Raw genomic sequence first — 144179 nt, forward strand, 5'->3', positions numbered from 1 at the left:
TGGGCTGCGGCAGCGCCGGCAGGGCTCAAAAGAGGGTTTCAGCAGTCGAAGCAGGTGAGTTCTTCTCGGGTCTCTCGACTCCAGGATACAACTGCTGGCCCTTTCCAGGGCTGCCCCAGATACAGGTCTAAAGTCCTTTGATGTCCGGACCCTCGCACCTGGGGGTCAGAGGGCCGGGATGTGAGTGTCCAGACACCCAGCAGGAGGGTGGAGCCAGTGCCCAGGGAGGCCGGTGGGCCATCGAAACCAGGCGTCCGGGGACGGCTGGAGGGCCATCGAAACTCCCCTCCTCCTTGATCCGTCAAGTGGCCGTTTTACCACCTGGTCGGATCTTGGTGCCTCAATGTCGGGGCTTTGTTGGGGCCGCGGACGAGGTCAGGCCGAGGCCACGGGGCCTGGACGGGGAAGACCCAAGATGGAGTCGGGGCCGGAGAGGGTGGTCCAGGATAGGGATCAGACCAGCAGCGTGAGACGAGTAGGGGTTGCCGTGTTCTGGTGGGTGAGAGCTGGGGTTGCCAGGAGTGGCGGCTCTAGTGAAGGTTGGAGGGGGTATCTTCAGCCCGAGGAACAGGGGTTGATGTCGTCCCGGGCCTGCCATGAGGGAGGAGTGGAACCACGCCACGAGGCCGGTTCCAACATTACCAAAATAAAGAGGCAGGTGCTGGAAACTGGAAAGCAAGAACAGGTTTATAACTCAAGAGGAGGCCACGTCAGGTCTGACACAAGGAATGTCTTCTGGAGGTGTTCTAACAACTTCTCCGCTGCTCCCCTTTTCATACAATTTACAGTAACTTTATTGGTTGTCAAACATCCTAGGAATTCCCGCGCCTAGCAGGTTCTCACAGAGTCCCAAAAGTTTGTCTTCCCCCATCCGGATCTTAGTTTGGGGTTGATACCTCACACCTGGACATTCCATCAGGATCTGTAAATGTGTGGGATCAGTCAGATCTAAGGTTTATGAAAGTGATAAGATCAAGCATTTCTGTTCAGGCAACAAGTCCTGCTGTATGGGGGCAATAAACTATGTCCGCAAGGCGTGGTTTACAGCCTGGTACCAGATCGAGTGGCCAGGTGCAGTTGAGGGTTATCAGAAGGGCCTGCTCGAGTGTGGAGGATGAATGGTCAAACGTGTTTAGGGTGGGAAGTGGCTCCGGGGTCTTGTCACGAGGACAAGGTTTTATGACCTTAGTGCATTTGGTCATGCTGAATCAGGGCAACGGGGATGGTTGCGAGGCCAGGGTGAATCGTAGGTGACTTGATAAGCGCGAGATTGTCGCAGCACCTAAAATGGATGCTGTTTACGTGCGGACAGTAGCTCTTGTTAGGCAAGATGGCACCGGTGATGTTCACGTTTGTAAACTACGATTTAACAAAAGTTGTCATGTTTATGCGGTTGTCAGAAACTAATCCCTTCTTGTGAGTTTGAGAAAGTTTCTAGTGACCTCTGAGCTAGCTGGCACTTACTATTAAGTTTAGTATATTTGATAGAGACCTAGTCGACCTCAGTCCTACGTCTAATCTATAGGATATATTATTCAAATGCGCAGAGCCTATTGGGAACATAGCAAATACACTACATGGTGCCCAACGTTTGGTAAGGTACTAATTGAACGCTAGGCACTAAAGTAACTCAGTCGTGCTTTTCTCAGAGACCCCCTTTTTTCATAAAATATTCCAATAGACGTCTGGACTGGCTGAGTAGGACGAAAATCCTATGTATTGGTTTTTGGTTTGTTCAACGTTGAAGGATACAGTGTTCCAAAATATTGTGCACGTTTCTGTTGTTTCCTTGAAACTTGCTCTGCAACTTTCATTAAACAATGGTGATTAACGACGACAACACCGCAACCGGTGAAGCGGCAACAGATGCAGCCATACAAGCTTTAAACTTTACAGGTTTCCAAGAGACCGACGCAGATGCTATAAGCATTCCAGAAACCTTAAAGAAAGCCATCACTACGAAACTTATAGGAAATGGCCTATCATCTAGAGGTGGTAGGGTAATTTTTGTGATAGAGGCACCTGAATATCATCAGTTAGAGGTATTCTATTCATGGATAGTCTTTTCTGAAGCAAATCTAGTAACAAAAGTGTTTCACTTCTACAAAGAAGATGAAGCTCCAGAGGAATACATTCCTTTCGAGGATGTTGAAATTCCACTAACATACCAAGAGCATTCGCTCTGGTTTAAAGGCGCCCTAAAACATACACATCACAAGGCTCGGTCCACTAGGTAGACCAGGAGCAACATGGCTAGCTTTTGCCAACGTCAAAAAAAAGGTTGGTGGAGGGTCTAAGGGGAAAATTATTTAAAGACGAAAGGACAGACTAACCCCTTATTCACAATATAACAATACAAAAGGACTGTCAATGGTCTGTACAACTAATGGGGGCTAAGAAAAATGGGACGGACTCTGTGTCTACCTCTAAAGTGTGTACAACAAAAAGGAAATGAATCCCATCAGCCCACCCATATGGCAGAGCTTCATCAACTGGGATAGAACCAAAGATGGTCCGGTTAAGGAGCCACACACCTGTTGGAATTATGTGCTTCTCCAAACCCAAGGAACCACCAGTGATGAATCATACCAAAAGTCAAATCAGTTTGAAATGGTGTGGGATGTTAAATTGCTGTGAGAAAAAATGTGTGCAAAAAGAATCAAAAAGTGAGATGTAAAATTGGCTACCATGATTTAAGGAAAGTTTTATTAGGGACAATCATGGTGTCAAAATTAAAATGAGTGTGGGACAGTTTGAAATAATAACTGTCTATTAAGGATGGTGTTTGGTCAACATGTTTCAGCCATTGTAGGAAAGTTAAGCCTACCCGGCTTTCGTCAGGACCTCTTAAACACTACTGCAATTAAACTTGACCTAAGCTTAGTGAAAAAAACTAAAGTTAACACAAATTAATGGTACAAAACATCCTACCGTACGTTGGATTTTCCAGACGGGGATGTCTGTTTCATAAAGTATTTAGGATTCTTTCCTAAAAAGGAAGATACACAACAAGGTACAACAAATAGGTAGAACACAGACATACATTTTCATTGTTTTTGCGCCATATGTTTTTTTATGCCAATAGGTCATTCTCCAAAAAGATAGAAATATGTTTTTTTATTTATTTTTACTCACCCAAAAATGCTTGGGAGAAAGCCTCACCTCTTCCTGGCCACTGCTCAGGGTTGGAGGCCCGCTCTAATTCATGAAATAAAATAGTGGGTGTCTGGTTAGATCACATCCATACTAATGATTCACTGGCACAAAGTGCTAAAAACCTAGGCATTGTTTCTGAGTACATGACAGACAGCAACTGCAAGGGCTGCCGTGGAAAATGAGACACAGTTATTAACAGATCTCTGATTCTAACAGTATATCAATGTAAGAGCAGTGATAAAAAAAGCTATTCAAGGCTGGCTGATATCGAACCTAGTTCATTTAGTAACAATAATTCATAAGGAGCTCATCAAACTCCGCTTTGTAATAATAATCCAACAGCCTGTATGCTGATATCCAGAGCGCTCTTCTAAGAAATGAAAATAGAGAAAAGCTTTGCTGTGTAAAGCTGGAAAATGAGCGCTCTCCTAAGTATGAAGTAGAAAACCGCTTCGCTTTAGAGAGCTGCATGAAATTGGCTGGTGTCGCTTCCTCACCTGTCCGTCGGTACCCCTGGACTGATCCTGAGCCGAGGGGAAGGTACCGACTGGATCAGGGAGGAAGTTAATATATGTTACATGGGGCATTGGGGATGCTCCATAGCTGTAGGACCAGAGTGGAAACTGCATTATCAGCCAATGGAATCGTTTTTACTTGACTGGAACAGGGAGGAAGTTAATATGTGTTACATGGGCCAATGAGGATGCTCCATAGCTGTAGGACCAGAGTGGAAACTGCAGTATCAGCCAATGGAATCGTTTTTACTAAAACAGGAAATGGAAACTGCATTATCAGCCAATGGAATCGTTTTTACTTGACTGGAATAGGGAGGAAGTTAATATGTGTTACATGGGCCAATGAGGATACTCCATATCTGTAGGACCAAAGTGGAAACTGCAGTATCAGCCAATGAAATCATTTTTACTAGAAAAGGAAGTGGCTACTTCTCAAAGGAAGGACACCACAGCACTTGGGCCAGCCCACACACAGGGTAGCTGTAGGACCGTATTGGAAACTGCAGTATTAGCCAATTATAAAATATTTAGGAGTAGTTTCATAGGAAGACCTGCACACACTGAAAGGGATCACCCATGGTGGTGGGTACAAACCCAAGTCCTTTATTAAGAACTTGTTCCCTAAGGTCACTGAGGGTGCTAGAGCTAATATTCACTATGAGACTCTCCCCTCTGTGCTGGGTCCTGCTTGTTGTTGTTGTTGTTGTTGCTGAAGGTGGCCCTTCCTGCTTCGGGTGTTGGGAAAAGATGGTTTGTCTTCCCAATGAACCTGGGGCTGGCCTCTCCTTCTGCTTCTGCTCCGTCCACGGCCCTGTCCTGAAACAAACTGGACATTAAACCATTGCGGTGGAGGCTGAAAATTGGGCAGTGGTCGCAGGAATTGTGGCTGATGATATCCCCAAGCATCCGGAACCCACCAGGGACCTTGCTGATAAAAATTACCTCCTTGTCTCTCCCCCCTAAGATTGGGCCTATTGAAACCACCTCTTCCCTGCCCCGTTGATGTACTACTACGTGGTGAGTCTGAGTCACTGAAGTTTGAGGAAGATGTGGAATAGTTTGACCCATACCGTCTGCCCTTCTTGTTATAATCTGGAGGGTTATAGGTGTCGCTTGTGTATGGGTAAATTTTCTCTACCAAAAATTTGACCAGATCTTTCCGAAATTTTTCAATTTTGGAAAAAAGTATAGACTCTTTGTACTCATTGTTCGCTTTGGTAGTTTCATCAGAATTTTTCTTAAAGACAGTACTGGTTAAAGTGGTCTTGATCTTCCTCTCTAGGGTTTGTCTTTCTATCAAGATGGCATCTGCCACTCTTTTGGCTGTGGTGATAATCAAGATCAACCAGTCGCGGGTACATCACCATGCGATGAGCGACCAGTCTTTCAAAAACGTCTTATCTGTAAGAAAAAGCCGGGGAGCATTGGTGACTATGAGTCCTGTAGGAGCACACTTCTCATGGAGATATTCAGCCATAATCTGCCCGTGGATGCCTGTACGTGAATGAGTTTTCTTTAAACTCAGAACAGTACCCCACTCGTCCTGCTGACCTGGTCCTCCCACCGATAGGGCATCCAAAATACTAGGATTCTCTGAAAGAATGGAATTGAGTGTCTCCTCGTCAAACGACAAGCCGGTGAAGTCCGCCATCATACAACCTCAGAATATATTGCCTAGGTGAGCAAATGCAACTCTAAAGTGAGAGCAGCTCAGAATATATATATTCAAGAAAAAAGACCCGCAGCTGTGGCTGCTCTAAAACATCAAAAACATGGTTGGTGGAGGGTCTAACGGGAAAATTATTTAAAGACTAAAGGACAGACTAACCCCTTATTCACAATATAACAATACAAAAAGGACTGTCAATGGTCTGTACAACTAATGGGGGCAAAGAAAAATGTGACGGACTCTGTGTCTACCTGTAAAGTGTGTACAACAAAAAGGAAATGAATCCCATCAGCCCACCCATATGGCAGAGCTTCATCATCTGGGATAGAACCAAAGATGGTCCGGGTAAGGAGCCACACACCTGTTGGAATTATGTGCTTCTCTAAACCCAAGGAACCACCAGTGATGAATCGTACCAAAAGTCAAATCAGTTTGAAATGGTGTGGGATGTTAAATTGCAGTGAGAAAAAATGTGTGCAAAAAGAACCAAAAAGTGAGATGTAAAATTGGCTACCATGATTTAAGGAAAGTTTTATTAGGGAAAATCATGGTGTCAAAATTAAAATGAGTGTGAGACAGTTTGAAATAATAATTGTCTATTAAGGATGGTGTTTGGTCAACATGTTTCAGCCATTGTAGGAAAGTTAAGTCTACCCGGCTTTTGTCAGGACCTCTTAAACACTACTGCAATTAAGCTTGACCTAAGCTTAGTGAAAAAAGCAAAAGTTAACACAAATTAATGATACAAAACATCCTACCGTACATTGGATTTTCCAGACGGGGGATGTCTGTTTCATAAAGTATTTAGGATTCTTTACTAAAAAGGAAGATACACAACAAGGAAAACAAATAGGTAGAACACAGACACACATTTTTATTGTTTTGCGCCAAATGCTTTTTTATGCCAATAGGTCATTCTCCAAAACGATAGAAATATGTTTTTTTATTTATTTTTACTCATATTTAGTTTCCACTACGGTCCTACAGCTACCCTGTGTGTGGGCAGATCCAAGTGCGGTGGCGTACTTCCTTTGAGAAGTAGCCACTTCCTTTTCTAGTAAAAACGATTTCATTGGCTGATACTGCAGTTTCCACTCTGGTCCTACAGCTATGGAGCATCCTCTTTGGCCCATGTAACACATATTAACTTCCTCCCTTTTCCAGTCAAGTAAAAACAATTCCATTGGCTGATAATACAGTTTCCACTCTGGTCCTACAGCTATGGAGCATCCCCATTGGCCCATGTAACATATGTTAACTTCCTCCCTGATCCAGTCGGTACCTCCCCCTCGGCTCAGGATCAGTACAGGGGTACCGACGGACAGGTGAGGGGACGGACAGGTGAAGCGACACCAGCCAAGTTCATGCAGCTCTCTAAAGCGAAGCGGTTTTCTACTTCATACTTAGGAGAGCGCTCATTTTCCAGCTTTACACAGCGAAGCGCTTCTCTATTTTCATTTCTTAGAAGAGCGCTCTGGATATCAGCATACAGGCTGTTGGATTATTATTACAAAGCGGAGTTTGATGAGCTCCTTATGTATTATTGTTACTAAATGAACTAGGTTCGCTATCAGCCAGCCTTGAAGAGCTTTTTTTCACTGCTCTTGCATTGATATACTTTTAGAATCAGAGATCTGTTACTAACTGTGTCTCATTCCCACGGCAGCCCTTGCAGTTGCTGTCTGTCATGTACTCAGAAACAATGCCTAGGTTTTTAGCACTTTGTGCCAGTGAATCATTAGTATGGATGTGATCTAACCAGACACCCACTATTTTATTTCACAAATTAGAGCGGGCCTCCAACCCTGAGCAGTGGCCAGGAAGAGGTGAGGCTTTCTCCCAAGCATTTTTGGGTGAGTAAAAATAAATAAAAAAACATATTTCTATCGTTTTGGAGAATGACCTATTGGCATAAAAAAACATATGGCGCAAAAACAATAAAAATGTGTGTCTGTGTTCTACCTATTTGTTCTCCCTTGTTGTGTATCTTCCTTTTTAGGAAAGAATCCTAAATACTTTATGAAACAGACATCCCACGTCTGGAAAATCCAATATACGGTAGGATGTTTTGTACCATTAATTTGTGTTAACTTTTGCTTTTTTCACTAAGCTTAGGTCAAGCTTAATTGCAGTAGTGTTTAAGAGGGCCTGACGAAAGCCGGGTAGGCTTAACTTTCCTACAATGGCTGAAACATGTTGATCAAACACCATCCTTAATAGACAGTTATTATTTCAAACTGTCTCACACTAATTTTAATTTTGACACCTTGATTTTCCCTAATAAACTTTCCTTAAATCATGGTAGCCAATTTTACATCTCACTTTTTGATTCTTTTTGCACACATTTTTTCTCACAGCAATTTAACATCCCACACCATTTCAAACTGATTTGACTTTTGGTACGATTCATCACAGGTGGTTCCTTGGGTTTGGAGAAGCACCTAATTCCAACAGGTGTGTGGCTCCTTAACCGGACCATCTTTGGTTCTATCCCACATGATGAAGCTCTGCCATATGGGTGGGCTGATTGGATTCATTTCCTTTTTGTTGTACACACTTTACTGGTAGACACAGAGTCCGTCACATTTTTCTTTTCCCCCATTAGTTGTACAGACCATTGACAGTCCTTTTTGTATTGTTAGCTTTAGCCAACTACAGACCTGACTCTGAAATTGAAGCAATGTCAGACGATGAATTACTAAATAACATACAGAATTTAGTAGAATTATATAGTTAAAGGTCTTTATTAAAAACACTCCTACTCCTCCCAAAAAGAAGTGGGAGAACACTAAACAAACTTCTAAAGAGAAGCGTTCTCAATACGGAGGTAGATCTCCTCAAAAGGAGCCCTCTGAAAGGAAGTATAACCTCAGGAATAGGGATAATTTGAGAAAACCTGATAGATATCAAGATACTGATACATGTTTCTCTCATACCTTTCAGACTTCCTCAGAGAAATCGGAAAGAAGAGGACGGTCAGAACAAAAAGAAGAACACATGAAGTCCGAAGATGATCAACATGTTCCAATAAATAAGAAAACTCAATTCACCAAAAAAAAGGTAGCAGGTCTAAAAATCAGACATGCCGAGGATCATGAGGACACAACTCAAGAACGGGGAATGGGCTCAAAGGATGTTGGACAGCACAGCAGAAGTCACCATAGCTCACAAGAACTTGAAGGATCATCTGTAGATAGTGGACTTGAATGAATACATCCAAGTTGAAACTGCAGATTCCAGGGTTAGTGCACCACATAAGTTATATGAAGTAACACTCCACATGGAGGGGGATATAACTAGAAAAATAAGAGCACTCTTTTGGGAGAAGCTCTCTCACGGTTATGACATACTGTTAACTGAACAAGACTGGCCACCTGAATTTGTCAAGGAGTGCCCACATAGCGAAAACATCATTATGCCAGCTTTCTCCAATCATATTCCAACTCATAAAAAAATATACCTATGCCAGGAAATGGGTTGTAGCCCAGGCTCCTGCATTATATAAAAATCATGTAGGATGGGATGAGGATTTTCCTCAACGTAAAATCCAGTTAAAAAATCAACCAACTGCACAAAGGCAGTACCCAGTTAGGCAAGAAGCTAAAACACATGTCAGGGCGATATTAGATCAACTTAAATACCAAGGGTTGATTGAAACATGCACCTTGGCAATGAACAATCCTTTGTTTCCTGTCTCCAAACCAGACAATACCTATCTTCTAGTTTTGGATTACAGACATTTAAACTCATGTTGCAAAACCTTTGCAGTACAAAATGTACACAGTGCAGCACTAATGAATAACATTGTGTGTAAAAAATACAAACCACTTTAGATATTTCTAACGGTTTCTTCTGTCAAAGCATTGCAAATGAAAGTAGGTATTTGACCGCTTTCTCAATCATGTGGTCCAAAGCGTCAATTCTGTCGTCTCTCCCATGGATTCAAGAATAGTCCAGGGTTATTTTCAGCAAGAGTAACAGAGTTATTACAAACCTATGATGATGAGGCATTATCATATGTAGATGACATCTATCTAACAGACGATGACTTGGATAGACACCTGAACAGAGGGAACACCATTATTTTTGGATTTGCCTCTGAAGGGTATAAATTAAATTTTAAGAAATGGAGAATTGCCCACTTCAAAGTCCTTTTTCTAGGATACGAGTTATCAAGTGAAGGCAAAAGCCTAGCAGCAAATTTCCAAGAGAAATGTGCGCTGCTCCAACCTCCAAAAACGCTGAAAGACGTACAGTTGATTCTAGGTTTCCTAAATTTTGGAAGAACTTATATTCTAAATTACGCAGAAAGGGTTAAACATCTCTATGAATTAATCAAACCAGATTTCAAACAATTAATTGGACTCAAAAACACACAGAAATTTTGCGTTCAGTCGAAACGGACATGTTGGCAACAAAACATTTGCAAACACGCATAAACGTACGTGACTTAGTGATCTGAATCATCCCAGGAAGATGTGGATTCACGTACTTAACCTTTAATGAAGGAGACAAAGTACCAATAGCTTACAAATCTCACTTATACACACAAGCTGAAATGAAATTCACTTCTACAGAAAAAATTCTGACAGTGGTTCAAACTGCAGTAGCAAAAGAGAGCCCTTGCAGAGGGTAAGCGCATAATGGTCGTGAGTCCTGTGCCGCCTTAGAGGCAGTGACGAAAGCGAGCATTCCGAATGCAAAAGCTTTACATCCGAGATGGCTACAACGGGTTAGTTCTCTTGCTGCAACAGACGTTGAATACTTTTTGTGACCCTTATTTGAAAACACGAGAACTTCTACAATATGAACAAGAATGTCCTCTGCCCACTGATATTCTGCCTCTAGAACTGTATTGAATGTATAATTTATACAGATGGATCAGCACAGCCTGCTACTGGGGGTAAACAAGGTTATAGTGCTGCATGGGCGATCGTTAAAGGTCGCTGGCGAGATGGCAAATCCCGACCAATAGTCACTAAAACTCAATCTCCAGGAGTTTGTACAGCTCAGTGAACTGAACTAGAAGCATTTACCATGGGGCTTGAAAATACTGATCACGAATTCCCCACACTCATAGTGTGCGATTCGTATTATTGCTTTCAATCTTAAAATGAATACTTGCAGAATTGGATTGAAAACAGTTACAAAGATGCAAAAGGTGGCACAATCAAGCATAAGTTGCTTTGGGAACAAGTAGTTCAGTTAACACAAGAACTACAAAATGCTCACGTGATGCATACACTGAGACATCAACGTGATGGTGTTCACGTTGCAGGGAATTCATTGGCTGATGAAGCTGCGAAGGCAGCTGTGCAAACGGCTTCCGTAGCTGCAATCACTCGTTCAAAAACGGAAATAGATGGTGAAATAATGCTAGCTGTCAATGCTCCAAGCAAAGACAGTGGTAAAAGATTACCAAAAGGCTTTCCACTCAAATACTCATACATAACTGATACAAATAATGTTTTGTTTGCTCGTATCCCTGGAGTGGGGATACAGTAATTCCAAACATGGAACATAGATTAGGACTAATCTTAGCGGCACATGAAGGGCTTGCCTCTGCACATTCAGGTGTTTCCGCTACAGTATCATTATTAAAACGGAGATACTGGTGGCCGCGCATGAGGAAACACACCAGAAACTAGGTTTTGGAATGTGAAATCTGCCAAAAGATGAAAGTCTCTACAGTGAAACGTCCTGCTGATTTCAGGCAAACCATTAGCTTGTGTTTACCTGGATCACTGTGGTCCCTTACAGAGGGATGGTATGAATGAATGAGGCCAGATTTATATAGCGCTACTTAGCCCAATGTGCGTCAATGCGCCTAACCAAATAAAGTGTAAGGTCAAAGAGCATGCTTACTGGTATGCCTTAGTGAAACACCACGTCTTTAGGGTTTTCTTAAAAAGGGCCATAGAGGGTTGGGTTTTAATCTCAGAGGGAAGGGCGTTCCACAATTTAGGGGCCACAGATGAAAAGGCCCTTCCGCCCCATATGACCTTGTTTGTCCAAGGGACGGATAGAAGGTTCTTACTAGCAGAAAGTAGGCTTCTACTAGGGGTATAGGGACTCAGGAGGGAGCTTATGGCTTCAGAGCAACTGCCGGATAGGGTACTGAAGACCAGGCATAGGATTTTGAAAGAAATCCTAGACTAGATCGGAAGCCAGTGGAGACTCTTCCTAGCAACTGGTAACTATAAATATATCATGGTCGCAGTGAATATGTGCTCAAGATTCATTTGGATGTGGCCTCAGCATTCGGCTGACGCTCAAACTGTTATAAAAGATTTGTGAGCCTTTTTCGGTACATATGGAGTCGGCACGCTACATTCTGACCAGGGTCCTGCGTTTAGCTCTCAAGCTTACAAAGAGGCCATGGCCAACATGGGCGTTGCATTGCAGTATTTCTAGTACATTCCATCCTGAGGGAAATTTGGTAGTGGAGAGAAAAAAACAGGACATAAAGCAATCTATAACAGCTAGTGTACTAGGCTCGGGTGACGGGTGGGTCAAACATCTAATAAGTGCCCAACTTAGTCTTAACAATATGCCAAGAAGTTCTCTAGGGGGGATCACTCCATATGAAATCCTTTTTGGAACTGGAATAATTGTGCAGGACCTGGATTGTCACACTCCAGTGGTGGAACATAAACCCTTTGATATCAAAGATCTTTGGCTGTTTTGCGGGACTTAAATGAAATAAGATCCAGACAAAGTAGCGTACTCCTGAAGCCAACAACTACTGAAGAGAAACCATCCGTCCCAGCAAGTCCTGTCTGGATTCAAAAGATTGGGGATCTAGTCAGAGGAAAGATCACGGACAAGAAGGAATTTGGCCCTTCTTACAGACAACCAGTACCTGTCCTAGCCATCCACGGATGAAGAACAGTTTTATTGCCGCCCTTACTGGTAAAAAAGAGAACAGGTTTGTGTTCATCGACCTGGTCAAACCACATCATGTGGCCGATCGTAAGTAGTAGGCCAAGTGCACTCTAAAGATGTAGCAGACGCCTGAATCTGGCTACTATCCAAGAGGTTCAAACAGAGAGACTCATCACCTTTGAAGAATCTGCAGTGCGAAAAGAAGGGCTATGCAACAAAGCCATGGAACTTGTACCTCTTGAGACCCAAATAAGAGTTCGTCAAGAAACGCCTGTCTACAATGAAATAGCAACTGACTATACAAATGTAACAAATGATCAAGCGGTTCCAGCGATTTCACCAAATCCAGATGCAATCCCTACAATTGGAAGAACTGCCTCTGGCTATTTCATTAACTTTGATAAGTTTTCCGAGGATCAGAGTGAACCTGAAATGGCGCCAGCTAAAAGAACTTTCAAAGAACAAGCAACAGAACTTTTTCATCAATTGGAAAAGACTTATCTAGTTTCACCATGGATTAAACTTTGGATTGGGTTGGGTGTACTTTTTCTTCTACTTTGGTTGACTCCTGTATTTACTGTGGGAATGCTGATAAATGGAAGATATGTTAAAAAGGACACAACAAGAACATCAACTTACTCCTCAAGCCACACAAATCATCTCACAGTGAACAAAGAGACTTGCATCAGTGAACATAATAGCCGTTCTTATACCAGGTGGTATAGCTTGGGACAGAACTGAATATGACATTCTTGGTCAGGAGGAGCTGTTTAAGATTCCACACCAATTCAAGATTTCCTTGAGTGACTTTGTTTCATCTAGTACCTTTTCTGATGATTGGGACTTCGAGACTGTTAATAATATGATGTCAGACTTAGAAATGTCTGCAAAGTTTACAAATCATGAATACTTAGAAGGTTCATCGGATTATAAACAAATGTATTATTTTAATCACTATGGTCATCGTTTCTTGCATAAATCTGCAAATCCTAGAAATGTATTAACTTATAACCAATGAGAACATTGTCCTACTACACCAAAGGGTAGTACAAAAACATTTTTGGGCAAATTTCCATACTTTTCAGGGTATAATGTTTCAAATCCAGAATCATTTTACTTTAAATTGTTAATAAGTCAGGAATGAAAAGTATGTTGACAAATACAAAGCAAATTTATTCTGTGGCCTTTTATGCTCAGCTGTCCACATTGGGTTTTGCGTTTTGGAAAGACACCATTGAGATAAAAAATGTCTGGGGCACAAAAGACTGGTAGGTGCAGGGATTAGAAGATTTATTTAGAGCCTGCATCATCCCAGAGCAAATAATGTTTTTGAATGACACTGTTCAGCAAACATCTTGTCTTGGGTTAGCCAAGATAAAAGATTTAAATAACCCGTCCATACCTACACCTACACCTGATAACAGTAACACTTCAGAGGGGGAGGTGGATGTACATACTATTTTGCTTCACAACAGAACAGATCCTGATTGAAAAAAATGGGTAATCTGGCCCACATACACAAACAACTGTCCAGATAGATTCCTTAATAAGACATAAGGGTTCACATTCACTAGACCAGATCCAAGATATGTTCAAAGACAGCATCCAGATGTAGTAACATCATACAGTGTAGGGAAGCTGTGCCTTGAATGGCTACACAAGTCCACACTAAAGGAAGTAAAACAACACTTATCTTTATTAAAGATGGTGCGGACCTGAGGGACTTCTTACAAGGAACTTAAAAACCATGTCATAAACGTTTTATATACGTCGGTATCTATGTGCTATATAATGAAGCATGGAAGATTAAGCAAGCAGAGACTGCAGAACGAATACGAGAAATTAATCGTATTAATTTAGAGAAATCTCTCTCTGCAGTTGACAATGGATTAACAACTGTCATCCAGAATATATTCTTTGGACAGCATAGTATTCTCTGCCATGGACATAATGGAACAGGACTTGGTCATGTTGCAAGATGGTCAGTCGCAATTACGTTCTATCATTCTATTAGGCTGGACGTTCCAAAACCTTGGTTCAGGCTATGTGTCTTGGCGTTTAATCAACACGTCATTGTTTTCTGAATTTAATCTCACAGATAAACAAATCAACTTGGCGCAGAGGGGAGCAGACTATACGGTGCTGGCCATTGAAAAACTGGAAAAATTGCCATTTACAGTCGCTGAAAAACCAGCCATTGAATGGATAATACATGGTACAATCACTCTGCCTGTTACAATTTTCCATTTTCAGTATTGCTTAAAGCGTATACCAGCAGGCCTATATGAAAGGCTGGGTAAAGAATACATCAAGACATCCTGGGAATTACCCTATACACAGAGATGTTGGAGTGGGGGAAAGAAGTGTTTCTTAGTGGCAATAATTGTGAAAACGCACTAAGAGGGTCTCCCCTATGTCAAGGTATAAACTTACACAGGGTCTGCAATGGTTCCTCTAACAACTTAATACACACATAAAGGGGTGGAGAGGGACGACCACATATAATGAAGAGTACAAGCAGAGACACAGTTGTATGTTTGAAAAAACTGCCCTCACTCACACCCAAATGTGTGTGACATGCTTCATCATCGGGTCTGCTGCAATGCCCTGGCGTAGCCACGCACAGAGCGGAGCATAAAAATACAAAGACAAAACAAAAAATAGGACGTGACAGTGTTCACAAGAAGATGTGTTAGTTCAAAACTGGGTTTAGGACAACAAAGTGCAGTGAAAATAGTGGAATTAAAACTGGCTCATGGATACCTAATGTGCCTTTATTAGTAGGTTCCATGGTCAGGATTAAAAAATTGAACCCAGATGGTGGTGTTAAAGTAGGGAATTAGGAACCTATAACACCCCTAAACTGCTGGAGTCAACATGTTTCGACCTAAGCGTGCCCTCAATTAGTAGGTCACAACGGTCTTCTTCAGGACGTCTGACTGTCCCAGTCTCATGAAAAGACCCCTACCTTAGTCAGTTGCTAGGGAGGTAATAGTAGATTTAGTCAATCACTTTTGACCCATGTGGAGGGAATTCCACCTACACAGGATGCATATACTGCGGAGAGATAAGCAATATCCATAGACGTAATTCCAGATAGATGTTTCACCTATATCACAGAATTAACAACGTATCCTGCCACCAGCAAGGTTCACCAGCTGCAGTGATTGATCCAATTTTTAGGCAACTTTCTAATGGAAGTTACATTATGTTGAATGATCACAGCTGCTGAGACATGTTGCCAGGTTTAGTCTATCTCTTAACTGTGTCAGCCAGGGTCACTTGCTGTATGCAAGTATTGTTTCCAAAAACCAAGACAGACCGGGAGTCGCCGTTATGGCCTTTACTGAACATCTCTTCTATACGAATTGATACTTTGAGCAGAATGAAAGCCATTCTTTTACAAAAAACGGTGCCATTGACCTCGGCCAAAGAAACCTATGATCTGCAAGTCGCAAGGACTTCTGCAGAGATACACACCCTATTAACTACAAAGAGCCCTGTACATTTCTCAGAAATGTTAGGTCGTATCTTAAACATGTCTGATACGAGTGGTATTGTACATGGATTTAAGGCGATTTTTTGGGACTGTTAGCACCTTTTGAAGCAGTCCTAGGAATTTTTCCAAACTTTGTGCACTCTGTGTTTGGCGGACTGCCTCTCGTTTTGGGACTCACAGCAGGGATACTATTTTTGCTCCTATTGCTCCGATATGGCAAGCCAAATCACAAGCAATACCCAGTTCACCATGGAGAACACTCTTCTGGCGATGAAGTGTCGCAAGCGCATAGTCCAAATTTTAGGGTACCCTCGTTTAAGAGAATTAAATACCACATGGTTATGTCATTCATACCAATCTGGCAAGATTGCTTCTTACCTCTTCTACAATGCCTGCTATGTGGAGAAGAATGCGTGTTATGTGTTGTTGTGTTATGTTATGTTAGTATGAATTTCTAGAGGCAACGTTCACCCCAGGGTTTCTTGGCGCTGTGTGCCGCTGGGGAACCCGTCCTGGCTTTCCCTGTGAGATGGTCCCTATTGGGCATCCCCAAGGTGAAGCCAGGCATCCCCGGCAGCGAGGGGGCCATTTTGGAGATTAAGCAAGCTATTGCCCAGAGTTGCAGCGTGGGACCCATGGTTAGAGAGGTATCGAGGCGAGATTTATCGAGCCCGCTGACATTGGTTCTGTACCCTGCCGCGTCGGGAATTGAACCCTGGTCCCGGGCCGACCTCTGCTTCTGGGTCTGCCGCCTCTAACCGGTGAGCCACACTTCTCCACCTGTCTCACACTCCCCTCAGTCATGCCAACGGATGTTGATGCTTTGCTGGACCTGGTAAAGGCCCATGCACAATGTTGTCCCCAGCGACTACCAATTCTGATGACGGCATTCATTGAGATCTCACAGACGCAAAATGCTGACGGTGAGGTACGAGAGGAAAGCGGCACATAGGTGCCATCCAATTCGGAACATTGCTAACGTGACCAATGCTGACAGTGATGCTTTGCATCTTTGTGCAATTAATCTTCTTAACAAGGTAATCCAACTTTCACCTACAATGGTAGACACATTCTTTTCAGATTTAGAAGATTTGATGTTTTTTTCAAACAATAACACTGACTTTTGAATTGGCACACAGTGTTCTGAGAGACTCTGAATTCGACCTTCATTTTTCAAAATAAGTTTCTAACTTTGGAACTCTATTTTTTCTATGATCATACTTTTGTTTTTGCAAATTTGTATTTTTTATTTTGTGGCTCAAAGTAATCAGCTCATAGGAGAACTATTCATAGAGAACTAGAATTCATTGAAAAACTTCTAAGAGACAATATTTTACCTTGTCCACATTTAACCAGTTCATATAATCTGCCATGGAATGGTCTCAACCTTTTTTCTTCTGTAATTAATAGAGCCATTTCATAACTGTATTTACATGATTCATTCAGATAGCATTTTCAAATGCCATCTATGTGCTTTGAATGAAACAATACTTTAAATGTGTACAGCACTAATGCTTTTCATGTACAACCAGTACCAATGCAACTTTATGTATTTTCGGTGGCTCTTGACACATCATGTTTGGATATGTTTTAATGTATTTAGAACTTAGAACTTAGTAATGTCGTACATAATAAAGTGACGTTGGTGTTGTGTGGCGTTTAGAGCTCCGAATGAATTTTCCCAATTCACGCCCTTATATAGGTATAATTGACATTGCCCTTATATAGGTATAGAAATCAATCCCTTATTTTGGCATAGCCCATGCAGACCAAATACAGACATGGCTATTTCCACCCGTACCAAACGTCACAACGATTTCTGGGAAAATCGGCTTTAGCAGTTAGGGGACGTCCCCTTGCTTGAATATTGATTTTAAGAACTCATGTGCTTTGCAAAGAACAACTATTCCCTAGGGGTTCTTTCCTGACCTTATTATGCCTGACTTTACGTCAATCTATGGCATTCCTAAAAACCTTCAAGGTATAAATATACCTTCACTTGCGATTGCAAACAACGGTGGGTCGGAGGAGTGCGACTATCCACTTGACCGACGCAGTTCGCTACAGCAAGTGCCGAAGGAAGCCGACCTTCCAGCTGACACACTGATCAAGAAACTGCCCTTCTCTCACAGAGAATCCAGTTCCAGTGTTTCCAAGCTGCCCTTAGGGGGTGTTGGGAAATCGAGTCCTGAGACAGAGAAACCAGACCTCCTTCATTCTAAACCAAGGTATGGAGCTGATTAGAACCTAGAGAAACCTTTGGTAGATTCTTGGCAAAAACAACTAAACCGATGCTGCACAATACTCACTTCTTCCCGCGTACTAGACTTAGGTTAGGTAAATTGGGGTAGACTTATTTAGAAACACCAGTTGAGTATTTTAGTCAATGTTATTTATGTATGTAGTTTTATATGGCTTAGAAACCAATGCAATGCTTTCACAGTATTAATTTATAATACTATTCTCGCTGTACGCATTATACTTTGAAGTCTACTTAACGATTGTAGCAGTTTACTTCTTTTGCTTGAGAAAGAAGACTGTTCAATAAACCTTTTTATTGAAAATGCCCGTCTATCTATTTCTCTGCAAACTCTGTTGAAACGAAGCATGCACGATTGACTCAGTGAAATACTTATCTATTGTTTCCGTGACTCTATAGATATATTTCTTATTCTTGGTAAACAAAGTTGTCATGTTTATGCGGTTGTCAGAAACTAATCCCTTCTTGTGAATTTGAGAAAGTTTCTAGTGACCTCTGAGTTAGCTGGCACTCACTATTAAGTTTAGTATATTCAATAGAGACCTAGTCGACCTCTGTCCTATGTCTAATCTATAGGATTTTCTATTCCAATGCGCAGAGCCTATTGGGAATATAGGAACTATACTACAGTTTCAGCACTGGAAAATTTCCGGTGGATAATCTAGTATGGCTAATTGACATTTATTTTCCTCTAAGTTGCCATTGCTAGAGTCAAGGGTAGGGATGTAACTTGGTCAGTAAGATTGGGGGTGCTGAAATTCAGATTTCCCAACACTGGCACTGGCATATAATGTTAAATTACATTATACAATAAGCAAGGCACCTGAGAGGGACTAAAGATGCATCGGAAAGGGAGAAGAATGTGGATTGACAGGGGTACTAAGTGAGAGAAAACACAATATTCTGTAAAATAACCAACATTCTTAAAGACTTTCAAAACAGAGCGAGGAAGTGTGTGTGCTTTTGTCAGTGTGTTTGTAAAAATTACTGTTGAAATCTGACAGAATCGTCACAATATTCACCAGAAAGGCCCAGTACCAAATTATTTACCAGAAAAAACTTTTATTTACGATGTTATGCCCATGGCTAAGGGGCCTTAACCTACCAAAGGGGATTGAATAGAAATTGTTTCTAGCGGCAGCTACTCTGTTAAGGCGGAGGAGCGTTGCCCCACTGCTCTCTTAGCAGAGCACACAGGAAAAATAAAATGATAATAAACCAATTTTAATATCATTTCATTTTTCATAGCTGTCACTGAGCCGAGTCTTGGGGTAGAGGCCATCCTGATGGAGAGTCAGTAACAGAGAGGAGTAGTGGAGGACACTAAGCGCACATGTCTGTTTGGTAGGCTGTCTTAGGGCAGGTGGAGAACATGCACAGGCTACCAGACCCTCTCTGAGTGCCATACCAGGCCAATCAGACCAATCCAGGCACTGCTTTGTGCAGGTAATAGTATTATTTATTTATTTATTTATAAAGCGCCAGGATCGAACCCCGAAGGGGTATCTCTGCGCTCTAGGCGGGTAGCTTGAGGGAAAACCTGTCAGCTAAGAATCGGAGGTGAAAAGAAAGATCTTAACCTGTTTCCTCAAGAGAAGAAGATGTTGTGAACATTGTCTTAGTTGCACAGGCAGCTTATTCCAGTGGCAGGGACCCAGATAGGATAGGGCCTTCCCCCTTGTCTAACTAGTTTAGTTCTAGGCCCTGTGAGGAGGTGCTGGAATTCTGAGCGGAGGGGCCGCCGTGAAGTGTAGGGGATGGTGCAATAAACTTTAAACTGTACACGCTTCCTTACCAGAAGCCAGTGAAGTTGGTAAAGCAGAGGCCGAGAGGCTGTCCTTGGAGGAGCATTCAGAATCAGACGGGCCGCCGTATTCTGGACAACCTGTAGTCTGTCAAGGGCAGCCTCATTGGCAGACAGCATAAGACTATTGCAGTAATCCAGGCGACTTAGTATAAGCGCCTGGGTTAGCGTTTTCCTACATGAATCAGGAAGCAGAGGAAGGATACGTCGCAATAGAGCCAACACATGGAAGCACGAGCCAGCTGTCTGTGCAGTATGCTCCTTCATAGTGAGGGTCTGTTCAAGGCGGACACCTACATCTTTAACACAGGTTTTTGGAGTGGGGGGAGTACCTAAGTCAGAGAGCCACCAATCAGGACTCCACAACAGTTTAGCTTCACCGAAGAGCATGATTTCCATCTTCCCCACTTTGCACTGAAGAAAGTTACTCCTCATCCACTGAGAGATATTTCTCATTCCTAAAGAGAAGGTGGCTTGCACTGATGAAGTAAACTTTGCAAATGTAAAAAGCAATTGGGCATCGTCTGCATAAGAGACAGGGATAAATCCACTGCTCCTCAGCAGATTGGCCAAGGGAGCCACAGATGTTAAACAAAGTTGGGCTCAAACAGGAGCCCTGTGGTACTCCCTTGGACAATTCTGTTACAGCAGAACGATAGGAGCCAAGGTTAACCGCCTGGGAACGAGAGGAAAGAAAACTTGTTAGCCACTGGAGGGCCAGATCTCTGATTCCGATCTACAACAAGATATCCGCAGGTCTAATGAGCCTAAACAAGCCCTCATTACAGGCAAAGAATTTACAACTGTAATCCACAAAAATACTTAACAAAGAAAAGCCTTAAAAAAGGACAGACTCCCATCAATCACCGAAGTGACATGCTTCATCATCTGGGATCTCCTCCTGGTTGCAAACTGAGTGCAGCCAAGGGCTACAACCCCCTCTCTGAGATGGGGAGCTCAGGGATGTTTTCAAACAAATCTAGAATTACTAGAATCTCCTAAGATCCAACAGATGTGAGGGTTTGTGATAAATGTAAGCGATGGGCGCAGAGCAAAAAGTGTACGAAGTGAAATTAAAATTAGCAAGAGAAAAAAGTGTTATTCATTATCTCCTGATATCCAAGTTAAAAACAGTGCAACTGCAGTTTTAACATAATAACTGTATGAGTCCAAAAACAGGGTCTACATGTTTCAACCATGTCAATTATATATAATCCAGGCCTTCCTCAGGACCTCAATCTAATATTGCTACTGTGTGGTGACAAAATGAAACTGACAACATTAATAACTCAAGGTTGGAAGAAATACAACCTTATGACCTGGTTTCTAGGTCCTCTGTGAATTGCATAGTGCTGATGGCACCTGCTGGAGAAAAAAAGTAGTGATGTTAAGAAAACAGAAAAAAGTCTATTGCTGATGCTTAATGTTAGTATAAAATGTGGTCCAAAAATTTACCAGCATTGTGAGTATCTAAATAGTATACAACTTGGTGACATATCCTCAATTATGCTTACCCATAATTCACGAGGAAACAACCTCACCTCACCTGGCATTGGCTCAGGAAATGAGGCCCGCTCTATTAAAATGAAGAAAAGGCAAGGAGTGAAGAAGAGAACATAGAGCCTTGCAGCATGCGAACTATGATGTCCACATTTCCTCCACATTTAACAATCAGTTTCAAAGTTTGTGCAATTCTCAGCAGAACACATGGGCATGACACTGGCAAGAAGATAGAAATAAAACAAACATGCAGTTTCTGAGATGCAATTCTATCTTGGCAAGCGTATCCTATCGCTACTCTTTAACAAGGGTTTAGAACAGCTAACAGAAAGGAAAGCTAAGAAACAAAACTAGCATGTATGTCAAAAACAAATCTATAAGGGTCATACTTCACATTGCACAGTTTAGGTTTTTTTGTTGAGTGTAGTATTTTTCATGATGACAATGATAATAGTGCTGTCATAACGACACCGGTATAAAGTAACTGTGTCATTCGTAATTGGTTTAGTGAGTATGTGAGAACCCGAACGTTCAAGCCAAGTAAATAATATCGCACTTAAACATATGTATTGCCAAGATTGTAATAGGTGACACAACAACAACGTTTGATACCAGAATATTTACCCTTCTAAATGGCAACTTAAAGTCCTACAGCGGATATTGGGAATACCAGCTGCTCAGACGAATCACCACATATCTCCCAAGTATAACAAGGACTTTGATGTGTAACAATCAAATTAATGTGAAAACATGTACTTTCTGATTACCGCACAGTACTCCTGTACAGCAAGTTTGGTGTTCAGAAGGTTTGTTTGCTTAGGCACTGTGGTGGTGAAAACAGTGCAAAATGTGCCTAGTTCAAGAAACAAACATAAGAAAACATAAAAACCGTAGGGAGAGAAACAGTAGCACTCCCATGGCTGCACACCATGAACCGCGTTCCAGGAAAGGAAGAAAACGCTCTAAAAAGACTACACTGAGCAGAGGCACTCACCTGTCCATCGGTACCTCGGGCCGCTTATGAGCCGAAATGGGAGGTAACCGATGGCTTGGGAACCTTAGCTTTTATGTTAAGAAAATGGTCTACAGGTGAAATCGGTTTGCAGCGTTGTAGCGCTGACTGATGATGACATCCAAAAGGACACATTATCCCATGGCACCATGGGAAGTATGTTTTTCCCAGCGCGATTAGCGCATGTCCTGGTTGAGCTTGGTTGCCGGAAGCTAAAATAAATGGTATAACCCTTGAAGGTATATAACATAAAATGTATAAACATTATATGTGTGTGACTTCATCTCAATAAATAACAAATGTCTTGCAATTTATGTTGTGATACCGACAACACAACTACACTAATCCCATTGCATCATGGGTAGTGTAGTTTGTACAGCGACACTAGCGCGTTCCCTAGATGTAATGATTTAAGGCAACTGAAGAAATTGGTATCTACCAAACAGTGGTTCGTACTTCAGCAAAATACAACTGATAATAATGCCCAAATCCTTAAATGATATCAGGATGTAACTCATGTGGAAATTCATGTTGACCATTTGATCGGTCAGTGGGATACGTATGAGCTATAAGATACCAGGGTGTCACTGGTATGTAACTTTGTTTTGGCTAATGGTTAGACAAAGGGAGACTCAATATAGCGTATACAATTGAATACAGTCTATCAAGGCTGTTATTTAAAGTTCTCGCGAGGGTGACATAGAAATCACTCCCAAGTCTCACATATAGTCACTAACAACCTCCCAGGTGGAGCTAGTGGGAAGTCACGAGCAGCGTGTTGAGTGAAAAAGAGAGAAGTCTCCAAGATCCGATCTAATAAATTCTCACATATACTCAGTCTTAGACAGAAACCTCAAGTGCTTCCAAGTGAAATTAAAGGGAGGTCCAAGGGATCTCCTCATTAACACCCATTTTGTCACTCTGAAGTTTAAACACCCACTTCTGTTCTTTTGTAAACAGAAATTTGGACACATCCGTAATGTGACTGGAGATGAAGGGTTGTTCCAAAACTGTCCATGTAAAATCATCTGCAGTGTGTTTGAGGTCAAGAAAATGTTTTGTTAGTCTTGTGGCCTGTTTCTTGCACCCGATAGTGCTCTTATGCTCTAAGATTATCAATTTGATCTTCCGAATGGTCATGCCCATATAGTGTTATCTGCAGGGGCATGTGATCAAATAGATTTGTTTTTCACTATTGCAGTTAGTGTGTTTCGTCTGCACCCATGGTCGATCAGTGCCAATAGCTGCTGTTTTTGAATGTTCAGTCTGTGGACATGCTGCACAGGACCCACAAGGAAAATGACCTTGAACTGCTGGAATATCCCATATGGACCAGTTTGTCTCGCAAGTTGGAGCTCCTCTTGAAAAAAAATAGAAGTAATGGAATCTCTTCTTTCCCGATGTTCAATATGCGCCCGTGTTTACATATGCACTTTTGAATCGCATTAGACAGTGTACTAAACATGTTCACAAATGTCAGTCTCGTCATGGGGGTTTAGGTGTTTGTGGATCAAGAAGTGCTTCCCGATTATTGTTAGTAGCACGGTTCAAGGAGTGTCGTACTAGTCTCCTAGGATATTTTCTCTCTTGAAGTTGTATAGAGAGGGACCTCGCATGATCCTCATAGCCTTCCTTCGCGGAACAATTCCTCCGCAAGCGGAGGAATTGACCATATGGCAGATTGTCACAAAGTGACTTAGGATGGTAGCTGTTGAAGCGAAGGAGAGAATTCCTTGGCACTGGCTTCCTGTACAGCTCACTCTCCAGACCTGTGGGTGTAGCAAAGATGGACAGATCCAGAACGGATAACCTGTTTTTGTCAAATTCTACAGTGAATCTGAGAAAATTATTCCTAGAATTTAGCCAAGTCTGAAACATCAAGATGAAATCAGAGTTTCCGCGCCATATGACAAAAATAAGGTCGATATAGCACTTCCACAAACAAATGGAATCGTAGAAGGGATTTGTTTCCGTTAATACCTGCTTTTGCTCAAAAACATGGACGTACAAGTTCGCCAAGCTTGGCGCAAAAACACTTCTTATGCTCGTCCCAGAGATTTGGAGGTAGATAGTGTCCTCATACCTGAAAAATTCTCTTTCATGGCTAACTTAGCACAGGCCATGATAAATTCTACTGGAGATATCGAGTCCAAGTCTCTATTCGCCAGAAGTATGCTAATGGTGTCCAGTATCTCATCTTGGGGGCTGGATGTATATAATGGCTCGACATCAAACAAGACTGAAAATCAGTATCCATGTTGAACTCCACTTGAGGTAACAGTCTGAGGATGTCCTTAGTGTCCTGCAAGTACGTGGGCATCTCTTTCACCATCGTTCTAAGGAAGTGGTCCACAAAAGTTGACAATGGTTCAAAATTGGAACCCAGGACTGATATAATCGGCTGTCTAGGTGGTGGTCTCTGCGATTTATGCAGTTTGGGCATTACATAAAAGTACGACATGTCAAGAAAGTAGCCTATTAAGCAGTAATCCAGCCTTCTTTAGTGGCTTCTTGTACCCTATTTGAGATTTCACATTTAATCTTCTTGGTAGGATCTGTTTTAAGAGGGCAGAAAGACCTTCTGTCTTCCAATTGGCGAAGGCATTTGGCGCGATATGTTGTGGTGTCCAGAATCACAATGGCACCACCTTTATCTGCCGGTTTGATGGTAATCTTGTCATCCATTGTCAGGGTACGTAGTGCCTGTTCTTTCTTGGGAAGATTATTGAAATGTTGGTTCTCACTGGCACACAGAGCAGTTAATTGTACGTAGTGCCTGTTCTTTCTTGGGAAGATTATTGAAATGTTGGTTCTCACTGGCACACAGAGCAGTTACTTTGTCCATTACAGCCTTCTCAAAGGATAAATGTGAGCTGGCATAGTGTGAATTGGTGGTTTGACGGTGGAGCATTTTTCTAAACCAGTATTGATGTCTTCAGTCATTGAGGATGTTTCTCCTTCTTTGTTTAAAGTGTAAATGTATCTTGTGACAGAACTTGTGAATTTAAAATGGGTCTTCACTGTAAGTATATACAAATCCTAGACCACTGTTGAATACAGATTTTTCATCAGGTGTCAGAGTGCGGCTACTTAGGTTGACTACTAAGTTGCTTCTGCACTGGTCTCTGGTTGTTGAGGGGCCTGCATTTTGTTCTTGGGAGATGGTGGGGGCTCCAGTGCACCTGGGCCTGTTGATTTCTCTGTCTTCCTCTGGAGCGCGTGCCTAGAGACCCTAAAAAATGTTGTTTCGTAAAAAACCAAGGGTGGGCTTGAAAAGGTCCTACTTGAGGCTGAAACGGAGTTGGGGCCCATCATTGTTGATACTGTGGAGCTGATGGACCATTTCTCCAATTCGACCTGTTCTTTCTCTCTCGACCTCTGTTTGATTGTCCCCTGGTGGTTGATGAGTCTGAGTCACTCGACCTCTCTTCTGAACCAGAGGACGAGTAGTTGGATCCGTAACATCGTCCTTTTCTATTGAATTCTGTCGGAATGTAATTATCCTTCGTGTATGGAAAAACTTTTTCATTTGAGAACCATGCCAAATCTTTTTTATATTTCTCTATTTTCTATATTCTATCTAAAGAATCTTTAAAATCCTTATTGGTTTTGTTTACTTCTTCTGCATTCTTTTTGAATATGGTGGCAGAAATGGTGCTCCTTGTCTGAGACTCTAAAACATGTATCTCAATAAGGATTTTATCTGCTACGCGCTTGGCCGTGCTTATGTTTAAAATAAGCCAATCGTGCGTGCATCGCCACACGATGAGTGACCAGTCCTTCAAGAGAACCTTAGCTTTAACAAATAACCTTGAGATGTTGGTGACAATCAAGACAGGTGGGGCACAATTACCATGGAGATATTCTGTCATAATGGCTCCATTGATCACAGTACTAGAATGTGATTTTTTCCAGCCTAATAGTGTAGCCCATTCATCTCTATTGTTGGTCACGGTATTACATATTGTGTCTATGATGCTGGGAGTGGTGAGTATAGCCTGAAGTGTTGCGCCATCAAAAGCTAAACCAGTGAGCTCATCCATGCTGAAAGTACTGCCAGTTTCGAGCACAGACCCTTGGGCTAATCTAAAGAGCTAAGAACAGGACGTTTACATCAATCTGAAACGTGCGATGTAGAAAAGACCCGAAGCCACATCTGCTCAAGAACAAAACTAACACATATTAATAGTGGGTCTAAGGCACAGCTTTCCAAACTGTGTGGCACGACACTTTACTGTGTCGCGCCCCGTACATAGGTGTGTCGCGCGTGGGATATTTCCGCGGAAGTACGTGGCGTCGGTGCACATTGAGGAGCGAGCGGGATATTCATTATAGGGCGATCGAGTGCCTCCGAGCAACTCAGTACCACCATCCTATGAGAGCGGCTCCTTCACCCCATCTAGAATAACCCTTTAATTGTACCTATTTCTAGGCATAATGGGCAATATGCATATGCAGTAAACGTCCCATTTTTCTTCCTATCTTCTTATTTCTGTTACAGCAAAGACTTCATCTGTTTAACCTTCCCAGTAGGCTGGGTTTCTTTTACATTATTTCACACTCTATGAAGCTTATTTTTCCATCCGGTCTAACGCTTGCTAAGTGCTGGCATCATTGCCATTTCCCCATTGTCTGAGTGAGAGAAGGAGATTAGACTGAGGTCCTAGAGCGCTCATAATGGAGTTTGAGCTTCCCTTTGTAAGTGCAGTTTTAATAACAAATGTTTAAATTCCACATTGCGCTCTGAGTGGGCTCAGTAATTGAAATTAATGCAGTCTATGTTCTTTCAGATGCTGTAATAATACCGTGCAGGGGCGCAACTAGGTCTTAATTTCGGGGGGGGGCTGACATGGCAGATGAAGGGGCGTGGCTAATGTAAATCAATGGGGCGGAGCTAAAATGGCAGATAATCAGGATCGGTTAATGCTCAGGTCAAGCTGAGAAAAAATGTGGTGAATTCTGCATTTGAAACTGGACAACAATTAAAGCACACATTTTTGTTAGTTTGATGCATTGCCCCCCAAAACCCATACTCGCCCTGAATCTTAAAATTACCCCTGGCACACCAAAACACATACCCACGCTGAACCCTAAAATTAGCCCCCTCACACCCTAAAACCCATACCCGCCCTGAAATCTATAATTACCCCTGGCACCCCAAAACCCATACCCACCCCACACGCTAAAATTACCCCCTGGCACCCCAAAAAACAATACCACCCTGAACCCTAAAATCACCCCCCTGGAGCCCCAAAACCCATACCCGCCCTGAACCTTAAATTACCCCTGGCACCCCAAAAACCATACCCATGCTGAACCATAAATTCCCCCCTTGTCCCCCAAACCCACCCTGAACCTTAAAATTACCCCAGGCACCCCAAAACCCATACCCATGCTGAACCATAAATTCCCATCTGGCACCCCATAACCTATACCCACCCTGAACCCAAAAATAGCCCCCTGACATCCCAAACCCACACCTGGCCTAAACCCTAAAATTACCCCTGGCACTTTAAAACACATACCCACGCTGAACCCTAAAATTAATCCCCTGGCACCTCAAAACCCACACCCACCCTGAACCTTAAAATTACCCCTGGCACCCCAAACCCCATACCCATGCTGAACCATAAATTCCCCCCGGCAACCCATAACCAACACCCTCCCTGAACCATAAATTCCCCCCTGGCACCCCAAAACCCATACCCACCCCACACCCTAAAATTACCCCCTGGCACCCCAAAAAACAATACCACCCTGAACCCTAAAATCACCCCCCTGGAGCCCCAAAATCCATACCCGCCCTGAACCTTAAATTACCCCTGGCACCCCAAAAACCATACCCATGCTGAACCATAAATTCCCCCCTTGTCCCCCAAACCCACCCTGAACCTTAAAAGTACCCCAGGCACCCCAAAACCCATACCCATGCTGAACCATAAATTCCCATCTGGCACCCCATAACCTATACCCACCCTGAACCCAAAAATAGCCCCCTGACATCCCAAACCCACACCTGGCCTAAACCCTAAAATTACCCCTGGCACTTTAAAACACATACCCACGCTGAACCCTAAAATTAATCCCCTGGCACCTCAAATCCCACACCCACCCTGAACCTTAAAATTACCCCTGGCACCCCAAACCCCATACCCATGCTGAACCATAAATGCCCCCCGGCAACCCATAACCAACACCCTCCCTGAACCATAAATTCCCCCCTGGCACCCCATAACCCATACCCACCCTGAACCCTAAAATTGCCCCCTGACACCCCAAAACCCACACTTGCCCTGAACCCTAAAATTACCCCTGGCACACCAAAACACATACCCACGCTGAACCCTAAAATTAACCCCCTCACACCCTAAAACCCATACCAGCCCTGAACCCTAAAATTACCCCTGGCACCCCAGAAACCATACTCATGCTGAACCATAAATTACCCTCTTGCCCCCAAAACCCATACCCACTCTGAACCTTAAAATTACCCCAGGCACCCCAAAACCCATACCCATGCTGAACCATACATTCCCCTCTGGCACCCCATAACCCATATCCACCCTGAACCCTAAAATAGCCCCCTGACATTCCAAAACCCATACCTGCCATAAACCCTAAAATTACCCCTGGCACTATAAAACACATACCCACGCTGAACCCTAAAATTAATCCCATGGCACCCCAAAACCCATACCCACTCTGAACCTTAAAATTACCCCAGGCACCCCAAAACCCATACCCATGCTGAACCATACATTCCCCTGTGGCACCCCATAACCCATATCCACCCTGAACCCTAAAATAGCCCCCTGACATTCCAAAACCCATACCTGCCCTAAACCCTAAAATTACCCCTGGCACTATAAAACACATACCCACGCTGAACCCTAAAATTCATTCCATGGCACCCCAAAACCCACACCCACCCTGAACCTTAACATTACCCCTGGCACCCCAAAACCCATACCCATGCTGAACCATAAATTCCCCCCGGCATCCCATAACCCATACCAACCCTGAACCATAATTTCCCCCTGAAACCATATAACCCATACCCACCCTAAAATTGCCCCCTGACACCCCAAAACCCACACCTGCCCTGAACCCTAAAATTACCCCTGGCACACCAAAACACATACCCACACTGAACCCTAAAATGTTCCCTGGCACCCCATAACCCATACCCACCCTGAACCCTAAAATAGCCCCCTGACATCCCAAAACCCACACCTGCCCTGAACCCTAAAATTACCCCTGGCACACCAAAACACATACCCACGCTGAACCCTAAAATGTCCCCTGGCACCCCAAAACCCATACTCACCTTGAACCCTAAAATTGCCCCCTGGAACCTCAAAACCCATACCCGCTCAGAACCCTAAAATTACCCCCTGGCACCCCAATCCGTAACCCACCCTGAACCATAAAAGTACTCACTGGCACCCTAAAACCCACACCCACCCTGAACTCTAAAATTACCCACTACCACCACAAAAAAAAATGAACACTACAAACTTACACTACATTTGCATATTTGGAGGGGACTGTCCTCTTTGACGTTTCTATGTATGTAAGTCAAGAACAACATTCAAAGTAACCTAGACATGCAGGCAGTAGGTAATGCTGTACTGAAAAATGCATTAAAGTTACTGGGACTTACATAAATAAAAAACTGCTGCCTGCTCCTCTGATACTATACTGTGGAGGCTGGCTGATCAGCAGCACTGTGTCCTGGCATCCAGTCCCTCGAAGGTCTCAGAGTATTTTTATTTATTTATTTATGCAATTTTATATAGCGCGGACTTTCGAAGGTGTCAGAGCGCTTCACAATAGGAACAGAAAAGATACAAACTGAGAACATTACACGAGCAACAGATTGCAGAGGCATACATTACGTTACATACGGTAAAGTGATAATTGTGAGCAACCAAGAATACATGAGGTAGTAAAAATTGTGAGAAACCAAAAATACATGAGGTAGACAAGGTAATTGTGACACTTGTGAGCAAACAAAATACATGAGGTAGTAAAAAGTGCACAGGAGGAAAAAGTGACAAGTGTGCAGGCTACAAGAGAAGTAGATAGGTGGGGGTCAAATGGCTCCTGGATTCTCCTTGCCTGGGCCTCCTCTGCTTCTTCCCTGGTGCCCTTGGATGCGAAAATAGAAAGATCCATGGCCCTGTTCACCATTTATCTGGTGAGCAGCGCCTTGGATGTGAATTCCATCCAAGTACACAGACAGCAGGGGCAAAGGGATGGCCAGTGCAGGTGATGCTTTTCCTTTGTAAATTAATTCCTGCTGGCGTCATAGCCCAGGGGTTGCTGTCTGCGCACTTGTATGAAATACACATCTATACAAGTGCACAGACAGCACCCCATGGGCTATGACGCCAGCAGAAATTCCTTTACAAAGGAAAAGCATCACCTTAACTGGCCAGCCCTTTCCCCCTGCTGTGCACTTCACACCCCATGCTCACAAGCGATCAAGTGCTTAGGTGAAATCCCTGCCTTCAGGCAAGGATTTCACCTCGCGGCGCCACCGTAGAGGAAAACAAGAGGTGGGGGCAGGAGGTCACTCACTGAAGCAGAGGCTGGCTGGCTCGGGCTGCTGGGCCTCTCAGAAAGCATTAAAAAAATCATTCTCCGATCGGATGCTATCTTGCACCATTTCAGTGCGTGTAATCTTAGCCCGGGCAGAGGAGGCGACGGGGGGGGCTGAAGCCCGGTGAGCCCAATGGGTGTTGCGCGCCTGATACCGTGCAATAATTCTAAAGTTCAAGAGAAATGCTTGGGGTGGCGTGCGGATAGATTTATCATAGAGGAAGCAGAATGCATATTTTTAGATATACGGGAAGGCGTAAACTGGGACCGGTGGCAATGCCGATTGCTCTTGGGGGTGTAAAGAAAAGTAGACTAGGGCATAGTGAGAATTTGTCTTAACTTTGTGGTTATAATTAATTAAAATAAACGGTGACACTTGTGGATTTTTTCAAAAATAATCGCAAATACTGGGAAGGTGGGGTTCGGGACATGCTCCTCTGCACGCACGCCTGATTCTACTGAGAGGTTAACTGACAGGTTTTCAAGGCGCGAATGTACACCAAGGCAAGACATTGGGGCACATGCATCATTGTAGGAATTTGCATTTCCTAAATTGCGAAAATTAAGGAATCGCAATTTAGGAATTGCAAAATCCTATGCATCAAGAAATCCAAAAAATTTTTTGGATTTCTTAATTTTCGGAATTTGCGATTCCTTAATTGCGAATCGCAATTAAGGAATGGCATTACATTGATTCCTATGGGCCTAAGGAATCAATGCAATTTTGCATTTCTATTTGTTGGAATTCGCAATTTGTTGATGCATTGCAAGGGTGCAGAGGGGGGGGTCCAAAGGACCCCCCCTGCACCCCTGAAATGTATTTTAAAGTGCATGTTTCACACACACATGTCCTAGGGACATGTGTGTCTGTAACATGACACTTTCCAAAATGCATTTTTGTGCTTTTTTAAAGAATTTTGCAAATTAACACGAGGGTCAACCTCGTGTTCATTTGCACTTCCTATTTCAAAATTCGCATTTTAAAAAAATTGATGCATTGCCTTTAAGGAATCGCCCAAATGCGATTCCTTAAATGCATTCGCATTTTTAGGAAATGCAAAAAAAAGCGAATTTTGAAAAATAGTTTCTTGCATCCCAAAAACGTATTTAGGAAGCGCAAATGGCCGAATTTACTGATTCGCACCGTTTGCACTTCCTAAATAGGTTGATGCATGTGCCCCAAAGAGTTGAAAGCCTGTATAATCATTTCACCCCGCCTCCACAGCTCACACAAAGAAGTGTGTGACGCCCACAATGAAGATCAGGTTCAAAACTGTGACTCACTAGTACCCAGATAAATGATTCCTACTACATCGACTTCCGTAGAATGAAAGGCTGAATTAGCACAGCGGATGTTCAAAGATTACTCGAGTAGGCTGCATGTGGCGCACAACACCCACTGGGCTCACCGGGCTTCAGCCCCCCTCGTTTGTGTCAGCCCGGGCTGAGACAGCTTCGTGGGCTGGCGACGCCTAATTGCAGCAGCACCCAAGTACTTCACAGGTCTTTAAAGACAGTGTACTTGTAAATGAGGCTTTTGTTGTGTTTTCATCCCTTTTTACAGCTGCTCTGGTTACGACTGGAAGAATTAGCCCCCCCCAAATCTTTTTCAGCCCCCCCCCGAAATTTGGCTCTAGTTTCCCGTCTGATCCACATGGCATAGAATCCTTCCTAGGAAACATCTTCAGACCCTCCTGTTAATGGCGGCAACAAGGGAGAGGATGTGTCCTAACGGCTAGAGCGGCCGAGAATCCTGTGACAGAGAGCAAGGAGAATTGTAGTGGTTTGTTTTGCTTAGCTTCTTTGGTCAGCGCGCTCTGCAGAGAAGTAGGTTTTCCTTCAATCTGAAATAGTCATCGCCCATCAGAAGTAGGAGCCACTCACCGAGGCGAGAAAAGCCCGCCTTTTACGAAGCAGGTATGTGCTTCTAATTTCCAGAAATCACGTACTTGGGCAACGTTTTGGTTGTTGGAACATGACATCCGTACCATCAACACCAGGAAAGAAATCAGATTCATGATCTGTGCATATTGTCCAGTGCCTTGTTGTAGCTGGGCGTCGGAGTATGCTATGCACTTTATCAATCAATGTTTGTAAAAAGTGCGAGATCTAAGCATAATTCATAAGATTAATTCCATCATCAGTGTCTTTAAAATTTTTTTTTTTTACTTCTTTCTGTGATTTTGGGCAAATCACCTAATCTCTCGGTGCCTAAAATGAATGTAATGCAACTGGTGCTCGTGTAAAGCGCTCTGACACCTTCGAATCGAGTTTGCGCTATATAAAAAAAAATAATTCGAATGTGGGGTTCTGTGTGAGTGGGATTGTGTGTGGGGTTGTGTGTATGTGGGGTTGTGCGTGTGTGTGGGGTTGTGTATGTGGGGGGTTGTGTGTGTGTGGGCTTGTGTGTTTGGGGGGGTGTGGGTGCATGTGGGGTTGTGTGTGTGTGTGGGGGGGGTTGTGTGTGTGGGGTTGTGTGTGTGTGGGTGTGTGTATAAGGGGTTGTGTGTGTGGGGGATTGTGTGTTGCACAGTTAGGGGCCTATTTACATGTCCCTTGTGCCGCCGGTGCATCAATTTAACCATGCGAACCACCCCCCTTAGGTGGTTCGTACGCTCTCGTGGGGCTCGCTCGCATTACCGTGTCCCTGAATTTTTTTCGCAAAAAGGTGTGTCACCAACATGAAAAGTTTGGACAGCTGTGGTCTAAGCAGAGCCCCCAGGATTTTGCGGCATAGATTTACAAATTTAGCGGCACAAAAATGGAAATTTAGCGGCACAAAAATGGGAATTTAGCGGCATTATTGCGGCACTTTATTTTACTCATAATCATTCCTTTTCAGCCTTAAATCAATGTAAACTGATTTAGCAAGGTATTCCACTGTGAAACTAGCATGTTTAAAGTGTCTGCGGCTTTACAGGAGCACAGCTCCAATCTGCACCTCGTGAGAGGGGGCCCTATTTCTACCTGGGGTGGTCTAGCACCTATGTATGAACCCCTGCTGGGGCACCGCTACCTACAGGACCCATCCATTTTAAAAAACAATAATTTCTATCACCCTTTTTTACATTGAAAATATATTGATAACATCAATGTGACCCATACAGGAAGTCCTGCTTTGCTGCTAGAGCGCTGTAATAGAAAGAAATGCAGTGAACTAAGTATGGCAATTGAAGTGAAACTTTGTGAGAGGACAAAGGCAAGGTAATTCATTAAAAAACGATCCTCTTTTCTGAAACCCAATGCTCTAAAAAGGGCTTTAAAATATCCCCAGCAGTTCTGAAGCGCTGCTGCTGGGTACATAGCAACCAAGGTTTCAGATTGGTTTGAGTGTTGTAAAAAATAAAAAATAAAAAATAAAAAGACAATTAATTGCTGTTCAAAATAAACCAGGATAACATCAAAGATGGTTCAGAATCTTTTATTTCGCAGACGAGCAGAACCAAGGAGGGGTAATGAAACCATTACTTGCCATTAAACCTAATTTCACAAGTCGGATATTCCAGTTGGACAGGAGATAATCACATTCCTCATGAATGTTTTCATACACATTGCTCTTCCGGAAAGTGCCTATTCGTGAGAAAACGATTTCCTTCCCTAACTTGACTAACCTTGCATCGGACCTGCGTTTGGGGCCATTAAATTATAATTACTTAGGTTTGCTGCCCTCCGGTGGTTGTTCACAGAAATTCCTTTACCCCCATCTGCTATATCTAATCCCGTGTTTTGGTCACATAATGTAGGCATGTGATTTGAAGTAATTAGAATAACGCAACTCGTTATGAGATCACTTGTTTTTCCAACTCGATACGTAATCATTATAACTCCAGGCACTGTGGGGCATATTATCAAGGGGGTTTATCTCCGCTTTTTTGGCTTTACAAGCCAAGAAAGCGGAGATAAAATTATCTCTCTATTACCTAGCTGTCGCTAACACCAGTTAGAGACAGCTAGTAGGAGATAGCGACCATCTTGGGCCCCACATTGCATGTCAGTGATATTTATCACTAATGATATGCAAAGTGGGCGTGCCAAGATGTTAGCGACTGAAAACAGTCGCTAACATCGCTATCTCCTATTACCAACTTTTGGAGATATTCACGCTAAGCGCAAATATCTCCAAAAGCTAACACCTGCCCTGAGCAGTTCTTAGCCATGTTATCCAATGGGAGGTGGATAACATGGCTAAGAGCATTAGCTCCGTAATGCATGAATATCGCTGACTTTTCAGCGATATTCATGCATTGCAGCGATTTTTATCGCATTTGCGATAAACCTTGGTAATACCAAGGTTTATTTGCGGTAAAAATCGCCGCAGCTCAGCGGTAAATTTTTGTCTCTAACCAAGCAATAGCGATAATTATCGCTATTGCTTGGTAATATGCCCCAAAGATCTTCTATCAAAAAGGTGTCTTGACATCGAATTTTCCAGACTACATTTAGAACAAACAGGTCGGGCAGTGCAATCTCGGTCTTCCCTGATGAAAGTCTATATCCAGTCAGGAAACACACTTCAATAGGAAGTCATCATGACCCGGAGCACATACCCCCCATACCAGGAGGAACCAGGTATTGGACGGCTGGATGGGGGCACATAGTGACGTGGCCGCCCACAGCCAATGAAAGAGCATTGTTTGCTTTGCAGACGCTTTTTTGTGAATATCGCAGCAATAATTGCAAATATCGCGGCCATCGCGGTAGTCGGACGATTTCGCGATTTTATCGCAAATCGGGAAATCGCGAAAAGATGGAGGGTCAGTCTAAGGGAACACTCTGAAAAGACTACACTGAGCAGAGGCATTCACCTGTCCATTGGTGGCTCGGGCCGCTTCTGAGCTGAAATGGGAGGTAACCGACAGCAGGAGACCCTCAGCTTCTATGTTAAGAACATGCTCTACAGGTGAAATCGGTTTGCAGCGTTGCAGCGCTGATTGATGACGTCATCCAAAAGGACACATTATCCCATGGCACCTTGGAAAGTGTGGTTTTCCAAGCGTGAATAGCGCATTTACTAGTTGAGCTCGGTTGCCAGAAGCTTAAATAGATGATATAATCCCTAAAGGTATATACATTTTAAACATCTGTTGGATCCTAGGAGATTCTAGTAATTCTAGATCTGTTTGAAACATCCCTGAGCTCCTCCCTTTCAGTGAGGGGGTTGTAGCCCTTGGCTGCACTAGGTTTGCAACCAGGAGGAGATCCCAGATGATGAAACATGTCACTTTGGTGAGTGATGGGAATCCGTCCTTTTTTAAGGATTTTCTTTGTTAAGTATTTTTGTGGATTACAGTTTTAAGGTCTTTGCTTAAGATGAGGGGCTGTTTAGGCTCTTATGATGAGGGCTTCATTAGGCTCATTAGACCCGTGGATATCTTGTTGTATTTATAATTATTTGTGGGGAATATATCCATGCTTGGTCTTTAAAGGTTCCCTTAGACCCCCTATCACTGTGTATTAGTTCAGATAATGGCATTGCCAGCATGAGAGCAGCATCCTGCCTAGCCTTGGGGTGTCTGGGAGCCTGTGCATTTGACTGCTGGATGACGACAGGAGCAGAGGATGAGAAGACCACTGAGGCAGCAGCAAGCAGGTAAAATGAGTTCCCTATTTTTACTCCCAGTGCTACCCTCCTGACTGCCCCCCAGTTTGTCTTCACAGTAGCCACCCCTGGGTGTTTCCAAAAAGCCCATAGGTCCTGGAGAGCCTGTTTCTGGCATTAGACTCTCTCCATCTCACAGCTATAGGTGTCATGATCAGTGGCCTGATTTATTACTCACATACACCGTTCACCATTGGAGACATTTCCTAGAGCAGAGGTAGAAGTCTGAGAGATCTTGCTGATGTTGACTTCATCTGTCAACCACCTCATAGCCTTAGAAGCATGCAGCAGAGGCACAAGGGAATTGTCTGTGTTAGACCTGGCATCCTTGGTGTGGGTTACCCCTGTATTTTTGCCTTTGCCTCATGTGTGTTGGACTCCAGCTTTGCAGGTCTAGATGCTTTGGGCACTTTGCCACTGCAGTTCAGTGCCAAAGGGCAAGTGCTCCTTCTGTAAATTGTTGCCTTGGATTAGTGGTTCAATAATTAACCTGTTTAATTTACTTCTAAGACCCTGGTAAAGTACACTATGTGTGACAAGGGCCTGTAAACCAAATGCTGCAAGTGAGCTTGCAACACTGATTGTGCCACCCACACAAGCAGACTTGCAAAATGGTTTCAGGCCTGCCATTGCAGTGTCTGTGTGCCGTCTAGTACTGCCACATCGAGCTGGCAAGTGCACCCACTTGCCAGGCACTACACATCTCTTTTTTTAAACTTGTGAGTCACCCCTAAGTTAGGCCCATGGTACCCCTGTGGGCAGAGTGCAGTGTATGTGAATGGTAGGACATGCCCTAATGTATGTGGCATGTCCTGATAGTGAAATATTGGTAAATTTTCTTTACACTATTGAAAGGCTATCTTTCCCATAGGATAGAATGGGAGTTTATTTAAAACATCTTATAAATACAACTTTTCATGGGGATAAAGTTTAGTATGCCTGAACTCAGAATCTATGCTGCATCTTTTAGTAAGGATGATTTTTACATTCTGGGTTTGAACATACCACTTTTAGAAAGTAGGTATTTTCTTGCTTAGCCATCCAGTGTGCCTCTGCTAGGTTTGTATATGAGTGTCTGGACTTGGAGTGACAGGGCCTGGGAATGTACATTCTGTTCAGACAGCCAATTTGGGGAGAGGTGTGTCCTGCATTTTCAGGGTGAGTCAGGGTTGGGCGGAATAGATCTGGACTGCATTCAGAGTATGGAGAGGAGATTCCTTTCACAACTGAATGGGTCTGCTCTGCCTTGGACAATGCTGTCTACACCTCCTGCCTGGCCGCTGCCCCAGAGAGGACATAACTGGTTTTGGCTGGGCAAAGTGCTTCTCTGCCACCAGAGAACAAAGGAATTTGTGCTATAAAAAGTTGGACTCCTGACGTTTAGATCAATTTTGAACTTCAAGAGGAATCTCTGTCAAGGAGAAGAGCTAGGAGAAGCTGGAGGAGAAGTACTGCCCCTTTGCTGTGCGGTGTCTGGGGTTGGCCTGCAGTAGCTGTTTCTGCCAAAGAGAGTAACTATGTGTGTATCCTGCTTGACAAAGTATCTCCAAGGGCTTCATGTAGAGCTTGCCCCCTGTTCAAAAAGTCTCAGGAATCACAAAGACTTCACCATTCTTCTGGGCACCATCTCTGGAACCGCTGGTTTCAGTCGCCCCAGAAGAAAAGAGCAGCTAACTCTGCCACTGAGTCCGTTGCTGGTTCCGTGTCTTGACGGCACCGCAGTAGGCGCCAGCGCACTTAGCACCGCAATGTTTGTTCTCACCGACACCGCTAGGTGACTGTCACCGAGCCGTTGCATGCACCGTGTCCTGTGAGCACTGCACTCCACACCGCCTTGCATCACTCTGCCTGGAGTTCTCAGACACTGTCGCTGCCCGACCCGAACATCAACCGGCTCCGTTGCCAGCATCGTGGCCTGCCAGCACTGCATCAAGCACTGCCTCACTTCGCATCATAAGCCTTGGTCTCACCAACGCTGTTGGTCTACCGCTACCGAGCCGCTGCCTGCACCACGCCGTGACGGCGCCGCATGCTGCAGTACTTCCACTTCACATCACTACCGCAACGGTTTGCCCTGACCGACTCGTACAAACTGGATCGGCCTCAACATGAAAGGTACTGTCTATGAGTCTGTTGACGCTTTAGCTGCCTCGTACTGACACGGTCAGCGGGAACTGTTAGACTCTGTCGCTTTCGTCATTGCGGTAGCCCCGGACAGAGCTACAGACTCAGAAGAACTGTCTTTTTCAGCTATTCATGCAAATTAATGGTTCTCTTGCAAAGTAACTATTTTCACTGTATTGTATGTTGGATTTTTGTCTTATTTGGTCTTGCTGGTTTAGATAAAGTTTTGCCTATTTTTTCTAAACTGGTGTGGTGGTTATTTGTGGTGTTTTCACTGTGTTACTATATGCACTGCCTTTGAGATAAGCGTGTTCCAAGCTACACAGAGGGGTGAGCAGGGGTTATTTTAGAAGTGTATCCCCCTTACCCTGACTAGAAAGAAGGGTCCCTATTTGGACAAAGGTGCAAACCATTGCCAACGAGAGATCCCCATTTCTAACAGTCTGGAAAAAACCTGGACAAATGATTTTCCAATTAGTGACAGGAAGCAGTGAGATGGCAAGGCATGCTGATGCTCACTGTATCAATTACCTTGTAATATAGACCCTTTGAATCCCTGGTGTCTGGAAGTGACCACATAAAAGTATGCAAAGATATGTAATTAAAATGTTGCTTTCAGGCGTTCCCTAAATATTTTATTCTATGACATTTGAAGTTCTTTGTTTGTGTTTTTCCAGGTTATGGTGAAGTCGCTGTTATTTTATGTAAAACATATTTTCTGAGATTTTGACACTTGCATGCATTTATTAATTACATTGTCCTTGCACTTTTACAGTTGCTTACGTCAACCACGTGCATCAGTTCTCTTTTAGCACTGGAACAAAGCAAACAGCGCCAGGATTTGTGTGCTTTACAAATGCACATAGTAACGGATAGAGCGCATTTTTTGTAGCACTTGAATTTTTATGCGCATTTATTTAGCACGAAGTATGTTTCTTTCATCTAAAATTTACGAAAACATGAATTTCACGCTAAAATGTAGCACACATACCAGATTTGCATGTAATTTCACATCATTTTTCCAAAATGTCAAGATTATGCAAAAGAAAATAAACTCATTTTGCCGACCCCTGAAATTATTTACAAGACCGAAGTCATATTGCACAATGTGCTAAACCTAATTCCCCACCAAAATTGGATGTCCTGTTCAGTTCATTGCATCCATTACGTTATTATTACAAAACGCTTTCATATTGGCATCAGAGAAAAAAGATATCTCAATGTCCAACACACGTTTTAATTAAAACCTGAAATGGAAACATGGCACTGGAGAGCTGATTTATCAAGCACCCAAGCACGACAACGGTCAATGTGTATCAATACTAATTCAAACATGCAATATCAAGATGCACAAAAGAAACCTGCAAAACATGTTGAAGTATAAGAATTAAAATAGATGAATTTTTGACAAAACTTTAAAAATGATTGCAAATAATGTTTGCTAGAAATTCTAGATATCTTTATATCCCTAAATATTTCATTTAGAACATCAAAGCAGCATGCACTCCTTATCTCGTCAAGGCATTGGATTTCTATGTACTTTGTTTTAATGTCTGTGCTTGATTTTATAGAATAGGGCTGGGTGTGAAGATAAAGGAGCTTTACTTCCGGCCCCGGTCCGTGCAGGTAAGAGCGGTGGGGCGGGGTGGGGGGGAATTTCTAGAGACGACAATGAGGGAAAATTAAGGGGCATATTACCAACAACTAGCGATAATTTTTTTTTTGTCTCTAACTTGTTTAGAGACAAAAATTATCGCCGCACATCGGCGATTTTTATCGCAGATAAACCTTGCTATTAGCAAGGTTTATCGCAAATGCGATAAAAAACGGCCACAATGCGTGAATATCGCTGAAAAGTCAGCGATATTCATGCATTATCGAGCAAATGCTCTTAGCCATGTTATCCACCTCCCATTGGATAACATGGCTAAGAACTGCTCAGGGCAGGTGTTAGCTTTTGGAGATATTCGCGCTTAGCGCGAATATCTCCAAAAGTTGGTAATAGGAGATGGCGATGTTAGGGACTGTTTTCAGTCTCTAACATCTTGGCATGCCCACTTTGCATGTCATTAGTGATAAATATCACTGACATGCAAAGCGGGCCCAAGATGGTTGCTATCTCCTATTAGCTGTCACTAACTGGTGTTAGCGACAGCTTGGTAATAGGGAGATAATTTTATCTCCGCTTTCTTGGCTTTTAAAGCCTAAAAAGCGGAGATAAACCCCCTTGATAATATGCCCCTAAGTTTTTAAAAAAATTTCCCTCATGGTCATCTGCTGAAATCCCTTCCCCACTTCTGGCCCCAAGGCTCTTACCTGCACAGGCCGCGACTGTTTATTCGTGACTTTCAGTTCTGACGCATTCACTTTTTTCCATTCAATACAGCCTGCTTATAAAGATATTTTTCAAGAAAATTATATATTTAAGTGTTCAGAATCCAATACTTTTTACTTTCTAAGAATATAAATAGTATTCTTAAAACATTTAATGAAAGAATATAACAAAACTACTGCTAGAGATGAGGAGACATCACCCAGGAACTCCAGGACGACCTGGCCTGGAGCACCAATGCCTGTCTGCTTTCCAAGACCAGTGTGCCCTGCGAGGAAGAGGAAGCGAGGTCCAGTGGGAAGCTCTGTCTAGTGGACTCCCTTAGCAAGGTGTGAGGAGACAGCAGCTGCACTGATTGGGTTGGTGCCCATGTGCTGGACGATGTTGTCGATCCCCGTATGATAGAGACAGGTCACTGTGAATTGAGCTGTGTGCATTGCCGCGCCAATCATGGCAAGGCCCGTGGGTAGCGAAGAGCCGCTACCCCATATGCCAGAATGGGCTACCACAAGAAGGTTACTGTGCTGTGATGGGCATAGCTTTTGTGAGGTGGTAATCCACAACCCCATATGCCAGAAGGAGGCACCAATGAGGACTTTGCTGTACAAAACGGGCCAGAGTCCATGTACAGAGACCCGTATACCAGAGGGTTCTCTGTATACCAGAGGGTTCTCCGGAAGCAACAAGATGTATGATCTATTCAAACCCCCCCACATCAGAGAAGCAAAGTCACAGTGGAAGTACCTGTGCACCATCATCAAGGCGAGGGACCTGCTTCAGAATCAAGGCCTCTCCTCACTTCCCCCACTGTGGAACAGATCAGACACTTACGCTGCAAGGGAGAGCTGCAGAGAACCTCTGGTCAATATGACCACATGTGAGGAACTCTGCACCTGCTGAGTGCAGCCCACATGGGCCAGGTGAATCAAACTCACCTGTTTCAGTTACTATTGGTCCAAGCACCAGTGGATGGGGTGCCCTTAGGAAATCCAGATGCTGCAAGTCTGCAGGTGGAGGTGAGATGATTGTGGGCCAGTTGGGCCTAGTTGAACTTGCTTTCTTGCTAGTGGTGCAGTGCTGGATCACTGTTGATTTTAAAATAGAATCAGAGTGGACTCTTTAGACTCAGACTACTAGTGGTAGTTGCCCTGGATGTTGACTATAGTAAATGTGGAATAACCACTATCACTATGGCGGTAAGGAGTAGGATCCCGGGGATGGCCTAAAGATACCTGTTGCAGGTAAAAGAAATCCAGGGGCCCGATTCACAGAACTAACTTACAACAAAATCCTAAACCTACTACCATTTTGGTATTCACAGAGGGCACTTACTCATTTTTGTATTCACAGAAGGTACTTACTCAAATTTGGTATTCACAGAAAGCAATTACTCATTTTGGTATTCACAGAATGCACTTACTCATTTTGGTATTCACAGAATACACTTACTCATACTAACTTTATGTCCGCACTCAGGCCGGAGATTCCCGCCCGGTGGTGGAATCTCCGCCACTGGCCGGAATCTCCACCACCGGGCTGGAATCTCCACCACCGGGCCGGTGAATACCAAAATGGTAGTAAGTTTAGGATTTTGTAGTAAGTTAGTTCTGTGAATCGGACCCCAGATGTAGCCAGGTAGTAAGGTATAACAAGGTGATTTATTGAATCTAATTACAGATTTTAAAGATGGTAAGTATAATAGATAGATAGCTGATAGCCCCACCAGCCTCCTTGCTGCTCAGCCTGCAAACATCAACTGACACTCAGGAAATCACAAGGCACTCATGCATTCCATGGCATCACCAAACATTCCAACACTCTTCCTGGCTGAGCAGTAGGGAAGATGTAACAAAGGGAAAGGAGAGGTGACAATTGAGTCACAACAATACCCCAGAGCTCTGAACTCAGGGGACTGTCTAATTGTTTGTGAATGCCATATTTTTCTTTTGTGTTGATGGCAATAGAAATAAATACTTCTCATTTTTCATAAAAGTGATTATGTGGCTTGAAAAAGATTTATTGCTGTGCGCTTTGCGAGTTGTGAGCCTGTGTTACCCATATCCACCTCCCCCTCGAGGGAGCCTTGGACTGATCGAACCATGCTGCTACTGAGAGTGAAGTGTTGAGAAGGTGCTTGGTCCAATTTCTCAGAATCTCAGAGACTTCAAGGGTAAAAGACATCAACAGCCACGGTTGGATCCAGTGAGCTCTGCTTGCCTCATGGGGTTCTGACATTTAAACATTGAAACAGCCATATTTATGAGTGAAAATCTACTTTTTTAAATTCAGAGTAATAAACTTTGCAAACGTATAGCGGTTTACACACTTGGGTACTACAGGATGCAAATACCCAATGAGTTAGTAAACACACACAAACATATTTGAAAGTATTCACAAACTCCACTTCAACTCCCACCCCCCTAATAAAGAATGGAAATGTACTCTTGTCAATTGCAAGAATAAATATCTTTTATTGGTGGGAATAGTAAGGGAACATCCACAAAACAAGCAGGGATTTGAGGAAAGTGTTTTCTCCAAGAGGGGAGATATTTTCCTATTGTGCAAAGGTGTATTTGTTTTTTCTCTGAAAAACAAGTAAAAACAAAAGCGCATAAACTTATATGTGCAAAAACATAATTCACCAAAGTTTTCCAGATATACACCTGGAAACCTGTGACTGGAGCACATTTCTAAGTGCAACACGAAACACGAAAAAAATTGTAGATTCCCCCCGAACTCCCCCCCCCCAAAAAAAAATCGACATCAGTTTGAGTTTGAAAATCTCAGAGTGCAGATGTACTCCTTTTCACTGAGTTAGGCCTAACACAAGGAGCAGGTGGAAAGTCGATTCATCTACGGGCAGTAGGACTAGTAGGAGTTAATGGGCAATTTCTTTTCTTTGTCCTCCTCTCTCGTGCTATGTTTGGCCTACACACATCAAACATGTAATAGACGTGCCACTGTGCCTCCAGTGTTGTTAATCAGAAGGAAATCTAAAAGAAACTTTGCCAGACTGATAGAGAGTCTGAAAATCCAACTACAGAGAAGAAAAGACATTTACTAGCATGATGTAATGCCCTAAGAGAGTAGGATCTGCTTACTATGGTTACCCCCACTTTTTGCAGGTGCTTCACTGATTTGTCAACTTTAGTCTGGCTGAGGTTCTGCTAACCAGGACACCAGCCTAGCTGCTTCCTCTCTAAATTGATTGCATGTACTTTAGGTACACCCCAGATTGGTTACTGGGTTAACCTTGTGAGTCCCAAGCACATGGTACCTTAGGTACCACGGCCGTAGGTACCCCAGAGGCCTAACAAGGGCTGAAGCATGTATTATGCCACCCCTGGGAAGCTTTCCAAAATGGCACCACATGACTGCTACTGCAGCCTGGGTGAGGTGGTGCTTGCTCCCCTTACTAAGATATAGGCTACCTATATCTACCTTTAATGACAGACACATATAAACCTATAAGTCACTACTATGGTAGGCCTTAACAATCCTTAAGGCAGAGTGCTTGGTTTTGTGTGAGAGGGTGCCCATGCATGAGCAGGACCCCTCTGCAGCTTTCAGAATCTATTCTCTGATGCTGTTCTGTGATACAGCCATACCATATACTCTTAAGTGCATTAAACCTTGCGGTTAATGCTAACTTTGGGATGGATGCATCAAACATGCCGTGTTGGGTGTAAAAGATGTTGGTCCCTTCTAGAGGGAGAAGACATGTACAGACTTACCTGACCAGAATTAGTTTAAAAGAGCCCCAGCATCACAAAATGGATGCTGCTGCCACAGACACGAGTCTGACCTCCTGCTGCTGGATGAAACTCCAGCAGGGGAGACCTGGACAATAGGTTTCCTATCACAGGGAGGTGCATCCACCTTCCCAGACAGGCTTTAGTGTATTGGGCAGGGCGGGTGCATTCAGTGAATGCTTTTCAGAGAGTGCTGGGGGCACACTTGGTGTCCCTGTGCATACTCCAGTTCAAACTGGTTGCAGGGGCACCCAGCCCCTGCTCTGGAACGAAAATGAACAAAGGGGAAGGGGTGTAAGCACCCCCTCCCTATGTCCTCCCATAGGTGGGTCCTTAGAGTAAGTCCAACCCCTAAACTTAGTATAAGTATAGGAACGCATTTCTTAGGACTTTTGATTACCCTGGGCAAAACTCTGCAACATATATCTTGGAACTTCGACATTCTATTCTGACTAGAAGATGGAAGAATCTCCCTTGGGGTGAAGGAGTGACCCCCCTGTTCAAACAGGCACCATAGAAGCATCTCTCCGGTCTGCATTTCCAAGGCTCCCGCTGGATCCCGAAGGATTTGTGACACAGGACATGGACTTCCCGACATCTCCGAGGCCGACACAAGATCACTGCAAAGCTGAGACCCGCACCATCACGAGAGACGTGGGACCTGAACTTCTGAACACTATGCACATTTGATAGTGCACATACTTGCCGAGCTTTTCCAAAGTTGTGCATTGGGCTACTTGCAGTCCAAGCCCTGAGCACAATCTGCATCGAAGATTGTAGGCCTACACTTCCGCTTTTAGCATTTCTGCTTGAGGCCCTTTGCGGTCCATGGTCTGTCGACTGGTGGGTCCCCACGAAGGTAACTCTTTTGTTTCTTGGGCTTTCCTGGTTGTGCCAGATGTGCCCCAACTTCCCTCCAAAGGGTGAGTCCCTCAGACCTTGCGGGTCTGCTCTGAAGCCAATCTTTGCATTCTGTGTGAGTTGCTGTTGCCAAGGCCTGTTGGGACCAATCTGGAAATCAACAATTCAGCACTCGACATCCGACATGGGACAGCTTGAATCCAACTCCTGGTTGTCATCAACACCTCCTCGTCCTCGTAGCTGAAGAGTCAAGCTTCACCTTCTGCACCTAAAATCACCAAACATCGGTGGGCATCTTTTAGCGCCTCCCTGGTCACTGGCCAGTGACCCAGACTCTGTCCCCTCTGCTTTCAGGTTCTTCAGATCTCCGATCCATACTTTGATCCATCCGGACTCTTTCCACTTGGTCGCCTGCTGCACTTTTCCGCAGCTCGCCATAGAAAACGATGACGAAACCCGACACGAAAAGACACCTATAAACCAGGATTCCCTGGGTGAGTTAACACGAGTACTTCAGTGCTCCTGTGGGTCTTGACTATCGAACTATCTAGTTCTCAAGGGGTTTGCTCCAAGTCCTCTTCTAAGTGTCCCTGATCTTTAAAATTCTAATTGAAACCTTCTCCATAGAAGTCAAGGGTGATTCGTGGCTGTGTTTAGACACTACACGCGTCCCCCTTGGGTCTCCTGCGTCACTACCTTGGGTGGTTCCTGGTTGCCCCAGAGGTTCTACAGGCCCTAGGCCGTGTCCCTATGTCTATCATGGTTTGTGAGGCCCCTAGGGATAAACGTACAATCTACTAATTTACTGTGTGCTAAATAAGTTTACTGTATGTACTTTTGCCTTTAGCCTTATAAAGAGACTAGAGGGATGTGTTTAGATTAAATACATATATTTTTTATATATACCTGGTGTGGTTCTCCTTTCATTTGGTCATTCAAGTCATTTCAGACTGGTCAAACAAGCTGCTTTACATTCCTTCAAGACTTAGCCTGAAGGCTGCTCTCCACAACTACCATTAGGATAGCTTTCTATATAGGGTGTCTTTAAACCTACCATCAATAAGGGTCATTTGGACTGGTGCAAGGTGCCCACTAGAATATGAACAGCATATGCCAGGCCAACTTCTCACATTGGTGTGCAGCATGTGGGATTCTAGCTTGCCATTGTTTTACCAGATAATCTCAAGTGTTTGATCATTTGAAAACCACTAAAGGGGCCATAGGTACTTATAATACAAGCTTAAATACAGTGAGTTCAACTGAACTTAGAGTTGTGTGTCAAGGGCGTAAGCACACCCTTTCTACAACTCAAGAGATGTTTAGAAGGTAAACAAGTAGTGTATGTAGTGCATACACCACACCTCACTAGTCATGACTTCAAAGGCAGGACCTAGTGGATCTCTGCCAGATGCCAGTCAAGTATAGACATCCAAATATGACACATTCCCTTTTCAAGAGTTAAGGGTTCTGTATGCTATGAGGAAATTGGAGCCAGGACAGAATCCCAATACCCAACGCCTCATAGAGGCATTGCTGCTTGATGACTTTAGACAGGCTATAGAGCCTGGAAGGGTAGGCACTGGGGTGGGTACAGCAGAGGAGGAAGGGCCCAGTGGGGAACCCTACCAGGACTCAGAATCTGATGCTGGCCAGGCGGGTGACAATGACCTAGACCTGGACAATCCAACTCCAACTGGATATGAAGAAGGCCAAAGAGGCCCTCTCTTTGTCCCACCAGGAAGAGTTGGGGTGGGCCTAGAAATCCCAGATCACCTTCAATGGAATCTGATCATTCTGGCACATCTATAGGGACCTCTGTCTCTTCTCAAAGGAGGGATACCTACCAGGAGAAGAGAGAGCATCAGGTGAGAATGGAAGAAGCTCAGACAAAGAATAGCCTTAGAAAGGGAGTCCCTGGAGCTTGAAAAAGCTAGAAAAAAGATGGAGCTATAGCCCCATGGTGGCAGCAACTACCCTAGTGGTAGGGAAAGGTCTTATGACCATAGAAACTTAAACAAGATTGTCCCTCCCTACCAGAGTGGGGATGACATCCACAAATGGACAACTCCACAAGAGAAGGCCTGCAAAGTACAGAAGGTAGCCCAGGAGCAGTGGACAGCAATCTTGTGGCTCTCCTTTACAGACAAAGGAAGAGACAAGTTCCTCACTGTAAGAGAAGAGGATGCTGATGATTACAAAGTCCTGACGAGTGCTCTAATAGATGGGTTTTGCCTAACCACTGAGCAGTATAGAATACAATTCAGAGATTCCCAAAAGACACAGAGTCAGGACTGGGTTGACTTTGTTGATTGCGCTACTAAGGCTCTGGAAGGCTGGTTATTCAGCAGTAAAGTGTGTGACTATACAGGATCGTATAATCTGATCATGAGGGAGCAAATCCTTAATAACTGTCAAAATCAGCTGTTGCATCAGCACCTGGTAAACTCTGATCTGACCTCTCCCTAAGAATTGGGAAAGAAGCCAGATCAATTGGTCAGAACCAGGGTGAAGCATAAGGTACAGAACCAAGGTGGTGACCAAAAGAAGCAATATCAAAAAGGTTGGGAGGAGGGTAAAGACCAGAAGTCTTCACAAGGTCCCCAAAAAGCTTCTAATGGTGGGAATTCCCAATCTTGTAAGAAAGACAAAGGCCAAAAGAAACCATGGTGTAAAATCTGTAAACAGAATAGCCATTGGACAAGTGACTGCACCAAGAAGGATGCAGCTCCAGCCATCGTTGCCCCTAAGGCAACTGTTCCCCCTAGTTCAGCTTCAAGTGGGGGTTCTCAGCAGAAGGGTGTAGTAGGGTTGACCCTGGGAACTGAGATGGGCTCTGGCCTAGACAGAGTTCCAACTAAGGCTGTGTTAGTCTGTAATGGAGGCATGGCTATATCCTCCTCTGTGAGTCCCAGTAACCTGGGCAAGCACAGACAATGGCCTTTGATAAATGGAAAAGAGGCTTTGGCCTACAGGGACACAGGAGCAAGTGTGACCATGGTGACACAAGACCTTGTGGACCCTGGACAGATCATACTTGGTGAACTTTACCAAGTGACCAATGCTAGCAATGTCAGGACCAACTATGCCCTGGCAGTTGTTAATTTCTCCTGGGGAGGGGTAACTGGCCTCAAGAAGATTGTGGTAAGTGCAGACCTCCCTGTTGAATGCTTGCTTGACAATAATTTAGAGACTTCAGCCTGGTCTGAAGTGGAGTTTAGGACACACGCAGAAATGTTAGGAATCTCAGCACATGTCCTTGCTGTGACTAGGTCACAGGTCAAAAAGTCTAACACTGAATAGGCCCTGGATCCTGGAATAATGGGCCAGTGCCTTCCAAGAAAAGGAGCAGTAGGGTGAAGGCAGTGCCTTCTCCCTGACTCAGAGTGATGATCAGTCTCTTGAGGGAGATGATTATCCTCCTGAAGAAGGAACTGTCCCAGAGGAGCTTGAGCCTGATCAGGTTGAGTTCTTGGGAACAAGGGGCCCTTCCAGGGCAGGTCTGAGTCAGGAGCAGCTGAGCTGCCATTTTCGTGAACCCTTCAGACATCAAGCTGCTGCTGAGGAATTGAATTGAATTTTAATTTTAATTTTAAAATATTTATAGAGCGCACGACTACCAAGCGGTTTTTTGGCGCTTAGAATGCAAACCCAAGGTCAGGGCTGGAAGTCGGTCGCTAGCGTGAACAGGCTTGAGAGAACAGGAGAGTCTTGAGAGCTTTTCAAAACTCTATATAGTGAGAGGAGGACCTAAGGGAGAGAGGAAGAGTGTTCCAGAAACAGGGGCAAGAGTGGAGAATGTCATTCCTCCCAATTTCTTCCTTCTAAAACGATGAACAGAAAGGAGGGATTGGGAGGAGGAGCGAAGTTCTCTGCGGGGGAGGTAGGCCTTAATTTCAGAATTGATGAATGCAGGGGCCGTCCCTGCTCGGGCCTGAAATGTGATACAGCCCATCTTAAAGAGGGAACGTTCCCAGACGGGAAGCCAGTGTAAGGCTTTGAGTAACGGGGTAACGTGGTGAGATTTGAGGAGGTTATAGGCAAGTCGAGCGGCCTGGTTTTGGACAAGCTGAAGTCGCCGTAGGTCATAGGCAGGAACACCGAGTATAGAGTGTTGCCGTAGTCGAGGCTGGAGATTACCAAGGCTAGAAGAATAAGCTTAAGGGCAGAGGGAGAAAAAAAGCCTGCGATTTTTCGGATGGTGCAGAGGATCAAAAAACAGGAGGAGACAACAGAACTAATCTGGGAGTGCAAGGTAAGCTGGTCATTCAATTTTTTTCCTAGGGCTTTTACTGAGGAAGAAGGGGAAGGAGGGGGGCCAAAGGAAAAAGGCCAAAAGGAGGGATTCCAGGGACTGGAGCAACCACCTGTAAGGACTAGTTTGGTTTTGTCTGGGTTTAACTTCAGGTGAGGCTGCTGGGAATGCAAGTGGAACCCATAAGATGTATTGGGATGATGGACTCCTATACTCAGAGAGTAGAGACCCCAAGCCTGGTGCAGCCAGGAGGTTGGTTATACCTCTGAAGTTCAGGGGCTTCCTATTGACACTAGACCATGATATTCCGTTAGCAGCAGCGAGTGATGTACAGCGGCAGCGAGTGAATGTACAGCGGCAGCGAGTGAGGGAATTCTAACCTCTTGGACAAAATCAATAATGGTCCCCATCTTTAAAAAGGGGGACCGGCAAGACGTAAAATGCTACCGGCCCATATCACTGCTGGACTCGCTCGGGAAAGTAGTGGGGAGAGTGATTCTAGAGCGTCTCCAGCAGTGGACTGAGGACCGGGGCATAATTTCGGATATCCAATTCGGCTTCCGAGAAGGCTTTGGCACCCTAGAGCAGGTCCTCAAGCTTACCCTAATAATGGGGAAATACACACAGGCCATCCCTACCAAGATATACATGGTCTTTGTCGACCTTTCCGCAGCTTTTGACTGCGTTTCGCACACAAAGCTGTGGAAGGTCTTAGCCCAATTGGGAGTAGATCCAACCCTTTTAGATTTTCTCAGAGAGCTCTATACCGGGGCTACAGCCAGAGTACGCTTTGGCGTAAACGGAGAGTTGACGTCCCCGTTTAGCGTAGGGCGTGGGGTCAGGCAGGGATGCGTCCTGGCCCCCTTCCTCTTCTCACTCTACACTAATGGCCTGGAGGAGGAGATGTTGAGAGGGGCCCAGGACCTCCCACGCATAAATCGCCGCCTGATCCCTGCCCTGCTCTACGCGGATGATGCCGTTATCTTAGCACGAACTCCCAGAGAACTCCAGAAAGCAGTGAGCAGATACACGTCCTTCATGGGCAACTTAGACTTAAAGGTGAACGTGAAAAAAACGTTCGTTATGACAGCTGGCAGAGGCCAAAAAAGAACATATCCCACACTGCTGAACAACCAAAAGCTTGAACGTACCCCCCACTATCCCTATTTGGGGGTCATGATAGATGATCAACTCAGTTGGAAGCAAGCAGTGAACACAAGGGCACTTCTATTTAGGAGATCAATTGCCGCTCTAATAACTTTCTCTCAGAGATTAGGCAAAAGACCACCAGTAGAGCTCCTCAAGATTTATAATGCCAAATGCCAGGCAATTGCAACATATGGTGCAGGAGTCTGGGGGTATACAGACATCAGTCCCATCCAGAAGGTGGAAAACACCTTCTTAAGATTTTTGTTAGCTACCCCCAAAGGCACCTCAACCTACGCAATGCACCTAGAATTAGCTATTCCTTACCTAGAGGATCTAATTAAAATAGAACCTCTGATGTTGTGGCGCCGCATTTGGAGGTCAAACAAAAATGCTCTGACACAAGCTATCATTGCAGACTCAATGAGCATGGACAATTCTGCAAAAATAAAGTGGCTTTTATATGTTAGGAATTTTTTTTAACGATCTAGGCCTTGAGAATTACTATTTAGACCCGGCATCTATTACGGACATTTCAAAAAAAGATCTTAAACAGAAAGCACTAAGTCACCTGGAATCGTTAAGACTCGCATCCAATTCCTCAAAAACTGCAGTGATCCACGCAAACATGATCCAAGTAGCCTTTGTCATTCACCCGTACCTGGAACTCCAAATATCAACTTACGAGAGAATGTTAATCACAAGATTTAGGCTAAACACCTTTTTTAGAATGGTCACTTTTCCGTCACTAAACTGTTGGGACGCTATACTGCCGCCTTGTCCTTGTGACGGTTTATCAGCGCAGTCGAACTTGCATGTGATCCTGCTCTGCAAATACCATCAAGCCCATAGAAAGATCTGGCTTTTACCGATACTCAAATCTTGGGGATTGAGACAATGCAGACCTGCTCTTTTAAGATTGCAAATGCTGGAAACAGTGAATGTCTGTTATTTTGTTAGTAGTTTCCTAAAGTGTATCATGAAACATAGAAAAAACCTCTAAAAACTATGTTTTATCCATCACAAGCGGTACCTTGCACATTTTGATTAACCTTTTTTAATTACGAAATGAATTTTATCTGAAACGTTTGTAACATGTGTATTTTTACAGTGTATGATATTCTGTGTTCTTTTATGGTTTTTCCATTGTGAACAAACCGAATAAAGATTTATATATATATATATATATATATACTAGACCATGATATTCCGTTAGCAGGACACCTAGGCCAGAACAAGACTTGGGACAGAAATGTCCCTCACTTTCACTGGCCCCACATGTCTGAAGACACAAAGTACTTGTGTCACTCCTGTGTCACCTGTTAAATCAGTGGTAAGGCAGGTGGCACCAAAAAGACCCCCTGATACCACTAACTGTGGTGGGGGTTCCCTTTGAGAAAGTGAATAATAATAATAATATTAAAACCATTTGTAGAGTGCATGGTTACACTATAACATCGTGTCCCCGCGCTATGAAGCAGTCCATCCAGCCAGCAAGACTTTCTGTTCTTAGCAACACAGAGGGAGAAGAGGAACTAGTAAGTTCCCTGAGTTCGAGGAAATAGGTAAGTTGTCATTGCTGGACCAATGGATCCTCAGACAGCATCTGGGCACAGGTTTATCCTAGTGGTGGTGGACCATGCCACTGGCTACCCAGAAGCTATTCCCCTTAGGACCACTACAGCTCCTGTTGTGGCAAAAGCCCTCTTGTGAGTGTTCTCAAGAGTGGGTTTCCTTAATGAGGTTGTATCTGACAGAGATGCAAACTTTATGTCTAGCTACTTGACTGCAATATGAAAGGAGTGTGGAGTGAACTACAAATTCACCACACCCTATCACCCACAGTGCAATGGTTTAGTTGAAATATTCAACAAAACCTTGAAGGGTATGTTCAAGGGTCTCCCAGAAAAGCTCAGGTAGAGATGTGACATCCTGCGACCCTGCCTTTTGTTTGCATACTGGGAGGTTTCTCAGAAGGGGGTTGGCTACAGTCCTTTTGAACCTCTGTTTGGGCATCCTGTAAGAGGTCCATTTTGTCTGGTGAAGGAGGGATGGGAGTTACCTCTCAAACCACCTAAACAGGACATAGTGGACTATGTACTTGGTCTCCGCTCCAGGATGGCTGAGTACATGAAAAAGGCATCTAAAAACCTTGAGGCTAGCCAGGAATTCAGAAAGCCTGGCATGACCAAAAGGCTGTACTGACTGTTTACCAGCCAGGACAGAAGGTGTGGGTGTTGGAGCCTGTGGCCCCAGGAGCTCTCCAAGACAAGTGGAGTGGACCCCACACTATTGTTGAACATATGGGAGAGGATACCTATTTGGTAGATCTTGGAAATCCCGGGAGCCCCCATAGGGTGCTTCATGTCAACAGATTGAAACCATATGTTGACAGGGCAGACATGGGCTTGCTCATGGCTACTGATGAAGGACGGGAGGAAGCGAGAGACCCTCTCCCAGACCTGCTCTCTCAGAACCCTGATGATGGATCAGTTGATGGAGTAGCCTTGGCAGGCAGCCTCACTGATCAGCAGCAGACTGATTGCAGGCAAATTCTCAATCAGTTCAGACATATGTCTTCTCTGAATCCAAGTCAGACCACCTAGTGCACTCATGAAGTGGATACTGGGGACAGTCTGCCTGTTAAAATAAGATTTACAGACAACCTGATCATGACAGGGACTGTAATAGGACTGAAGTCCAGAAAATGTTGGATTTGGGAGTATTTGAACCCTCAGATAGCCCTTGGGCTAGTCTAGTAGTTTTGATACCAAAACCTCACACCCAGGGTGGTAAGAGATAGATGAGATGTTGTGTTGACTACAGGGGTCTCAATGCAGTCACTAGGACTGATGCCCATCCAATCCCAAGAGCAGATGAGCTCATAGATATGTTGGCCTCAGCCACATTTCTGAGTATGTTTGATTTTACAGCTGGCTACTGGCAGATCAGTTTTTAGCTGATGATGCAAAGCCAAATACAACATTCTCAACCCCTAGTGGACACTGTCAATGTGTGGTAACGCCCTTTGGTCTGAAGAATGCACCTGCCACTTTATAAAGGTTAGTGAAAAAGTCCTAACAGGCCTGGAAGACTGTAGTGAAGCATATCTAAATGATATTGGTGTCTTTAGCTCCCCTGGGAGGATCACCTGGTCCACCTAGGAAATGTTTTGGAGTCCCTGCAAAAAGCAGGCCTAACTATCAATCCCACTAAGTGCCAGATAGGGCAGTGTCAGGTTGTGTACCTTGGCCACCTTGTACGTGGAGGCCAGGTTCAACCTTTGCAGAGCAAAATCCAGACCATCATGACCTGAGTTGCTCTCACTACCCAGACTCAGGTCAGAGCTTTCTTGGGCCTGACTGGATACTACAGAAGATTTGTCAAGGAGTATGGATCCATTGTGAAACCCTTGAATGACAACTTCTAAAAGAATGCCTATGAAAACTCAGTGGAATGTCAGCTGTAAAAATGCATTTGATGACATGAAGCAGACCATGTGCACTGCACCAATTCTGCAAAGTCCGAACTACTTCAGAGAATTCATTGTCCAAACCGATGTATCTGAGTTGAGGGTAGGGGCTGTGCTGTCACAATGGAATGATGAAGATCAGGACCAGCCAGTAGCTTATATTAGCAGAACGCTGACCCCTAGAGAGAAACGTTGGTCAGCTATTGAGAGGGAGGCCTGTGGTTTGGGCTCTGAAGAAGCTGAGACCATACTTGTTTGGCACTCGTGTCACTGTTCAGACTGATAATAAGCCCCTCTTATGGCTTAAACAGATGAAGGGTGAAAACCACAAACTTTTGAGGTGGTCTATTTCCCTACAGGGGATGAACTATACAGTGGAACATGAACTGGGAGTAACCATGCCAATGCAGGTGGACTCTACAGATATTCCCATTTAGAACATGAAGACTCAACTGGTCAACGTTAGTTTAATGTCACTGCGTTTAGGGGGTGTTGTGTAGGAGAGTAGGATCTGCTTACTATGGTTACCCCCACTTTTTGCTGGTGTTTCACTGATTTGTCGACTTTAGTCTGGCTGGGGCCATGCAAACCAGGACCCCAGCCTAGCTGCTTCCTCTCTAAATTGATTGCATGTACTTTAGGTACACTCCAGATTGGTTTACTTGGTTACCCTTGTGAGTCCCTAGTATATGGTACTTTAGGTACCAAGGGCATAGGTACCCCACAGGCCTACCAGGGACTGAAGTATGTATTATGCCACCCCTGGGAATCCTTCCAAAATGGCACCACAGGTCTGCTACTGAAGCCTGGGTAAGGTGGTGCTTGCACCCCTTACTAAGATATAGGTTACCTATATCTACCTTTAATGACATACACATATAAACCTATAAGTCACTCCTATGGCAGAACTTAACAATCCTGAGGGCAAAGTGCTTGGTTTTGTGTGAGAGGGTGCTCATGCATGAGCAGGACCCCTCTGCAGCTTTCCAAATCTATTCTCTGATGCTGCTTTGTGATACAGCCAGACCATATACTCTTAAGTGCATTAAAACCTCACAGTAAATGCTAACTTTGGGTTGGCTGCATCAAAACACGTCGTGTTTGGTGTCAAACACTTTGGAAATTTGCTAGTGCACCTACTTTCTAAGCATTCCCGAAGTTGTGCATTGGGCTACTCGTAGTCCAAGCCCTATGCACCATCTGCACCGAAGATAGTGGGCCTACACTCCACAAGTGTTCCGTGGGCCCGCTTCTAGCATTTCTACTTGAGACCCCTTTGCGATCCCTGGTCCGTCGACCGGTGGCTTCCCACGAAGGTTACTCTTTTGTTTCTTGGGCTTCTCTGGTTGCTTCAGACGTGCCCTGACTCCCCACCAAATGGTGAGTCCATCAGACCTTGCTGGTCTGCTCCAAAGCCAATCTTTGCATTCTGTGTGGGTGGCTGTTGCCAAGGCTTGTTGGGTCCAATCCGGATACCGACACTGCAGCAATCGACATCCAACATGGGACAGTTTGAATCCAGCACCTGGTTGTCGTTGATGCCTCCTGGTCCTCGTAGCTGAAGAGTCAAGCTTCACCTTTTGCACCTGAAATCACCCGACATCAGTGGGCATCTTCTTATCGACTACCTGGTCACTGGCCAAGTGATCCAGACTCTGTCCCCTCTGCTTTCAGGTTCTTCAGATCTCGGATCCACCCTTGGATCCATCCGGACACTATCCACTTGGTCACCTTTAGTACTTTTCTGCAGATCACCATAGAAAACGACGACGAAACCCGACACGAAAAGACACATATGCACCCGGCTTCCCTGGGTGAGGTAGCACGAGTACTTTGGTGCACCCCTGGGTCTTGACTATCGATCTATCTAGTTCCTATGGGGTTTGCTCCAAGTCCATTTCTAAGTGTCGCAACCATCTCCATAGAAGTCAATGGTGATTCGCGGCTGTGTTTAGGCACTGCACGCGTCCCCGTGGGTCTCCTGCGTCACTACCTTGGGTGGTTCCTCGTTGTCCCAGCAGTTCTACAGGCCTTAGGCCTTGTCTCTATGTCTATCGTGGTTCTTATACCACTTACTCAGTATTTGGGTTTGCGAGGCCCCTAGGGCTAAATGTACACTGTGCTAATTTACTGTGTGCTAAATAAGTTTACTGTGCATACTTTTGCCTCTAGTCTCAGAAAGAGACTAGAGGGATGGGTTTAGATTAAATACAGATATTTTATATATATACCTGGTGTGGTTCTCCTTTCATTTGGGTTTTCATGAGATTATAGACTGGAAAAACAAGCTGCTTTACATTCCTTCAAGACTTAGCATGAAGGCTGCTCTCCACAGCTACCATTAGGATAGCTTTCTATATAGGTTGTCTTTAAAGCTACCATCAATAAGGGTCATTTGGACTGGTGTAAGGTGCCTACTAGAATAGTGGACAGCATATGCCAGGCCAACTTCTCACACTAAACATACCAACTGGCACTACGCCCTTGGTCATGGGTATGTTTTCTCCAGCAAGTTGTGCACATTTCAGTTCTCCATCTGTGTGCAGTCAAAGAAAAAATTATAATTTGATCGTAGATGCCACCAGTTTCAATAAGGGAAAATATTTCTGTTCCCACCTGTAAGCCAGAAAATGAGGGTATTTGTGCATCCACAGTCTAGTCATTTGGTGGGCACACAAACAGGAATTTCTCAAGCACATCAGTCTATGAAGTCGGAGAGAACCTATATTGCAGGAATGCAGTCATGGACTGCACCTATCATCATGGGGTCCGCAAGGACCTATGGGGCATATTTACTGGAAAATGTCAGAGTGTGGGCTGCACCAAAACTAGCAGCGGCAGGCTCTGACATTTTTTAAATGCAGGGCTGTGCACCCCTGTGTATTCCATCGCTCTGGGGCTACAATTTGCTGCCTAGTACTAATGCAGGCGCCTTTGCACGATAGTGCAAGGATGCCAGATTGCAGGAAATGATGGTTTATGTGCAGAAAGGTGCAGGAAGGTGTAACAATCCAAAATGGTGATTTGTTACTTCTATGTTATGTTATGTTATGTTATGTTATGTTATGTTATGTTATGTTATGTTATGTTATGTTATGTTATGTTATGTTATGTTATGTTAAGCCATCTTACATAGCGCAACAGCTGCCCCAGCAAAGAGGCGTCCTGGCGCTGCGAGCAGCAAATCACAGGAGAGAGACCTAAGCTACAGGGAAGAGGCCTTACGAAACATCAAATAATTGTCCAAACATCAGATCTAGGAAGGAAGGGAATTCCAGAGTTTAGCCACAAGGCTACAGAACGATCGTCCGCCAGCACGAATATGTTTTAACCGAGGAACGGTGACCGTGCATTGCCCGATGGAGCGCAGGGGGCGCCGAGGAATATAAGGCACTAATAGATTGGCCATGATCCTCGGGGAGGCGGACTTCAGAATTTTAAAGGCCAGACAGAGGGCCTGGAACTCAATGCGCTTGTCCAAAGGTAGCCAATGTAGTCAGAGAATGACGCCAGTTGTAGGGCAGCTTCTGGGGAGCCCAAGCAGGGCTCTGGCAGCCGCATTTTGGGCTCTCTGCAGACGTGTGATCTCAGCCTTATTAGCCCCCAAGAGGAGAGAGCTGGCATAGTCCAGCCTTGACTAGATAGCCGCTTGGACAATTGTTTGTCGCGTGGACAGGTAAAAGTACCCCAGCAGGGGTTTCAGACCCCGAAGTATGCCAAAACAGGTACCAACCACTTTCTTGGTATGATCCAGAAAACTGAGGGTGGAATCCATCCACACCCCCAGATTCTTTACCACCAGCTTAGGAATGGGTGGACACCCAAGACTGTCCAGCCACCAATGCTCACTCCAGAGCTCGGGGTCTCTCCCTATCAATAACACCTCGGATTTATTACTGTTGAGCTGGAGGCAGTTGGCGGTCATCCACTCCGCAACTGCTGCCAAACCATTCTTAAACATGGGAGCATCGCGTAGAGTGTCGTCGGAGAGGGCCACCACCAACTGCGTGTCATCAGCATAGGAGACAATGGAAAGACCCCAAACCCGAGCCACTGCAGCCAAAGGTTGGACATACAGATTGAACAGAACAGGACTCAAAGCAGAGCCCTGCGGCACACCCTGTCCAATGGAGTGGACACGAGAGAGAAACGGCGGAGCAGTCACTTGAAATGTTCTCTCAGAGAGGAAAGATCCTAATCCACTCCAAAGCTGGTCCAACGATCTCAGCCTCTTATAGACGCAATAAAAGAATCTGGTGGGAGACCGTATTGAATGCAGCACTATGATACAACAGGATCAGTGCTGCGGTCTTCCCTGCATCCAGGACGGTCCGCAGGTGCTCGGACACAGCAAGGAGAGCAGTCTCAGTGCTGAGACCTGGGCGGAAACCGTTCTGTGAGAGATCCAGGATGCCTTGCCTGTCCAGAAATGTTGTTAAAATGGAATTGATATGTGCCTCTGTAATCTTCGCTGCCCAAGGTAAAAGAGAGATTGGATGGAAGATTTCCAATGTGGCTGGATCCAATGAGGGTTTTTTACGAAGGGGGACCACCATAGCCTGTTTCCATAGCCTGGGAACCACAGCAGTCGAAAGCGAGGCATTCACCACCTGGCACAGGGATGGCAAGAGCACAGGCAGTGCATTCAGAAACTGGCTAGGCTTAAGAGGGTCTGCTGGGGAGCCCGATTTGATTTTGCGATTCACAAAAGGGGGTGGTGATGAACAGAGTGTCTGAATTGAGCAGACCACTCTTACCCAGTCCAAAGATCAGGGCTTGATCCATCACCGTTATTTATCTCACTGCCCCATCCCAGCTCAGAACCTGGCTATATGCAAATCAGTCTGTCCCTGGCCCAGTGCATCATGGGAACAGGGCAGACTAAACTACCAAGCCAATTCTTTACCGGAAAGGAGACAAGCTACCGGGGACCGGTTTCTGGCATTTCAGCCGTCTTCGGCCCGGCTTGCTTGAATCCTGATGGTGCAGTGAGAAAGGGACTCATGTCTGAGTATACCCTGCCACAGCTATAGTGGCCAAAAACGATTTAGAAAAGGGGGTGGTGATGAACAGAGTGTCTGAATTAAGCAGACCACTCTTACCCAGTCCAAAGATCAGGGCTTGATCCATCACCGTTATTTATCTCTTGACTGGGTGAGAGCTTTCTGCTTAATTCAGAGACTCTGTCCCTCACCACCCCTTGTTGTAAATATTTTTGTCCACCCTAAGCGTGGAAGGGTATTCTCAGATGTGAGACCCTTGCTCATTGCACCATCAGGATTCAAGCAAACCGGGCCGAAGACGGCTGTAATGCCAGAAACCGGTCCCCGGGAGCTTGTTTCCTTCCCAGTGTAAGAATTGGCTTTTGTAGTTTGGTTTGCCCTGTTCCCATCATGCACTGGGACAGGAACAGACTAATTTGCATACAGCCAGGTTCTGAAACTGGGATGGTGCAGTGAGCTAAAAAACGGTGTTGGATCTAGCCCTGATCTCTTGACTGGGTGAGAGCTTTCTGCTTAATTCAGAGACTCTGTCCCTCACCACCCCTTGTTGTAAATATTTTTGTCCACCCTAAGCGTGGAAGGGTATTCTCAGATGTGAGACCCTTGCTCATTGCACCATCAGGATTCAAGCAAACCGGGCCGAAGACGGCTGTAATGCCAGAAACCTGTCCCCGGGAGCTTGTTTCCTTCCCAGTGTAAGAATTGGCTTTTGTAGTTTGGTTTGCCCTGTTCCCATCATGCACTGGGACAGGAACAGACTAATTTGCATACAGCCAGGTTCTGAAACTGGGATGGTGCAGTGAGCTAAAAAACGGTGTTGGATCTAGCCCTGATCTCTTGACTGGGTGAGAGCTTTCTGCTTAATTCAGAGACTCTGTCCCTCACCACCCCTTGTTGTAAATATTTTTGTCCACCCTAAGCGTGGAAGGGTATTCTCAGATGTGAGACCCTTGCTCATTGCACCATCAGGATTCAAGCAAACCGGGCCGAAGACGGCTGTAATGCCAGAAACCGGTCCCCGGGAGCTTGTTTCCTTCCCAGTGTAAGAATTGGCTTTTGTAGTTTGGTTTGCCCTGTTCCCATCATGCACTGGGACAGGAACAGACTAATTTGCATACAGCCAGGTTCTGAAACTGGGATGGTGCAGTGAGCTAAAAAACGGTGTTGGATCTAGCCCTGATCTCTTGACTGGGTGAGAGCTTTCTGCTTAATTCAGAGACTCTGTCCCTCACCACCCCTTGTTGTAAATATACGATTTGATTTTGCAGCATAGCGAACAAAGCTCATCCTGAGAGATCGAGACAATGTGTGCTGCATTCTGCAGCACACATAGAAGTAGCAGATTTTCAGTGTTTCATGATTGTTATTGTGCAGGAAGGGACGCCTTCTTGATACCTGCTTGACACAGGGGTCATGAGAGTGTTGCATCATACTCTTATAGTATTTTATGACTCACCTCTTATGTAAAACTCCTCACATTTACTTTAAGATTTATGCTGTCATTTATGGTCTTATAGCATCATTTAGTATAGTCTGTTAACATGATAAGCCATTATTACAATCCTCTTTCCTTCTTTCTGTGTTTTTAAAATAATACATGAATGCATTACAAAGTCTCTATCACATTTCATACATAAAGAAATTGCACAATTTACGCTAGATTTTAAAAGAAATCTTTTAATTGGTAAGCATTCCCTTCACAAACACCCCCTTAGACATCCTTGACTCTTCTTTCCTAACATTTATCCTACATGACAACAGAAAACATCATTTTAGGGACCCCTCTTACTAAACAATTGGTTCACTGGTCTGCAAAACAAAGGAAGAATGTCAATGATGCAATGACCTTGGTTTGGTAAAAATTGCTGATTTGTTTACAAAGTTAGACAAATGATGGTCATCCCTAAGCTGCAGCGTTTTATGATTTAGACATTAGCATTTCATTGTCTGTAAATTCCAAGTTTATTTACATGATTAGTTCGAGCCTACAAGACAGCGCAGCTGTCTAGTTCAAAAGGTTCTATTGTGGGCTTCTCAAGAATTTACAAAGGGCTTACAGCCCACACTTTGCTTACCATTTCTTGGATTTATTGCCTCTTTTATTTTCTTGCTTCTTATTCGATGGCTCGCCTTGTCCATCATGGTTTCTTATATAGAGCACAGCCTCTTTACCATTCACTTGATCTGGCTGAGTTGTGTTTTTCCACTGCTCAGTTTTAGGGAATAACTTTTTTCCTTCTGGTTTAACTTTTTTCTTTCTGATTAGGCACTCCATGACAAAGCATACTGTTTCCAGCTCTCTCCCTCTCTCTTTTGAGTTCCTCCCAACTGAATATCTCATGTACTACTTCTCATCCTCATGTTGTTCTCCTTTTTTATGTGCTTCATGTGATTCTACCTCCAGCTTTCCGTTTTATTTTACCTTTGTGTGCAGCTCACAATTTCATGCCTCACCCTCCCTCTCCGTGCTCTTATGCCTGCCCTATACTACATCGGGTGGCTCTCCCCTGCATTGCTGTCTCTCCCAGTCCCCTTGCTGATGTCTCCTTCATGAACTGCTTCTCCCCTACTCCGCCCCCACCACGAGCACCCACCACCCACTCCTCCTTCACCCCCTCCCTATCTCTTGTGGTCCTTTAAAAAAAATTGTACGTTTACACAAAATAATCTTAATTTTTGACTTCCTGAGCCAAGTGGCATTTGCCATCTAGGGCTGATAAAAGAAAATTAAAGAAAATGACACCCTTCATCATACTGCTGGTGCCCATGTGTTTACATGTATATGCATGCCAGTAGACTGACCCAACACGTTGTGTCATCATGCCTTTCTTCATCTTCTTTTTTTTGCCAATGTTGTACAACATCGGTAAGATTAATATTGCTTTTCCCACTAAAGCTGTACAGCATTGCCAAAATCCATTGACAAAGCCAATGGGTCCAGAGGTATGTCCTGTTGTCCTTGCCAGTGCTTGTTTCTCAGAGTTACTGGTGCACATTTGGACAGCAAGGGTTAGCAATTGTCATCCACAAGCTGCCTGTGAACTCTGAGAGATGCTCCCATGGAGCAGCCTTGAGAAAGCATGCAGACCTACTAACCCCTGGGTGAAACGCATGTCGAAATCACTGAGGGCACTAATCCACAGAATGATCCACAGATTGAACTCATAGCACTGTCAGAAGGCTTGAAGTCGGCGCGGATATATTGGCATGGATGATGGAGCAATGCTTTCATTGTGAGAATCAATTCTAAGAATATGTTTTGATAGGACACCAAATGATTGCAAAATGAAATAGAAGTTCAAACAATTCTAACGTGAGTAAATGTTATTTGTGAAGTGAAGATTTAATACCTTGTATGTTGAATAACTTTGTAAACTGAAACACTTCTAGGAGCATATTACCAACAACTAGCGATAATTATCGCTATGTTGGCTTAGCGGCAATATAATTATCGCCGAGCTACGCCGATTTTTATCGCAGATAAACCTTGCTATTATCAAGGTTTATCTCAAAAGCGATAAAAATCGGCCGAAATGCATGAATATCGCTGAAAAGTCAGCTGTATTCATGCATTACCGAGCTAATGCTCTTAGCCATGTTATCCACCTACCATTGGATAACATGACTAAGAACTGGTCTGGGCAGGCGCGCTTAGCGCGAATATTTCCAAAAGTAGGTCATAGGAGATAGCGATGTTAGCGACTTTTTCCAGTCGCTAAAATCTTGGTACGCCCACTTTGCATGTCATTAGCGATAATTATCGCTGACATGCAAAGTGGGCCCCAAGATGATCGCTATCTGCTACTAGCTGTCGCTAACTGGTGTTAGCGACAGCTAGGTAATAGGGCGATAAAATTATCGCTGCTTTAGCGGGAAAAATTCCAGCTAAAGCGGCGATAAGGCCCTTGGTAATATGCCCCCTAGTGTCTACAGGAGTGATAACTTCCGTTAGCGTGCTGCTTGTGTGGTGATTTTCAACGCATATGATGTAATCAGTCTGACGTCATATTCTTTAAACTGAGCATGCTTTTAGGTTTTACTGGTTTATTTTCTGGTTGTTTACACGTATTATAAATCCCCATTTCTTAACCGCTGCAGCCTTTAATTTACTCTGAACCTTTTTATTTTTATTTTGAAGAAATCAACTGCTGCCTTTCCTTGGGGAACACCCATGCTCCACCCATGGAACGCCTCTCTGGGTACAGTAACGCAAGGGAGCGATCTGGGCTGCGTTACGTTACTCTAGATTTATCGTGCCATTCAGGGCTATGCAAGGTGGCCTTGAGTGGCTTGCTAAATCTGACTTTGGTGTCACCTTTTCACCCCCTTGCTGGGTGCACAGGTGATGCAACACTATGATAAGTATGCCCCATGATCTATAGGGCTTTGACTCCCTAAGAATAATGCATGCCCATTCCTATCACCTTCCTAGAATCCATGTAAATCTCTTTAATATGGGACTCCAGAAACGCTGTAAAAAGAAAAAAAACTACGGAAACCAAGAAAAAACGTGGACCATAAATGTTTGGAGGCACTTGGTTGCAAACACAGAGAGGTTAATTTGGACTGTCTCGTTTGATCAGATGGTCCTCCAGGTTACAGGGGCCAAGGCATCCTCTCCCTTGGGGAGGACTACCCACCAAATTTAGAGATCCCAACAACGAGGCAGGAATTCTGCACCTTCAGGAGGAGCCAGTGCAACAGTTCCCTGGAAGACACTGAACTTTTCCAAATCTTGTTTGTTGCATAGCTTGGAAAGTTTTACTTTTTTTTAAACATTTCTGGAAACAATCTCCCAAAGAGGGATTTTTTTCACAAAGCAAATAATCACTGACACTGGTGGTATGCACAGAGATTTCCTCCTGTGCTTTGGAGCCATTGGGTTTTTTCCTTTGCATGGGTCCACTATGTCCCGCATGGCAGTACAGGATAGGAATAACAAGATAATCTTCTTCCCTTAAATAGAGTGGCCGACAGTCACGGTGACCTGATAGGCCTGTGGCGGCTGGGCCGGTAGGGTAAAAGATTTACCTGGTGGAGTCATCTAAGACTAGTGTAAATTTAGCACTTTCCTGACTTTTAGTAGAGTGGGAAAATGTGGGTTTTGCCAAACATTAGGACCCCCGATTTAGAGTGGTGCTCCTACTCTGCCAATCTCTAAATGATCCCCCTATGGACCACTGCTTCATGAAGCTTTCTACACAGAAGTCAGACTTATAGACATTAGAAAAATGCACCTCCCCACATTGAAAACCAAATCTGGATTCATAATGCAGAATTGACTTACTTTCGAGTATAATAATACGACGAGTGTGGAAGTACTGCCACATACAAAGTATTTTCTAGCCATGCAGGTAAGCTTGGTATGGCCAGGTGGAGGTTGGTGGTGGTAGTAGGGGGGGGGGGGGGGGGGGGGGGATGTTTGATGGACGATGAAGAGGGAAAAATAATTATTTATTTCATTTTCCCTCATCTCGGTCGGTCGAAATCCCCCCCCCCCCCCCCCTCACTTTGCCCTAACGCTCTTACCGGCACGGGCAGCGGCTGGGATTTTCACAGCAGTAAATGGGATGTAGCAGGGTATAGACAGAGATCCTAGAGTTTACCAGATGAGTTGGCAATGCAAATTAAGCAAGCACCCAAAAAGTTGTATCTGCGTGGGTCTTCCCAGGAGCCTGCAATGCCTTTCCCGCACATTTATAAGCATACACCTGCGTAAACTATTCGGAAGTGGCCACAGATATGTGGCAAATAACACACAACACTCCCATTTCTAAAGGTATGTTAGGGAAGTGAGGTCTTTTTATGAAAATTTATTTTTCATGTGAATAAAATAAAACAAAAACTATTTGAGAATCCTCACAAATGCCCTAAATGTACGTTAGTGTATATTCCAGGGAATGGGTATTATATACATGTAGGGGCTGATTATGAGAACCCTGCATCACTTTTGCACCATGTAAGGTAGTACATCCGTGACGCAGGACTCTCATAAAGATTTATGAACCCACGCTAAGCCACCCTGCCTCATAAATCATGAGTAAGGCGACGCTGATCAATTCGCTGCGTCACTTTACACTGCGCCCTGGATACATTCCCTGAGCATTGCGGTGGATTTTCCCATGCAACACACATGGAATTTGACACTACCCAGATTTACAAAAATATGTAAACCTGGGGAAGTGCCAAATCCATAAGCCTCCCTAGGTGAGGTGTAAAGAGGAGAAATATGTTTATTTCTGTATGTTTTTTCCACTTCTTATGTGTGCTGCATTCTTCAGCATACCTAGAAAGAGAAAAACGCCTCCTAGCATTGTTTTTGTGCAGGAAAGTGCCTGCAAAGGTGGCACCCTTGCATTATAGTGCAAGGGTGCCTGCGTTCCTGCGTTATTGAACATCCACGCAGTACTGCAGCTCCACCTGTGTACTTACTATGGGACTCTTAAAGGAGAGGGGGGGGAGAGAGAGAGAGAAAGAGAGAGAGAGAGAGAGAGAGAGAGAGAGAGAGTAAGAGTGCCCAGGCTCAAGCCTATTTTAATTCTAGTGCAGCCCACTCTTGCTAATGCACCAGAAAGGGTATTGATTGCTGACAAATAATCCAAAGCAAAACATAAAATTAGTGAAGAGCTTTGATTGCGAGATACGAACCGACAGCAGAGAAATGATAATGATAATATGCAGCCCGCACCATTACTGTGAAACTGCGAACCAGCAGATCAATGGGCCGTGGCCAAAGTTACATTGATTGCCATTAGTCTCCGCAGCCAAACAAAAGTGATGACGGCACAGCATAAGCAAGGGTATGGCTGTGAACGGGCACCTTGGGAAGGGAACATGAGCTTCTCAACTCTATGCTTCAAGGCATACGTGACCGGCAGAGGCAGGGCTTTAAGTGGGCCGGGTCTTACCAATGCTGAGCACCTGCAATTTTTTAAAGGAGGCCTCAAAGAGGGTCTCTATCGGGCTCTGTTTTGTGCCCTGGCACAGGCTGTGCATTTTTTTCTGGACTGCAGTGACAGCAGGCACATCAATGTGCGCGTGCTTACACTGCTCACTTTTCACTAGTGGAGAAGTTACGGCATGACGTCATGCCAGGTGAGGGTTGTAGGGAAAGGGAAATCCTTTAAACAGTCATTTTCTCTCTGGATTTCCCTGCTCTTTTTGAAACTCAGGAGCCGCAACATTGTCGTGATGTCACCAGGATTTTAATTGGAAGCTTTTTAAATATTATATACAAGCCACAGCTGTTACTTATTTAAATTATGCAACTAACAACCATTGACAAAGTAAATAGTCCTGACTTGTTGTAGGTATGTTGTTACTTGTTGTATCCTATATGAAATGAAATGAAATGAAACGAAAAAAGCATTTATTACGCACATGGCTACCGGAGGGCGTCCCAGCACTGAGAATGCAAGTAGTGGAAAGCTAGCCAGTTTAGGGGAATAGCCAGGATTTTAACAATTTTCGGAAGGCAAGATGGTTAGGTTCCATTCGTAGATGAAGAGGGAGGGCGTTCCAAAGCTTGGCTGCATTGTAGGAGAACAGACGACCCCCACTTCTTGCTTTCCTTATCCTAGGAACAGTAGCTAGGTGCAAATCATCTGAGTGGAGGCGTCTGTTAGCGCGGTAGGGCCGAACAATAGAGTGATTGATGGCAGGGCCCATTCCAAAAAACTATTTGTGAACATTGCACATTGCCTTGAAATTAACTCTCTCCCTGATAGGGAGCCATTGGAGAGACTTCAGAGCAGGTTTTGCTGATTGATATTTCGGGATACTCAGAAGGATTCTGGCTGCCCAGTTTTGTACAATCTGAAGTTTTGAAAGGGTTTCGCATGGGGCCCCTAAATAAAGGGCATTCCAATAGTCAAGACGTGACAAAATGAGGGCCTAGACCATAGGTTTCCTTGCTTGTGAAGGAAGGCGGGGGAGGACTTTACGAAGTATCTTTAAGATGCCATAGCATGAGGTCGCCATATTACGTGCCTGGACCTTGAATGTCAAGCCAGATACCCAAGCATTTAATGTGGGTCCTGGAAAGCGGGACTGGGCCTAGAACGGCCAGCCACATTGTAATCAGATCAGAGAAGGGCCAACTCCCAAGAATCATGATTTCAGTTTTTTCCCCGTGCAATTTCAAGAAGGAGTCATTTATCCATTTGGGTCACTTTTCCAAGCATAGACTAAGGCTGGAAGGAGCGTTATCGGCATGGTAGAGGCCCACCACAAGATGCATGTCTTCTGCGTAGGTCACTATGTGAGCCCAAAATGGCAGCACAATCTTTGCTAACGGGGTCATGTAAATGTCGAATAGGGTGGGCCTCGAGATGATCCCAGAGGCACTCCGCAGCGGAGTGGCATCTGTTTTGAGTCCACATCAGCATTGAAGACCTGGAAAGATCTGTCACCCAGGAAGGATTGCAGCCATGCTAGGGCGGCCCGGTCACTCCCAGTCTTCTGAGTCTATGGACCAGTATTTGGCTGCAATGAGGTCCAGGAGAATGACCACAGTGGTACCTCCGGCATCCAGGATTTTTTAGACTCTTCGTCAACTGAGAGCAGGGCCGTTTCTGGTCCTTGAAGAAGACGGAAGCCCGTCTGTGATGGGTGAAGGAGACTATGCACCTCTAGGAAGGCGGACAGCACAGAATTAATGTGTTTTTTCAGCTATCTTGCTGATCCCTGGGAGACGTGAAATGGGAATTTCCCAGGGATTCTGGGTCAAGGCTGTGTTTTTAAGAGCGACTTCACCATGGCTTCCTGCCAAGGTGGAGAAACCACTCCAGAAGCAAGTGAGGCATTGATCAACTCCAGAATAATGGGGGAGATTGTGCCTGCAACTTGTTTTTAAGATTTTGAGAGGTCTTTGGGCGACCCGCTTTTCACCTGGGATGAAATACTATCAAGTGCCCCACAGTCCAACAAAGGAATTGTGTCCAAATAAGGTTCAGTGCTGTGAGGACTGATATCAGATATGAGGCTCTCCATCAGGGAGAATGAAGTGTAAATAATTTGAATGTCGTTAAGAAAAAATTCTGCTTGTTTGTTACAGTATGAGACTGAAGTGCCGGAGATCATTGGGGGAATGGGGATTTTAATCAGTTATTTTGCGGTGCGAAAGAGCTCGTGCAACAGAATGAGCTGCCGATGAAGTTTTATCATCATAGTATGTCGGCTGGGCTGATTCAACTTCCGCTTTGCATAGTTTGATAGCCTCCCAATATTTCAATTTCTTGTCGGGTGAGAAGTCCTTCCTCCAAGTTCTTTCAAGCTTCTTACAAATTTGTTTTAAGGCCCGAAGTTTTGAGGAGTACCATGCCCTTCTGTTACTTCCTATTTTCATCAGAGTAGATTTTATTGGGAGGAGTAAATCTAGGGAACTTTGCATCCACTTATTAAAGTTTGTGGTATCATGTTATTGTTTGGAATGACGCGCGTGTATGCACGCACGTCATCCACAAACAATATGCGTGCTTGGTTGTTATTTGAATGTGTGAGTGTCGCGTGTTGTGGTTCGCGTGCTGTGTGTATGTAGATCTGATGTCTTGTGTGTGTGTTGTAGTTTGAATGGAAGCGGTATGTATTTAGGGGGAAGACTGACGGTTTACCGGATTCAATGTTGTACGCTCCTGGAGTTCACATGCAAAATAAAGCTCTGCATACTTTATCGACGGATTCTGCTCTTTCTTCTCTGGATATATTTTTTACCATTTTGCAACACTGGCGACGATCGGGAACACGTTCCTACGTGTATTTAATATGGATTTTCGAATGATTTACTGATTTTCGTTTATACTGTGCTTTCATTGGTCATTCACACGGAGGACTTCTCTTTTGGCTTTCCTCATTGGATGTTGTTTTATCCTTCCTATTGGATGTTAGCAAGGACAGGTTTCACACGGATTTTCTCATTGGATGTTGATTTGCAATGCTGCATCTGTGAGGAATGGAATTCAGTTGACCATTAACTGTGGGAATATTTACAAGGAGAAAATACAAATAATCATCACTGCCACGATATAATGAACAGTAAGTGACTTCTGTGAATCGCACACAAATTTGTGAGTCACATTTCTCTTATTTTAAAGGGAAGGAAAAACTGTACAATAACTTAATTTATATTTATTTATTTAGATTAATTTGTTAATAAATATCTATATAACTATGACGGGGATTCAACCTCCTCCATCTTTTTTAACTATTAAAGGTGATCCTCCAATTGAATGGGACATTTGGGAACCTATGTTTTTAGCGTATGTTGAAGTTCTAGAAGAAGAAGACTGTGGAGCAGAAAGAAAATTAGACCTATTAAAGCATTGTCTTGGAGGGATTGTACTCAAAGAATTCAAAAGTTTACCTCCTTTAAGTGATACTTCAATTTGAATGTATATCAAATTGCAGCTAAACAACTTTCCATTAGACATGGGAAGAAAATTAATATGGTCATGGAAAGATTTAAATTCTACTCATGGAAACAACAAACAGATGAATCTATTGACAACTATGTCTCTGCATTGATAACCAGTACAAGGGTGAAAATAGAAATAGACGGCAAAAACCTGATCAGAGAATGAATAGTTGGCAAAGACTGGATCAAGGGATGAATAATTGGCAAAGGCCAGACTCAAGAGTGTACAATATGTATTGTTTTAGATGTGGTAATGGTTTTCATCTAGGAAACTCGAAGTCATGCCCAGCTTTAGATAAGGTATGTTCAAGATGTGAAAAAAGGGGCATTTTTCAAAAGTCTGTAGATCAGCACCAAGAAAAATCAGTTTGGTTCAAGATCAAGAGCAAGAAGGTTCAAGTGATTGTGAATTTGATGTTAACACTATAATGTGTGTAACTATGGAACCTAAAGTCAAAAAATGTCCTTCTTGTGATATCATCATTGACGGAATATCTACTAAAGTTTTTGTAGGCTCTTGCTCATGGTACACTATTCTACCTGATATCTTATTTAGATCCAATTGGCCTAATGTTAATCTAATGCAACCAGATATTATACCAAGTGGCTATACAGGCCACAGACTGCAACTCATTGGTTACTTCATAGCTGAACTTAAATTCAAGAGTCGTTCTACATATGGAAAAGTATATATTACAAAATCTGGTGATTCACTATCAGGTTGGCCACACCAGGAACAACTTGGAATGAAGCTTGATCCAAATGCTGATCCTCCTGTTTACTCTATTGATTCTGAGCCAAGTAATTCTGTGCTAAGTAAAGGTAAAGAAGATATGCTGATTTCAGAAATTGAAGGAAAATTCCCTAAATTATTCTGCAATGATTTAGGAAGATATAAAGGATTTGAACATCGGATAAAAGTACATGCAAATGCTTTGCCCGTCCGTCATAAAGTCAGGAATGTTCCTCTTTCATATAGACAAAAATTAAAGGAAATTCTCAATGATATGTGTGAGAAGAAAATAATAGAACCTATTGAGTCATCCCCTTGGGTTTCTCCCATTGTGATTTCGATTAAATCGGGGGGAGATCTTTGTGTAAGCATAGACCGACGCAGTTTGAATAATGCTATTTGTGTGGATTCACATCCTTTACCTAACCTACATGAAATGGTTTCCACTTTGGACAATGCTAAAGTATTCTCCTGTTTGAATTTAGCAAGCGCGTATCATCAGGTGGTTCTACATGAAGACTCAAGAGACTTAACTGCTTTTATTACACCTGAGGGTTTATATAGGTTTTGCAGGATGCCTTTTGGGCTAGCAAGTGCAGCTGCGGTATTTCAAAGGTTGATGAAAGAAACTTTAGTTGGTTTAACTGGGGCAATTGCATTTCAAGATGACATCTTAGTTTTTGGGAAAGATGGGGTTGAACATGACAAAAATTTATTTAAAGTGTTAAATGCTCTGTCAGATAAAGGTTTAACACTTTGTGCTTCCAAATGTAAGTTCAGGAGAGAGGAAGTGGAATATCTTGGACATTGCATTAGTGGAAATGGTATTAGACCTAAAGCTTCACATTTGGAAAACATTAGCAAAGCACCTAGAGCCAGATGTAGGTCGGTCGGTAACGGCAGAAAATCGGTATTTTCGGCCGTTACCGACCGGTATTCAAGAATTGGCATGTAGGGGCACAATTTTACAGAATCGGTAACTTTACTGAATCGGTAAATTGACCAAATCTGTAAAATACCGAATCGGTATTTTTACCGATTCGGTAAATCTCAGATGTAGGTGGGACTCTTCTGAGTCCCAAAGGCCCTACAAAATTGGTATTTTACCACACAATCCTATTGTGTGGTAAAATACCGAATTCAGGTGTGCATGCACATGTGTGCATGCACACCTAGCCATGTGACAGACAGACATGCCCTTAGGGCATGTCTGTGTGCCACATGGCGCACATGCCTATTTGTGGGGTGCCAGAGGGTGTCAAAGTGACACCCCCTGCATCCTTGCAAAATTCGGTATTTACCGATTCTGTAAATACAGAATCGGTATTTCCCATTGATTCCTAAGGGCTTCAAAACCCATAGGAATCAATGGGAAATACCGATTCTGTATTTACAGAATCGGTAAATACCGAATGTTACAGATTTGGTATTTCCACATCTGGAAATACCTACATATCCACCCCTTAGATTTACCGATTTTTAATTACTGAATCAGGAAAATTCAGTAATTAAAAATCGGTAAATCTATTCTACCTACATCTAGCCCCTATTCCTCAAAACAAAGAACAATTGGTATCTTTTTTGGGACTTGTGGAATTTTATGCTAAGTTTTTTCAAAACTATGCAACTGTAATTGAACCGTTTAGGATGCTTTTGAAAAAAAATGCCAAATTTGAGTGGACAGATTCTATGACGGCAACTTTCAATGCTGCAAAGTCAATGATCATTAGAGCACCTTGTCTCAAACCATTTGTGATTGGAAAGAAATGTATTGTGATGGTTGATGCAAGTAACTGTGGATTGGGTGCTGTGTTGATTCAAGAAGAATGGGGTAAAGAATGGATTGTAGCATATGCTTTAAGGACATTGAGGGAGTCGGAACGACATTATTCTGTAATTGAAAGAGAACTTTTGGCATGTGTTTGGGGAGCGGAACATTTTCGACCTTTTTTGTGGGGAACAAAATTTATCATTAAATCAGATCATAAACCTTTGGAGCACATATTGTCACCGGGTGGGGGACGTACACTTTCTTCTACATTAGCAAGACTTTCTTCTAGGTTACAAAATGTTCAGTATTCTTTAGAATACATTCCTGGGAAGTCCAATGTTCATGCTGATTGCATGTCAAGACTTCCATTGGCGTGCAAGGAATCTGGCGTGGTTGATAAAGATGAGTGTGAAGTTGCACATATTTTCAGTGATGTCAATTTAGTATTTGGAGAAAATTCAGTAGTACAAGAAGAGACATGGAATGAAGAAATGAACAAGGATTTAGAACTTAAAGAAGTGAAAGAGTTTATATTGAAGGGTTGGTCTGAAGGAGGAAGTTTTACCGGAGGATTAATGAGCTATCATAAAATTAAAGATGAACTGGCTATAGAAAATGGCATTTTATTAAGAGGTGATACATTTATTCCACCTTTTGGTCTCAGGAAGAAGTTTCTTGATTGAGCTCATGAAGGGCATTTTGGTATATCAATAACTAGGAGGCGATTGAAAAACAATTTTTGGTGGCCTGGTATTGATTATTTTGTAGAACAACAAGTGAAATTATGTGAATTATGTGCTAAGAGTGATAAAACAGCTGAGGTTTTGCCCAGTGTACCACAACCTGTTGAGTTACCTGCATCACCTTGGAATAAACTTGGCATTGACATTATTGGACCGTTTAGTGTGTTGCCACAACAGCATTCTTTTGGCATAGTGCTGATAGATTACTTTTCAAAATGGCCGGAAATAAAGATGGTCAGGGAGGTTACCAGTAATGCCATTATACAATTCATGGATGATATTTTTTGTAGAGAGGGTATTCCTCAAGAGGTAGTAACGGACAACGGTCCACAGTTTGTTAGTAAGCTAATGGAAAGTTAATTTTAGTAGGTGTGGTATTTCTCATAGAAGAATAGCGGTATTCCACCCAGAGGCCAACAGCCAGGTAGAGAGATTCAATAGAGTAGTCAAGGAGGCTATTCAATTAGCTGTCAAAGGCGGTTTATGCTGGAATAAGGCGTTACAGTCCATGTTATTGTCTTACAGAACTGCTCCTAATGCAGTTACCTTGTTATCTCCTTTTGAGTTGCTGAGAGGGCGAAAACCCAGTACCAATCTTGTTCCTTGGTGGTTAAAGAACAAGGACAGTGGTCGGATTGATTTTGCAGAGGTTGATTTTGGAGAAATTCGAAAAAAAGTTGATGCTTAGAAGGAGAAAATGAAGAATGATTTGCCAAAAAAGGAGACAAGAAGTTGTATTCCTATTAAAGTGGGAGATTTTGTAGGATTAAAAAAAGGAAGTTATGTACATAAGGGATTAGCAAAGTGGTCTGATCCAATTGAAGTAGTTGAAGTATTTATGAACGTCATAAGAGTACTAGATGGAAATGTTTGGCATTTTAGTAGAGTTTCAAAGTTTAATAATAACAAGCACTTTTATGAAGATGTTTCATCTAATGTGTTTTTGGATGAAGATGATTCATCTAATGTGTTTTTGGATGTCACTACAAATAGTTCAGGGTTATCTGAATCAGCTGCTGTTTCGGTCAGTTGCGATTCTAATGCACAAGAGTTGTCGAGAAGTTCAAGGAGTCGCAGGGCTCCAGTATGGTTCAGACACTTCATTCTTACTTAAAAACATTTAAAAAAGAAAAAGGAGGGAGGTGTGTGGTATCATGTTATTGTTTGGAATGACACGCGTGTATGCACGCACGTCATCCACAAACAATAAGCGTGCCTGGTTTTTATTTGAATGTGTGAGTGTCGCGTGTTGTGGTTCGCGTGCTGTGTGTATGTAGATCTGGTGTCTCGTGTGTGTGTTGTGGTTTGAATGGAAGTGGTATGTATTTAGGGGGAAGACTGACGGTTTACCGGATTCAATGTTGTATGCTCCTGGAGTTCACATGCAAAATAAAGCTCTGCTTACTTTATCGACGGATTCTGCTCTTTCTTCCAGGATATATTTATTACCATTTTGCAACAAAGTTCTCGTTAGCTATTACAGCATCAGGAGTTGGGCACTGGCTTTGTTTTTTCTAGTTCTAAAATCTGTTGTTTTGTCAAAAGTTTGGTCCAGGGATGTGACCTTATGTTAAAAGGTTTAGTATAGGACACTGCAGAGTTGGGGGTCCAAAGAACTGGGATGAGAAAATAGTTGGCCTATAGTACTGGGATGGGGTTCCCCCTCTGGATGCAAAATACACGTAGGGAAGCACACTATGCTAAGCACTGATTGTTAGCTTAAGAGTTTTAAGCCACGCCCTTAATTAAATTGGCCACGCCCCTTTGAGAGACCCCCAATTTTTTCATCCCACTAAAAGCCCCGGGCTGAGGTAATACCGATCTTCGAAGAGGACACTGCCTATTACAACCACTTACCCAGTACTCATGCTTAAATGAGGAATTCGTACTTATATATTTTATGATGTAACTATATATCTTTTATTAGAAGAATACATCATATACCAGTAAAAGTTATTCCCCAGAATTGATGCCATTCATAGATTCACTACTACTTAAATATGCCACCAGCTCTTGCTGGAACCGCTCCACAACACGAAAGGAACATGTTATGTCTTCAAACAAAAACCCTCATACTGATATCTTCAGTAATTTCAGCTCCTCTTTAGACACACCTCCCTTTCCCTCAGCGATCCCCTCTCTAGCGCCTCCTGTATTTTTATTCTGAACACATCTTGTGCAAGAAATCAAAAATAAAACACAAACAAATAAAAGAACTTTCTGTGAAGGCTTGGCGGGACGCATATGAATCTGTAAAATATATAAACTGGAGAATAATTTTTAAGGTAAGTAACCTTTTCTTCTATGTGGTATCGGGTTCCCAAGGCCTACATGCTCCGTAGATAACCCACTTACACTGAAAGAACTGTTGGCACGGAAACTGAAAAGTACAAAGAACAAGTTTATTAAGATCCCATGGGGTGGTGGTACATTCCTACAGCACCCTTCGGCAATGCAAGAAGTATCACACCGAACGTTGGTGTGATTCGTTCTTTTATACAGTTTACAGGTAATAAAAAGATAGGCGGTACAAGGTTACAGAGTTTATGTACATATATGGTCATTTTTGGAGCACAGCCAACTCATGGGAGGGGTTACAACCCCACTGGTCAGTTTGGCGGCACATTCCTGAGGGGTGACTGGTCAGTTGGAACTGCGCATGTACAGGCTTGACCGTTGCTAAAAATAGCCTGTTGCTGGGCAAAGTCGAGTGGTCAGTTGTACGGACAACGGACTAAAGGGCATGCTGACCACGAGGCTGCTCATTCTCTAAAATGGCCGCCGTACCATACAAAATGGCGTTTTCGAGTATAGTCAAGTTAAGGGGAAAAAACGTGTAGCACAGCTAAGCGCTAACTCGGCCATTGTCAAATTACGACAGACGACCCTTTTAGCGTTTAGCTGAAGCTACCTCATAGTGGACGTAATCGGGATGTTCATCTTCAATATCAATTAGCAGTATTTGAGCTACTTCTTTATGAAGCATTATTTTGTTTTGAGCAAGAGCTCGTCTTGATGGTATGCAAGCCGATAAACACATGGAACATAAAGCTGGGCCACATTGTATACATAAACATACAAAGAACAGTATCCCAACAATGATACATAAAATCGTCAGCAGTTTCCAACCCCAAGTGGTAAGCATCGACCAGAACCACCCTGAGAGAGTCCAAGTTCCATTGTCCGGGTGTATTTCAGCAGCTATTTTGTGCAACTTTGAAATAGCATCATAAACAGATGGCAAATTATCGGGCACATATACACAGCAGCTACTTCTGAATATTCTGCATGCCCCCCCACGGTCAGCTAGAACCACATCTAGAACCATACGATTTTGGAGTGTAACAATCCTAGAAATTTGGAGTTCTTCTGTTATATTCCCCAAAGCAATAGCAGTATCATTGGCCACAGCCTCAACAACACGGGTCAGCCGTCGTATTTTCCGACTATTCAAGGCAGCCCCCACAAATGAAAACAATCCCAAATTGAAGTCCACATATTGCTGTAAGGCGGTATCAGTCTGATCGATGTCATCCAGGACCACAACACGATTTAGTACAAAGTCATGATAGAGAATATAGTCATTATGGTACATTGGTGGGGCGATGAATACAGGGGGCAACACAAACGATACATAACATGTGCCTAACCATCCTAAAGGGAGCTGATGGTAACCTTTATTGCCACAAATAAAATACGTATTTCGGGATGCCACAAATGATATACCGTTTGGACTGTCAAATGTAAGTGTAGTGTTACATTCACTTTTCCCCACCGGGATTGTGCCTTTATTACGAATGCAAAGGTCTGCCTTAGTAGTGATGACATTAATAACATGTGTACTGGACATATTAATGTTCCTTTGATTGCTGTAAACACGAGGTGCAGACACATTATCGGGGCGGTACTCTTCCCATTCAAATCGAGTACCCTCAGCTCGTGGATACCCATCTTGGTCATGGTAGCAAACTTTGTTCAAATGGAAGAGCACCCCCCCTTTCGTTGGCCATCGTAAGGTGAAAAGAAGAGTGTACCAGGCATTACAGGAACCATTATGCGAAAATGGGAGTGGAATGAGTGGAGTGCCCCCCTTCTTCTGATGCCCAGGCAACATCCCACACACCCAGCAATTTGAAGTGTTCGTCATATTGTGAGTATGATGCAAAATCTGAATAAAGCTATTGTTCAAATAAGTCTGTCGATGCCATTCTTCATGGTAAGGCAGAGTGAAGTGAAAGTGTTCAGATGGAGCCGGTGTAGTCGGCAGCAAATGTTCACGTACAGGCACCACAAGTTCCACTACCCAGGCTATTACTGCTATCACCACGATTGTCAAGACAAACAGGATGGCACCAAGTATTCTTTTGTCTTGTGATGCAGAAGACGCCATAGTTCAAAGTGTTCACAATGTCTCAAATATATATATATACCTAAAAAGGAAAAATACGGTGCTGAGCTCCGAGGTAGCCGTTGTTTTCTTCTCCGGGGTCAAGACGGGTGTCGCTACTCTTGGCAGAACTGATCCCCCCCCCTTGAGATTCCCGGCTTCCGTTTCACAAACCCCAGAGCGGTAACCAACCAGTCTCGAAAACCAAAAAAAATCTTCTCCTTATCGTGGCCGCAGATCGGAACGCTGTCGTCCAGAAACAGTGTAGTCCGGGAAGGCTCCCCGACTTCGGCCGATGTCACAGCTGGGCTCTTATCTTTATCCAGAATCTCCTTATAGTCGGTCAGCACGGCAGGATTCACCAGATCCGGAGAAACACGACGGCAGTGAGTCGAGTGCACCCACCGCTTTCTATTTGTCACTCGTACAGCTGTTCGAGTAGCCAAGAGGACCTGCTCGGGGCCACGCCACCTCGGTTCCAAGCTATTCGCCCTCTCAAACGATCTGACCATCACAAAATCCCCAGGACGGAGATTGTGAGCCTCTCCAGTAGAATTGTCAGGGAGCGCTTCTCGAACCTGTTGATGAATAGAAAGCAAATCATTTGTTAATCGTGCCAAATAATCGTTCAGCATTATACAAGGCACATCATGAATCAATCGCGGCTTAGGCGCTCCCCATATGTTCATAGGCCTTCCAAACACCACTTCATACGGTGTGAGGCCTGTTCGAGAGTGGGGCACTAATCTAAGAGAGAGCAATGCTAGCGGTAAGGCATCCGGCCACTTCAATGACGCGGACGCCACAATCTTAGCCAGTTTCAGCTTCAACGTAGCATTGTACCGCTCAACAAGACCTGCTGACTGAGGGTGGAACACAGCATGAAACTTCTGCTGGATCCCTAACCCCTTCAACACATACTCCACGATTTTCCCAACAAAATGAGGCCCATTATCGCTCCACAAAAATTTGCAAACTCCAAAGCGAGGAAAGTACTCCTTGAGCAACACCTTAGCTGTTGTGAAAGCTGTATTATCTTTCGTGGGGAAGGCCTCAACCCATTTGCTAAAAGCGCACACCACCACCAGGACATACTTAAGGTTATTGCAGCGCTCAAGCTGGATGTAATCCATTTGGAGTACCTCAAATGGTGCGGAAGGTGGAACGAACCCTCCTTTCGGAGTATGGGTCCCTTTCGCAGGATTGTGTTGTAAACATATCACACAGGTCTGCACTACTCTCTTGGCAGTATTGGCAATCTCGGGATGCTCCCAAACTCGTGATAACAATCGAGTGATCGCAAGGGCTCCCACATGCGCTAATCCGTGTGTCATCTGAACCATCGCTTGCAAGTAAGCTGCAGGCAATTTCCATTTGTCCATGTCTTTGCTTCTCCAACAACCCTCCTCATCTAGCACCCCATCTGCTGCCCATGCCGCAAGTTCTGCTTCAGTCGCTGATTTTTGGATAGCTAGTATCTCCGCTCTAGCATCATACCATCGCTCAGCTTGGGATTTTGTTACGTACATGGGGGAGTCAGTTCGGGACATAGCTGTTTGTCTCGCTATGCTGTCTGCAAAGGCATTTCCTTGACCCACTTTATCAGTGATCTTTTTATGGGCACTACATTTAATTATCGCTACTTTCTTTGGGCAAAGCAACGCGTTTAGGAGATCACGCACCAGTTCTCCGTGCATAATGTGTACTCCATGAGAAGTTAAAAACCCACGTTCTCTCCAGAGTAGCCCGAAGTCATGTGCTACTCCGAAGGCGTACCGGCTGTCTGTGTATATGTTCACACATAGGCCAGCACTCAATTCGCATGCTCTTGTCAAGGCTATCAGCTCTGCTGCCTGAGCCGATTTTTGTGGTATCCGTGCTGTTTCTACCGCTGTCTTAAGTGTCGTGATCGCATATGCTGCGGAAGTCGTACCATCTGGCAGCCTCAAACACGATCCATCAACCCACAGTTCCCCATCCACATCTGGAAGTGGCATATCCTGTAAGTCGACACAACCCTTTGTCTGTTCCTCGGTCAGGAAAACACAATCATGATGTTTTTCTTCCTGACCCTCCTCAACCGGATAGGGCAATAAAGTGGCAGGGTTCAGGGTGACACATCTTTTCAGTGTGATATGTGGCGCCAGAAGTGTAAGCTCATATCCTGTTAAACGTGCACTGGTAAGATATTGAGTCTTTGTTTGATTTAACAGGGCATCTACTGCATGGGGAACTAGCATCAACAGTTTGTGCGATAATACTATTCCCTCACTCTGTCGTATAGCTACTGCTGTTGCTGCCACTGCCCGAAAACACCCAGGTAATCCTCGTGCTACAGGGTCAAGAATGGCTGAGAAATACACGCATGGCCTCTGCTTATCCCCGTGTGCTTGCACTAACACTGATAACGCGCACCCATCTTTCTAGTGCACGTACAATGTGAAAATCTTTGAATAGTCTGGTGTACCTAACACGGGTGCAGAGCAAAGGGCCTGTCTCAATTGTTCAAAAGCATTTTGACATTCATCTGTCCATTCAAGGGGCATTGGTGTAGTTTTGGACAGCAACGCTAACAAAGGTTTGATAATGTGCGAAAACCCCATGATCCACTGTCTACAAAAGGACGTTAATCCTATGAAGGCACGTACATCTCTCTGTGTGCGGGGGACTGGTGTATCTAGAATCGCCTGAATTCGATCCGATGTTAATGCACGCCCCTCCTTAGACAAAAGATGACCGAGGTAGGTCACCTTGGGTCTACAGTATTGGAGCTTTTTCTTCGAAACTTTGTGATTATTCTGAGCCAAAAAGGAAAGCAACGCAAGTGTACTCTCCTCACATTGTGTATAAGTGTCTGCAGCTAACAAAAGGTCATCGACATATTGGATAAGAGCAACTCCCGATTGCAATTGAAAAGAATCAAGCTGTCTTTTTAAAGCCTGGCTGTAAATACTCGGACTCTCAGTGTAACCTTGAGGAACACAACAAAATCTATACGATTTATTATTTAACGTAAAACCAAATAAGTATCTGCTATCAGGATGGATGGGAATGGAAAGAACGCATTTTTCAAGTCAATGACACTAAAGGTCGTCGCCGTTGGGGGGACCAATGTGAGCAATGTCGTGATGTCAGACACCACCGGGTATTGAGGGATGACAATTTTGTTAATTTCTCTCAAATCAATAATAAATCGATAGACCTTGTCGTCAGTATCTTTCTTAAGGATCGGAAGAATAGGGCTATTGCAAACATTATAGGGGACTTCCTCCACTACCCCTGTAATGATCAAATCTTGGACAATGTGTGTCAGGGCAATTTCACCTTCCCTGGATATCTTATACTGTGGTACACGTGGCAAAAGCACTCCCTCCTTTACAGTAATGCGAATAGGTGGAATAAGCATCTGTCCCACATCCGTATCTGAGGTTGCCCATAACGTGTGAGGGAGAGAAGCTAATGCTTCACATTCTTGTATAGTACAAAACCTGTCTGAATCTGGATAATTATCGTTCAAAATAACTCGCACTCCCTCCGGAGCGCACCGTATCGTTGCTCGAAAATATTTGAGCAAATCAATGCCCAGAATATTATCCGGGGTATAAGGTGACAACAAAAATTGACCAAAACTGAAAAATTTATCAAGACAAAGTGCAAGAGGCTTCGATAATGGTCTAGGAGTGGGTGTGCCATCAAACCCTATACATGTTATCATGTCGCCAGACAGGGGAGCCCTCGGAACCAAGTTTTTAGACAAAGCGCTACGAGTAGCTCCTGTGTCGACTAGAAACTGATCAGTAGAACCCAAAATGCCCGCTGATACATATGGACCACTCTGATCTACTGGCACTTCAACTGATTCCGTACCCCACCCTACGCAATCCTATGCATGTACATAATCCTGATGCTCCACATTCTCACCCTCCGATATCTGATACTGGTTCCGTCTATCAAATGTATTACGCTCATCCTGGCCACGGCCCCTCTCCTCAAACCTGCTACGATCACCTCCGCTGCCTCTCGCCCCCGAGTAACTTCCCCTCGACCGTCCACCTCCTCGACCACGCTGACTACGTTGCTCACGAAGTACCGGACAATCATCAGCCCAATGCCCAAACTCCTTACAATAAGCACATTGATCCTCCGCTATATCCGTACGCCCGTACGACGCATTACCCCCTCCACGTCTGCCTCTATCATTCCCTCTAGATTGCGTTCCACGAACCTGTGCCAACATCACCTTCGTTTTCAATTCCTTCGCTTTCTTATCAACACTTTCTTTAGCCTCCAATTCCTGCCGCTCATAATACTGAGCCATAGCTAACAAAGACGCAGGGGTCGCCGTAGCCCAGGAACTTTCACTCGACTTTAATCTCTTCGCAATCTCCGGTAGGAGATTAGCCACGTACTTATCTACAAACAAATGCCTACCCGTATCGTCTGTTAACGATTGACCACTGTAATCATGAAATACCTCTTCGAAGCGTGTAAAGAAATCTGACACCGTCTCATCTGACTTTTGTTTGCATGAAGCTAACATGGTCCAATCGATCTTTTTAGAAGGAACAAGCGTTTTCAGTTTGGTTAAGATAGCCGCTGGAAGGTCTAGAATTAAGTCACATGGCTTACATGCAGGTGCCCTGTCTAAATCAGCCTGGTTTATTTCTTTCCACGTTCCCCCGAGCAGTGTTTCATCATTATTTTTTCGAATCAATCTCCACATATCAGGAGGAAGAATTAACCCAAAAAACAGATCTATATCAACAAGAGTCATAACACAGGACGAAATAGCCCCTTCCACCCCTTCATAAAATGCGGCCGGATTTTTCCGAAGATCAGGCAAAGAATTTTTAAGCGCCATAACATCTGCTCTATTCCAAGGCGTATACACCCAATTGTATATAAAGTACCCCTTCGCATCCTTCGACATTTTATCCTCATCTGTACCATCCCCCTTAGGGGGAACATACAAAGGTGCAGCTTCACGCATAGGCATAACATGCATGTTAGAATTCTTATCTGAACCCCGGAGAGAACACTCCTTAGACTGCTCAGTGGACTCCGGCCCGGACTCCTTATTCTTTTTCCGCTCGTCCCGCAATCTGGACGTCTCATCCCGCAGCTGGATCAGTTGCTTGAAAAATGTATCAACGTCTGCAAGAACAAATAAAACTTTATCTAGATTCTCATGATGAACCGACACAGCCTTAGGTTCTAATGTATCCGAATATTTACGAAATGTAGTAACAACTTCATCAGCCAAAGTAGTCAGAAAACACATTAATTCTTGTTCTGTCCATTTACCCCTCTCGGCAACAACGTCAGACACTGTTACAAAATTCGTATTCAATTTACGGGCCCAACTACGCAGATCCGCGGCTTTTTCCGCAGATAACCTGACACTGGACTTGTCCCCTTTTCCCGACTTATCCTGTCCTTCATCGTCAGACTCTGCGGTCGGAGCCGTAGGAGGAACGTACGGAGGCGGCGATCGATCTAGTAATGAAAAATCATCAATTTCATTAGTAAGGACAGGATAAAGTGGTCGCCGAATAGGAAATTGACCGGTCGTTTGCAATTTACGTTCCCGTTCCTCCCTCTCTTTCTTTTCCTGCGCCTCCTTTTCCTCAAGCTGTAAAGCCTTATCTCGAGCAGCCTTGCGCTGCTCTTTGTCCGCCAAGGCAACTTCACGTTTCATACGTTCACGCACCGCTTTCTCCCACATTCGTACACAATCAAACATATTCTGTCTAGACCTGCGCTGAAACAAACATTGCTCCACAAACTGAACCTTTCGTAAATCAAACGACCCATGTAGTGGCCATTGCAATTCGGGATCGGTTTTGGTATATTTATGCCATAATTTGCTGTACATTATAGGGGGAAGGCCAAATTTTATGTACATTTCACGATTTGGAGTTCCTTCTGGGGGAGCCGGCTGTGATTCCGCTAACCTAATTGAGGCACCATTTCCAAAACAGCACATCCCTCGGAGTGTGCTTAAAACAGGCATGTTCAAAAAGTATCACGGAAGCGTGATACCATATAAACTGGCACTTACAGTACTTCACACAAAATGTGCCGCTCAGAGGAAAAAAAACAAAATTAGAGAAACATCTCTACATGCCTGCCTATGTGAAGTGCACTACACATATGATTCAAAGGTCACAAAGTCACAAATGTTAGCTAACTCAAATCATAGACACAATCATAGAACTACAGTAAGTGTCCATAGACTACCTTACCGATCACAAATCATAGAACTTCAGTAAGCGTCCGTAGACTACCTTACCGATAACAAATCTTACCCAAATCAAATATCCAGGTTCCAACTGCCAAGGTCTTTAATCGAATCAGCCAAACGGCACTTATCCAGCAACGCAGACGATCAAGAACTCAGTCGGAGACCCGCGCCACCTGGAAGGTCAGATCGGAAGGAAGGGAAGAAACACCGTGGGTGCCAAGACTCGGGTCACTCGGTGGCAGCGTACGCGTCCATGGCGAGTTTCCAAACCTTCGTCACGACCTCTCCTTCGGGCATCCGAGTCGCCAATGAGTCCCTTCGTGGTCGCCAATTTGTGGTATCGGGTTCCCAAGGCCTACATGCTCCGTAGATAACCCACTTACACTGAAAGAACTGTTGGCACGGAAACTGAAAAGTACAAAGAACAAGTTTATTAAGACCCCATGGGGTGGTGGTACATTCCTACAGCACCCTTCGGCAATGCAAGAAGTATCACACCGAACGTTGGTGTGATTCGTTCTTTTATACAGTTTACAGGTAATAAAAAGATAGGCGGTACAAGGTTACAGAGTTTATGTACATATATGGTCATTTTTGGAGCACAGCCAACTCATGGGAGGGGTTACAACCCCACTGGTCAGTTTGGCGGCACATTCCTGAGGGGTGACTGGTCAGTTGGAACTGCGCATGTACAGGCTTGACCGTTGCTAAAAATAGCCTGTTGCTGGGCAAAGTCGAGTGGTCAGTGGTACGGACATCGGACTAAAGGGCATGCTGACCACGAGGCTGCTCATTCTCTAAAATGGCCGCCGTACCATACAAAATGGCGTTTTCGAGTATAGTCAAGTTAAGGGGAAAAAACGTGTAGCACAGCTAAGCGCTAACTCGGCCATTGTCAAATTACGACATCTATGGCATTGGGTCTTTTATAAAGGCGAGTGCTAGTTGAATAGAATAACAAACAAAAGGAACTTGTGATGCGGGAAAAAATTTGCGATGTCATCGAAAAAGGCTCTACTTAATGACTTGTAGCATCAGTCTTTTTGTCAACGTCCAAACAATATAATTCGTGCAAGGCTCGTGAAGATTTCTAGGTGGTGATCATGCAAAGGTTTACCTGAGACATAGCTCCAAGAAACACTGCTCTGTAGGCCCCTTTCAAGTGTAATGAGCAGTCATTCTACTGGACAATTTTCAATCCACCTTTGAACTTTCTTCAGTCTATGACATATGTCCATGATCGACTTGTCCACTTTTTGCTCCAGATGTGGTTGACTGAATTTCCATCAGAGTCAAGAACAGTGGATTGGATTTTTCTTTTTATCACATAGAGGCTCTCTCAAGAGTTCCCAAAGGCCGAGCAGGTCTTCCATTAACTCTGGTTCAGCTCCCAATTGAACAACTGGACACCGACATCCTTGGGTAATCTGCTCTATTGATCTTTAGATCTGGCAGGTTCCTTACATTCAGGCACATTTTCAGTTTAGCTGCACAGTCAGATGTTCTGTGTTTCCCTGAATACGTTCAGAAAATGCATGCTGTCTTACCCATGTAAACAGAAGATGATTTATAATGTCTGTCTTGAGCATCACTGCCATTCCGGTGGCCTCTGCCCAGGGCATGTTCAGGGAATACCTGATCACCTACCGTTCCAGCGGGAAACAACCTTTACAACGCAACTTTTACAGCGCACTACCATTACAACAAAACTTTTACAATGCAACATCCATTACAACGCATGCCATTACAAAACAACCATTACAACGCATGGCACTACAACGCATACCATTACAATGCATACCATTACAACGCATACCATTACAACGCATAGTACCCTTACACTATCCAACACTTACCCTACTGTTGCACCCCCTGGAGTTAGAATAGTAAATTTTACCCCTACACTATCCAATACTTACCATATATGCTATTTAATGGTATGCGTTGTAATGGTATGCGTTGTAAAGTTAGTATGCGTTGTAATGGAATGCGCTGTAATGGTAGTTTTGTAACATGCGTTGCTATGGCATGCGTTGTAGTGGAATGCGTTGTAATGGATGTTGCCTTGTAAAAGTTTTGTTGTAATGGCATGCGTGGTAAAAGTATGCATTGTAGTGACATACATGCGTTCCAGCATGTTCTGTTCAGCTTCTGTTTAGGTTCAGACCACAGACCCTTGGTGTAAGAGAGAGCCCTGGTGTGTGTCATAACGTTCCACGAAGGCACCAGTGAGCAATGAGATACTCAGAAGGGGAGGATGAAAAGAAATGCCAGGCCCAGAAGCCAATTGCAAATCAATCAGTTCAAAGAAGCCTTCATTCTATCAGTCACATAAACTTCATTCGGTTATTCTCCTACTGCCTGTGTACAGTGTAGATTAAGCTCTTTTGCAATGTTCTCAGCCTGTGTCTGTACAGTGATGCCAAGTTATTGCTGGATGTTATTAGGCCCAACAGTTGCTGCAGTAATTTCTCCCACGAGCAAATGCCTCTCGAGTAAGTTTTGCACCCTGTGTTGCAATGGCTGGATCGAACAGAAATGGGAGTTCAGATGGACATTTATGAAAACATTCAACTGAAATAGAGTTGACAGGACATCCGAAGGTTGAGTGATAACACCATACACTCTAAAAGTTTCATGTATTTTTTGACAGCCACCTTGACCTTTGTCAGTAATGGTGTCATTATGAGTCAGTCGTCCACTTAAGGAAAGCTGTGAACTCCCTGAGCCTCATTTATGAGAAATGACGCATCGCTGCGTGAAAGCAATGATGCGTCACTTCTCAGTGCGCACTCCTTGCGACATTCCTGATGCATCATATTTAATGTATGACGCATCATGTCGCAAGGAGTTACAGATACATCAGTATTTCTGACGTGTCTGTAAGCGCAAAAGTGACGCATTGCTGGAGAGTGTCACAAAAGTGACGCAACTCCAGCAATGCATCCTCACACATGGGGCAAGCCCTATGTGAAAGGGCCTTCGTCAGTCTAATAATGCTGTGAGGCAGGCTCAAGATTTTGATGCAACGGCGTCCTAAAAGTGACGCAGTAAAATCTCACAGATTTCACTGCGTTACTTCTATGACCCTTCCTTGCGTCAATATGCCCCCCTTGCATACATTATACCTGGCGCAGGTATAATGTGGCGCAGGGGTTTACAAAGTGGCGCATCTACCTAGATGCGTCACTTTGTATATATGGCGCAACGAGGCGCATTTTTTACACCACTGGTGCGTCACCAGCGGCGTAAAAGTGATGCTCAGCCTCATAAATGAGACCCCCTGTCTGTGAAGATGAGCTCTTACCAGTGCCCCTGCACTTCATGAAGACCTTGACACTAGACAACTGGACATAGTGCAAGAAAGTGAACTGTAAATGCACTTAGTTTACTCTGAACCCACGAAATCTCTTTGGTTTCCAATAGATAGGGACCTGAACTTAAGATATCCTCCATGAGTGCTTTCAGAGCAATCTGTTCATGAAGCACAAGTTAATCATATGAAACTGAACCTTGTCTATCTTCTGGTCCAGAAACGAAATGGCGTAGTTGACCTCGTTTCTTTCTTGCAGACTAGTGGTTTACTGAAGGGAGTGCATACTTATGTTTTGGAGGCGCACTGGAGGAAAACAATGATCTTTGGTTTGAGGCCAGATGGCAAGTCAACCTTAACCCACCTTCCTGAGGTGACCATGTGCAACTTCGGGTCCTTTTTGGAATTGGCCCATCTTTGACCAAGTGAGTACTTTCTGCAGCCCACTGGCTACTAATGCCTTCTTCTTAGTAGAGTCATAGGCTTGTAAATAATTTGTTTTCAGTGTTGTGGCAAACTGGATCCTTGTTGATGGCTAGTGAGTAGTACATCTGCACTGGCCATTTTTAAAATCTCCGTGCCCATGCCATCCACCTTTCTACTGTCTTCCTCTGGGGCATTGCCATGAGTGAGATAGCCACGATTTGTTTGGGTTTAGCAATGATTGACAAGGATGTGAACTGAGAGTCTCGAAGGGCTCATTGGTATAGTGGGTTGAGTTCATAAAGGGGGCGGATGCTTCCTTCCTTTCAGATGTGATCCAGAGGAAAAAACAATGACATTTCCTCATGAATCTCTTCCAGTACAAAGAGAAAGAGCACGCCCAGCCCTGACACCTTATATTGCTTTATCAGGTGAAACTCAAATGACACCTTTCCCATTAGTTCCATTTAGGATTGTGTGTCTACACATGGTGATGAGGCATTGGGCGGGAGGACGAGGATGTCCTTGGAGGTGACATACATGTATCATGAATGAGTGTACTCTTGTGTGGCAGGCCATCACAGTAGCATTACTCACCCATGACTCAGTTGGGTTGTGGACTAGGTACTTCTTATACCCCTGCTCCATATAAACCCCTTGTAAATGGTTGTCCTAATGCTCCTAAAAAATAGAAATATATCCCTCCTGCTGATGGTTGTTTCTATTTTAGAAAATAGTAAATACATGTATTTAGCTTTGTAAGCAGTTTGTTAAAAAAATGAAAAATATGAAGGATAGAAAAGTATGCTAAATTCTACATCAACATAAAAAAATAGGAATTTTAAATAAAGTAAGCAACACTTAACCTGCTGCTGACGGCCAATGGTCGTCAGCAGCGCTACCTCCCCAGTGCTGCGCACGACCATTGAACGTCCATTCAGCACTAGTTCTAATGGACAGCGCAGCACTGGGGAGAAATGTTTACACGCAGCTAAGGTGTTAACAACAACTTAACTCCTTTGCTGCTAGCCCTCCCCCTCCTTTGCTAAGCCTTTTTTGGCTATTTGGGGTAGTTCGCGCTTAGGCCCCTGTAACTTTGTGACCACATAAGGGTATCCATGCCAACTTGGCGCCCTTTTCTTTCAACATCATGGGGATTCTAAAAGTACCCAGGGTTTGTGAATTCCCCTGGAGGGGACCTAGGAATTAGCCAAAATACAGCTACTTTTGTTTTTTGAAAAATGGGAAAAAAGTGCTACAAATGAAAGCGTCTGTTTTTTTCCCTGCAAATGGTATCAACAAAGGGGTTGTTGGGCTGAAATTACCATTTTCCCAGATTTCAGCAACTGACAGACTTTTGTCAGAAAACCAAACATTTTTACACAGTTTTGACATTTTACCAGGACAGATCCTACTTTTGCTATTTTTTGTGCTTTCAACCTTCTTCCAGTTAACAGTAGAAATGAGTATGAAAGCACTAATGGATCCTGGAAAGGTATACATTTTTAGAAAAGTAGATACAATTCTGAATTCAGCAAGGGGTCATTTTTGTAGAACCTTCAAGGTTTGCTTATAGAAACTAACAGTTGAAAATAGGAAACATTGAAAATGAGTTGAAAGAAACAGCCATTTCTGCCACCGTTTTCACCTACAACTTCTTCTAATTATGACAGATGTTTGAAAGCAATATACTGTTACACCCGCTGGTTCTTTCTGGTTGTGGGGATATATAGGAGTTGTAGGTTCACTAAGAACCCGACGAACCAGAGCCAATAACTGAGCAGCGTCTTGCATTACAATCAACAGACATACTTATACGCATTCACACATGCAACCATTCCTCACCCTCTCATTTTCACTATGTTATAGAAATACAAAATATGTATTCATTGTTTTGGTATCACAAAGTTACATAATATATTTCAATACAGTGATACACCACAAATCTATACATCTCTGTGGCCAAAAAAAGAATTCTGAAGAGCTATGATTTTCCATGCGCTTTTCGGCTTGAGTCTGGGGAAACAACGAGTCGGTGATGGAGCGAGTGCAAGGTAAGTGGTTTTATTTCTTTTTGAGTTTAATTTTACCTATCCCGTTGTCTGTTGACCAGCCGTGGTCGGTAGTGGGAGTACCTGCCGGGCGGTAACGTGGGTAGGGGGAGAGGGAGGGAGGGGGGTAGTAATCTATGGGTTACGGAGGTATATAGGTAAGTAAACATTTAAATAAATAAAACAATTTTCGTTGCGCGCACATCATCGCATTTGGGGAATGCAGTGCGTGCATCGAAATTCATTTTATTAATTTAAATGTTGTTTTTTGTAAAGCGCTCTGATATCTGCAAAGATCTTGTTCGCGCTATATAAAACTTTCAAAATAAATAAATAAATAAATAAATGAATGTTTACCTACCTGTAAACCTCCGTAATCCATAGATTACTACCCCCAACCTTGCCCCTCCCCACGTCACAGCCTGCCAGGTACTCCCACTACCGATCGCGGCTGCTGTTGACTCCCCCTGACCCTGCCCCGCCTCACCACTTTTACCTATGCCGGCCGTGCCTGTTTTTGAAGTGTACGTTTTCATATGCTGCCATTTATTTACCTATAACAATATCTGTCAATTACTCATTCGCCCCATAACATAAATAATATGCTAATCTCCATAAATATTTCTCTGCACGCCAATTTATCTGTTATTTTCAAAAAGTATCAAACTAAGGATGGATAATAAGCAATTGATGAACACCCATAGATAAATGTAGTGAGGAAAATAAAGAGTTTATTTCTATTGGGCAACTTCATTGTAATTATTTTACTTGCCATTGCCCCCACAAAAGTTAGAGATAATGGTTTATTGGCATTATCAAGATCCTTACGAAATTAACTTTGTCGGACATTTTACGTAAAATATTGTAGCAATAGGAATGACTCTACTTTTGTTTCTAGAATACCGAGGAACATGTTTTAAATAAATTGAGACTGGAGTGCACGGAGTGAAATCATCAAAAAGGCATATCACTGGTGTTTGTGTGCATGTGTGCGCTCGTGTGTAAGAGAGATATTCCGTTTCAGCCACTTTTAACCAACTCCAGTGTAGCTGTGACAGTTTTCCTAAGACTATTAGCCGAGAAAATAATGCGCAGCTGCAATTTCTTTTGTAAAGGCTGTTTTGAAAAATGTATGTCTTTACATTCTGCTTAGCCGTGCTTGCACTGACCTTTTAAAACTCCTGGAAAAGCGCTTTTATGGTCTACCATGCAAATGAGCAATGAATGCAATGGCATGAACGGGAAGGAATGCGAAGGGCGATAACAGGGTAATTGTTATTTTATTTTTGTTTGTTTTACTGCCGTCATGAAGACTTGAACACAGAGGCCCTAATGAGCTCGTGGTTTCTGTCAGTAGTTCCCGCGCTGTGGACCAGGAGACGCTGAGCAGTTGTTCGACTCTAAGAAGGCAGGAGCAAGGCCAGCGTTTTGATGACTCTCTATGTTAAGTGGCCCTGAGACTTCAAAGTGTATAAATATCCTCCGTCCTGTTAGCACTTTCTAGATTGCAAATGTGGGAGTCAGCTCCTTATGTTATGGCCATTATTAATAAAAATGTCAGCATGTGTTGCAGTCAGGACAGGAGGGGAGGGGTGGGAGGCCGGATTTACAGCATGCCTTAAGCATCATTTCCTACAATGAATGCTAAAGGTTTGAATGGCTGGACCATGTTTGAAAAGGAGCTTAATGCCCTTGTTAAACTAAGAGTACCTCAGGTGTTGATGCGAGGTAGAGAGGGTGCGTCTGGATGAGTGTGGGGGTAGGGGTAGGGGCCGGGGGGAGGGCGAGTGGAAGGTGCCAATAAAGAACATATAGCATGGTAATAAGATGTGATCAGATGTGAAGTGTACACTAACGGTTGTGAAAAGTTTGCAAAATTGTGTTTTTGTAATATGCAAAATACTATTGATCATTACCTGAAGTGAAAATTGCAAGCAAAGACATACCCTGTGTGGAAATGTTACGCAAGATAGTGGGTGAGGACTAGTTTGAAGAGAAAACGTCTTGTTCACGGAAACAAATGTCTCTCAGCAAGACAGTTTCTTCTCAAACTAGTCATTCATGACTAAAAATGAAGCAGAAGTTTGTGTTGCGTAAAATGGTAGAACGTTTGAATATTTACTGTAACCCAATATTCTCGAATTGTGCAAGATGGCATCCGCACAGTGGAGACTTAGCACAGCCCTAGTTTTTACGTTAAGTTTTTATGCGGAAAAAAGAGGGCTGTTCGACAAAATGCTGCAGCAAATGTTGCGCTGGTGATCTTCGTGGCGCCCTCCGCCGAACGCCAGACCTGATGAAAGGATGGACACCTTTACGGCTATATACTTACCTCCAAGACCTGGTCCCTTGTTCTGGAACTTGGACCCCAACCAGGCTACCACATGTTACTCTTTGGCCTGACTAAGGAGGTCGCATTGCAAATATGGTAAGTGCCCTATTTTGCCCTAAGGACCGACATATGTTTTCCTAAACCTCCTCCCATGCTTAGAGGTTCCTCAATGTTCGTTCTTTATTGCCACACCAAGGGGCATATTATCAAGGGGGTTTATCTCCGCTTTTTTGGCTTTAAAAGCCAAGAAAGCGGAGATAAAATTATCTCCCTATTACCTAGCTGTCGCTAACACCAGTTAGCGACAGCTAGTAGGAGATAGCGACCATCTTGGGCCCCACTTTGCATGTCAGTGATATTTATCACTAATGACATGCAAAGTGGGCGTGCCAAGATGTTAGCGACTGAAAACAGTCGCTAACATCGCTATCTCCTATTACCAACTTTTAGAGATATTCGCGCTAAGCGCGAATATCTCCAAAAGCTAACACCTGCCCTGAGCAGTTCTTACCCATGTTATCCAATGGGAGGTGGATAACATGGCTAAGAGCATTAGCTCGGTAATGCATGAATATCGCTGACTTTTCAGCGATATTCATGCATTGCGGCGATTTTTATCACATTTGCGGTAAACCTTGGTAATACCAAGGTTTATTTGTGGTAAAAATCGCCGCAGCTCAGCGGTACATTTTTGTCTGTAACCAAGCAATAGCGATAATTATCGCTATTGCTTGGTAATATGCCCCCAAGTTCCTTTCAGAACCTGAACTGTAGTGTAGCCTTGAGCCATAGGCCTGTGCGCATTTAGATAGTGTGAAACAGCAGAGCCATAAGCAAAGGGTGGTGGGGCGGGTGGGGTAGCACATGAGTGGGGAGCTTGGGAATCCAATGTAAAATTAAAATAAACCTTACCATCAGCCACCGGCCACCTCCAGCATTGCACTGCTTCTCCTCTGGAGAAAAGCTAAGTGTGCATGTGTGTTTTGTTCGGACTAAGACGACCGGCCAAAGACATATGCGCACTCTGGGAGTGGAGGCACATCTCACTTCTCCTCCCACCTTCCATGCCTTAGCACCGCCCCTCTGAACACCGCTAGCTCAGAGCCAGTGGGGGCGACACTCCTCCGCCATTGGAGAGGAGCCACCACTGATAGGATGAAACACGTGCTGGATGACAATTGGAACAATAATAGCCAAAAAGTTTGAAGTAAGGAATTGGTATGTTATTCTAAGTACGACTTACACATTTAATGATAGAATGTTTTAGGAAGAGATTAATAAAATCATCAACAACATCCAATAATAACTGTGTTAAGATCAGTTCATGAACCTTTATACTTTTGAATTAATAACTCATAAAGCATAAAGCTTGTGTTAGAAGCATTTCCCATATTATCAAATTCATGTACATTTTGCTTTCTCTGTTGTGCAAGTTAGTATTTACTACTAATCCACTTACATCCCCATCAGTTACAAAGGTACACTGCAGGTGGTACAAAATGTTCATACAAGAATATGTGATACATAGAAACAAGAGAATTTTGTCCGCTTGCTTTGGTGCAAGTTCTGAGAGTGAACCTCCATGTGATGAAGGTAACCAAATGAATCCCTTCGTTAATCTTCTGAAGGGGTGTCAACTCCCCTGTTTGAAAAATGCAACTTTTTTAGGGGTGGCAAACATATATTTTTCTCTTTTGAAAGTGAAAAGTGGTAAAACAATGTGTTCCATTCAGTTACAAAGGAGTATTATTTAAATTGAGAATGACTTTACCTTTTAAGTCAACGTGATATTATGGCCCATATTTACAAACACTTTGCATCGTGTTTGCCTTACTTTGGTCATACAGATTCAACACAAAGTGTTGTGGTGGGATTTATATTCCAACGCAAGTCACAATTTGATTTGGATTGTAAATTAAAGTAACGCAAATCTGTGCAACACGCTGCCTTGTGTAACTTTGCAGCGGTGATTCCCATGTAACCTTCTTTAGCTTTTAATGCAAATCTCTATCTACGAAGAATTGTAGACAGGGATTTGTGCCATAAAGCTCCAACTCCTGGAGGCAAGCGTAATGAGGAGTAACGTTTTAATTTCTCCTCGTGTTTGGCCCACTTTGCATATGTGCTGTATTGTACAGAACACATGGAAAGTGGGAAACACCTGAAAGCATAGTTTTTGTGTGAGAAGGGACCCGTCAAAGCACAAATCCTATGCTTCACACAACTTCGACACCCTTGCACAATGGTGCAACAGTGTCTGTGCTGAGGCATGGCAGGCAAAAGTGTACAGGGGCAGACAGAAAGCAGAATTGCACCACATCTTAGTTAAACGTAGGTGAAGTTGGTGGCAGGTTAAGCATGAGTTTACACGTGCAATTTACACTATTTTCTTTCAGTGAATAGAGTGTATTGGGCTAATTTGTAATCACTGATATGCAGTTAGTAAAGTACTTTTGGGAGCAAGTTCTTTGTTTGCAAATCAGCACACAAATGTTTCAGAGGCATTGAGTGCCTGAATGTGTGGCATAGTATTGGGGATCAACGATATTAACTTTGCCATGTACAATACCATTATTTTTAAGAAGTTAGAGACAAAATTACCCCTATTATTATATTACATTCACTCTCCTCTTGGGTTAATGCTTCTCAATATTGTAATGCCCAGTACATAATGAGAGCATATGAAAAGTTTACTCTTAATCCATATTCTGTCCTTTTATATTTTTAAATATAAGAATCACTGATAAATGGACAAAAGACTTATGTAAATTGCTGTATGTAAAATGGGCTTTTATAATTTTGTACTGTTCTGATGTCTGACCAAATTTTTTTCTTTGATAGTGCACATAGATCTACTCCTTTTTAGGTCATGCAGCATATGTTCCCTGTTGCTTGAGAGAACCTGTTGTTTCTTAAAAAAAAAAAAGATCTGGGGCTTTTAGCCCGCTATTACTTTCCATTGGTGGATTTTATCTACACTCTGATTTCCTTCCTTCTTATTAGGCAGTGAATGTTGGCGACACTTCCTTCTTTGTCTCTTCAATGGAGCAAGCACAAAGTACAGATTACTTACTTCATTAGTGTGTATCCAATGCTCAAACTTTGATCTGGCATTTTTTTTCTGTTCTTGTTCCTTCCTGTCCTCTTGTTGGTTGCTTCTTCGCCATTGTTTCCCCCATGATTGCTTGTATCCATGTCCCCTCTATCCCGTGTTTTTGCTTGTTTTCTAATACAGATCATCTCACTTTTCGCTCTTTCTGCAGTACAAAAAGGCCCGTTATCGCTACCTATTGAGTTCATCTCACTCTTCCTTGTGTTTAAATACTGGAATAGAACTGATATTGACAAACTGCAATAATAGCATTGTTTGGAAAATAGCTTCATATACAGAGTTTTGAAGGCTTGGCCCCTAGTGAGATTAATAAAACTGGAATCTGCATAGGAGCACTTGGTCAATTTCCGTGCAGTTGCTATAATGTGGCCACAGCTGTGTGTAACAATAGTTGCAAACTGATATGGCCGCATTGTGCGTGAGTGGACCCACATGTTGGGTTACCAGCTTCTCTTTGTGTGTCACAATGTGACAACGTCAATCAAAATAAAGTTGAATCAAATGCAATTCAGATAACATTTCATGTCTCACAATTCTCCCTTATCTTCCATTACTCCTATCTTGATTTTAAATGTACATTAAATACCTTTGTTGCACACATGCTGAAATCATGGAAAAATCCTAGGTAAAAATGATGCAATAAAGCAAATAAGAAATGCAATGTGTCCTGGACACTGAAACCTATGTGGTCTGCATGACCTCTACAATTATTTATCTCCCACCAAGTGCAATTGAATTCATGAAAACCTAATCCTTTCTAAATTCCTATTTTTCCTTGGATATTTGATCTTTATAAGCTGAAGACAAAGGATGAGGTGGCAAGGATGCAAGAGAAGTGATCACAAATATCGCATTGCCTCATGGGAGAATCATCTGATGTGAGTACTCACTTTATATCACCATGAATCTTTAACTGGTCCACAAAAGTGGCATTTGCATCAGACTACCTGCTCTCTCCCCAGACGACAAGAATTACCTAGACAGTGCTATAATGACTGAAGAGATAGCGCAGGCCATTTGAAGTCTTAAACCAGGGAAGGAACTATATAAGCTATGCGCTGACCTACTCTCCCCGCACCTGAAGGCAATGCATGAAGAAAGTAGAAGTATAGGCACCCTCCCACCAGACCAGCATTTGGCTTCTCTAGTAGTAATCCATAAAGAAGGCAAACTTAAGGATCAGTGCTCTGTATACAGACCCATCTCCCTTCTCAACGCGGAGCCTAAAATTCTCGCCACTCTGCTTGCAACTAGACTAGTTAAGGTCATAAATAATTTGGTACATGCTGATCAGTCGGACTTCATACCTCAGCGGAATACGGCCCTTAACCTGCGGCAAGTACATGGTGTGTTGGGAAGGGGAGACACGATATAGGAAGATGCTATTATATTATCCCTGGATGCCTCGATGGCCTTTGATACCATAGAATGGCCATATCCTATGGCGGTGCTTGAGAAGTTGGGCTTCGGACCCACCTTTATATCCTGGATCATGCTACTGTATGCTACACCGCAGGCGCAAGTAGTAGTCAAAAATAAACGCTCAGCGGCCTTCAAACTGAGCAAAGGTACCCGCCAGGGGTCTCCACTGTCACCATTGTTATTTGCTCTTTCCCTGGAGCCCCTGGCGGCCTGGGTCCGGCAGGATCCTGTTATTCGAGGGCTGAAATGGTCAATGGATTGGGAGGATCGCAACTCGCTATATGCAGATGTTATCCTTCTCTTCTTGACTTCCCCCTAGGAGTGTCCTGGACATTTTTGCGGCATTCGGTCGACATTCAGGTTTTTCAATTAAATGGATAAATCAATAATGTATGTCCTTAAGGGCATCCCCGCTCGTCTATTTGACGATTGTCCCATTCAGATCGCGAAGGATGGGTTTCGTTATCTGGGAATATTTGTCACTCCTGACCCCAAACTACACTTTGAAAACAACTTGTACCCACCTCTACAGAGGCTACAGCAGGATATTGCCACCTGGAGGATGTTGCCTCTCTCACTGCTTGAACGAGCAGCTCTCTTTAAAATGATGTCTTTGCCCCGTTTCCTATACACATTGCAGAATACGCCTAACCCGGTACCAGCCAAATATTTTAGAGAAATTGAAGGTCTACAGAGGGAATTGATCTGGAATGGTAGATCCCACATGGTACGTAAAAAACTGGTCCTCAACTGGTACGACGGAGGCATAAGCCTCCCAGACATTAAAAAATACTATTGGGCTGCTCAACTTGAAGCCATTAACCAAGCCACTTATATCGGCCCCCACGATCCAGGATATACCATTGGCAGATGGCTCCTACCGGGCGGTAACTTTAGTGCAGCACTGTATTCCCCTCGCAATAAGTTGCCACTCACAGGCCCAACCAGACATGCTATGTCCAGAAAAGTTTGGGCTGGAGTGGTAAACTAACTCTCGCCACCCCTCTGTGGGATTCGGAACAACTGGGTCAGCTGCGCACCTCCGAGGGTTTTGATATGTGGGATCTAATTGGTGTATCACGTATAGGCGATCTTTGGTCGGGAGGAGAGGTAATACCATTTTCAACATTACAGCAACAATGTGAAATAACAGACACAGAATTCTTCCGCTATTTTCAGATCCGCCATGCCCTCCATACGGCTATACGGAAGGACACTCCACTTCCTGACTCGTCCCTGCTGGAGGATACACTCCTGGATGGCTGCTTGCCTGAAAAAGCAGTCTCCCTTACATATGGTCAAACTCAAGATCCTACACAGGACTTATATCACAGGCCCACAATTACTGCGTATGGGGCGAGGGGACAGGGGTGAATGTCGTAGAGGATGTGGACAGGTAGGCACGTTTATGCACATCCTATGGGAATGCAACCATATCCAACAGTTTTGGCAAGCGATACATTGGACCTTTAGGGCTTTCCTTAACAAGAACATACACCCCAAAGCTAAGCATTGCCTTCGTAACATTTAGGAGCCTACCGACCTTAACGAATCTGCGAAAACCTGGGTGACCTTGGGTCTAGCAGTATCAAAAAGGGATATTGCACAGTGCTGGGAGTCTGATACGCCACCGACATTGTCAAAATGGAAACAAAACATTGATTGGTGTATTTTTAGAGAAAAGACTGTATATACTGCACAGGATGTCCAAAAAAGTGGCCTCCATTTTGGGGGCCTGGAATGCTTACAGAGGCGCCTTTGATACCTGCAGAAGACGAGAACCTATCTTCTTAAGTCCAAGCTATGAAACTGTGTTGCTTTGTAATATATTTATGTTTATCATGTGTGCATTGCGAATGCTGGATGCATCATATCCCTCTACTACTGTGCTACTGTCCTTATATTTTTAATAAAATGATTTATATAAAAAAGTGGCATTTGCAGGATCTACCTTTTGGACACCATGACATCTGAAAATCCTGTTTGACCACACCTCTCATTCATAACTCAAATCAGTGCATGGCCTGAGTCATCAAGCAGCAACTATCCATGCTTCAGAGAATCCCACACTTTGTCGCCTATGTCCATGCATATATAACAAGCATTTGCAAAGCAATCGGTCTCGCATTTATGCAAGTTTAAGCTATTGGCATTGTAAATGACAATGATTTTTCTTTATGTTTTTAAAACCAAAACTTAAATAAAAGGCATTGTCATTTACAATGCCAATAGCTCAAACTTATGTAAATGCGAGACCTATTGCATTGCAAATGCTTGTTTTTATTGTTTGTAAAGCATGGAGCTTTGACAGCCATGGTGTTCTGCTTTCAACAAAATCTCTGTAATTGATTCGAAATTGCTCAATACGTTCTCTAATACATGGGAAGTTATATATTTTGATGACTTGTCTGACATTAAATTATCACAGCCAGGAATGTGTTGTTTAGTGGTTGAGACAAGTATGCAAAGTCTAGAACAAAATGATTTGAAAAATTGGTAAGATGTTCCAATGAAACAAATGTATACATTCGTGCACAGTAAAAAAGTATCACACAATTTCACTTCAAACATGGGTTTGTTTCAAGGTTCAAGGTAAAATATTTTGAATAATCGGACTTTAGTGACATAAACAAGACCAGATGGCATCAATACATATAACATATTTTCATCCAGATACTTTTGCTTTTTATTTTAGTGAGTATTTGCTGGCTTTTCTTTTTAAAAGTGAAGATTCAAGCAATACTAAACAAATCCTTTTGGGCTCATATTACTAGCACGGAAGCCTCCAAGGGTCATTTTGAGCTTTGAGCAATGTGGTAGATACCAGGCACGTGCGATATCATGGCTCAGCTTTAACCGCCCCTGCTCAAAGAAGAATGGAGATATTCTTCAAATCCAGAGGGTCTAAAATCCAGTTTAGGACATCTTTGATGATAATAGAACCCAGCATGTTCCCACAAGTAACGGGGGCTAGATATTGCCATCATTTCCAGCTTCAAATGGTTCTCCATTGCACTACCTCCTAATCTGTTAGGCATCTTCCCCTGTGTCTGGGTGCACTGCACAGGGCAGGAAATAGCTGCTGTTTTATTGACAGCTTCTGTAAAGAAGGCCGAGAGAGCACTCCAAATCTCTAGGGGGCAATTACTTGTACAAGAGAATAGCCTTGTATAGACTGACAAATTAAGTCCTTACACACATTAGTGTTTACACTGGAGTGTTACAAGTGTCTTTGAATACATTATGGCCTTCCTTAGTGAATTGTTTCCACAGAGACTAAAGCCAAATGCACTCGAAGAGGGATGAAAATCGAAATACCATGAAACCGTGCAAAATACGGAAGATTAGCACAGAAAAATCACCAGAGATAGCAAAAGGCGGAGATTAACAACAGACAGAATACTCATAAAAGGACATAAAAGATGGTCCTTTTAATTGCTAATGAGATCAGGGACAAACAAGCTGTTCAAGCGCTGATTCAGGTTTTTGGGCGGGGTGTGAAAGTGAATTTGACTGGTGTTGAAAAGAGAGGTGCCCGTTGCTAGTTGCCGTGCACGAACCCCGACCACATTAGGATCGACTAGTGACCCCTCCTTGAAAGGTGGGCTCCTTAAGATGCTACGAGCTCTGTATGGACGTGTAGAAGGCCTCTCCTTCCTTGCCTGGGGAAAGCTTCCCTTGGTGCAGTGCACCGGGGCCCAAAGCCCTGAAGGTGTTCATTGAACCCCAGTGATTGCTGCATTTTACAACCCCAATAGCAGTCAAAGGGGCACTTCCCTTGCTTGCACCGGGGCACCTGGCATCACTGCTGTGCTACTGTTCCCAATATCACCATATATCATCGCAAGCTCGTGGAAGGTTGTATAGATCCCTCTACGCCAGTAATTGGATTGTCCTAGCTGAGAAACCACCACAAAGGTGTTCTGTACCTGATCACTGACATATTTTCTTTAATTTAGCATAGCACTTCGAGTTCGAACCCATCATCAAAAAGTATTTATTAAGTATTTATTAACCATGAGAGATTAATTAAAAACTTGTATAAAAAGCACCGAAGTACAATTCATAATAAATCATCAAAAATGGACATCATCATAGCCAACAATCAAGTATGTAGTAAAAATAATCATAAAACAGCTTTTCATGATTAAAGCAGCATGTCGGAATATTAATACAATAGATCAAACCCGTACTTGCCTCTTGTAAATAAAAATTCATATAACATTCTTTATACAAAGTCCTCCATGTTGCACAATGTTTTAATACTAATTGCACCTTGAAAATAATTAACTAAAGTCGCACGAACAGGCAATGTATGATGCAAAAAAAAGGCCTACATTGTCAGAGGTTCAAAATGCTCAGTATGGGCGGCAAGTAACATTTACCTTCGGGATGTTAAGTCATGTGAAACAACGCAGAAATCCGAGACCGGGCGTGAGTACAGAAAAATAAGTCTAAGAACAAGGTACAGCAGCAAAATAGGCCAAGGTCTGCTTACAAACCCTACACCCGGTCTGCTATCGATCAATGTCTGGATGCATCTCGCCTTGGCGGGCTCAGCAACATCACAGAGAGGACCAGTGCAGAGTGAATCCATGCGCGCTGCAGCCACAGACAGGAGCTGATTGAAGGCCCGGCCAATGACGAACAGCTTTCTCCGTAGAGCCGACTGGGGAAGGGGCGTGGGAGGGAAAGTGAAAGCGCGCGATGAGCGCCGTGTAACACCAGCTGACGGGGACAGGAGATGTGCACGCGTACGGAGTGCACATCTCCTGTCCGTACGCATGCACATCTCCTGTCCGCGCATGCCATCTCTTGTCTCCCTTCGGCAGAGAAACCAGCGACTATAGGTCACGTCAAGGCGAGCAGCGCATGCGTTGCATCGCTAGGCGAGACCTAAAAAGCGATCTAATGAGAGGAGTGACAGGGTTACTGTAATGTGTCATCGGTGAGCTCATGGAAAACTCAGACTTCAGAGACTTCACAATCAGGCTGACTGACTGTGTTTGACATGATCGTATAAAATTAGCCCTGAAAGCCTACACCTGTTTCAGGTGAGTTCTGAGTTCCAAGATCAAGTTTAAAATGATAGTTTATACAAGGTGTGCTTGTACGAAGGTCACATGTTGTGTGTTGCTTAGCTATCAGGAATGCTTGGTTAGAAAGCATTCCTGGAATGTTTGTATTCAAGTGGTGGTAGTTGGAGGAACAGCTGTTGGAAGGACACCAATGAAGCAGGTGGTGTCTCCCGGTACACATATGTTCAAACAAAAGGAGAGAGAGGGTAGTGGAAAAAATGGAGCCACTCTTGGTCCCCCTAATAGTAATTGTAATTAAACAACAGACGAGTGAGGCCAAAGATTGAGGAGCCAGCAAGAGGAGTCACTCATATTTTATAAAAGAACCCTCACTCACTAACCTGGTTGATGATATGCTTCATCAATGGGTTCCCACCAGAGAGGCCGAGTGCCTCTCCAGTGTGCTACAACACCTGATTACAGCGGAGCGTTTTAAAAAAAATTGTGAATGTGAAAAATTGATAGTGCAAAAGGTTAATATTGCCTTTATTCGCCCAGAGTAAATTTAATGGTGGAAAAATAAGGCAAGAGGTAAAAACAGCGAGGTGGATGTTTTGAACTGGATAGATTGACCAGTTACATCCTAGGGTAAAAAAGAAGAAGTGTGGTCTACATGTTTCAGCCTCCTCGTGGTATTAGCGAGGCTTTAGCCAGGACCAGATGCCACGGCGGTATGCGCATGCAGAGGCGCACCATAACCTGAGGCAGAGAAGGAAACCAGATGACTTACGGTTATCGTTGTGCCTTCAAAATTACTGAAGGCAGGTTAATCTGTTAGACAAAAACAGACAGACAGACAAACAAATCACATGACAGTTATGTACAATTATATGAACACGTGAATCGCTGTGCAAGTGACAGTGCACATGCTGCTGTTTGGAGCTCTTCGAAGTGCAGCAATAACACATATCTTCTAACAGCTAGTAGTGACAATAGTGCGTGAATACTAAGCACTAGTTGTGGCTGCAAAATTGGTGACCTGGTCACATACCAGGGAGGTGGTCTGTCAATCCCAATATCTCATGGCAAAAATGCACTTTTAATCCTGCACGCCAACTCGGGCATTGCCAGTCTTTGTATGATTAAACGAAGAGAAGGAACATGACTATTTAACCCTTTCGATGCTGATGACGAGCTCAGCTCGTCATGATGCACAGTTGAGCTGTGCTGATGACGAGCTGAGCTCGTCATGAATATAGCCTAAGTGCAATTTCCAGCACAGGGGGGGAAAACGCCTAGCAGCTAAGGTGTTAAAAGCCACAAGAGGTCATGAGGCTCATCATATCGGGAGTCGGAAAGGCAGACTGAATTCACGAAGGAGACCAAGTTTACACTAAGTGTAGGGAAACCTTAAACCATGGATCCTAGCAGGGGGGGGGGGGGGTGGCTTGTAGTCACACGCTGGGAACACAAAAAAAGATTAACATTGTGTTACTACAGAGATTGCCATCATGTTACCTGCGGTGATTGAGGAGCTGATCCAGTACTCACTCCGTCAAAGCCATACACCCGTTTGGCACCCAGGGTTATCCCTTCATGATAACCCTGCGGATGGTGAGGTTCCGGGCCGTGATGCATGTGAGGTATGAACCGCATAGGATGCTTGCTGTCTTTTTCGCAGGGCCCATGACGTCACCGCGTACGCACGTACGTCTGCGCCCATCGAACATCAGAGAGGGCTGCATCGCTGACCTGCATGATGTCATATATTTATTGATGAGGACACAACTTTTTTGTATTGTATTGACAATAATTCGAGTCAGAGTTTAAAAGCAGGGCATAGACATCATGCAATGGTATGTGTATATAAGGATGCGGGCTGGTAAAGGACAGAGGGCGTAAAGCCCCTAAAAGGTCCCACAGTCCTGTTGTGACATTATGTACTAGTAGGTCTTAAACCTGCACTAATGGTGTATAGGTACAGAGGTAGTGGCCAGAGGACAGTAAGGCGAGTATGTTAGCATCTCAGCATGGACACCCATGGAATATTGTCGTTGAGTCCATCCTCGTTGAGTCCATCCTCAAATTTAAAAAAACCCGCTCCGCTGTAATCAGGAATTGTAGCACACCGGAGAGGCACTCTGCCTCTCTGGTAGGAACCCAATGATGAAGCATGTCACCAACGAGGTTGGTGAGTGAGGGTTCTGTTATGAAATAAGAGTTTCTCCTCTTGCTGGCTCTTCAGTGTTTGACCTCACTCTTCTGTTGTCTTACTGTACTCCTTAGCTTGGACTCTAATCTGCATCCGGTGCCTTATTCAACATCACTGCATCTGCATAAGTTGTTGCTGAATTACACACTTGCCAGAAATACTCCATCCTCCATCTCACACTTAGTCCAGCAACAGCTTTTCAAATAACTACACATGGAGGTTGCTCACTGGAGGCGCAGGGCTCTTAACTCTAGAACACATTGGAACATGCTAATTGCAACATCAATCTTCCACCACCTCAGGAAGCATCTTAAAACAAGCATCTTAAAACAGACATTTTCAGATAGTTGACTGATGCACTATACCATGGCAGCCTCTGATGAATCTCGGATGGAGTATGTCTAGCATTTATTTGACTAGATCGAACCTTTGATCCTTATTTTGCGTGTGATTTTCTGCAACTGTTCGGCAGAGAATGCAGAGCAATGTGCTGTTCTGTCTAAAGCCTATAAACGAATGAATGAATACATGTAAATGCGTCTGCCTCTGGGGAGTTTCTAGTTATTAATATGGTTTTATTATAGAGTTTGAGCTGAGGTTCAGAAATTCCTGTATATATTTCCTGCTTTCAAAAGAGTTGTAATTATATCAGAGGTTTTAGGAAAAGTGCTTGGCAAACCTTATTGTTGTGCCTGGGTTATGTTCTTGCTGTGCAGTGTTTTAGAGATTCTTGTTTAAAGGAATTTGCTACTTTTCTGGAATTGTGTAAATATGACATCCCTCTCGTCTGTTTACATTTTAGCAGAAGATCTTGCTCAGGATTAGGGATGAGAGATACTTCACTGCTCCTAATTTGTATGCCTTGCCTGCGACAGTTCCATTGCAGCATGCACTCTTGCTTGTTAGGTCTGCAGATGCTCTCACTTACAAGAGATTTTTCCTATTAAGTGGCTTGCAGCCCGCCTATTGCTTAACATGTGTTGGCTTCTTTGTTATTCTTATTTGCATCCTTCTGATTGGCCAACGCCTGCAGTCATCACTTCCTCTTCTTTTGAACAGAGCATGGAACAATTAATAAACGCTTCAGATTGATTGCTGTCCTTCCACTGATGACCTTGTGATTGATGCACTACTTTTATTTTTCCTCATTCCTGTAGTCCTTGTTGCACTTCTTGCCATTTGCCGCTACGTTTTACAATGCTACACACACTTCAAAGAAGCCATTTTCTCCTTAGAAATGTTTATTGTGACAACAGATGATAGCTGCCTGTATTGTGATAACAGATGTTACCTACTTCCAAATGTATTTTCAATAAGATATGGACAAGGGCACAAATACTTCCTTTATGTGTCAGGATTTTTTGCCAAATGTCATATATATTTTCTTTTCTCTGTATGGGGAGATGAACTGATTTGCTCAGAATCACAGGGATTTTTGTGCCAAGACCTAATAAGGACTGGCAAAGCCAATAGGTCTTGTCTTTGAGAATATTGCCTCTGCCATTGCCTTTTGTTAATGCTGTAGAGCAAGGTTCTCCAAAGTCCAGATCCATGGGATATTTTTAGCATATCCACATTTAGATAAATGTAATCATCTTAAAAATCTGTCATGGATCCGGCCCTCTAACACTGGCTTTGGAGAACCCTGCTATACAGCATGAGCATTGTCTACTTAAACGATGATTTTTAGTGGTGCTTTTTCGCAGCATGACTGCATGGCTAAATATAATAATAGAAAAGAACTATGATGCATCCACTACTAATGCACTTTAACAAGAACAAAAGCCCATTAGACTTGGCTCCATCATAGCACTTTAAAAAATGTGTTTTAGCCATACTGCAAAGAATCTGGGCTGCTGTACAGCATGAGAGTTAAAGCCAATATCTCTCAGAGATGAGACCTATTGGCTTTGCCAATGCTCTTTTACAATCTGTTCCTTTTTCCCTATTAAATATTTAAATCATGATGCGTCAAAGTGAGTACAACCTGCTACTAATGTAATGTAGGAGGAAAACTTAAATAATGATATTTCCCTTTGAAATTCGCTGCAGTAAGCAAGGGCAAGGTGGCATCTCATATACTTCAAGGTCACTTCGTTAAAGTGGCAGAAGGAAGAGCATACACAGCGACTTCACACACATGTTGGGTCCCCTACTAAAGTGGGTCTATATTGCTCAGAAACTTTACTATGTAAACTGCAGAAGAGAGCGATCATATAGTGCCCCCTTCGCTCTAATTTAGTAGGGTAATTGGAGAATTCACTTAATGGCCTTCAACGGCTCTGGGTTTGGAGAGCAGAATTTATAACGTGACTTATCAACGTTTGCTCTTTACTGACTGGGCAGTGATCGGAGAGGCAATGTAGTGAACTTTCCCTTTGGCTGCCATGTTCTTCATTCAGATAGTACTTATGACAATGCACTTCCGGTAAAATTAACAGTGCAATCAGATTTATGTTGCCTGACAGGGTGTTTAGTGGGTATCAACTATCGGCGTTTGAAGGTATTGTTGAAAATATGAATCATATCATTTAAAACAGTGCTTTGAATTGTACTTTCTGCTTTATTGAGAAACAGTACTTCTATTTCATAGGCAGCATGAAGTGGGACTATCTGCCAACATTAAAGCAAAGTCAAGCAGTTTGATTTAATATTCACTGAAGATTCTGAAAATCATTGTTTGGGGTCGTAGTGTAGACTATGGTGCAGTAAAGGTGCATGTCCTTCCACCTTTTGAACATGTTAGAGTAAAAGAGACATCCCCACTGAGCTGAACAGATAATTGTTTGGTCGGACAATTTATCACAAAGCCAAGATCAATCGAAGTTGACAGCAAACAGGATAATAACTAGATTATTTTGAGCAGAAAGCTGAACATACCCGAAGTTTGACTTGAAGTGACCTCCAACTGTCCTTCTGACTTGCCTCTATGGTTGTTACCTTTGAAAAGAGTACCCTTAACAATATCCTAACCAACGCACGTCTGCACCATGTTCCAAGCAAATTAACCACAAGGAGATTGATGAAGCCCTACAACACATGACTTGGAGATTCAGTAGGAGTAGTAACAGTATGGGTTAGGCACTCCGAACTGTGCTCGCGAAGCTATTGTAATGGTGAAGATCTGTTCAACTGAAAGTATATAAGCAGGACAATGTAAGGTTACATCAGGGCAATTGGCAAAGTGCATCTGGTAAACTCATATCTTTCCCAAAAACATTTTTTAAGTGTTAAAATCTTTCTTGAATCCAGGTGTATTGCGAGTTCTATTCATCATGTGCAGGGGCTATGTGATTAGCGGACAGATTTCCTTCATTCTAAAACTCATGGGAGCTATAGTGATATACTCCCCACCAAGGGATCACTGGAACTCCATGACTGTATGTCTCTGCAATCAGTGTCTTTAGCAAGCTGGTCGTCGGTCCCCACCAGTGAGATGGTTGAGTAAGTTCCGCAAAGCACTAACTTAAGGTTCCCACCTGACCCTTGCTAGCCTTTTGTGTGGGAGAATCTTGCCCACATTATCCCTGACTATGCCTCGGAAGTTATTATACTCTAGCTGACAACGTGTGTGACTCCACACTGTTGAAAATTGGGTGAAATATCCCAATGTTGAAAAGCCAACATTATATTGTGAGGACATGGTTCATTTTTGCCTTGTAACACTTCCTCTTGCGGTGGGGAAAGAGCTGGAAAAGGTGTGGTGAAGCAGAAGCCTCTCATTTTTTAGATGAGCATAATGTCTTCCTTCTGTGGCAATTTGGTTGTCATCCTAGTAGAGCCAAAGAAATATCCATAGGAGCTTAGGGATATCATTGACAAAGGTGACCCAGTAAGAGCGATCGATGTTCTGGACTATGCTGCTTTTGATGATGGAGAATACCATCCTACCCCTGATCGCCTGAAGGTAGTAGGGTGGCATAGTTCATTCATTGGTTTCTATAATTTCTTAATGCATGCACACCGATTTATGGTTGGTGCATTATATTTCTACTATTTCAGGAACATCATAGGGTTTCCCGCAGGCTCCTCTCTATCACTGAGGCTCTTCCACTTGCCACTTTGACCACTGTCCAGACTTGCACAATGTTTGGGTGCACAAGATTCTCTTATGTGGATAACACATAGCTTATCATCTGCTTGTCCCACCATGTCCTTATCACTCTATCACATTTTAACAAGTTTTTGTGGCCAGTTTTAGAGAGGAGGGCCTATACATTTGAGAGAGCGCAAACTGACCTAAATGTAGAAATACACCACACTTACACGTAGTAAGCACAAGTCATGAAGAGAAATGCCATGAGTGCTGGTAGTAACTACATCTATATTCTGAAATGTGTAGTTAATGTAGAGATTTAAGTAGAAGTGGAGCTAATGCAGAAATATGTGAAACTATATGATTTTATTAGACGTGATTGTTCCTGAATCCATGTCGTGTAGCTGCTAAAAATGTAAGATGGCATACGGTTAAACGTAGAACGTGGTAGGCCGCAGGGCCAGAGCTAGAAGGGAGGGGGAAGGTGGTTCATTTCACGACATGGATTGCACTAATGTTTTAGTAATAACGTTAATAGGCCATGATTTATAGATGTGTTTACCGAATAATAGACTAGGAGTACTAACATGCTATTAATTAAAGAAGAAGTTGAATACTATAATCATTATGAGAAATGCTGTAGGCCTGAATTGTTTAAACAGTGATTTACACATACTGGTCTGGGCCGAGGAATGTTGCAAACTTAGTTGGAAGTCTATGAGAATTGGGGTTTTGGCTGCCGATGTCTGTCTGCAAGAGAAAAGGGGGGATCCAATTATAATAGAATGAATAGAAGTTTGTTCTAGAGACGGACCAGACATGGAGGAGGGTTCCGGAATGTATTGAGGGGTATCAGCGGGCCGGAGAAGAGTCTGAGAAGCAAGGTCGATGCTAACCACGAAGCCTCATCATGGAAAAAGCCAGAAGCTACACCACGTGAGGGGCGTCTCACGAGGGGCGTCCCAAATGTTGTTATGTTTTTGCATTAGGGACAGCACCCCGGGGTGGAGTTAGAGCAGATGCCTGAGGACCCTTTAGAGAGCGGATGGGTAGGCAGAGAGGGGTCATGACTGCAGAACTATAGGTTTTCACCAAGAGCTTGAGAGTGGGTGACTTCCCTTGGGGGTCATTCACTGCTGACACCTTTTATAGGTTGAGACCTGGTTAAAGTAGGGATACCATCTAGAGCAGGGTAGGGACAGCCTAACCTGTATTTTCCCTCCGGCTGTAAATGACTGAGAGATCACAATACGTGTCTATGCTAATAGCCCTTTTATTTTTAGAATTGGTTCTTGTAGTTTCCGTTGCTCGTCTGAGGGCTTTCAGAGAGCACATGTATGTAGTTGGGCCTGTTTATCTTGTGAATCTCATTCTGAGATGCTTGTATCTTCAACTTATATTGACTTTATAATAAACCTTTGAAAGCTAGAAGTTGTTTGTGATCCTTTGGGCGGAGTCCTTTATTGGGTGAACTAACTTGGTAAGAGATGCACTTTCTTCCCCCAATGACAGGCAATAAAGGTTCAGTCGACCAGACCGAGGTTTAGATCAATAGTGATAAGGTATCGATCACAATCTCGCCCTTCCAGTTGGTAGCTATAGAGGATGGTTGCCTTCTTGAGGAAGGTGATCTAGGCCAGGTTAGATTACCCCAAGGCCCCTAGAGACCGATGATCGGAAGAACCGCCCGCCGAAGAAGGACCGGATGACGTGAGACAGAAAAGCAGCAGTATCGGTCGAGAGTGAGTATAAAGGGTCATGCGTGCTAGATTGCGGTGTTTTGTATTGTATCTATGTTGTAATGTCTGGCGGAGTTGAATGCCTGTAGAGAGACTGTGGAACAGGTTGTGAGCGCGCGCAACCGGTGGAAATCTTAAGCTCAAGGAGAGCTTAAGTGGTTCGGGTGTATCGGACACCCAGAGTAATTGTTAACTAGTGTGAAGGGGGTCATGAGGTACCATTGATCACCCGAAGGACCAGATAGGGGGAACGTAAGAGTGAGTGCGTGAGTAACGGACGCTGGTCGGAAGTTACTGTGTGTGTAAAGAACCTATCAGAGAGACGATAGACATCTCGTCAGTTGTGTTGACAATTACAAATAGACTGTGGACGTACAGTCGAGGGAAGTGACCGCTTGGTCGGAAGTAGTCATTTTTCGGTGTATGAATGGGACGCGTGCATGACCGCGAAGAGAGCTGAGAAAGGAGGGGTGCTGCTGCGAAGCGGAGACTAGTGACGTCAGAAAGTGCCGCGCTGGGATTGGCCGGCCGGTGAAAGACCGCGCTGCGATAGGCCAGCTAGCAAAGCCGCGCTAGGATTGGTGGATTGTCATCAGGAAGTAAACAAAGTATTCAAGCTGGAAATTTTGCGCATAATTATGAAGTGTTTGAAATGGTTAAGAGCGCTGTTTAAGAGAGAGAGGCGGAGATCTTATGAAGGGGAAGAAGCCCCGCCGGAGGGTACGCCGGCTTATTATATGGCGGCAAATGTTGGGCTGCACACAATTCTGTGGATCTCAGAGTGGAGTAAGATTACAGACGGAAATGAGGAACTGACGTTCCCAAAGTACGGGACGTTCAGATTAGAGGTGTTACACAGATTAAAAGCAATTATGACCGCAACGAGACCCTTGCCTAGACCGACCCAGTTTGAAGCCCTTAATGTGTGGATTAGGGCGGCGCATGAAAAGAACATGAACAGACGACAAGAAAGGGTGAAACGATCGGTAAGGGTAGTACAAGATGCAAAGTGGGATGCGGATGCTAAAAGATGGAGAGTGCATAACATAGAAGTAAATAAATTGTATCCAGTGTTAGAAATGCCCGGGAACAAAAGCCCCCTAGAAGAAGACGATGAGAGCGAGACAGAGGACAGCCTGATAAACAGGTTATTGACAGACAGGCCACCCCCGTATAACAGAGCAGGGGGAGATGTCGAAAGTAGTGAGAAAGGGGGGGGCAATGCAGGACAGCATGGGCCGCTTCCCAGTTCCGATTGGGATCCCGCTGCAAAGAAAGAACTGTCCCAGCCTAGCCAAGTGCAGCAGGTAGTCGGGAGGTTTGTGGTGCAAAGGGCGCCAGAAACGGAGTGTGCCACATCCTACGCCCTACCCGATGCACTACAGGTACCTGTTACCATAGGTCCTATAGTATCGATATATGACCCAGAGAGAGCTAGAGGGGAAGAACGGGTACGGAGGGATAGAGAAAGAGCAGAGATGGCAAGGAGGAACGATACGATTAACTCCCCAAGCCTGTTGCCGATACCAAAAGAGTGGAGAACCCCAGTCCACACAGCAGGAGATCCAAGGGGCCATAGATGGCCAGAAGATATGAGGGGATCAGGACGGAAATCCTTTCAGGAGCTAAACGAGTACATGAAGAAGTGGGATGAGGCAGTTGAGGCTCACAAGAGCATCATAGCTGCGGAAGCTGAAAGAGAAAGTCAGGATAGCGGAGCCCGGACTCACTGCGGGGCTGAGGAGAGCAGCCCGGAGTGGGACGGGAGGGAGAACGCTAGTAGGGGAGTCACCCATTGGGCCCGGAGTGGAGGTAGATCAGGCCTAGAAAACGGGGGCCCAGAAAACGGGGTGGTGTCTCGCCCAAAACATAACGAAGGAGACCGAAGGACTCGAGAGTATAGAGACAGCTTTAAGTGTATCCACTGTGTGCCCGGCAACAGAGAACAGAATGGGAGTTGCGAAAGGTCGCACCATAGTCCCTGTGATGACGGCCATGAGCGAAGTCCAGGGAATATGGGGAACCAGGAAGGATCGTATCAGATACTGAGTGATACTAGACCGAGAGAGAGTGGAGACCGGAGAGAGGATAGCAGAGAGGCATACTGCGAAAAGAGAGAAGAGAGAGAGAATGGGCAAAGTAAGATTGGGGGTAACAGGCCCGTATCACCTTCCAAGATCGGATGGCAGAGCATGGGACCTAGAGAGGTGGGAGCAAGGGAGAGCACTCCTTAACTCTCCCGAACCCAAACGTAGGGCCCGGAGTTGGGATGGGAGAGAAACCTGTGAACCTCCCTCGAAAGAGATATTGCGAGCGGAGATAAAAGCCAAAAGACTCGAGGTCTCCAGCTTAAGGTCAGATCTGGATGACATGATAGATGGTACCCTGCCCTTAGAAAGAATGGAAATGTATGAGCAGGAGGAAATTCTGTTCATGGCAAAGGACGTAACTCGAAAGGCGAGAGCAATTCATGAGAAATTAGTGGAACTAGCAGGCAAATATATGGTGGACCTGTCAAGGACCAAAGCATTACAGGATAACCACAGGCTACATTACACAGATCGAGACCTAGATGAGAGGAGAACCATCGGATTGAAGACGCACATAAGGGAACTGATTACTGGAATAAGGACATGGAGGGCACTAGATAAGTGGGAGGAGAGGTGGTCCAAGAAAGGGACCGTCAGGAGAAGCACACTTGGTATGACACCAGGAAGACAGCAGGGAGTAGAGGCATACCCTTTGAGGGAAGTTGCAAATGGGACCTACGTCCACGTCCCGTGGAGTAGGGGAGATTTAGCCGCTTTTACCACCTCCTGCCCCAAATTGCGGGAAAACCCAGTGGAGTGGTACAAGCAAGTTGAGAGATTCGTAAAAATCTCAAAGGTCCTATGGATAGATCTGAACACGTTGTTTGACATTGTAGTGCCCGGAGATTTGTGGACGGCATGCAAGGTTAGCGCTGAGTGGCCCATAACTGAGCCAGAGAGAGATGCTAGGACTAATGGGCCGTCTGAGATTGTAATGGCAAAATTCGAGAGAGTAATGACTTGGCTGAAAGATAAAATGCCAATGCAAGACATAGATTGGGTCAAAATAGACCGAACAAGACAGGAACCCAAAGAGACAGTCCACGAATACTATGAGAGATTGCTGAAGGCGTTTAAACAGTATAGTGGTCTGGATGTAATGGATCCAAAAGACATAGGGCAATTTGTGTCCAAGTTCGTCTTGGGCCTGAGACCGGATATTAGTTTGATGATCCAGCAACACTTGATTTGTTGGCAAAATAAGCCCCTAGATGAAATACTGAGATATGCCAGGTATTGCTGTGATGAAATAGACTCCAAGGCTAAGAAACTAAAGGAGAAACTGATGGTGGTACAGATGCAGGCAGCAGGGAAGGGGGGACAACAGCAACAGCAACCAGGAACAGGTACTGGGGGAAGGAAACAGTACGGTCAGAACAAGGGCAATGAGGAGAATTCCACCTTTAGACCCAGGATAGATATAGCTGCCTTAAAGAAAACGACTAGGTGCCACCAGTGTAACGAGGTGGGGCATTGGAAACGCGAGTGTCCCTATAATGTTGAGATAGGAGAACAGGAGGTAGAGGAGGAAGAGACCCGGAGTGCGCCTACAAGAGGGGTAACGCAGTATCAGGGAAAGGTGCTCAAAGGGGGGGGGCCTCCTCCCCGAGCCCAGTTCCCGCAGGCACCCAGGGTAGCGACTATGGGTAAGACATATAGACAGATGCCCCTGTTTGTCGGAGGAGAGGAATGCTATTATGTGGACCCACTAACTGGACAGAGAGTGGAAAGGGATGACTGCACCCTCGGGGCAGCTTTAGAGGTGGACCAGAGGGGACCCTATGTTGAGGCCGAAGTGGCAGGGTTCCCCACGACATTTTTAGTGGACACAGGAGCCACTCGATCCACGATCAGATCAGCCGCAGTTCCAGGCCTGCCCATGTCTGGAGAGACCATACAAGTAGTGGGGGTCGCTAACAGGAGAATGACCAGCCCACTGACCGAGCCCGTGCAGGTGAAAATAGGGAAGTACAGTGATGAGCACCAGTTTGTGGTTTGCGATTCTAGTCCTGTATGTCTGCTAGGAAGAGACCTTTTGTGCAAACTAAACTGCACTATATACTGCACACCACAAGGAGTGGAGGTACTGACTAATGACGATGATGCAGACTTTAAAGTCGCCAATTCCAGAATATGTGTGGAGTTGTATCCCACTCTGACAGTAGATGAGCTCCCCTGGGATCTGAGAGAGACAGTAGCTCCAGAAGTGTGGGATTTCACTGGGGAAGAGATTGGGTTGGTGAAAGGGGTGGACCCAGTGAAAATTGTAGTGAAACCTCATGCTGAGTTTCCAAGAACACCTCAGTATAAATTGACTCCAGAAACGATTGCAGGCATAAAACCCGTGATTGAGTCCATGATTAAGCAGGGAATACTGAAGGAAATCGTGGGTAGTCCATGTAACTCCCCGATTATGGGTTTGCAGAAACCAAATGGGAAATTCCGGATAGTGCAGGACCTCCGAAAGATTAATAACATAGTCGTTTCATGTTGTCCAGTGGTACCGAATCCATCAGTGATACTGTTTCAGATACCGTTCCAAGCAGAATGGTTCACTGTAATTGATCTTTGCCAGGCTTTCTTTTCGATCCCTTTGGACGAAGAGAGCCATTTTCTTTTCGCATTTAAGCTGGAAGGTCGCGTCCTAACATGGTGTCGTATTCCTCAGGGGTATACAGAGAGCCCATCGATCTTTAACCAGCTTCTGAAGAAAAATCTTGAAAGTCTAGTGCTGCCCCAGAGGTCAGTTCTGGTCCAGTACATAGACGACCTTCTTGTGGCGTCAGAAACAGAAGAAGCTTGCAGGGAAGACTCTATTGCATTGTTAAATCACCTAGCTGAAAATGGGCATAAGGTGTCCCCGGGAAAATTGCAGTACTGCCTGACTGAGGTGCAGTACTTGGGACACAGAATTGAGAAAGGTAAACGAAAAGTGTCACCAGACAGGATAGAGGCCATCATGAAGATGAATGCGCCTAAAACACAGAGAGAAGTCAGGATGTTTCTAGGGATGGTGGGATATTGCCGACAGTGGATTGCAAACTTTTCACTGAAAGCAAAACCCTTGCAAAAACTGACGCACAAGGAGGTGAGTGATCCGGTACCATGGGACAAAGACTGTTTGATGGCGTTCCTACAGCTGAGAGAGGACTTGTGTCGTGCTCCGGCTCTGGGAATGCCAGATTACGATAAACCATTCTTGCTCTACTGTAGTGAGAGAGAGGGTTGCGCGCTGTCTGTGTTAGTCCAAATTCATGGGAATGCCCGTAGACCAGTCGCTTATTTCTCGGCTACTTTAGACCCAGTAGCCGCAGCGTTGCCCGGATGTCTCAAATCCGTTGCCGCAACAGGTGTCAGCATTGAGAGGTGTGAAAACATAGTCATGGGGCATCCGTTAGAGGTGCATGTGCCCCATTCTGTTGAATTATTGATGACCAGGACCAAAACACAGCATCTGACAAACAGCAGGCTCACGCGCTATGAGCAAGTTATTCTTGCTGCAGAGAACGTGACCCTCAGGAGATGCTCTGTTTTAAATCCTGCTACCTTGATGCCACTTCCAAACGATATTGAGGATGATGATGAATGTACAGACCATGACTGCCTCGATGTGACTGAACTATGCACCAAACCAAGACCCGACATCGTAGATGAGCCACTGACTGACCCAGATGAAATTTTCTTTGTCGATGGCTCATGTGTAAGAGACGAAGTTGGGCAGCTGAGAGCAGCTTACGCTGTTTGTACAATTACTGGAGTTGTGGAAGCTGGATGCCTGGAAGGAGTACACTCCGCTCAGGTGGCCGAGATTATTGCCCTGACGCGTGCCTGCCTGGCAAGCAATCAAATTCGAGTCACCATATACACTGACAGCCAATATGGATACGGGGTAGTTCATGATTACGGGCAGTTGTGGTCTCAAAGAGGTTTCATGACCTCTTCAGGCTCTCCCATTCGCAATGGAGAGTTTGTGCGCCTGTTGTTAGAGGCGTTGCAATGTCCAGCAGGTATCGCAGTTGTGAAGTGCACCGCACATACCAGAAATATGGACTTCGTGTCACAAGGCAATAGATATGCCGACGAAGTCGCGCGGTATTGCGCGGAAACAGGGTACTCTTTCACAGAGGTGGAAGTGGGTGGAATAAATGTAAGGACTGAATTAGCCATGATATTAGAAACTGTTGATACTTGGGACGAACTGAAAGACATGCAAGAAAATGCTCCTGATTGTGAAAAAGAAACATGGCAAAAAGCAGGATGCGTGGTGGGAGAGGCCCATTTCTGGGTCTCAGCAGATGGCAGAGCAGTGTTGCCCAATGAGATGGTGAGCCCAATGGCCAGACACATACATGGTCCTGTCCATTTAGGAAGAGATGCTATGCTGAGAGTGTTTAGACAGACCTGGTACAACCCTAAGTTCAGAGTAGCAGCTGAAGCAGTGTGCCAGCGTTGTGTGACGTGTCAGCAGTTGAATGTAGGGAAAAAGACACCAGTTGCACTGAGCCACATAGGGAGGTCTGGAGGTCCATTCAATCGAATGCAGATAGACTTTATTGAAATGCCAAGGTGCAACCGCCTCCGCTATGTCCTGGTGGTTGTTTGCGTATTCTCCAGATGGGTTGAGGCATACCCTACACGTAGGTGCGACACCCTCACAGTAGCCAAGTTACTGCTTAGGGAGCTTATCCCGCGCTTCGGGGTGCCGGCCTCTTTGGAATCAGATAGGGGAACGCATTTCAACAGCGAGCTTGTGAAGATGATTTGTGCGGCTCTGAATATAGATCAAAAATTACATTGCTGTTACCGACCAGAAGCCTCAGGAATTGTGGAGCAGATCAATGGCACCATCAAGGCCAGAATCGCAAAAGTGTGTTCATCCACATCCTTGAGTTGGCCTGACGCTTTGCCATTGGTCCTTATGAGCCTCCGTAGTACCCCAGACAGAAGAACGGGGCTGTCACCGCATGAGGTGTTAATGGGGAGAGCAATGAGGTTGCCATCTGTCCCAACTACTGCACTGTTAAATATCACAGATGATATGATCCTGGACTATTGTAAGGGGCTGTCTGACGCCATTCATTCTGTGTCCCTTCAGGTGCAGGCTGCCGAGGTTCCATCGTGCCAGGACCCGTGTCATGACCTATTGCCTGGGGACTGGGTCCTGGTGAAAAAACACGTGAGAAGAAGCTGCCTGGATGTTCGTTGGCGTGGGCCTTTCCAGATCATCCTGATCACGAACACGGCTGTGAAGGTGGGAGGCCTGCCCAATTGGATCCACGCGTCACATACGCGGAGGGTTCCAGCACCTCTGGAAGAAACAGCTCCTCTCTCGGATAGACGTCCAGCTGCGGACCGAGAAGCCATAGAGGGGGCTAGCCAAGCTGTAGAGGTGCCAGCGGAAGCAGGGAACGAGTCTGACCAAGCTGAGGACGGTCAGTACAGCAGCGAGACAGACGACGCTACTGAAGGAGAAAGTAGCTGGGAGTACGAGTCAGACACTGACAGGTCTGACAGAGAGCGTGAACAAACCAGAAGAAGAAGGAGTAGAAGGGTACGTGGAGAAGCTGATTGGCCGCAAAGAAGGAGCTCTAGCCTGAGGTCAACTCCGGAAAGAACCCTTCCTCCGATATCAGAAGACTCAGACCCGGAAGAAGGTGCTCAGGGCGCTGAAGCACCGGACTTGAGGAGGTCAAGAAGAGTGCGTGTGCCTAACAGAAGATACTCCACCCCTGAGTGGACATATCTGGCGACAAATGTCTTCGAAACCAGAGACAGGGAGGATCCGAGCGGTGGTAGTGTCCAGTTCTGAGCCCATCGTCACAGTGGAAATAAGACTGTTAGTACCCGGAGTCGAACAAGAAGGGTCACTGACATTCATGCTCCCCCGTCCTCCCCGCCTCAGCAAGTTAAAGCACATGTTTCTCACAGAATTGCAATTCCCCGATTTTGGTACAAAAATAACAGCCCATGAAGAGCACAATCTTCGTTTGGAAATATTGAACTTTGCTATTGAAGCTGCAGGCGAACGCCTGATAGTGGATGCTTAAAAGACTTTGTAAATAAGCGAGAAGAAAAGAAGATTACCTAGCGCCCAGGAAGCAGAGAATCTTAGGGACTTTCCCTGAGTTGATGGAGAAGGGCTAGGGTTGTCTATATTGAACTGTTAAAGGACTTTTGCGAAGAAGGTTGTCAGCTTCCAGTTGTGTGGTTCTAAAGGCAAGAAGAGTAAAAGAGACTGTAAAGGAACAAAAAGAAAAGAACTTTGTGCTGGGTTACAAGAGAGCCATACTGTCTGACGAAATGGAAGCCGGCACCCAGAACCGCAGAGCTAAATGTATAATAGGCACACTAATAGTAGGAGTGATAATATTAATAGCTTTAGTGGTAACTGTTTCCTATGTAGAGGGACGTGATGAGGAGGCAAAAGTAACCGATGTGAAATCTGTAGAGACGCTTACCCCCACCGTTGCTGGGGAGAAAAGGGAAAACACTCGAGAAAAAGCGTTATTAGCTGCAGAAGCCCGCAGGTTACATGTAGATAAGTCCCAAGGTGACTTTAGGTCAAACGCTTATGCTAAACTTCTATATGAATACGTGGATGCCATGGAGGTTAAGGACTGTTACGTCTGCATGCAGTTGCCAGCGTCTGTAGATGAAGGCATTAGGTATCATCACCTCCCGCTGACATATGGCATTACATGTAGCTTATTGCTTAGTATATTTTATGGGAGAGATAGTTTTGAATACTATTTCTCCAATTATGACTCAGTGTTGCCAAAAGTCCCAAATTATAAGCAAATGAATAAATGGGACTACTGGAAAAGTGAAGACAGGTTGGCAAAGTTTTTCATTCCTTGGATTACCTTAGATACTTCACATGCCCGTAGAAATAATCTGACATGCAAGGTGTCAGAAGTCGAGAAGAAGTTCATAGGGCAGGTGGATGATCGAAATAGGAGACAAAAGATTTTGAAAAAATCAGGACAATGGAAAACAGATTGGACCGAAGAAGAGAAGTCACACAAGAGAAAGGGTAGTAGTGGTCCGATAGCTTTGGATAAAACGCAGAGAGGAAAGTTATGTCTTCACAGAGCCAAAACGTATTATGAAAATGTATACGTGGGAGAAGTTAGCTGTGAACATACTTTCAATTTAGAGTACTACACCAAGGACTTCCTGAAGGGGATGCAAGTGATTCCAAATGTATATTTTGTATGTGGAAGAAATGCCTACGTGAGGCTACCTGACAATTGGTATGGCTCATGTTACTTGGCAATTATCTTCCCCAAAATATATCATGCCCAAGACTTAGAGATCATCGAGGGCAAGACATCATCGAGAGGAAGGAGAGATGTAGGAGATGTAGAAATGGTTGGAGATGTCTTTGGAGCTGTGTTCCCTATTTTGGGATTAATCCTTAATGATGTAAAAATTAGACGACTAGCAACAGTCGTAGACAGGTTGTCTGCCAGCACTGCCCAGTCCTTAATGCTGGTAGAAGGAGAGATGCAATCGATAAGGGCTATGGTTCTCCAGAACCGCCTTGCATTAGATGTCCTATTAGCAAAGGAGGGCGGAGTCTGTAAGGCTTTGAAGGTCCAAGAATGTTGTACTTACATTCCAGACAATTCAAAGCCCCTTGAGAAAGTTATTAGGAACATAACTAATATTCACAAGGAGATCGAAGACCTGAGTAGAGAAAATGTCTGGGAAAAGGTGGGCCATGGAATGAGTGAAGCTGGAAGTTGGCTCACCACCTTAGGCAAAAGCTTTGTGTGGTCTATCCTAAAACCTATCATCATAATATTGATCTGTGGGATCGTGTTATGGGGATTGGTGAGGGTATTCAAATGGTACCGAGCAAGAAGGTCAGAGAGAGCCCAGAGAGAACAGCTGCAGAGATTGGCTGCCATACAAGATAGTCAGTACAGGAGTCTGAGGGCTCTGGAGACGCAGAAACGAGTTATGCTAGCAATCACTGCAGTTTAAATGTTAATGATGACCCCGAGAGGTCATCAAAGGGGGGAACTGAGAGAGCGCAAACTGACCTAAATGTAGAAATACACCACACTTACACGTAGTAAGCACAAGTCATGAAGAGAAATGCCATGAGTGCTGGTAGTAACTACATCTATATTCTGAAATGTGTAGTTAATGTAGAGATTTAAGTAGAAGTGGAGCTAATGCAGAAATATGTGAAACTATATGATTTTATTAGACGTGATTGTTCCTGAATCCATGTCGTGTAGCTGCTAAAAATGTAAGATGGCATACGGTTAAACGTAGAACGTGGTAGGCCGCAGGGCCAGAGCTAGAAGGGAGGGGGAAGGTGGTTCATTTCACGACATGGATTGCACTAATGTTTTAGTAATAACGTTAATAGGCCATGATTTATAGATGTGTTTACCGAATAATAGACTAGGAGTACTAACATGCTATTAATTAAAGAAGAAGTTGAATACTATAATCATTATGAGAAATGCTGTAGGCCTGAATTGTTTAAACAGTGATTTACACATACTGGTCTGGGCCGAGGAATGTTGCAAACTTAGTTGGAAGTCTATGAGAATTGGGGTTTTGGCTGCCGATGTCTGTCTGCAAGAGAAAAGGGGGGATCCAATTATAATAGAATGAATAGAAGTTTGTTCTAGAGACGGACCAGACATGGAGGAGGGTTCCGGAATGTATTGAGGGGTATCAGCGGGCCGGAGAAGAGTCTGAGAAGCAAGGTCGATGCTAACCACGAAGCCTCATCATGGAAAAAGCCAGAAGCTACACCACGTGAGGGGCGTCTCACGAGGGGCGTCCCAAATGTTGTTATGTTTTTGCATTAGGGACAGCACCCCGGGGTGGAGTTAGAGCAGATGCCTGAGGACCCTTTAGAGAGCGGATGGGTAGGCAGAGAGGGGTCATGACTGCAGAACTATAGGTTTTCACCAAGAGCTTGAGAGTGGGTGACTTCCCTTGGGGGTCATTCACTGCTGACACCTTTTATAGGTTGAGACCTGGTTAAAGTAGGGATACCATCTAGAGCAGGGTAGGGACAGCCTAACCTGTATTTTCCCTCCGGCTGTAAATGACTGAGAGATCACAATACGTGTCTATGCTAATAGCCCTTTTATTTTTAGAATTGGTTCTTGTAGTTTCCGTTGCTCGTCTGAGGGCTTTCAGAGAGCACATGTATGTAGTTGGGCCTGTTTATCTCGTGAATCTCATTCTGAGATGCTTGTATCTTCAACTTATATTGACTTTATAATAAACCTTTGAAAGCTAGAAGTTGTTTGTGATCCTTTGGGCGGAGTTCTTTATTGGGTGAACTAACTTGGTAAGAGATGCACTTTCTTCCCTCAATGACAGGCAATAAAGGTTCAGTCGACCAGACCGAGGTTTAGATCAATAGTGATAAGGTATCGATCACAATCTCGCCCTTCCACATTTGTAAAAAAAAGTACTGGAAGCAGAGATAGTGATATTTGGCAAAATAAAGATGCTGTAAGGAATTTGTTACCGGGTGAATATTGCTACTCTTTCACCTATTCTTCTTAGGTCTAGGTCTATGGCCAAGCTTTCAGATTAAGAGCACCCTATGTATGTCTAATAAAATGTAGCACATAATTCCAGCTGCTGCACTCTTTGGCTGTTAAAATGTGCACTTTTTGGCTGCTGTATGCATACAGCATATACCTGGTCAATGAGTCTCATGTCGGAGCCCTGCAGAAGTATACACTGGCTTGCAACTGAGCAGAGAGTTCAGCTTAAAGTCTCTGTGTAATGCATAAGATGTACCATAGAAAGACCACTGATGTCAAGCTCATCTGCTCCACTCCCACATTCCTGTGAGAACTCTTCAATCTGAAAATCAGTTATTACTACAGGATCCCACTGGAAAACATGCTCACCTGTGATGCTGTTCTTTTAATTTCTTAGTCTCAACACTCTGGAACAAACGTCTAATATATCGTCGTTATACTTTTTAAGGAAAGCCTTGAAGACCATTCAGAGTCTCCATTTGTCCAGGTACATGTTGTTTTGGTTGATCTTTCGAGGCGAAGAAGCTTATGTCTATATGATGTGATCTCAATCCTACCAACTTTGCATGACATATTTGAGGAGGTGAGGCTGTGCTCAGAGTAATAGTTCTTTTTAGCATGTTTTGAAGAGCCTATCAAAATGGTCTTGCTGAAGGAAAAATATTAATGGTGCATGATGATCAAGTCATCTCCGCATATTTTGAGAGAGCACATTATTCTGATCCATCTGCAATGTTGGTGTCGATTGTTAAGTTGCGCTTCCTTATAAGGTGAATATTCATCTTCTGCATTTGTATCCACATGCCATCAGATAAACAGATCAACCAACAGCTCCTAAGGCTTGATGGTCACCAGAATCCTTTCTTACCCCAACAACCTAGAGATGAAAGACTATAAAATATTTTTCTGATATGATTTTCCTTCAAGATAATTTAAAACAGCTAGAAAAATGTCATATTGGTTTATTAAGAGTTTATGTTTAGATGTAACATATGAAATATTCAGATTTGGAATTCTTTTAATAATTGAGGGTCAAATCACCTAGTTTGTAGTTTTCTAAATTGGGTCTGGCCCGCCACTCTTTCCAAATGGCAGTCAGTGAATGGAGAAGCGTTAACATGAGAGGGGTACCATAGGATGAGGTCCCTACCCTTATGGCCCAAGAGGATGATAATCTCGATTTGGATACTAACAGGAATTTGCACCTGAATCAGGATTCCACGTAGTGCAACACAAGCACACTTTTTTCCCCACACAAATTTAGCTACGTTGCACCTGGCAGAATGTTTGCAGGGTAAAACTGCAGAATTCTTCATGAGGATGGATGCAGGTCTTCCGGTGTTGAGTGACAGAGCGTTTTTCTAATACTGAGTTACAAGGCATATCTTATGATTGGGATGACATTCAGACAGGCAATCCCTACGCATACATTCAAAATCTGTGCCTCAACTGGTGTTAAAGATGCAATAGTCTGCATACCTGCTAACTTGAAGGACAATCTGACTGTGTGAGGTGGGGGCAGGGCCTCGTGCCGAAAGTACCTATCAGGCACTTTTAAAGCCCACCCTGCACCCAAGCCGCCTCCTCCTAAAAAAAAATTTAAAAAAGTTGCTGAGGCTGCTGCCTGTCCTGGGGTGTTTTCACACCCCCTCAATGAACGTTAACAGTTCAAAGTCTCGGAAAATGAGAAAACGAACTGGAAAACCACTATTTACAGTGGTTCTTAGCTTATTTTTCCTGCCACTGTGTGATATCGGCTCCTCACGAGGCGACCATGTGATAGGAGCCGATATTATGTGTAACACAGTGGCACTGTGTGAGTTGGCAGGCATGAGTCTGAACCATTGAATTCACAAGATCATGCTCTTTAACCCCTTGGGCGCGGCCGCGATTCTGCGCCTGTGCAGCGCTTTTAATAAGTGGGCGGGTTCATGACAGCCCTCAGCCATCATCAGCAAACGCTCACCGCAGTGCATGACGGACGGGGGCCGTCATCAGCATAGAAGGGGTTAAGGTTCATCTCCTAACTTTTGACTGGACCAGCAGCAGGAACAGATGGCTGTTAATAGGCAGGACAATGTCACATGCATAGCTCCAACGTGGTCAACAACTAACAATGCAACAAATCATCATATATGTAGGCATATCAGACTGCCAAAGTTGCTTTAGTATATGTGAAACATGCATAACGTGAGCTCTGAGAAAATCATTGCAGCATATCTTTGAGGATTATAGCTGAACATGCCGAATCATATACATAACGTATAGCCAGTTTGTTACACATATGACTATACTAAATGCGAGGATTTATGAGCAATGCCTTTCTGCTAATATTTAGTGATTCAGTGACTAGAGATAACTCTTTCACGGTATTGACATATGCTTCGTATTGTGCCATTTTCAGTCCTTAAATATGTCTCCTGAGAGGTACAGTGAGAATTATTTATGAAAGAGTTAATAGTACATTTTGCAGCAATCAATGTAAAGTACTTGTCACTGCTTATTTACATCTTTCAAAGATTAAAAAAAGCTTTGCTTAAAACAAAACACTGCAAAATTCTGAGTTGGTAGCTCATTGCACGTTAAGCATGCAGTAATACTGCTTTATCGCCCATTTTGAGGTGCAGACTCGGGATGGAGAAGAAAAAGTGCACATAGTAAAGACATACCACGCACTGTTGGTATTTAATGGCTCAAGCATTGTCGCCAATATTAACAGAACAATATAGGGCATATTATCAAGAACAGCGTTAAAATTATCGCCGCTTTAGAGGCAGGAAACTGCCGCTAAAGCGGCGATAATTCCCATCGAAGCCCAGGTTTGATGTCTTGCACACCAGAACCTGGGCTTCTATGGGAATTCACAAGGGCATATTATCAAGCACATTATCGCCGTTTTAGTAGCAGTTTCCTACCATTAAAGCGGCGATAATGTTATCGCCGTTCTTGATAATATGGCCCAGAGTATCTCAAACATGCATCTACACAAACACATAAAACCCTCACAAAGGATTTGTAGATTATAATTTAAAATCAAGTTGAATCATCAAAATTAGTTATTAAACTCCTGATTTGTATATTAAGATTTGGAAATGCAGTCTTAACAATGAATGCCTTTTACAGTTATAAATAACTGATTACATATGTGACATTTGCTAATTAAGAAAGGTAACACAATGACTTTCTACTGTGACTTACATTAGTAGACATTTGCCTCAGCAGTAATAATGCTCAACAGACACCAATGACGTACAATTTTAACATATTCACTAATTAGCTTGGTAAGCTCTTTGATATATATATAAAGATGTCAATTAGCACATGCAAACTTTCCCAGTGATTTTTATCCGCAAACTTTTTATGGTAAAGTAAAAGAGAAGTGAGAGGATACTGAGAAACTGACTTTGGGTTTGTTATCTAGTTGTAAAAATTAGACTGTTCTTTTCCAAAAGTTCCTATGCTGTCGAAAGTGTACTCCGTCAAAGATCACAGATGACACCATATTAGCAGTTGCACAATTTATGTCTGGAAGGTTCCCTTCAAATTTTACCACTTTGGCCATGGAAAGTGCTGTTCACTCGAATTAGCTGATAAATAGCCGCATGGGGAGACAATTTAGAACGAAAATTATTAAGAGATCTTTAAAAAGTATAACGTTTCTCAGTTTGTTTCTTTGTCTACCTATGGGAACCAGTTTTGTTAGTTCGCATGCATTTGCTTTTTATAAGTGACTTATTCATTTAAAGTAGCGTTTTTTGGAAGAGCTGGTGGTGTCCAGCTTGCAGGCTAGCTATTGTGAAAAGCACCCAGTGCTTCATTTATGAGAAAGCAAAATAAGTGAAGGAGCCCAAAGTTTTCCATAAGGGTATATCGCTGCTACTGAAATATGCTGGAGTTGCTAACTACTCAGACAGGCTAGTTTTGATTCACCACGTGCTTCTTTCTTCCACCACCCTACACTATTTCTAAATCTCTCTCTTTGGAGGACTTATTAATACGTTTTCTGCTGCTTTTCTTATCTTTCTCTTACCTCCTTCTTTCTCCCTTTTCTACCTCTCTCTCTTGCTCAGATGCTTAGACGTTGATGTTGAAACACAAGTTGTATTCCCAAAAAATAAGTGCCTGTCCTTCTTATCACATGCAATCACCAGTACTACCTAGGCACTGAAAGCACCCAAGGCCCGTCAATTGATTCAGGTGTCCCTTCCTGAACATAAACAATCAGTTAAAAAAAATGAAGTTTTGCAGTTTCAAAACGCCATTTAAAGATTGTTTATGTGCAGGAAGGGACACCTTCCTGCATGTAAACAATCTTCTGCCTAATGCAGGCACCGTTGTACTATGGTGCAAGGGTGCCTGCATTGGAGCTAGGCTGCTAAATTTAGCACTAGCATAGGAGGAATAAATTGGTTATAAATATGGTGCAGCCCTGCATCTCAGAAGTGGTGGAGCGCGGCGTTAAGCCAAGGAGCCTAATGCCATGGTCAGCCACTTCTCTAGTAAATATGCTCCCGTGTGTGTACAAACATTCACATGTGGCTATTTGTCAATGACTATAGGAAAAACACAACGCTTTCGCGTGCATCACTATCAAAAAAAGAAATTCAGCATATTTCATCTCAGCAATGTTAACGTCTGACCTTGACAGACCTTCGAATGAATATTGTAGAGCAGGCAAACATGAGCAAACGCAAGAAAACAATCAAAATAAACAATTCACGGAGAGGGAACCAGTAGGACTTTGCAAAGGGCAAACCCTGCCAGTCACATCTAATTGAATTCAATGACAGTTCTACAAGGTCACTGGATAATGGACAGTCTGTGGATCTGCTGCCCTTGCATTATGTTGAAGGGTTAGATACAATCCCACAAGATGTACTGGCACGAGAGAGGCCTTACATCGTTGTCCAGGGGGATTGGCAAGGTGACCCGAGGTTCAATATCAAGAGCAAAGTCATCAATCAATCAGCCAGGCTATTATGTACTGTTCCAGACCTGCAAGGGAAGTCTCTAAGCAGAGCACTTTGTGGCTGCAGATAACATGTCTGCTCCGACAGAGGAAACTGATCGTGTGTTTGTTAAACATGCGTAGGGGGTGATTTCTTCACTATTTAGCCCCCCCGCCACTCCTCCACCAGCCCCGAGAATTAGATCGATCACATAGGGACTGATAGATGAGGGACAGTTCAGGCAGTTGCATGAAACTAGTACTAAAAGGGCCAAACGCCGCCGAAGACAAAGAGAGGGCCACACACTGCTTGTTTCAGTCCCACTCATATCCATCCTGAGCGTAATCTCTGTCATGAGACTGCCATAGGCACATTATATAACACAAGAGATTCCCACTTCATTGGGATGGTGGTTTTAGGGAAACTGAAGTTTGCCTATTGCTACACTAACGTTGACTACTACATTATTTCACAAAGACTTTATAGTGTTATTAGCTGGGGTCTCTTCCAACCTAAGCAGTAATTGATATGTGACCATAGGTGAACAACTCCAATATCCAAAACAAAACTTTTAGTCACTTGGCTCTTTGTGATCCCAGCTTGATCGAAGATGTCTGCCATTGTTTACAGTCTCAAAAGTCCATGGAGAGAGTGCACTGTTGTGCGATTTGTTCTTTGTGATGGTGCAATACTTCAAACTCGTTCCTGGAGACAAGGGGCCTACAGATGTGGGACGCTTAGGGGTCCATTACGATGTCGTGCAGATCGCCACCGCCATGGTGGCGGTGGCGATCCGCCCAACATAAATGCCCGCCCGCAACCCTTTTCCCCCCGCCACATTACAATGGCGGGGGGGACCGCAGCGGAAGCTAACACCGCCCGCCACTTTTCCGCCCCGGTCGCCTTGCGGCCGGGGCGGAAAAGGGTTCATATGGCGGCCGTGTCTATTAGACACCGCCAGCCATATTTGGATGGGTGTCTGCAGTTGCTTACTTCACTCTGGGGGCCCGCGCGGGCCCCCAGAGTGAAGGAGAGTAGTGGGGTGAACACGGGGGGTACCTGTGGTACCTCCCTTCTTTTGCATTTACAAAGCGGCAGGCACCGCTCGGTGCCTGCCGCTTTGTAAATGCAAATGCTGACATGCATTTTTAGCCTTGTGGCGGGCGGTGCAGTGAGCACCGCCCGCCACAATGCTAAAAATACAGGATGTGCCCAACACTGTGGCGGCACATCCTAATACCCCCCACGGGACCCCCGCCCTTATGGCGGGCGATCCCTGTTACCACGAGAATGGCGGGTGGGCAAAGTCCGCCCACCATCCTAATAACCCTCTATATGTTTTAATTAGCAACAAATGTATTTATTTAGCGCTAGCCTGACCGGAGGGTATCAGAGCGCTTCACTTCAGTTCCACAGCAGAGGAAAAGAGAACAGAACATAATACAATAAAGCAAGATACTCCAGATAATAGTAATCGCAATGACAGTGACGTAAGAGTTCCATTTAAGGTCTTGTTAACACTGCATCCGAGAGAGGTGAGGTCTCAATCTCAAGGCTCCAGCTGCTCTTATCTATTTGCTAGGGATCAATCGAGGAAAAGGGTTTTGTGCTGGCTTATGAATTTAGCGAAAGAAGGGGTAGTTCTGATGTGAGGGGTAATATAGGTCCAGATTTTGGGCGCGTTACCGGAAAAGGACCTGGACGCGTTTTTTTCGTGATTTTAGCGGGATGAGAAGTAGGGTGTTGGAGCTTCTGAGTGTCCTGTTCTGGCCTGCTTTTTAAAATTTGGCCGCCAGATATTCGGGTTTGCCTGTGTGACGGGCTTTGTGGGTGAGGCAGGCTGTTCTGAAGTTCGCCCGCAATTCTATTGGTAGCCACTTGAGTTCTTTGAGTGCAGGAGAGATATGATCACATTTCTTTATTCCAGTGACCATTCTGGCAGCCGCGTTGAGAGTTGTTTTCAGAGGAGCAAGATGTGTTTTAGCTATTCCAGAGATTCCATAATCCAATCTTGACAGCACCAATGCTTGGGTGGCTTGTTTAAGATATTTGGGCGGGATAAAAGGTTGTATTTTGTTTAGAAGCTTCAGGTTGAGGAAGGCGCTCTTCGCCGAGATCTTAATGTGTTTGGTCATGTCCAGTTTTTAGTCTAGTGTAATGCCTAAAGATTTAACAGAATCAGCCAGGGTGAGGTTCCCATTCAGCGCATCGATAGCTTTTAACCACTCGAAAATTTGTGGGTTCTCCTCTTTGTTCAAAATGAGGAGTTATTCGGTTTTGTCCGGATTCAGTTATAAGTGGTTACTTGGTAGCTAAAGTTGGGCTTCTCATAGTGTTTCATTGAGTCTTTGAATGTCTTTGGCCAAGGAGATTTCCAAGTAAATTTGAGTATCGTCAGCACATAGGTGGAAAGGGATGTTAGCTTTTCTGAGTAGGGTGGTGAGGGATTCCATGTAAATGTTGAAGAGTTGAGGGGAGAACACTGATCCTTGGGGTACTCCCCTGTTGACGGGGTGGAGGTCAGACTCAAAGCTTTTGATTTTGATTCTCTGGAAGCGGTTGGCAAGGAATGAGGAGAATCATTTGAGGACCACCTTGTCTAATTTGGCCCTATCTTCGAGAGCCTTGAGGAGAAATTTGTGGTCTACTGTGTCGAATGCTGCAGATAGGTCTGGGAGAATGAGTAGGCAGCATTTGTCTGAGTCCACTGATTTGTGGAGGTTACCTATTATGTTGAGGATCGCGGCTTCAGTGCTGCAACCTTCCTGAATCCCGACTGATGGGAGTCAAGAAGGTTGGTGTTGTCCAGGTGTTGGGTTAGTTGTTGGAATCCAAATTTTTCTAGGATTTTGGAGAGCAGAGGAAGGTTGGAGACCTGTCTGAAGTTGTTTGTCATTTATGTCTAGGCCTGTTTTTTTCAGCAGAGGGGGGGACTTGTCCCACTTTCAGACAATCTGGACAATTCCGGTTTTTAGGGCGCTATTAATAATCCTGCACCAGAGAGGGGCTAGGGAGAGTTACAGCGTTTTAGTGAGTTCAGCAGGTAGAGGGTCTAGGGCACGAGATGAAGGTTTGGAGGAGGAGATAAGTTTGACTATCTCTTCTTCTGGGATGGCTGGAAGAGTTACCATGGTTTAGTAGTGAGAGAGGGAGTGCTACCATACACCCCACCCGGGCTGCTATAGGGAAGGGAGGCACAATTGATGTCGAGAGATTACTCAATCTTGAAGATCATATCATTGAAGAAGTTGATGAAGTTGTCCCACCGTTCTTTGGATGCTGGCCCTAGGGACATGTCAGGTTTGGAGGTTTGGCGTCTGATGATGGTAAAGAGCTCCTTGGGTCTGTTATTTGCGCTATCCAGTGCGGAGCGGAAATACATGGATTTTATTTTCTTGATATGACTGTGGTTAGATTTGGGCGTCTCTAGTTGGCACAGGTAGGTACTTGTGACAAACAGGGACCCTCTCCTCTAGTCAGGATAAGGGAATTACACTCCTAAATTCCCCCCTGCTCACCCCTTGGTAGCTTGGCATGAGCAGAAGGGCTTTACTTCAGGGGCGTTGTAAGTTATGCAGTTGTGACCACATACAGTAACCTAGTGACAACACTACAAATGGACACCACACAGGGTTTATATAAACAATAAGTAGACCATAAACAACAAAAATGCACACTATGAATACTTTAAGATGGTAGATTTAAGCTTAGTTCAGTTCAGTTCTGAGATGCGACACTCTGCGTCAATGTACCTTAAGTTGCGTTGCGCTTCCAAGACAAGCGATGGGAAATGGGGCAGAGTTCAGATACAAAGAAATAAAGACGTGAAGATCTTCCAGATGCGGTACGCTTCTCGAGGATGCAATAAGTTCTCGGCTCAATGTGTGGACTGCAGCGGCGACACCCTTACGATGCGACGACAACAGCTCCAGCGGCAATGCTCTTTTCCCACGATGCGTAAAGCTTCCACTCGATGCAACAACTACAGCGGTGACATCCAAGATGTGATTGCAGCAGCTCAGACGGAAGCGCGGTTCTCAGGGATGCGAGGTGGTCTTGATCCATGCGGTGCAATGCAACAGTTCCAATGGCCACACCCTCCTTTGGAGTTGCGACGGCAGGCACAGCGACTACGACACGCTCCGACCTCGTTTAGAGATTCTTCTTCTGATGCGGTGCAGTGCAACAACTACAGCGCCAACCCCCTCCTTCGGAGTTGCGACGGCAGCAGCAGCAACGGCAAAACGCTACCTCTTTATTGTGGCACGCTTCTCTCCGATGCGGTGCAGTGCGACCGCTCCAACGGCGACACCCTCCTTCGGAGTTGCGATGGCAGGCACCTCGACGGCGAAACACTTCTTTTCGTTGGGTCACGCTTCTAGCTCCTTGCAACACGCAGTTCCTCAGAAGGCCCAAAACAGCAGCAGGCACTTCCAAAATATCTCTGGGGAGCTGGGGGTGAAGTCTGTTGTCCCTGACACTTCAGCAGGAGGCAAGCTCTTTTCAAGCCCTTGGAGATCCTTCACAAGTTGAAAGCAAAGTACACAAATTTTCTCTCTCCTTCCTTTGGCAGTAAGGCAACCACTGCAGGCCAATCCCCCAAGCAGCACTAAAGCTTGGGAATAGCCTCTCCTCAGTTTCTTCAGGTTCCTCTCCTCAGTAAAGGTTTCTTCTTGAATGAATGTGAATGAATGTAGTCTTGTAAAGCGCAGACTTAGCCCAAGGGCATCAAGGCGCTGGTGCGGAGCAACCGGACACAGGGAAAATAGAGCTTAAGCAAAGGTATCAGTAAAAGAGCCAGGTTTTTAAGGCCTTACGAAATAACAAAAGAGAGGCCTGGCAGGAGCACTCTAGCGGGAGAGAGTTCCACAGTTCGGGCGCGGCCTTATAGTCCAAAGTGATCTAATTTCATGGGATCAGGGTCCCAATATTTATATCTCAAATCCTTTGTTCTCTGAGTGAAGAGGGGCCTTTGCCCAGTCCAAACCAGTTCTGAAGCACTCTGTTTACCAGACTTCTCCTTTCCTTTCACAGTGCAGGGCAGGCACATCAGATGCCCAACAGGAGGTGGAGCCAGCATTGTGGAAGGCAAGTACAGTTCTGGAGAACTTTGTTTACAGGACTCCTTCTATTCTTTCAGTATGCAGGGCAGAGACATCAGCCGCTTCCCACGGGGTGGAGCCAGCATTGTGGAAGGCAGGCACAGCCTCCCTCCCATCTAGATGCAGATCTCTCTATTTACGACTGGGTGACTCAGCCTGTCTCCTGGAATTCCCCAGCCCTGTCACTCACAAATCCAGACATAAAAATACACAACCCTGCAGAGGCAGGTTTGAATGGTTAGGCAAGCAAATACCTACTTTCTAAAAGTGGTATTTGCAAACACAGAATATTAAAACCAACTTCACTAAAATATGTATTTTATTATTCTGAGTCCAAGAATACTAAACTCGACTTTCTACCATGTTCTCTGAGACAGTTAGAATTATAAAATGTAATAACTCTAACAGCCCATTCTGGCCTATGGAGAACAGGTTGCCTTGCAATAGTGAAAAACGAAAATGGCTGTAATTCACTATTAGGACATGCCACACAGGGCTTGTCCTACCTTATCCTTACAATGCACCCTGCCCCTGGGCCTACCATAGTATGACTGATATGAAGAAAAGGGAAGGTTTAGGGACTGGGAAGTGGGTGCACTTGCCCAGTCAGCATGACAGTACCAGACTGCACACAGGCTCTGCAATGGCAGACCTTAGACACATTTTACAAGGCTGCTTCTGTGGGTGGCACAACCAGTGCTGCAGGCCCACCAGCAGCATTTGGATTTACACACCCTGGCCACACTCAGTGCACTGTACTAGGCTCTGACAAGTAAACCAAATAGCCAAACATGGAACCACTGATTAATACATCAATTTACAATAGTGATCACTTGCACTGTCGCACTGAATAGCAGTGGCACAGTGCCCAAAGCATCTAATACCAGCAAAAATACATGAGGCAACAGCAAAAATGGAAGGGAGACCCACGCCATTGGTGCCAGGTCAAACAACTGTTGTATTTCTTACTGACTGTTCTAAGTTGGTCGCGATGAATGGTGGTGGGCATGGTCCACTGCGACTTTCTGTGGCTCTTAGTTGTCTCCTTTCATCATTGATGTCTGAGTTGAACCATGATCTGGACGGAATTAATGTTGACAGAAAGACATTCAAACGAGCTGTACTTAAAGGAGTCAGTTACAGTGATGTCTATGTTGTTCCAATGGATGATGGCTACACCTCCACTTCGTTGATCTTTCCTATCTTTGTTGATGATGGTGAAACCTGGGGGCACAAGCATATCTAAACATGGAGGGGAGATCTCATTTAGCCATGTCTCCATGATGAACGCAATGTCTAGATTGTGAGAGAGGATGGCTTCTGGGTCACAGCATCCTTACTTGGGAGCCTCTGAAGCCTGGACTCGGGGGAATTGATTCTAGTGAGGGTCTGTAACGGGATATCAACATTGGTTTTTGTGGGCCTCGGAAGCCGGTTTTCAAGGGCGGAAGAGGGCCCGGGATGGGGTTTTAGAAGGTTAGAGTTGGTCGGTGGAGAGGCCCTGGTATGGGATTGCAGGGGAATTCAGGCCTTGTCTAGGTTGGTTAGGATTTCGTCAAGGCCTCTGAATAATATTTCTAACTGACTCTCTAATAGGAACAGCCGGTGCATCATGTTTTATGGGCAGGGGGCACACAGTTGTGGGTAGGGACAGCCCTTGAGGTGGGGAACAAGATCGAATTATGGGATCTAATGCTAATGGGTCGCCCAGACTGCCACTGTTCGCGACCCTCGGTAGGGGGTCGAGTCGGGAGCTCATTCTCAGTGGTTCTGCAGGAGTGAAAAAGGGGTCAGTAGACCAAGCTCGTGGGATGGTGATGGGGTGTAGGGGATGATGAGTCTGCGGGGGTCAGATCTACCTTAGAAGATTGACAGTTGCGATTAGTAGGAACGGAGGAGTGGGCGTAGCTTTTAGCGGGAAGGCTGAATGGTGTCCCCGGGGGAGAGGGAGTAGGTATTTGCATCACCTGTTGGGAAAGGATGCCCGGGGAAGGGGGTTGGGGCGGAGCAGATCGAAGAGAGTGAAGATGTGCGGAACGGAGCGCAGGGAAGAGGGAGTCGAAGGCCTCTAGGTTCTTGTTGTTAGCCTGTATCAACACTGTGCCATTTGAGTTAATGGTCACTGTTGTGTATCCGTTTCTAGTCGCCTGGTTAGGGAGAGAGGTCATCAATTTACAGCTATGTGTGGTGGTCGTCGTTTTGGATATGTGAAGTTGCATTCTTAGTGTAGTGATTCAGTTCTCAGGTCTATCGGTGTGGAAGATGAGATCTATCTTTACCTGCCCTTTGGAGGTGAAGTGGTAGGTGTCCACAAATAGTGTTTCTGAGTGTTTTCTGATTAGACTATGTTTGAGGTTTCTTCTCGCTTTGATGGAGAGCTTGGGGGGGAAGCTAATAGCGAATGCGTTCAGGCCTAGTGGTTTTGTGTAGATCAGCCTGGGTGAGTTGCCGGAAATTGGGGTGCCCGTGGCATTGTAGTGGTTTCGTGTGGTTGGTGGGCACGTGGCGGCTGTCACTGCTGTGGGAGCCGAGGGACTAACTAGGTAGAAAAGGCCGCAGAGTAGTGATGAAAGCAATAGGCGGCTGTGGGATCACATAGCCAACATAGGAGTCAGAGGGTTCTCGAATGCCTGGTCAGAGGTGTTAGGGCGGTAAACCTTATAGAAGAGTGAGCCTTGCAACTAAATTGGGAGAGAAGCTGCTGCGAAAAGGAGGAGGGAGTGACAGTTTGTGGGATCTAACTTGCCCAGGTTCGGGCACTCCTCCATTGGAGGTTGGGTGCTCCAGGTCTCATTTGGACCCTTATCAGCATTGTATGTCCTCTCTTGTGGTCCAGGTGTAGTCCTTCTTCTATTTAATTGCACTGACCGGGTTTTTATCTTTATAGTTCTGGACACCCTATCCTAAGTGGGTTTTGCTGCCTGGGACACTCGCTGTGTGGCTTTGTTTTCCCGTTGGGATTGGGATGATTACTGAGTGTGTTACACCACTTGGCATGAAGAGAGTTGGATCTGTCAACAGGTGGAATGCAAAGTTAGCCATCCATTTGGATTAATGCATAGGACAGGCAGTGGCATAGATCAAGTTTTGATTGACAGGCCCAGCACTTTCAACGATATTGAAGAAAACAAAAAGTGATTGGAAGATTGCTTGAATTAATCTCAGCCACTATTAATTACTTGGTTCACATTTCAGTCTATCGTTATAATGGTTTCCAATTGGAGTAGGGTCGAGGCTGATTTTCATATAGTTGGGTCTATTCTGAGGTGGCAATGTGGGCAAAAAAAAGATGAACTAAGATGTGGCCCTGAGTAATTACCAGTGGCTGAGATTAATTCAAGCATCCCTTTCATCACTTTATTGTTTATTTCACTGTGACGTTCAGTGCAACAAGTATGCTGAGACATGGGTCCCGTGCTCGCTTTGCCACTAAAACTAACCAGCACCCCTCTGAAGATCCCCAAATAGGACAAATCCTGTCTTGGGTTGCTTAGGTCTCAGTTCAGAGAGGACCTGGTTTGGCATTTCAGGGTGCACTGTTCCTATTGGAGCAAGGTCAAGACTGATTTGCAAATAGCTGGGTCCAATTGTGGGCTAAAAATATGGGACTGGATGCGGCCCAACGTAATTACCAGTGGCTGAGATTAATTCAAGCAGGACCAAGGCTGACTTGCATAGGGCAGGTCTCTATCTGGAATGGCACAGCCGGTAAAAAAAATATAGGTCTGGCAAGGCCATCACCAGTGACTGCGATTAATTCACGCTTTCCTTCCATCACCTTATTTTTTTTGCACTCGACGTCCTTAGTACAATGGGTATGCTCAGAAGTGGGTTCCTTGATCACTGGGCCATAGAACTCAAGCAATATCGCAATGATGAACCCTAAGTAGGTCATAAACAGTCTGATGTTGCTTGTGTTCCATCTGAAGGTGACCTGACCTGGCAGTTTGGGCTGGAACGTTCCTATTGGCGCAGGAGCAACACTGATTTACATCAGAGGTGCATCTCTGTCTAGAATGGCACAGTGGATTAATATCAATGGGTATTGAGACAGAATATCGAGTTGGAAATATTGTGACACAGAAATATCGACAGCAAGAATATTGTGGTTAAGAATATCGTTTTCAAGGTAAGAAATATCATTTGACTAAACATAGAAGTCAATAATATAATTTGCAGAAAAATAGTTGTTTAAAGTATTGATTTATTTAATTAGTGTTATGTATTTTACTTTATATTTTAGCCCCTTGCATGCTCATGACGAGCTCAGCTCGTCATAAGCTACAGTGCTCCGGTGCGCATGACGAGCTGAGCTCGTCATGGCCTTTAGAACGCTCGCACGCTGGGCTAATTCCCCTGCTGTGCTGAACATTCTAAAGAAACGGGTGTGGCCGTGACAAGCTCAGCTCGTCATGAGCACAGGAGCACTGTAGCTCATGACGAGCTGAGCTCGACATGAGCATGGGGGTGCTGCGTGCGCCCCCCCTCTCCCCCCAGCACAGCGGGGGAATGTACCCAGCAGGAAAGGGGTTAAATGTATGTGGTGTATGTTGTTTGTATAGTTATTGCTTATGTTTTTTAATATATGTGTTAAATTCTTTGTAGTTATCAAATGTACTTTAATTTAATTTTGTGTTTTTTATTTCCGTAGCGGGTTGTGGGTTTATAGAGGAATAGGGTGGGAAGTAATGTATTTATAATAAATTAATGATTATTTTTTATTTATTAATATTTATTTAATTGATAGTGTTAATTGTGGTAAGTAATTTATTGGTAATTAATTATTAAGTAGTTGTTAATTAACATTAATTAAGAAATTGGTAATTAATTATGGTAATTGTTTAATTTTGCTTAGGAGCGAGTTGTGGGATTTATGGGGGTAATTAATTAATAATTAGTTGTTAATTTATGTTATTAATTGATTGAAAGTTAATTATGGAAATTGTGTAATTAATTTTAGGTGCAGGTATTGGGTTTATGGGGTTAAGGGTGGGAATTAATTTATGTTTAATTAAAAAAAATTAGTTGTTAAATGATATTAATTAATGTAATGTAAATTAATTATGAAAATGTAATTAATTTTAGGTGCGGGTTGTGGGTTTTATAGAGGTAAAGGGTGGGAAGTAATCTATGCTCATTTAATTAATATTTAGTAGTTAAATAGTATTAATGAATGAATTGAAAATAAAATATGAAAATTGTGAAATTTATTTTAGGTGTTGGTTGTGGGGTTTATAGAGGTAAAGGGTGGGAAGTAAATTATGTTTAAATAATTAATAACTAGTTGTTCATTTATAATATTTAGTTAATTGAAATTTAATTATGGTAATTGTTTATTTTTTTTGTGTATGGGTTTTCCTTTTATAGGGGTAAAGGGTGGGTAGTAAATAATTTTACTTACTTTATACTTAGTTGTTAAATATTATTAGTTTTTTAATTGTAATTATGTTTTAATTGTGTACTTCTTTTGTTTACAGTTGAATTTTAGCTGTGGGTTGTGGAGAATATAGGGGTAAAGTATGGGAAGTTAATACATTTTTATGGGCTTTAAGTTGTTTTTTGATTACTAATATTTCTTTAATTGGTAATTAATTATGGTAATTATGAAAATACATTTACATTTTTTTTAGATGTGAGTTGTGAATTGAGAGGTGTTATAGGGTAGAAAATAAATAAAAGGTACATTTATGTAATAATGAATGTTTTTGTTTGTAAATAAATTCTAATTATAAATATTTAGATGTTTGAAAATTATTGTTTATTTTATTTGTATTTAATATAATATTTGTACGTACTTGTCATATGTGTTTAACATTATCCTACTTTTTAAACAATTTTTTGATAGTAAATATATTTCTATTGTCATCTTTAACATAGTTATTTTTTTATTTATTATGTTTTTTAAATATTTTAGTTGCTAATATTTTGTTTGTTTTTAACCCCTTCGATGCTCATGATGGAATGGTTCCGTCATGAGCGTTGGTGCTCCTGTGCTCATGACGGAACCATTCCTTCAAGAGAACGGGGGCACTGAATCCCTCTGCTGCAGATAGTAGAGGGATTCCCATTTTTTTGATTGGCCTAGGGAGGTTGGGGAAGAGCTTCCATTTACATTTTCATTGCTATACCGATTGTGCACATGGTGCGCTGACATCATTTCAATGAAAATTCAACTGAAATGAGCCAAGAGGCTCATTTCAGTTTCATTTTTTACGTGCTCAGGGGGCTATCTCAGCCCCCTTAGCCTTTAGTAAGTCAGTTGAGGCATTGTTGGAATGGGGAGAATCTCCTAGTGGGTACTTGCTGGGGATCCACCCACTAGACACCAGGGAGGGGGGACAGCCCCTTGGGCAAAGACCTTTGCTCCCCCCAAAATATTGGGCAATAACAGTCTTTCTGCCCCCTGGGGGGAAGATGGGGCAGTAGCCCCTAATCTACCCCCCGGGGGGCAGAAAGCCCACTAGAAACCAGGGATTTATTTTATTATGTAAATTAGGGGTGGGGGCTGCCCATTATGGGCACTTCAATGCCCCCAAACCCCCATGTACAATAAGTGTGAGGCACCATTTTTATCAGGAGACCTGGGGGAACGCTGGGTGGTAGGAAATTTGTGTTAGCCCATTGATGCCACAACTTTCCCACACAAAAATATGTGGGAAAAGTGATTTTTTTTCAGTTACATTTGAGGTTTGCAGGGAATTCTGGGTAAGAAAATGTTGGGGGATCCACGCAAGCCATACCTCCCTGGAATTCCAAGGCTGTCTAGTTTTCAGAAATGTGTGGGTTTGGTAGGTTTCCCTAGGTGGCCGCCGAGCATGGGGCCAAAAACACAGGTGACCCCCCGAGCAAAACCAAATCGTTTTGTGATAGGCAATTTTGATGTCGCCCCAATACATTTTGGGCCCTTGCCTGTCGTAGGTACTTGGGCCTCCCACACGAGTGAGGCACCATTTTTATTGGGAGACCTGGGACAACGCTGGGTGGTAGGAAATTAGTGTCAACACAACTGATGCCACAACTTTTCCACACAAAAATGTGTTTGAAAAAGTGATTTTTTCAGCTAAATTTGAGGATTGCAGCAGGGGGTTCTGGATAAGAAAAAGAAAACTTTGGGGGATCCACACAAGCAATACCTCCCTAGCATCCCCTGGGTGTCTAGTTTTTACAACTGTATAGGTTTGCTAGGTTTCCCTAGGTGCCATCTGAGCTAGGGTTCAAAAACTACAGGTAGGTACTTTGCAAAAAAAGGGTAATTTTTCACTGTGAAAATGTGGTGCGTCCACCTTACTTTTTGGGCCGTTTCCTGTCACAGACACTAGTCCTACTTTCACAAGTGAGGTACTATTTTTCTTGGAAGACTTTGGGTAATGCGGGGTGGGTGGAATTTTGTGGATCCACATAGATTCCTGAACTTTCCACCACAGAAATGTGAGGAAAATGTGTTTATTTGACAATGTTTTAGGTGTGGGGTCCCATCCTGGATTTCCCTGAGTGTCTTGTTTTCAAAAATGTATAGGTTTGCTAGGTTTCCTTAGGTGCCGGCAGAGCTAGGGTTCAAAAACGACAGCTAGGCACTTTGCAAAAAAGGGTCATTTTTCACTGTGAAAATGTGATGTGTCCACCTTGCGTTTTGGGCAGTTTCCTGTCGCGGGCACTAGGCCTACCCACACAAGTGAGGTACCATTTTTAATGGGAGACTTGGGGGAACTCAGAATTGTAGAGTAACTGTTATTACCTATTGACTTTTGATGCATTTCTTCCTTCCAAATGAAAGACAATGTGTAAAAAGATTTCAGAAATGTGCAAATATCTACTGTTTCTAAACTCTATATTGTGTTCTCATTTCAGAAATACATAGGTGTCTTTCATACCAATTTTTCCATGTATACATTTTCCCAAAATAATTGCTATATACCCATGTACATAATAAAAAACCATTACAAGACGCTGCTCAGTTATTGGCTCTGGGTTCATCGGGTTCTTGGTGAACCTACAAGTCCTATATATCCCCACAACCAGAAACGTCCCAAAAATATAACGGTATATTGATTTTATACTGCTGTCATAATTAGAAGAAGTTTCAGGTGAAAACGTTGACACAAAGGGCTGTTTTTTTCTAAAATGTTCAATTTTTCCTATATTTAACTGTTAGTTTCTATGGAGAAACTTCGAAGGATCTACACAAAGACCACTTGCTGAAGTTAGAATGTTGTCTGCTTTTTTAAAATGTTTAGCTCTCCAGGATCCAATATTGTTTTTATACCCATTCATACCACTAACTGGAGGAGGTTGATAGCACAAAAAATAGCAAAAATAAGCTATGTCCCAGAAAAATGCCAAAGCTGTGTAAAATCTTTTCATTTTCTGACAAAAGTCTGCTTGTCCCTGAAAGCTGGGAAGATGGTGATTTCAGCACCACACTCCTTTTTTGATACCACTTGCAGGGGAAAAAATCGTTTCCCCATTCCCCCCACCCAAAAAAAACAATTGCTAATCTCTGGGTCCCCTCCAGGGGAATCCACAAACCTTGGATACATTTTGAATCCCCATGATGTTGGAAAAAAAGTGTGCAAATTTGCCATGGATACCTTATGTGCTCAAAAAGTTACAGGGGCCTAAGCACGAACTATTAATATTAATTGGTACTCCTCCGCAATCCAACACTTTACCTACTGTTGCACTAATTTGAGTGGGAATAGGAAATTAGGAAATTTTATCTCACCACTATCCAATACTTTCACTGCTGTTACACTCACTGGAGTGGGAATAGTAATTTTTACCCCTCCCCAATGCAACAATTTCCATACTGTTGCACTGACAGCAGTGAGAATAGTAAATTTAATCTCGCCACTATCCGACACTTTCCCTACTGTTGCACCAACTGGAGTGGGAATAGTAATTTCTACCCCTCCGCTATCCAACACTTTCCCTACTGTTACTCTCACAGGAGTTAAAATAGTAATTTTTATTTCTCCTCTATCCAACACTTTCTCTACTTTTGCACTCACTGGAGTGGGAATAGTAATTTTTACCCCTCCGCTATCCAACACTTTCCCTAATGTTGCACTCACTGGAGTGGGAATAGTAATTTTTACCCCTCCGCTATCCAACATTTTTCCTACTGTTACAGTCACTGGAGTGGGAATAGTAATTTATACCCCTCCGCTTTCCAACACTTTTCCTACTGTTGCACTTACTGGAGTCGGAATAGTAATTTTTACCCCTCCACTATCCAACACTTTCCCTACTGTTACAAACACTGGAATGGGAATAGTAATTTTTACCCCTCCGCTTTCCAATGCTTTCCCTACTGTTGCACTGACTGGAGTTGGAAATTTAAATGTAAAGATTCTTAAATACTTTAATGTTTTATTTTATAAGAGCATGTTTTTTAAATTAGGGTTTAAGTTCTTATATATTTGTACATTTTATATGATTTTAAAATTATAAAATACATTAAAATTAATAGTTTATTAATTGTTTTGAAGTAAAAATATATATGTATATAATTTTTTGTATATGTGTGTTTAGATTTTTTAATTAAGTTTCTCTGTTATATTTGTTAAAATGTATATTAAATATACTTTATTTTTATATTAATTTTATTGTTTAACATATTTTATATGTATTATTTTATTTTACATATATATCAACATTTTGTACAACTATATTTTTGACATCGATTGATCTCACTACACACATGTAAATGTGTTGTAACATATAGGGGTCGATTCCGATTCGGGAAAAACCGCTACGAATAGCCGTTCGGAGTGTTTTTCCCGTACGAATCGTACCCTGCAACGTCCCCCGTACGTACGACGAAGTACGATTCGTACCAGGAGCCCTACTCCGTATGAGTTGTACAAGACACCATACGACTCTAATCTCCGTACGATTCTCCCTCGGAACCTGCTGTACGCGACATCTGTACGGTTCGCGGCTGGTTTTTACGACCCAGCAAGTACGATACGTGTCGGATACGCACCGTACGACCCTTTTTCTACGGGAGCTGAAAACAGCCGTAAAAGCAGAGTTCGTGTCGAAACAGGTATGGAACGCCCCCCCCCGGGTACGGTGCATACCCCCCATGATCGCAGGGGTACGCACCATACCCCTGCGATCATGGGGTGTACGAGCCGTACCCCCATTGTACGATCGGTGTACGACCCGTACTCCCATTGTACGATCGGTGTACGATCGGTGTACGAGCCGTACCCCCATTGTACGATCGGTGTACGAGCCGTACCCCATGTACGATGGGGGTACGGCTCGTACACCGATCGTACATGGGGTACGGCTTGTACACCGATCGTACAATGGGGGTACGGCTCGTACACCGATCGTACACCGATCGTACAATGGGGGTACGACTCGTACACCCAATGAGCGCAGGGGTACGTGCCGTACCCCTGCAATCATTGGGGGGTACGCGCTGTACGGGGTGTATGTAATTGTGCGCTTTTCCGTACGAATCACCCTTACCTGACGTGGACCGTACGAATCGCGTCCTGATTCCCCGGTCCGGATCGTACTCGTCGGGTCGTACGGCGTGTGTACGAGTCGTACGGTTCACAGTCTCAGCCTTGCAATACGTACGGATCGCAACGATTCGGACGGATTCACGGAATGCGGATCGTACTACGCAACTCGGACGGACGGGTACGATTCGTACGGAAAGGGCTACGAATACGAATCGTACGGTGGATTTTTTTACCGGATCGGAATCGAGCCCATAGTCTAATGTATTTTTACACAGTACCTATTGATTTCATTTATGTGTTTGTAAAATTTGTTTTAAAAAACCTACTCACATGTTGTAAGGTGATGGCACAAACCTCTGGAAGAAAATAAATATGATTTTAAGAAAGCATTATAAGATTTGGATGGTTGTTCCACAAAGTCTGCAAACATAATGCAACCATAACACCAAAACACAATTTTTCTAAGCTGAAGAAGAGTGAGCTCAACATAATTGCATATGCTGTCTTTTTATGTAAACCCATACCAATTACATCAATTACAATGTTATGATGAGTAACCCTGGGAGAAGCACTACGCTACGCTCGCGGAGTTTGCGAAGTTTGCGCAACTTCGCACTACGCGAGCTGCACGTAGCACAGTCCGAACACGCATAGTGCAGCGTAGCGTAGTGCAGCGCTCATATTTTGCTTGTTCGCGGTCCTGAACGTCATGTTCACGACCGCGAGCAAGCAAAATAACATCCCGGCGAGATTCTCAACGCGGGGAGGTAAGGTTTCTCATTGTGAGTGGTTGCGCATGCTCACGACCGCTCTCAATGAGAAACTACCAGTTCGCGTTGAGAAAGCTGCAGCTCGAGTAATAATGTACGCGAGCAGCAGAAAACTACAGCTCGCACTCTGCAAGATGCCGTTTTCAATGATTGCACAGTGCCGGATGCTTGTCCGCACTGTGCAATCATTGAAAACACATCTTGCACAGTGCGAACATGCTACTACGCAGCTCGCGTAGTGCTACGTGAAGTTCGCGTAGTGCAAAGTGCACTTCGCGTAGCTTCGCGTAGCGCTACTTCGCGAACTACGCCCACCATTAATGATGAGGAATGTGGACCTTATCAATGCAATGTCAGAATGTCTCAACAAGATGCATTTCCTTGATAGAGACACAGTGAGAAAATTCTTGCAAAGTACACAAAAACTTACCACCTATAAATGGGATATGTGAGGCATGTGAAGAAAAAACATTATAGCAAATATCAACATAAATGTTGGAATGTTTACATTATAACATCATTCCTGTTAGACCTGGCATCTTTGGTGTGGTTTCACCTGACTTTTTGCCTCTACCTCCTGTATTTTTGACGCTGTGCTGGATTTCGTTTTTGCTGGTTTAGATGCGTTGGGCACTTTACAACTGCTGATCAGTGTCAAAGTGCAAGTGCTCACTGAGTGAATTGTTATTGTAATTGGTTATCCATGATTGGCATATTTTGTATTACCAAGAAGTCCCTAGTAAAGTGCACTGAGTGTGCCAGGGCTGGTGATTCAAATGCTAATAGTGGGCCTGCAGCACTGATTGTGGCACCCAAATGAGTAGCCCTAAAATGGTGTCTCAGGCCTGCCACCACAGTGCCTGTGTGCAGTCTGTGGACTGCCATGGCAACCTGGCCAGTGTCCCCACTGACCAGGCCTAACCCTTCCCTTTCTGTACACATTGGACACCCCTATGGAAGGCCCAAGGTACCCCCCTGGGCTGGATGCAATGTATGTGAAAGGTAGAGCATGTACTATTGCAGGTGACATGCTCTGGCACTGAATTACAGCCATTTTCATTTTACACTACTGTAAAGGCTATCTTGCCCATAGGCTATAATGGGGAATGCTGTGTACAGTGGTTACCTACATATCTTCCCATAGGAGCAAGATATGACATAAAAGTCTGGTATCCCTGAACTCAGGATTAAATAACACATCTTTTAGGAAAGGTGGTTTTTAAATCCTGTGTTTGAGAACAGTACTTTTAGAAAGTGGCTGTTATCTTGTCTGACCTTTCTGTGTGCCTTGGCCTGTTTGTGAATTGACTGTCTGGTTTGTGAGTGACAAGGGCTGGGTGGCTCCCAGAGGCTGAGTGGGCCATCCCTGGGCTGAATAGCTCCATCTGCATCTAGAGTGGTGGGAGGGGGTAGCACCTGGGCCTGATTAGGGCTGTGCCTGCCTTCCACAATGCTGGCTCCACTTCCTGCTGAGCGGCTGACGACCCTGCCCATCTTTCTGAAAGGAAAGGAGAAGCCTGGAAAACAAAGTGCTCAAGGAACACCCAGAACTGGTTCAGACCGGGCTCAGAGCCCTCCTTCACAAAGGGAACAAAGGCTTTTAGGGGTATAAGTATAGGACCCCAGACTACAGAAAATTAGATCATCCTGGAATCATGATGGAAGCTCTGCCAAGGAGAAAGCTGGAAGACTGAAGCGGAAGGACTGTCCTGCTGTGTATTTGTGGGCTGACCTGCAGTTGCTTTGCTGCCAAGGTGACGGGAAGGACTTGCTTTGTGCTGTGTCCCCTTGCTTGAAGAGATCTCCAAGGGCCTGAGTAGAGCTGCTCCCTGTTAAGAAGTCCCGGGAACAAGTGCTTGGGCCAG

The 144179-nt window shown here is 44.0% G+C and overlaps 1 protein-coding gene across 1 annotated transcript; it reads left to right on the forward strand.

The window, feature by feature from the left end:
* Positions 1 to 117782: 117782 nt before the first annotated feature.
* On the forward strand, positions 117783 to 119568 carry LOC147731412 (uncharacterized). The gene has a single exon (XM_086958736.1). It carries the CDS (start codon positions 117783 to 117785, stop codon positions 119469 to 119471), a length of 1689 nt encoding a protein of 562 aa, XP_086814862.1. The 3' UTR covers positions 119472 to 119568.
* The last annotated feature ends 24611 nt before the right edge of the window (positions 119569 to 144179 follow it).

Source organism: Lissotriton vulgaris, chromosome 2_1 (genome assembly GCF_964263255.1).
Source record: "Lissotriton vulgaris chromosome 2_1, aLisVul1.2, whole genome shotgun sequence".
Lineage (NCBI taxonomy): Eukaryota > Metazoa > Chordata > Amphibia > Caudata > Salamandridae > Lissotriton > Lissotriton vulgaris.

Coding starts and splice junctions, on each gene's coding strand:
- LOC147731412 (XM_086958736.1), top strand. CDS start 117,783: ATGGAAGCCGGCACCCAGAACCGCAGAGCTAAATGTATAATAGGCACA.